This window comes from Siphateles boraxobius, unplaced genomic scaffold (assembly GCF_051911475.1).
Source record: "Siphateles boraxobius isolate OS27281-9 unplaced genomic scaffold, OSU_SipBor_1 46, whole genome shotgun sequence".
In the NCBI taxonomy this organism is placed as follows: Eukaryota; Metazoa; Chordata; class Actinopteri; order Cypriniformes; family Leuciscidae; genus Siphateles; species Siphateles boraxobius.
This window is the reverse complement of record NW_027509097.1, coordinates 6,348,384-6,492,562: the sequence shown is the minus strand read 5'-3', so window position 1 is coordinate 6,492,562 and position 144,179 is coordinate 6,348,384. Positions and strand designations below refer to the sequence as shown.

Below are 144,179 nucleotides of genomic sequence, written 5' to 3'. Positions count from 1 at the left end.
ATTATTAACATTGAATACAGTTGTGCTGCTTAATATTTTTGTGAAAATTGTGATTAATATATAAAAATACATCATTTATTTGAAATAGTAATGTTTTGTAACATTATAAATGTCTATACCGTCACTTTAATACATCACAAATGAATAAAAGGATTACTTTCAAAAAAAGTCATACAGACCCAAAAGTTTTGAAAAGTGGTGTAAATATCACTGTGCAAGCTTTACAACAAGCTATTGTAAAAGCAATTATGAGTCTCTCCGATGCTTTACGTGAGAAGAACATTCAAAATAAGTCTAACTTCAGTATAACTTTGCAGAAGGTTTTGCAAAGGAGCCTTAAATGTCAATATACCTAAAAGCAAAGATAAGCAGAATAATTCTAGGAAACTGATCTTAACAGGGAGTTTACAGACACACTCATTTGAACAGGTATGCATGCGAAACAACAAGTAATTCTCCCATCCAATCCATTATTTCAGGTATTTGTTCATGCGAGATCCTGCAAATGCATGATCAAAACCTCAGAGACGCGGGTCAATAACTGCTGACCGTCTGGAAAGGCGCTCTGTCAAACCCTGGCGCCTCTGCTAGACATAATGTGCCACTGTGAGTCATAGCAAGAGAGATAATCTGTAAATAATGAATTAGCTTCAGTGCAGAACGCTGATTGTTGGTAATGTATGGCAGAAGACGGTGTCTGTGCTTATTTGGTTAACAGGGAGAATGTGCAGCAAGGCCGCTCGGAATATTCTGTTCGTTAAATGCAGAGAATAAGAAATGTGTGTGGCTGGTGGAGAACAAATAAATGGCTCTTTGAAGCAGGATACAGGGGCTTTCCCCACAGACTCAAAGCCAGCCACCCCAAGCCTCCAGGCCTCAGAGGTCTAAACACATCTAGTTAACAGGGCCATGAAGTTCAGCGGCTCTTACCGACAGACTGTGGGATCCAGTTACTGGAGATACAGGGGCAGGACTCGACTGCCGACTCAGCGGATAAGCTTCTCAATGGACCGGCGCTCCAGTAAAGGCGCCCATATACCGACAGAGAAGTTATTTTTCATTCTTCGCTTAAAGGTTTGAAATACCTTTTCAGATGTAGTGTCAGCGAACATCCTGACACTGCCAAAGCTGCTGAGAGTGGTGTTTAGATGAACATGTAAAAAATACTGTATGTAAATATGTGCTGTGTCTTTCTTTCAATAACAAAATAAACAAAAACATTACGGGGTGAGAAAACGGCAGTTAAGAAAGCATCTGATCATATTCATGTGGGTTTGTTTGCGCAAGTTTGAGCTAGTCACGTTAAGTTTATTTATATATAACCTCATACAATATATTGCTTTAAAGCAAGCAGCTTCACGTTATTAAACATGAAAAAATAGTGTCACTTTCAATTAGAACTACAATTTTAATTTCCACTATAAAAGCCGCTCTCCAGTGTTTTCATGTTTTTACTTACATCTGACCTTGATGGTCTGAACAGAAGAAATGAACCGGAGATAATTTCCACATTAAAGAAGGCGGAGCCTCAGATCACACCTACCTAAAACGTAATCACCACGGACCAATGGTAGCTCGGGGGCGTTTACCAGCCAGAGCGAACCTTTCCAGAACTATTCTAAACTCACAAAGCCATCTTCAAACAAAATTGACGAAATGACGTCACACATTGGTTCTTCGATTTCACTTGACGTATATCATGGGCCTTAAAGGGGTGATGAACTGAGAAATCAAATTTTCCTTGAGCTTTTGACATCTAAGAGTTCATCATATTATAAGAATACCCTGTAAGTTTCAGAACTGAAACCGTCCTTGTTAGTCCAATAAAAGCTTTTATTGACACCAGGCTCAGCAAACGACTTGTTTTTCAAAGTGGGGAACTATGACGTCAAAGAGGATAAAACACCACCCTCGCAGAAGAAGATCAACGCCTACTTCAACACGGCCAGTTTAGCCCCGCCCACCGATTCGCGCATAGCTAAATAACATATGCCTACCTCGTGATGACAAACCGGATCGAGCTCCCGAGCAGTAAACATGCCGTTTACAAAATATTGTGCAGTGCCTGGTTGTGGAAGAAGACAGTCGCTGCATAAGCTTCCTCTGGATTCCAATAGGAATGCATGGTTAAACTTTATTTTTAATGACATTCCAGCTGATATGGGCAAAACATTGTCCGTTTGTTCGCTTCATTTCACTGAGGATTTTTTTGTAAACAAGACACAGGTCGAGACTGGATTTGCAGACCGATTAAGATTAAAAAACGTGTTGTGCCTTCTATAGTGGATCCGACAGGAATGGTGCAACTTATGAGAGTAAAATTTTTATTCAAAAACTAATAATAATCTGATAGGCTAGTAATGCATTGTTACAGATCGTTTGATATCTAATAATTATGTGTACATGTCTAATCAATTTCCCCTACGTGCACTGACGAGTGAGTTGAAACTCATTATAATATGCAAAACTGTTATCTACTCACAGTAGTGGGCGTTTACTTCCAAGTCTTCAATGCGAGACGCCCATAAAAACAGAGCGTTTTTGAGCTAGGCTCAAAACTAGGGTAGAAAATAGCCTATTACTTATGATGTTCACTTGGTTTTTACATTAAAAAACATCAAAATGAATAAGTTGACCTCAGACAACAGTATAAAAAAAATTAAAAAGCCAGTTCATGACCCCTTTAACTCTTACTAGAAGATGAGGCTTTTGCAACGATGAGCTGCATACAGAACTTGGATCACTAAATTAGGCCAGATTATAGTAGTTAGATCCGTCCTCCACAATCTATCACTCCGCCTGCAAGCTAAGGAAGTTGCGTTTGGCAATTGTGAATGTGTTTAGGCTTTTACCTCATTTGCATAATCCCTTATTTCAGAAGCTTAAACAAAGTATGCACATGAACGTTATGAGGAAATCTAAGTGAAATCCCCTCTTCAAATATGACAAAGTATTTGTAAGTAGCTTCTGTTTTAAACAGGTCCCTCCCTTAAAAAGCACTTTCCTTTGTAGGCAAGCACCATTTACTCAATCATGTGAACACTGTTCTGACACGTCAACCACCAGCTGCATAAAGAAGTGTCACCCTGACTGGAGCGCATGTGATTTATAGTCTTCTTTACTAAGAAGAAGATCAGATCTGCTCCGATAAGGATTTTTGAGGATGATCAATGATTACCGATCACTGGAAGCAGTATTGGCCAATAAGATCACCGATATCAATCACTGAAATAAATTATAGGCTGACTATTCTTAACAACAATGTATTTTAAGTAGGCCTATCAAAAAATAATCAGTATCATGCATTTTCAACTGTTTATTTATTGGCAAGCAACCTCTGCAACATATTCCATTCTCTCTGGTGATTATGAACAGCTTAGACCTTAACAAATATAACAGAACAGTTAACAAAACAGTCTTATCAACTGAAAGTAATCACTTGTTACTTTCAACACTGCATTGTTTTCACTGTATAAATTAAACAAAGATTTATATTTAGCAATCCAATCCTCTCTTTGTCTTCTCTTGTTTAATAAACATTAATGACACAGACGGCAGTAAGAATATTAGGCTGCTGTCCCTTTAAGGGTTATTGAATGCATGGATCCAATATACTGATACACATGTGACATTTCCCAACTGTTCATGTTAACTGTCTTAAGACATAACCAACAGTGTTTAAGCGAATATCACTAAGCTGTGTATTTTAACATATTTCTGTGTGTTGTTAACGGTTTATGAGCGAACCTGAAGCTCAAAGTTCACTTTGCCTGTCCGTGTTCCACTCCATCTCGGAGCGCGCACACAGAAAGCCGCTTGGGGAACAGTATCACTTTCGTGGCTTAATGCAATTTTAATAACTCTCTTTATTAATCGAGCACGTCCTGCAGTTTAGCAACACTAGACTGTATTATATGTCAATCACTGATCTAGCTGATTTGGATGTTAAGTTTGGGCTTTTAGGGAGGAACGAAAGTGCACTGCTGTGAAGGAAAGAAATGCACTAAAATACCACAGCGCTAGCTTTCTTGCTGTCATTGCTGTAGGGTTGCAGTCGTTGCAATGTCTCTCCTCTCAGCAAAGACATTGCAAATCTATTGTCCTTTTCAGACACCTGGTAGAACTGCCAGACCGGTTAATGTAGTGAAGCAATCTTTTCTGCTCATAGAAAAATGCAGGTTTTGTGTCATCTGATCGGCCTTTGTAGAGAACACGATCAAACTATATAAAGCTATTATCGGCCGATAACGATCGGCGCCCGATCAATCGGAGCACCCTTATTCTCATTCAGAAATTGTCCTCATTTTACCGTCATACTTCACTATTCTCGCTCATGGCTATCAGTCCATCGTTTCCCGTTGACCTCATTGTCTTGACAGACTGTAGCGAGGTCCAAATAGCTCCTTCCCGAACCCATCCTCCTCCTGCATCTCTCCTTTCCTACCCTCCCAGCACAGATCATTTACCACCAGCAAGGTGACATCATTGCACTATTTCTGGGATCTGTGACAAACTGTGGCCCCGCTCCACCACAATTATGTCATTGAACGGCGCTGGGTTACGGATATGGACTGAAGCTGAATGAGCATAATCACTCATTCACTCGTTTCGGGCTCCTCACTGAGCCTGGGGACCGTAAGACACACCGAGTCATGGCTGAAGAGCATTACAGAGACCTGAGGCTAGCAAGCAGGCTTTGAGCTTCCTGTTACTCAACATGTTACCACAATGCCCGTGTTACAAGGAAATTAGTGATTTCCCATCATAACCTCTGATTCATGATGCATGTCAGAAGCAACGAGTGTCACTCACTTCTCTTATCAGGAATGCTTTCATGGCCAGAAAAATGTTGACGAAGTTGCTTGATCACTTGCATTTAGACAAGACTAGCAGCACATAAACATGGATGTTTTTAATAAGTAATAGATATTCATACCACGCAGTCCATTTTAACCAAGTAATACATGATGTAGCACTACGCCTTGCATGCTTAAATTAAGCCATTGACGTTATTTTCAGCACATGTATACGCAAACAAGCAGCATTTAAAAGAAAATTAGGTAGACAGGAAACAAAATTTCTTAACTGTTTTTTTGAGATAAATGAAAGAATATTCATACTGCCAAAATCACTAAAGACAATTCACTCTTACATAAAATTATTTTTTCTAGAATAAGTAGAATAAGACGTTTTTTTGTATCTTCCTGTTATATCTCCAGTTAACAGGCCCATGACAATAAATCTGGATATAAATTATACTTTTATTTTGAACAGTTTTTTGTGATAAGTGTAAAAAATATTCACTGATACATATTTTATAGTACATATCATTTGAATATCTCTCCATTTAACTGGTCTACATCATTGAATTAGCATATTTTGGATATTGTCAGCAGTAATTAATCATAACCAGGCATATCTCTTTATAGGTTTAATCAAGTGCACTTTTAGAGCAATGTTATACAGTTTCACTAAAGTAGGCCAGATAGCTGCCACAATCTATCGCTCAGAATTGGCCTTCAAGCTAAGAAAGTAGAGTAAAAATACATTCAGCATTTTGTGGCTTTACTTAATTTGCATAATTCCTCAGGAGCGTTAAACTTAATGCTAAGGAACTCCCAGTGAACTCCCCTGTCATTGTCTTAGAGCATGACATTTTACATTTAAGGAAGTAGCATCTGTTTGAAAAGCACTTGCCTTTGTAAGGATGCACCATTCCCTCCATCATGTTCACACTGTTGTCAGACTGCAGCTGCAGTGAAACATCGCCCACGGCTCCAACAAGTTCAGCAAAAAAATCCGCCACCTCCCCGCAGTCCTCCAGAAGTACATAACGATCCTGGCGATTGGTGAAGTAGGAGTCGCTCAGATTGGCCCTGTATGAGATGATATCACACTCAAGAGTGGGCAACAAACATTTCCTCCTCCACTGACCTCCATACAGTCTACAAACAAACCCGGAACCATGAAGAGCAAAAGCTGTGGGAATATTTTGTCAGAGAGAAATGTCGGTATTTACATTGCAAGCATATTTTAGTTAGTCAGACATAAAAGATAATGTATACATGTGTAGTATCCACTTTTGCAGTGATATAAGCATGCGTACATACCCACTGATGATGAGACTGTTGTCAAAAAGGTATGCCTTGATATGCTGCACCCCGATGGTTTCATTGAAGCGTTCGGGCACCAGAAGACGCAACAGTCCCCGCAGGTCTGGTGTGTGGTACAGGGACACTCTCATCTGATCGGGGAAACGCTGGAGCAGCGGCAGTAACATTGTGCGGGAATTGTGCTTACCTGTAGATGCAAAAACAATAAACAGAGAAATTCTAATGAATCAAGTGCATACACTGAAGTAATCTACACTAAAGGGACATACACTGAAAACTACAGATACCGACATTTGTCACCTACTGTTGTCATTACTGTTTTGATCATGTTTTAAATTAGCAATGTTTAAAAATACATGCATTAAGGAATACTAGTTAGTTTATTGCTGCATCAAATAATTTCTACTGAACATTGATTGGATCCATTTACCATTCAACGGGTCAACATAAATACATAAATACAGCAGAACAAAGATGCATATGAAATAAACAGTGCTTTTCAGGTAGGTCTAACAGTAGTTTTTGTGGATAAATATTCGTGAAGATGCAGCACTGGCCCGATCGGGACAGTCACAGTTCAGTCAATTGTCCCGAGCTTTGTTCACGCTGGCCCCGGCAGTCTGTATTGTCGAGCCCTGCTGTATTTTGTACCGATTTAATTTTATTTAGCAAGTATTTAATTATTTTACCAAGAGAAAAAAGTTGGATTATTAGACATTATACAACTCGGTGCCTTCACTCAGGTAATACATTTCGAAACTTTGATAAATTGGTGCATCTCTAATTTTTTCTATTAATTCTATAATCGAGTTATATAGTGTTATGTCTTTTAACATTTGTATCGTAAGTGTTGTAGTAATGCTGGAAAAAATTGCCCTTTGGGGACAAATAAAAGTTAAAAGTAATCAAGACATGCTTAAGTTGTCACTGTCGGTTGCAGTGAAGAGTTGAGAGGCAGGATCACAGGCAGTGACAATTAATCAAACTTTAACATACGAAACAAAAACACTCTGGGCAGAAAACAGGAACAGAACAACCGAGTATTAAGCGACGGGAACAGACAAATGAACTGAACAAAACAAAGGGCTTTAATACACAGGGAAACTAATCAACGAAGTGAATGACACTTGCAACGACTCAAACAATCAATGAAAAACCATGGAAACTAACCGAAACCAAGGAAACAACTAAAACATGTGACAAACCGCATGTTTTTTGTACCGAGCTGTGATGCCAAAGACAGTAGATGGAAAAATAGTTACAAAAGATTCTTTTGAACTTTCTAATCATAGGATCTTTTGATTATGATTCCACAAAAAATATATAGAGACACAACTTTTTTCAATATTCATAAAAAAATAATACTTCCTTAACCACTTGGAGCACTCTTATTGGTAGTCGTCACATTGCTTCATAGCTCATTTGCATAGAAACATAGCCGTATATCATACGCATTGCCAACGGTTGCTGTCGTTCTAGCCAGAAATTGCCAACTCACATTAAAAAAAAACAAGAACCTTAGGTCTCTCAGAGAGTGAATGTCGTGTTTATTCTCATAATAAGAGTCATTTTCATGAGATTAAGTAGAATCTAAACCATACAATGTAATTAATGCTGCAATATGATGCCTCAGTTCACATGATATATTAGGTCATGAATTCTTACAACATCATTGGGTCACTTCAACAGCACATTGAAAGCAGTCAATGGAATGACTAACAGTTTCTTTTAAGTAGTTTGTGAGGTAAAAGAAAAGAGAAAACAGGGTGGAGGTCTGAACATGCAACCTACAATTACTAAAGTTGGAAATCTTCCAAAATTACTCCCACGCTGTTATATTAGAATAGACATGGTGCACGCATGTTAGTCAGTGTTCACAGAAGGAAACGAAATTAGCAGGGGGGTTTCTCTATGCATTATATCCTGATAGTTTCAAAGGAATGTGATAAAAAAGATCAATCTATGACCTTTAAAGGGAAATAAAAGAACAATATAGAGGGAAGTTGAGTGAGTCAGTGTGAAGCTTTGTTCACAGTACAGAAATTCTCATGTGACTTTGAAATCCGATCTTTGGGACTGAATGATTGTCCTCACTGTCATTTACACGTGATGAAATCATGTCCACATGTTCAGTGTTGTCAATATACATATAGTAATGACTTCATAACATATTAGACATATCAGATAGATTACTGTATTTTACACAATCATACATATGATGTGCCTGAAATCACTTAATCGTTCACAATTCATTACAACGTGTTTTTAAATGAGAGAATTGAATACCACATAATGTGATTTAGATTGTATTGGATCAGGCTCTCGCATGTATTTGCTGTTCAGACTACAAAAACTCCAAGGATTTAGGTTGGATATGCCAGTTGCTGTCTGTCCGAACAAAGCCTGAGTGTGTGTGTGTGTGTGTGTGTGTGTGTGTGTGTGTGTGTGTGTGTGTGTGTGTGTGTGTGTGTGTGTGTGTGTGACAGTAGCCCCTTTCACACATACAGTCTTTACTGGTAAATTACCGTTATGAGATCATGTGTGAACAGGACCTTTTCAAGATTACCTGTAAACCGGTTATGGCAATTTACCAGCATGAGAAATTGTAACATTACGAGTAAATTACCAGCATGATGGTGTGAACAAAGAATGAAGCTTACCGGTATGAGCATGTCCGAGCTCAGAACGCGCTGACATAATACGTTTTTTTTTGGGCCAATCATAAAGCTGCGTTGGAGCGGTTTACGTTAAGTTCTGCTGCTCTTAACATGCAGATGTCTGAGCATTGCAACGCGTCTCGCGCTCGAGACCCTGCCTTATTTTCAATTCATCAGCATTTCAGCTCTGCAGTTATTGCGTACTATAATAACTGAAATAATATAGTAAATATCGGTTTCATGTTTTTAAGAGCTAAACCACGTTCTGTGTGATCATCCCCTTGCGCCGGTCACTCAGATGTAACAAAATAAAATGAAAAATGAACTAAAATGAAACTAAAGTGCTTCTCCTCATCCAGCTAGATGAAAAAAACGACTCAGCATTTAAAGGTCATTTCCGATGATTGACATCACAGAGTTTATTGGTATTTTGGTACTGATGTGTGAATGCTACCTTTCCGGTAAAAAGACAGAACGCTGTTGCTTGTGTGAACTGCACATTTGTGTATTTACTGGAAAGACGTTGTGGTGATTTTACGGGATTGCTGTGTGAAAGGAGCTAGTGTGTGAAAGAGACAGAAACAGACCTCTTGAGCCTCTGGTATAATCCAGCAGAAAAGACACTTTGAGATCAGGTGCATGATCTTCCTGTGAGCGCTCTAATGCCTCTTCCATGCAACCAACCTTCAAAAAAAATGAGACAGTCAATGAAAGAAGCCTCTAATTATTTAATCCATGTTAGAGTTTTTAACCATATACTAGGGTTAAGCAATATTTTCATGTTTGATTCGTTGATGCAGGAACGTTACGGCTTGGCTGGTTTTGCATGTTGATTCGAACAAGGAAATGTTACCTTACTGTACACTGCGATAGTAGTTAAATTACATTTTTATACTAAGATTTAACACCAGATCAAATTCTCTTCAGAGTTTACAGAAATTTCCGAAAATGTTTGCAGATTTTGTTGTGACATGAGTTACTGTTCATACCTGATCTTTTTGCTTAACAAATGAGTTATTCTTGAACTTACAGGGTTAAAACAAAGGATGATAAATTCCAAACATTACTTCCTCTTATGTAATATTCTCAATGAGAAACTGCACAAAGACAGGCTTTACTTTCTCAGTGACAGTAGACAGGTTACATACCAGGTCTTGCTCTAATGGTCCTGTACCCAGGTACAGTGATGCCATCACCACACGACTCTTGGCTGTCTTGATACGAGCCTAGGCAAACAGAACAACAAACTTAATGAGACATTGAGTTAAAGCTTTTTTAATGAGCTATTCACCTTATTTTTAACATAAGAGCAGCCTTGGCCATTGTAACTTGATTGCGTCATGGCTTCCGCTCTCAAATGCTTTGAGTTATTTTGGCTGTACAAAAACTTAATTTTGCAAACTTTTACTTATCACATTCTTTTAATTTAGTATCATGATCAAAAACACTCGTTTATAGCGCATTCTTTTTTTACCATTTACAGCGTTTTGTTATTCTTCCTGTTATTTAGGCTACCTGTAGCGGTAACTGAATCTCAATGAAGCTTACTTCTAAATTAAAAAAATAAGGTTAATAATATTATAACAAAGCAAACTTATAAACAAATTAGACAAAAAAACAATTCCCTAGACAATCTTCTGAAATGGAAAAACCAGGGTTTGACCAAAATTCTATTTTTAATTTTTAATGGTGATTTTATAGCAAGATCAAATTTCTTTAACATAAACAATTTCACAAATAAGTTACAATATTACAATTAAAACGATACACGATCCTTTTATTACTTTTAATGTTCAAAATTAATAAAAAACTAGTAGAAAGAGACACATTATGTTTACAATGGATATTTGGCACAGATCCACCTGTGTTGTTATATAAAACATCCTCTTCTCGTAAGTATCATCTACACTATATTTTACAATGTTATAAAATAAATATGACTATAAACAGAAAGGCACTAATTGCAGTGAGATAATATCTGTTGGTCATAAGACATTAAAGCAAGTCACCTTTATTTATATAGCACTTTATACAATAGAGTGTAAAAAGAAAAAAAGCTTTATAGTGATAAGAGGAAATTAATGATTCAGTGATGCAAACAGAATTCAATTCTCTGTAAAGCAGCTCTTCAAAGAAAATAGTGTCATTGTTTAGCTGAGGTCAGTTCAGTGTTGAACAAAGGATTTCTTTTTACAACCTTATAGTCCTATTTACTGACTACATGGTTTCTTTAAAGGTGCAATTGCTTGGCTTACACACACACACACACACACACACACACACACACACACACACACACACACACACACACACACACACACACACACACACACACACACACACACACACACACACACACACACACACACACACACACACACCTTCATAGCTTGATAAAACTCATCAGGTGAGTGAAGGATGTGAATGTGGCCCCCAGGGACCCTGAAAGCAGGTACATGATCAGCCATCCAGTGGAAGCGAGAGTGGAGGCCCTCGACACCAGTGAAGCCTGGAGGTCTGGAGGAGGCCAGGGGGGCTGAGTCCGCCTCTGCCAGGAGAGGGGCCAAGAGCAGCACAGCGGACCTAAAGGAGGACAGGAAGCACGACAGAGAAATAAGGGGCGGAGAAACCCTTTAATCAGAATCCAAGAGCGAGGCTGGCAGAACTCTTCAACTGTACACAATGCACTGCGGTGTTTCAGTTTACACTATTAGTAAATATTGTATAATCTGGTGGCTGAACAGTGATACTAAACTCCATGCTTAGTTTGTTAATTTTTTTTAAAGAAGTCTCTTATGCTCACAAAGGCTGCATTTATTTGATCAAAACTACTGTAAAAATGGCAATATTGTCTAATATTACAATTCAAAATACTTTTTAAAATAATTTTTTTTCCTGCAATGGCAAAGCTGAATTTTCAGCATCATTACTCCAGTCTTCAGTGTCACATGATCCTTGAGAAATCATTCTAATATGCTGATTTGGTGCTAAAGAAACATTTCTTATTTTCAATGTTGAAAACAGTTATGCTGCTTAATATTTATATAGTATTTATATAATAATATTTAATAATAGAATAGAATAGAATATAAAATTCAAAAGAACAGCCTTTATTTTAAATTACATTTTTTAGGTAACATTATAAATTGCACTTTTGACATCTATTTTTCCAAATTAAAAAAAAAGAAGTTATTTTTAGTACTTTATTTGTTAGTACTTAGCTGTTATTTGGACAAAAAAATATTTATTTTATGATGACAATTTTTGTGAAAATATTGGCAACAAAAATTGTTCTGCCCTGGTCTGCCGCATCTGGCAAAACAGTGAATTAAACTGCTAAATAAATAACAAAAAGAAGTTTCAATATTTCATTAGCATATGCAGTTTTATGCAATATCTTTTGTTATTTTAAAAACAATAATTAAACCAAAAGCTCTCCTTTTCTCAAAACTTGATTTCAAACTACTCAGTCAGGACAGAGCCCTAAATCCAGCTCCAAATGCAACAGTGTTCAGAAGACACAAGGCAGTAATATGGTCTGTATGACACAGCATGAAGTCTCAAACTGCAACCCTTTACTCAGATCTACTGCCAAACACCAAGGTCACGTTGAGTTCTCTACGACCCAGACGGTACTTTTCTTCACAGAACCCAGAGTCTCACCGCACATTACAGTAGATCTCACATAACTCCTGAGAAAACAAAAAGAAAAGAGGCGCCTTTGAGAGCGCCGTGACCCTGTGGAGACTGAGTGTAAAACAATGTGAAGGTCAATAGTGAGTGTCAGATTATGAATCTACACAAATTAACTCTCTCTGTTTCTCATATACATCAACCCTGCTTCAAAAACAGACCCACGTTTAAAAAACCTCATAGATCTGCCCTAACAAGTGAAGATATTCAGGAAAAGGCCTCTAATACTATCAGGCTGAAAAGTGATTTGATTAAAGTGACCTTTACAGAAGAATGCAAGCAGTAAATGGCTGCTTTGTAAACCAGTGCTTTTAAGTTTTCTATAATGAACCCCTTTCATTGCAATTCACATAAAAAAACAGCAGTTTAACAAGAATATCTGATCAACTTACGTTCTCATTGGACTACATGCTTCTGTCAAAAAAGGAACATGAACAAGTATCCATATTTACATTCATAGAATATCGTGAAAAATAAAATATTTGACAGTTGTCAGATCTGACATGCCTGAAACAGATAACATGGCTGTATTAACAGATAACAAACCCTAATCCTTGGTTTATTTTGGTAAGGGGGTAACGTTAACTATCATGACACTAAGAGTGTGCAGTTTGGCACCTCATTAAAGTATAATGAAACAATATATGTTAAGCAGTAACCATTCACTTCAATTGGATTTTTAGGGTGAACTATAGCTTTAAGGACATGATGACATGTCACTGGACATATAATGATGGTTACTGGAAATAAGGTAATGAACAATGGCAGAGCAAAACTAGCAACCATCTTTATTGTTCTAATGTTTACAGCATATATTCTCGAAATCATCTTGATAACTGTAGCTCAACACATGAATGTAAGTCAGATCTCTCCCTTATAACGTTACAACCACAAGCTATCATTAGCCAAACACGCGATTTAACATTACGCGACTTCTATCGTCTGTCTTTATGCAATGCATAATGCGATCGCTATCATTTACCCTCTCCTCCGATCATGTGTCTTGAAAAATCGGTCTGTTATCCTCGTGAAAACCCAGGAGAATGCAGGAGTATACGCAGAGAACACAAGTCTTTTCCATCTCATGGGCGCCGCCATGTTTTCACAGGACCTTGAATGTCGAAACTTTATTGAAACTCATGATAACCTGGCGCGACAAACTTCAACACGACACAGAAGCATGTAACGTTAGTGTAAACACGACAACTTCGCTCATTAAAACTTGGACTTGCAGCCTTGGTGAGTTGATTGCTGGTCTCTCGTCTTTCTATAAGTTTTTATCAGTGATAACCCTGTCGATTTCGTCAATTTATTTCTCCCCCCTGAAACTTATTTCCAGGTCCATTTGTACAATTTGAAGTTATTTTATTCTAAATCAAGTTAAATACAAAACCATGCACAATACAAATTCTACTAGAATGCATTTTAATTGCTTTTGCAGTTTTTAGGAGTGCATTTTATTCACATGAACTGCTTCCTAAAAAAAGTTTTCTTCATTAAAACATTATATTATCTTCCGTGTAATTTTAACTGCTAACCTGTGCGACAATGAATAGCGTTTTTTGACACTGTCAGATGAGCTAAATCACAAGATAGACAAAGAATACAATATTATGAAATATATCAAATGAGAGGAATTTTAGCCTACATTTATGTGTTTTGGGGCATTTTTTGCTCCAAGCTCTGGTTAATTTCTGACCCTGCCACGTAATTGTTACTTGCACCATTATTGTTAAAATCAAATCTTAATATTAGCCTAATATATTAAATAATACAATAATGTAAGTAGGCCAATTTAATTATTAAATAATATTCAAATAAATAATATGCATTTATGTTTTGATGCTAACTGTATTCAATTGGCTCTGTAAATGACAATAAAAAAAGTATTATTGACATAAAAACAATAAAGTTTAATCTAACCTAAAAAGCTAATGTGATTTTAATTGTAGCCTATATGTCACGGCATTGTGTATGTACAATAAGTTCTTGATTCACGTGGTTCATAAATATCCGAAGCTTCTGATCAATGACTTTACTAATGCACAATATCCCTATTCATTGATGTCTTTTGGAGGAAGGTCTACTGCTTCCTTCCTATAGATGGCGTATGGAACAAATCCAGTAGACTAAAGAGACAGTGTGAGTCTTTTTGAATACTATACTACACTATACTATACTATATACTATACTATCACTATACCATACTATACTACTACACTAGCAGTCCCCGGGCGCTCACTCACTACTCTGCTCCTAATGTTTGTGCACTAACTTGGATGGGTTAAATACACAGAGGACAAATTCTGAGTATAGGTTACCATACTTGGCCTTCACATGATACTTAACTACACATACTTTACTATAAAATAATATGCTGTACTGTAACCGACTATACTTTACTATAGAAAAATTGTATAGGCTACTTAACTTTTCCTTATAGCCCTGTATTCAATTTCATTCCCTATGTCAACATAAATCCTGATGATATGCAAAATTATTTTTTGAAAAATATTTTCGTGAATGTTCCACCTTGCATCTGACCGTAAATTACATTATAATACGGAATACAACCAAACTAAAAATAAATGAATAAATAAAAAAGACCAATAGGCTAAAACATAATATGCAACACGTGTATGATCAGATATCAGTCATAATAACACACCGACTGCATTTATATCTGCAAGGGCAATGCAACTTTTCACCTTGTGTGTACAGAGAAGGGAAGGGAGGGTGGAGAAATCCCGTAAAAAAGGGTCACGCTGATTATTTATTGGCAATCCGCCACGTGCGCGCGCGTGTGTGTGTGTGCGGTTGCTTACTGGAAGAGGGGGTGGAGCTCTTTAGAAATATCAGTCGGTAGAACTCGATGGCACAAACAGGACACCTCCACTACCTCTCATAGACTTTTACACAGCTGATCTCTGATCAACTGTTAAAAAACTGACATGAAACTGATCTTTATCCCTTTAAAAGAAGGTCTATTTTGCATAAGCGGTTATATGGAAATCACAAAAGGAGCTATGTTTTAAGAAAACTCCAAGATTGATTCGGATAACACTTTGAAGGTAAAACAACGTCTTATTGTAATGTAGGCTACTTAAATTTTTAATCTATTTTAAATGTATGCATATATTATATCGGCTAATTATGCGTGCCTTGATAAATGCGGTGCTATATGGTATCCTTGTGAAAAAAACAACTGTTGTTTGTCTTTGTAATGAGAGCTAACGCATATCCTAATAGTTTGAATTCTGCTTGAGTTATATATGTGGGCTAGTCGGACTAAACGACCTCAATGTAACCCGAATAAGTCGGTGAATTTGTATTCCAGTTAGGATAAGAGAGTGAAGGGGTATTTACAGTGTAACACGAGACAGAGACCGTGTGTCATGAATGAGGAATTGGGTTATTCACAACGAACTGGAGGACCTCATTCATAACCTGTTTTCCAATAGTCCGAGAGTGCGATCGAAGTCAATATCGGATTTACACGGTCGAGCTTTGACTAAAAATAAGACTTCGATTAGCAACTCGTTAATTTATCCATTGCAAGCTGTCTTAACATTAGCGCTTCAAAATTATCTGTTATGTTCCAACAAGTAGCCTACTCATTTATAGTCACTAGTCAAACCGGTCACTATTGGATTCATTTTTTAACTAGTAGCCTACCATTAGTACTAGTAAATGTAGAATAGGTTATAAGAATAATACTAGTGGAAAGTGAATGGTTAATATTTAAAATAGAGATCTCTATATAATTCAATAACTTGAATAATTTGTAACCAGTATTAATGGGTACAAATAGTACTAGTAACAGTAGTATTAGGGAAAAAAGGAATAAGTACCAGCAACATTGCCATACTATTCAGATGTGAATAAATGATATAAACAGATTCCCATATAATTCAGTAACAATAATATCAATTTGTTACTAGTAGGGATAGTGGATAGTAGCAATATTACTAGTAAAATTTAAATAGGTACCAGGAACATTGACATGCATACTAGTCAAATGTGAATACTGGTAGTTGATCTACAATACAGATATATAGTTTCGTTACAAAAATAACAAGTTGTTATCAGGAGTATTGAGGACTTGTAACAAAGGAAATTGACAAAATACTAGTCACTACCAGCATTATACTAAATAAATGTACTAGTAACTTTAAAAAAAAAGTTGTTGAAATAAATAAATGTTTAAACAGCCATAATGTATCCCCAACTGGGACGATTACATCATTGAAATGCTTAATGTGTAAATGTGAATTGTTTCTTTGCATCGGGAGGGTTGGGATTTAATGATAAGGAACACATGTGAGAAACATCCAATCCAGTTATTAGAACCATGAATGGCCCTAATAAAGCTGATGTCACAGCAGATGTAAGTCTGCTGGCACTGGCATCTGTTGTTCTCACTGTTTGGTTGATTCTGACATTTTCCATTTGGCTTTTCCCTACAGCTGCCTTCCATAACCACCGAGACGACATTTCTTCTGGATGTGGAAGAGGTGCCAGAGCTTTGGGAGTTGTGTTGGTGCTCTCCGGTGCATGAGCACCCTGGCTGGGACGGCCCTTCGGCCCTGGACCCCGAGCACCAGTGGTTGCCGGGTGGTACAGGGGGCGGGCAGAGCGCCATGGTAACACACAGTAGGTTTGACAGCGCCATGAGCAGCAGCCCCTTTGAAGGCGGCGTGCCCCTGCCCCCCCACCGGTACAAGACCTTCAGTTCTCGGGCGCAGTATCAGATGGTGCTCGCGGCTGTGCGCAAACTGCAAGAGAGCGGCTTCTACTGGAGCACCGTGAGCGGGAAAGAGGCCAGTGCTCTACTGAGTGCCGAGCCCTCGGGGACCTTCTTGGTTCGCGACAGCTCGGACCACCACCATTTCTTCACACTCAGCGTCAAAACGACAACGGGCACCAAAAACCTGCGCATCCAGTGTGATTCCTGCTCCTTCTTCCTGCAGACCGACCCCCGGAGCGAGCAGGCGGTGCCGCGCTTTGATTGTGTCCTCAAACTCATCCATCATTACATGCCCTCGCCAGGGATGGAGACCTCGTCGAAGGTCCAAGCTGTTGGAGGCAGCGGAAGCGCTGCCGACGGAAGTGCGTACTTCATTTACTCCGGTGGCGAGAAGATCCCTCTGGAGCTGCTGCGTCCACTGGCGTCTAGCATGTCCAGTCTGCAGCACCTATGTCGAAAGACTTTAAACGGTCATATAGACGTGTCCACCAAACGGGACCAGCTGCCTCATCCACTCCAAGAGTTCCTCCAGGACTATGATGCTCCTATCTAGCTATTCTTGATGGGTTTTATATGTGAAGGGCAGAAGATTAAGGCGCACAAGTGGAGATTATCACTCCAGACCTCGGCGTCTGTAAGCATTGCAGGCCAGCTGTGCCTTCGACTTCTGGATTGTGAACTTTTGAAGGACAGCACGAGATGTGTACTTCCACTCAAGTGGATCTGACATCTCAGCAGCTGTTGACACGAACGGACTTCCACGTTCCAGCGGCCAGTCTCAAATAGGGACTGCTGAAGATAAACACAAGTGATAGTTGATCAGTAGAGGAGTTAAGTGTGCTGCTATGGCTACAGTCCAGCTCCTCATCATCGATCGGGAGACACTCTCTCATGTCCGTTTTCTTTAGCTTGACATTTTTTGACTTTCTCCTGGAAGCAAGGAGCGAGAGCTCGGTGTTTGCAATGACGTACACATTTCCACTGCTTCTTGCCAAGTGTAATTGCCTCATAAGTGGGCGTGGGGGTGCAAACGGGGTGGCTACTTACCGCTCACGACCGACACTGCCTTGTCTGCTCTGGTGACCGTTTGCGGGGTCAAGAAAAAGGACTGGCGCAAACGTATCGACCCGACGAGAGGCCCGTTACTGCGGACGGTTTCGGGCCTAAGCCTTCTCTGGAGAAGACGGCCCCTCAGTGGACTGTTGTTACTTTGTTCATGACAGGAGCCAAAGCAAACCGTAGTTTCATTTGTGCTAGGAAAAGGCAGACTGGACATTGTTGATGATTCAATATGAGCAAATTGACATTCATATACTGTGAAGCAAATACAAGCACAGTATGAGAAACCTTTATTAACTGATTTACTGTGGTGTTTGACATGAAGGACCGTGCTACTCTGATCACTCAGAGAAGCATTTGTACTTTGTGCGCTTCAAAATCCTCATTCAATAACAACGATACAGTGTTTGATTCATTAGCAGGACTTGACGTCTGCTAGTCACTGAATGTATTATGAGTCTATGGAAGGGCTTATGGTTCCACTTGTAGATTGTTTTTCTTTTACTTTTTTTGTTGTTGTTTGTTCATATTTTGTCAAATCAAGGTGTTTACATGTGTGGCCACCAACAGGACAGCATGTTTTTTTACTCTGTCTTTTATAAAGATGTCTCATCTTAAGGTCTGGTCTGATGACCGCAGTGCAAGCTTGAAGATCAGAAAACAAAGGCATTAACATAGAAAATGCAGCAAGAACCTTTGCACATATTTATATTTATAAGATATTTCCATAATTTATATTAAAGAGCACTATTTTTACAAAATGGATCCTCCTGCGTGGCTTGCATTCTTGTTTAAAATGCAATGGTTGTTCTCTGTGGCCTCAGGCTGCATGTTATTTAAATATGCATGATTTTTTTAATGTGGCATTTGCTGCAAAAAACATTTTCCTCCAGCCATACACACACACACACAAATGAAGATACCACAACTGCTCTTGTTTTCAGAAAAACAGGTCTGAGGCTTACCTTGATGTATGGGTACAGGATGTCACAGAGTGCTTTCTCTTTTGATCAAAGTTAAAACATCTGTCTCTCTCTTTCTCTATGGATTAATCCTAGTCACTCTTCATTCCTTACAGGAAAAATCACTTCAGCAGTAAAATGGACACAAGCTCATATTTAACACTTGTTTTTATTTCTGCTCTGCTTTTTTAGTTCTACAACCAGTCATTTAAATTAATATGGCAACTCCATTCAAAGTAACAAATTACAATGCATTTTTTGTGTGTTTCCAAGATCTGTATGCTTCCACTTATTTCATTGATTAACCCCTCTCTTAATTAATTTTTTCTTCTCTCCATTTAACTAAGGGCTTTTATCAGCTCTTCGTCCTCATATTAGAGGGTAATTAACACATAGTAAAAGTTGTAACTCACAAACCATTAAATGCCATTAAGTGAAAAAAAAAAAAATCAATAGGCCTTGATGAACTTCCTGAGCAAACCCAATAGAGCTTGACACGATAAGATTTCTGACTTACAGTGCAGACTTTTAATCATTGTAGTACAAAAGCACTTGTGCAATTGAAAGATAACCTATTTGTTTATTACATAATACACTTTATTTTAGAATCGGTTGTGATGATATTAAAATGTGTGGTTATATCAGTTGATTCTTGTCTAATATTTTAATAAACTATAAAAACAAAAGCTAATTAAACTATAAAAATAAATTCAGACCTTATATGCAGGCATTAAAGCAGATCCTGGTTTAAGTTTTCATCGATCGGTATCTTTATCTTCTTTATTGTTCGATTTGCATAGTTATACATAAATTTAAATAACGTGTCAGTTCTTAGCCGCATATTTATAAATGCATTTTTTACCTGCACAACACCGTTTTCAACTAAAAGTGGAAAACTTTTTATGTGTTTTGGCCGTTCATTTACATCGACAACAGTGTTTTGGCGGCCTGAAAAAGCAAACTTTTGAAAACAGATATTAAAGTGCATGTTTTTAAAAACGATACCTTTATCGTTTCCATATAAATAACAAAAACGTGAATTTGTGAAAACAGTTATGCCTGTGTATTACATGATCAGTCTATAGACGCGTAGTGTTTCCTTACAAAGTGACATTGCCAACTACTGGCCTGGCAGCAGAATACAGGGTTTTTAGTCGTTTTCGAGGATCTCTGTGAACGGGGATTGTTCTGACAACGTTGTTGTCTGTAAGTGGAAAAAGCAAAGGAAAAACGTTTCTGTGTAAACTTACTCTTAGATTACTTATAGTTAGATAGTTCATCCAAAAAATAAAAATTCTGTCATTTACTCACCCTCAAGACAATGGGACAATGGGGTCCAAACAACATTGGACTATTTAAGTGTAGACTATGGATGACAAAAAAGGCGTTATTTAAAATATCTTTTGTGAAAGAATGTCATACAAATTTGAAACTACGTCAAAGTGAATAAATAATGCCAGATTATTTATTTTTTTCGTAAACCTCTTTAAGTGTAATATTTATTTCACTAGAGTTTTATATTGATAAATGTGTGCATTTCTTTATACTATTTGTGATTTAGCATTATGAGTAAATTCCATTCCCATTCATACCAGACAGCCAAGCAATGGATGTGTGTGTTTTTGCCAGAGAACGGTATATCCAGGAAAGAGATTTACTCCACGGCTTGTTTAGATTCCGAGAATTTTGTTAATAGTTATAATACACATAAAGAATACATGCATAAAGAACCACTGAATAGTCTCTTCTCATAACTCCACTCCAAGTGGTATCTCCCGCTATGTTCTTTTTATGGTATTTGGGAAGTCTCCGCCTTTTCTTCACACTCAGGCCTTCCTCCTTTTCTTCCCTCTTTAGTGTTTTCAAAACAAAGCTGCAGTCAGTGAGTCCAAACTCATTCGATCAGAGCCAACGCCCATCAAAAATACAAAGCCCCCGGGCTCAAAAAGTTCCTGACCACCCTCTTCCCAAAACAAAACATACTTATTTCAATATTTTACAAGTTCAATATAATTTTTTTTTACATATAAATCTCATTAAGCATAAACATGCACTCTCCTCAGCCTTTGTGAAAATATACACACGTCTGCACGTAAGAAACAGATGTCTCTACAAGATGTTTATATTTCACTGCTGTCAGTACAAGCTTCATTTGGGGCTTTACAGTAAATCATCTATGTAACCTTTCTATCTGCTTACTTCTGATTCGCTTGCTGTAACCCCTCAGCCCTCCGCGTGTCTAGATATGCTTATGTTTCGACTTCCCTGAATTTTGCAAACTTACGGTAAGCCCAGCTATGTTGATACCCCTGTTGAAGACGCTGATGACTACGATTAACAGATAAGTTATGAGCCACACAGAGAACTAGCCACCGCCGACATAATGTGTGCATGTTTGTGTGTGCGTCTGAGTAAATGACCTAAAGTAATGGGACTCCAGAGGGGTTGTGTGTGCTGGGAAACAGTCCAGTTCTCTCGTGTGTCAGTCCCATATTGTGGTTGACTTAACAGGAAAGGAATGTGAGGCCATTTTTTATACATCCTGGTCCGCTGCAGGGGCCCAGGGAAGACTCTGCAAATGTGTGCGTGCCTGCATACAGGCCTACGTATGTGTGAGGATAGATACGTTCCTTGTTGTGAAATGCACTTTAACACAACATCTTTGTGAAGTCTGTAATCAAGTCTGCCTATAATCACACAGAACCAAAACATTATGTTAACAACATGTCACCGAAATTGTCCTATTGAAAGCAAAATGGCAAACTAACACGCTCTGGCTGTCATCGAAACACTGCTGCTGGTAATAGCTGCTTTAAAAAAATACTCTTGTTCTCTATATCTTGCTACTTTTTACACTGTCCTACTATTTTGGTTAAAGCATATTATGTCAAGTCTTGCCCTAATATTTGCACGTGCACGCTTAACTTAATGACATCAACACCATGGAATACAGATAACCTTTGCGTACATTTATATATTCTCCCCTTATCAAAATACTATGTGTGCCATCTTAGGTTTTGTTACTTATATATTTAGGCTTATAAAAATATCATGATTTTTACATGAGCCTGGTAACCAATAGCTGATTGTGCCCTGCAATTTTCCAGTAAAAATCTTAACATAACATCCTTCAAAAAAAGATAAATTAACAGTAAATCCGTAATTCCTGCCAGTAGTTTTTTGCGCTGCAAGCTGGCCCAAGGTCTCTTTAACGTGAACAAGGCCCTCTGGTTGGACCTGGAGCTCTGTAGAGGAGCATGTTTGAGTGAGTGAGCTGTTGGTTGGACCTGTGTTCCCTGCAGGAGAGGGGTCAGAGAATGCAAGCTGGGGTGAAAGAGGCCTCGTGGGACAGATTTACAACTGGGACTTTGTGGTCAAACAGCTAATGGTTTGAGGAATGACTTGAGTATGTCTGAGAGAGAGGAAGAGGAGGGACTGCCGTTCAGCGAGCAAGAGAACGGGCAGAGATTCCCTCAGTCCTGATTTCAAACTGACACTGTGGCTGTGAGGCTGTGTTTTTGTTTATCGTTCCCGCTCCTTCCCTGTCCTCATTTCCATCCGTTCTTCTCTTGCTCTTTGTGCCGCCTTCGCCTTTCCTTCAACACACACTTGCAAAGAAACAAAGTCCAACAATCCCCCTCCCCATCTAACACACATGGTTCCCATTCCCTTCATACCTCCCTGTGCCATCAGAGCCCAGTTTCCAGGAAAGAGGCTCTTTAATTGAGTTGACTCTTTACTGCTCTTGCAATGTGAGAGAGAGAGAGAGAGAGAGAGAGAGAGGACACATTTAGACAGGAAGGGGAGGTGCAGAGCGGGAGCTCATGCACAAACTCACACGTTCCTTTACTGTAAGAACTCATTTCCCCCCTCCTAGCTCGTCGCTTTCTTTCTGCACCCTTTCCTTCTCCATCCCATCAATTTTCGCTTTGTTTGGGTCACCGTCTGCACACTTTTCCATGCTGGATTATATACTTACACATTAAACATGCACATTCGAAATGCAGCATTGTCTTATTGTCATGCAAAACTGGTGCATGTTTGATTGACCATCAATGTAGATTATTATTGATTCAAGATTCATCATGTCTCAGTATAAATGAATAAAATACAAAATAAATGTTCAATTCAGAAATATTTATGACCAGATGTATATAATTATATGTTATAAAATGTATATAAGAATTAAAAAAGGTATTTATTGTTGTTTAAAAGATATATAGCTCTAAAAATTAAATAAAGGATTTATATAAAAATATAAATAAATGAATAAAAATAAATTGTTTAATTATCAAGCTTGAAAGAAATATGTATGGATGACAATAAATAAATGAATGTATAAATAGTTGAATAAATAAATAATAAAGCAAAATACATTTTCAAGGCTGGTATAAGAAATATATGACTGACTAAGCATCGGCTTTCAGCTTCATATTTAAATTTTTAATTGGCAAATTCAGTGAAGAACTACACTACGCAATCTAAAATTATTTGTTCTTCAGTTTACTAATGAAAGTTTCTTTGTTTCTGACGGTTTACTTCCAGTTTACATTAGGTTGTGAACCCAGATTTTCAAAGTGGTCTCAGACATTTGGACTCGTATACTGTAACTTTAGAAGAGTCTTGGCAAGGAAGTGTAAACCTGAAACCAGTGCAACCTGGAACAATGAGTTCTCCTTTGATGGATTTCAAAAGTTTGAGGCTTTGGTAAGAAATAAGAGCTGAATAAGTCAGCAAGACATGCACAAACATGTGAAGATGTGTTAGAAATCTACAAACATGTTTCAGGATTTATTATTCATCACATCCCATTCTCCAGAAGTTAAGGTACTTATGACCCTGTGTGTAGGTTCATAAAATATGCTACATGCTACATGCCAGTTGATCTCAAGACAGGAAGCACATATCGCCCTAAACAATAGAACAGAGACTTTCTCACATTCAGCACCTCTTCATCAGACGTCCTTCTATATTGCACTCAGATTACAGCTGGCTGCTATAGCACAATAGCGACCGTCCACTTTTCAGCAGCCTTGATTTGGGAAGTATTTTTCCTATTCTTTCTCTGAAGACGATTTACTAACTTTAAATGTCTGACTTCAGTGGAGGATGGAGCTTGAAAGATGTGACAATCATCGAAAAGAGCTCAGTGGTGATGAGGTGAACAGCTAACCAGTGTAACTGACAAAGCGACTTTTGGATTGTAGACCTAAACAATAAAAAAAAGAAGTTCAAACAAAGCCAAGCAACCAAAATGATATAGACAGTGAAAAGAGAGAGAGAGAGAAAGAGAGAGAGAGAAAGAGAGAGAGAGAGAGAGAGAGAGAGAGAGAGAGAGAGACTGCAGAGCGTTCGAAAGATCTAAGCACAGGAAACCAGAGAGATGAGAGAGGTTTCCTGTCTGCTGTGTTGGACAGAGAGAAGGTAACACCTGAAGGTTTGCTACACATTCCTCAAACATAAAGAAACCACTCATCAGACCCACACACAATTGCCTGAAGAACCATGTTTTGGCGCAGAGAACAGGTTACATGTAGGCGTATTTTGACTGGAAGACATCTCACCCATGCGCTGAGAAAGCTTGGAAAGCTTGTGTGAGCAGGGAGAGAAATGTATGTAGAAATGTACAAGAAATAAAGCTTCATTCGGAGCCAGTCAGATATCTTGGATCTTTGCTCTGCTGTGTTTTCACTTCCGTTTCACCTTCTGACCTGCGGTGATGGACTGTCAGCTTACTGGAACACATGCAGTGCCTTTCCAAGAGCGGCGTAGCTCTTTTCGATTTGAACTGATATCTGATATGGTGTTTCTCTTCTCTCTTTACCAAACACATTCCTATAACAGCGACCACAGCCCACATTTAGAGGTTTAAAGAAAAACGGTTTCAACCCTGTTTGAATCCTCATGTGTTTCCTGAAAATGAGATACCACATCACAATGTGTTTGAGAGCTTGGCTGATAGCTGTTATTTCAGCTATGTTATTTTGCAGGAACATTCTCATCATTCAAAAATAATTTGTCTATACACGACTCTATACACAAACAGTCATGTGTTTTTGTGAAGCTGCACTGGCTCCTGACCTACCTGTTCTTAACATTTGAAGGACAGTTCACCCTGTTTCAGTCTGTTTGCCAAAAACGTATTGGTGGAGTAATAATGGCATCTGAGGACTAATTCTCATTTTTTCTCAGTTATTTTGCTTTATTTTCAGATTCCATCATAGACTCGTTTCTTGCGTAGTAGAGCGCGTAAGCACAAACTAAAAGACAAAAATTTAATTTGTATATATATTCGAGATGAAAGATATACATTTTACTAAATGTCAGCTTAATTATTTTGCTCAAGATAACGATTTATTAAGCCCACATGTCATGCAAACATGAAACTAAGGCATGTTTATACTTAAATGTCCTAATTGAACTAAGGCTTAATCTAGCCTTGCCTGTGAAACCAGGCCAGAGTTTGTTCAGCTAGGTTCATACAACAGGCCAATGGTGTTTTACAGGTATGGTCGCTATCAACTTTACTGGAAAATAATTATGCAAATGTTCTACTTGTGTTCTAAGAAAAAAAAAACTATGAACCAGGATTGGATGGACCTGAAGATGAGTAAATTGAACAGAATTTTTGTCTGAACAATTCCTTTACGCAGAATTGGGAAGGGAGAATAACCTCACACACATTGCATTGTGTCTGGTTGAATCTGCATGTGATTAAACTACTGTTATATTTTATAAAGCATAGTAGAAAATCTAAGAGAACACATACCTTCAGTGTGTCTTAAATGATTCAGCCTTGATGTGTTTTGTGATGTTAAGGGTGTTTCAAAAGATTGACTCATTATTCGTGTAAATATGACTAAGCACTTGTTAACGTCACTCATTATTGTCTAGGATTCATCTGTCATCTTGTACTTCCAGTTTTCTGCAATTGAGATTAGTTTATATATAATGTAAAGTACTTGTTTTTTTTGGATGATTAGCACACACAAAACCCACATCACCAGGTTTTGATCATTGTTAAATTATTTAAATCATTTAAAATTATTGTCTGACACCATAAAACACATTTAATAACACTCATATCTGAGACAGCAAATACAGACATCGACAGGCCAATACAGATGTAGATGTGTGGATCCCTCATGTATATTAGAAAAATACATCAAATACAAATGCTAACAGAATGGGCATGTTGACATTTTCAAATAATATAACAGTTTTGTTTCAACGGTCATAACAACAGATCCTCTGACCTATTAATGGTGCTTGGCTCGATCGAATTAAATCAATACATGTAGTTCCATTGCCAAATTACTAATGGTGAAAACATAAAGCTCACCTCTCACATACATGCGCAAGCGATTCCACACATATAGGAAAATACTCATCCCCTTTTACTCTTAATAGTGAAAATTTAAAACACTAAATGAATCTCTGTGGTACTGAAAACATTTTGAATTTGATACTATGATCTTCATTATAGAACATATATATAACCTTGCACGAAGGCAGCATCAATTTTATTTTGTCACATTTTGCATTACTGTACACACACGGTCTCTATTTTGATGGCTGAAAAGCAGTTTGCCCATTTAAATAATTTCACCATTCCACAGGAAAGCTCATTTCATTATTTATGAGTTACTGCTCTGTTTGCAGTTTCAATTGATTTCTCTGAAAAAATAACAGAGTGGTTTGATGGAAAAGTCACGTGTGGGGAGACTTTCACATCCTTAGAACATCAACCAGACTTTTCTATGGAAGCTTTCAGCCTGAAGTTGGCCATTGAGAAATACAATAAACTTGATCATGTGAAACACAATTTACATGTGAAGGGGCACATTCAGATGGTAATTAATCAACACTGAAAAAAAGTTGAAATTTCACAAATATTAATCATAAAAAAATGGCAAGTAACACGCTGGATTAAATGTGAAATGTTGATTTAAAAAAGCCAAATAGTATTTTCTTGTAAATCATGCTACAGTAATTCAACTTTGTTTCAAATAAACACAAAACAGGACTCAAATCCTAAATGTGGGATTGAACTGATTAAAAGCATAATATGTAATATGTCTCCAAAAACCATTAGAGCAATGCTATACACTCACCTAAAGGATTATTAGGAACACCATACTAATACTGTGTTTGACCCCCTTTCGCCTTCAGAACTGCCTTAATTCTACGTGGCATTGATTCAACAAGGTGCTGAAAGCATTCTTTACCCCTAAAATCCACTGGATCTGTCTACGGCGCGGAACGTCAGCGCCACGTTTTTGATGCGTCCCTAGCTCGGTGTCAAAGTCCACTGGAAGCGTCTCAGACGCGTTTCTGCAGCGGAGCGTTGGTCTTCACAGGGTGTTTTATTTTGAAAATCCGGATCCTCTATGCCGTTCTGTGTCTGACTTCCTGCCCGGTACGATGTACTCTGTGCTGCTTGATGTGGCAAGCGGCGAAAATAGACCTGCTACCTATTCTCTGCGGAGCGGAGAGACGCTTCTGGGACGCTTCTGAGACGCGCTGCGTCCGCAGCTGGTGGACTTAAGAGCATTGACTATAATGGCCGCGATTAGCTCCGGCATCCGCGACACTGACGTTACGCGCCGTAGACCGATCCAGTGGATTTTAGGGGTTAGAAATGTAGGCCCATATTGATAGGATAGCATCTTGCAGTTGATGGAGATTTGTGGGATGCACATCCAGGGTACGAAGCTCCCATTCCACCCCATCCCAAAGATGCTCTATTGGGTTGAGATCTGGTGACTGTGGGGGCCATTTTAGTACAGTGAATTCATTGTCATGTTCAAGAAACCAATTTGAATTGATTCGAGCTTTGTGACATGGTGCATTATCCTGCTGGAAGTAGCCATCAGAGGATGAGTACATGGTGTCCATAAAGGGATGGACATGGTCAGAAACAATGCTCAGGTAGGCCGTGGCATTTAAACGATGCCCAATTGGCACTAAGGCGCCTAAAGTGTGCCAAGAAAACGTCCCCCACACCATTACACCACCACCACCAGCCTGCACAGTGGTAACAAGGCATGATGGATCCATGTTCTCATTCTGTTTACGACAAATTCTGACTCTACCATCTGAATGTCTCAACAGAAACCGAGACCCATCAGACCAGTGAACATTTTTCCAGTCTTCAACTGTCCAATTTTGGTGAGCTCTTGCAAATCGTAGCCTCTTTTTCCTATTTGTAGTGGAGATGAGTGGTACCCGGTGGGGTCTTCTGCTGTTGTAGCCCATCCGCCTCAAGGTTGTGCGAGTTGTGGCTTCACAAAAGCTTTGCTGCATACCTCGGTTGTAACGAGTGGTTATTTCAGTCAAAGTTGCTCTTCTATCAGCTTGAATCAGTCCTCTGACCTCTAGCATCAACAAGGCATTTTCGCCCACAGGACTGCCGCATACTGGATGTTTTTCCCTTTTCACACCATTCTTTGTAAACCCTAGGAATGGTTGTGCGTGAAAATCCCAGTAACTGAGCAGATTGTGAAATACTCAGACTGGCCCGTCTGGCACCAACAACCATGCCATGCTCAAAATTGCTTAAATCACCTTTCTTTCCCATTCTGACATTCAGTTTGGAGTTCAGGCGATTGCCTTGACCAGGACCACACCCCTAAATGCATTGAAGAAACTGCAATGTGATTGGTTGATTAGATAATTGCATTAATGAGAAATTGAACAGGTGTTCCTAATAATCCTTTAGGTGAGTGTATATTTTTTTGACTTATGTACCTTACATTATCCCAAATGTTTCCAATGCTATTTAAATCCAAAGAAATCAGCACCAGTGCAACGGCTCGTGTCCTTGCATCACCTGTCAATGGCATCATATCCAAGTGACCCTAGATATCCATGAAAACGCCAAAGATGCTATAATATTATGCGCTTTATTAGACAGGTGAGCAACTGTTTGGATACCTTTAGCGACAGAAAACTAATCATTGTTATATAGCTCAACACGGTTAGTCTTATTGTTTGTATCTCGAGTACCCAAATAGTAAATCAGGCAATACAATTTTGTTAAGTGGCTAACATAGCATAATCAGAAAGAGCTTTATTTGTAGTAACAGTAATACAGAATTTTCTCCACCATACGTTTTAAAATGAATTGCATACCATTTAGCAACACAAGTCATCCAGCTTTTATTATTATGATTTAGCTTACTGCAGTGTGCAACAAGTGTCTCATTCCAGACACCGAGCGAACGCACAGAGCTACGTTATAACATAGCTTTCAACACACTCAAATGTATTTTTAGAATGATTTTTTGACCAAGTAAAACAGCGCTGCGTTACCCCAACAATTTTAATTCGTCAAATAAAAGCGACCTGTATAAGTAGTAATTCAGTACTTGTTGCATTTTCATTAGAATGAAATAAAATAATGTTAATTCAATCAATCAAACATAACTGTAATAAAGTTCAGGGAAGAAGGAGGCGAACTTTAAACGCAACTTTAATCATAAATTTAATCTTAAAATATGCATAAACAACAAAGCGAATGGAGCGGCAGCAGCCGACTACTGCAATATAAGCATAATAAAAACAGCAACGTAAAATGTCCTGGGCTCTCGGCCCTGCCCTGCTTCATACCACAGTAACCTTAATAAAACTTTAATACATTAGCTCACCCATGAACATGATTTCTGTTGAATCGCTTTCCATCGGCAGTGGAGGTGAAGACGAAAACTCCCATGATTCAACACTAATTGACCACATCATCAAGCTACCTCTTATTTAATTGTTTTAAAGCGACCTCTAGCAGCGAAACTTACATACTGTGCCTTTAAATTAATTTGATTCAGTCAGATTTACTGAATAGAATGTTGTGTGTCTTTCATTGCATGTGCAACTTGCATTTAGCCTAACAAATCAAATAATAGGGGTCAATTATTTTATCACTTTATTCCCTTTTGCGGCAATATCTCTTCTCTGATGACGTGTTTCCTGTCAATCACATGAGATCATATAGCAATAGCAAACCACAATGATCCAATGATCCAATCAATGGACAAAATGTTGCCTTTTTGTGTTAAAGTCATTTTACTCAGATATACATCACAGGAACGAAAAGACTATCGCAACTTTTGTTTCATGCCGACTTTAAATACCAATGACCTACTTGCACTTGTCTGACCTTTTAAAAAAGGCATTATAGTCTTCTGAAATGCATTAATGAGCCGTCATGGAATGTCTTTGATGCATCTATCTAATTATAGGGCATGCAAGCATGCACACAAACATGAATGGCTTACTTACCAGAAACGAACCTGGGTGTGACAGATTCGTTGAGCACCTTTGAATTGTAAATATAGTCATGCAATAATACATTTCACAAAGACATGTTAAAGGGAAACCACTCTTTTGTTTAAGAAATCAACATCACTAAATGGACCAAGGAAGTGTGTCTTCTCTGCAGTTTCCCAATTTCTGTTCCTCTTGTGAGACGCCACTGGAGAAGTTATTGCTATAGAGCACCGTCTACAACACTGACGCAAACGGAACAGCCATTATACAATGTATCTTCCTTCCTGATAATATTCCAAAATACCAAAGCCACAAAAATAGAAAGACTGCAAGACCCTGTTATTCTCAATCTTAAGATCAAGAAAACATAACAAAAAGAACAAAGAGAGAAGTTTAGAAACCAGAAATTGTCATTTCCACTGTTTCTCCTACAAATAAAGAGTGTATGAGTTGCAAGAGTTTCCTCATAGTAATTGAACACCTTTAAAGGGTTAGTTCACCCAAAAATGAAAATGATGTCATTAAAGACTCACCCTTATGTTGCTCCAAGCCCGTTCATCTTCAGAACACAGTTTAAGATATTTTAGATTTAGTCCGAGAGCTTTTTGTCCCTCCATTGAAAATGTATGTACGGTATACTGTCCTTGTCCAGAAAGGAAATAAAGACATCATCAAAGTTGTCCATGTGACATCAGTGAGTAAGTTAGAATGTTTTGAAGCATCGGAAATACATTTTGTTCCAGAAATAACAAAAACTATGACTTTATTCAGCATTGTATTGTCTTCCGGTTCTGTTGGGGATCCGCGTTCACGAGTCCGCAGTGACGCTGATGACGTAAGACGCTGCTGACGTGTATCTGGTGCGTCCGTGTATTCGGGTTCAAATAAATATGGCTGGGCAAAAAAATGCAAGTTTTCCTCCGTGTGGAAATCCTTAGACGTGTTTGTGAAGATTGTTTTGTTTCCAGCGTGCGTCTCCCTCAGACTGTAAACGAAGCTCGGGCGCACCAGATACACGTCAGCTCGTCTTACGTCAGCGGACTCATGAACGCGGATCCACAACAGAACCGGAAGAGAATACAATGCTGAATAAAGTCCTAGTTTTTGTTATTTTTGGACCAAAATGTATTTCCGATGCTTCAAAACATTCTAACTAACCCACTGATGTCACATGGACTACTTTGATGATGTCTTTATTTCCTTTCTGGACAAGGACAGTATACCGTTCATACATTTTCAATGGAGGGACAAAAAGCTCTCGGACTAAATCTAAAATATCTTAAACTGTGTTCTGAAGATGAACGGAGGTCTTAAGGGCTTGGGCTTTGGAGTCATTAATGACATCATTTTCATTTTTGGGTGAACTAAACCTTTAAGTAAGTGGCTTGCATGGCTGCTGTTTTTAAATCAATGTACATATATTTCCCTGTAAAATGCAAACAATTTTGCTCCGATGTGCATTGAAAACTTTGCTTTATTTGTTAGAGCATCCGGAGCAGCCTAAAGGCCCGATATAGCCTACTTCACACGAAATCGAAGAACGAACGTGTATGACGTCATTTCAAACGAAATCAGGCCAAAACGAAGTTTGTTAGTAGTTCATTTCGGGGGTTCAAAACAACTTCTCAAAGGAAACTTTCCAGAAAAGTGCAGGTAAACTGGTAAACACCTTCAACTGCCATTGGTCAATGGCGATTAAATTTATGGGTGTGTCTCTGGGGCTCCGCCTTCTTTGATGGAAATCTTCTCCGGTTAATTACCACTTTTCAGTCCGTCAAGATCAGACGTGAACAAACTGGAGAGTCACTTTATAGTGGAAACTCAAGTCGTAACTCTAATTGAAAGAGACACTGACACTTTTGTCATTTTTGTTGTGTGTTTATTTTGTTTTTGAAAGCAAAGTGTGCAGCACATATTTACATATTCATCTAAACGGTGCTCTCAGCAGTGTGGACGGAGTAGGGATGTTCATTGTTCACTAACAATATACCTCTGGTCATGTACAGTATATTAAGACAGCAACATTTACACAATCAATAGCGTGAGATTGGGGCGGGACTATCTATTTGACCTGACCAATGGCAGAAAGGGATTTTTCCATATGAAGTCCTAAAAATGAAAAAGCACTAAAATAAGTTGAACACTTCCTTTTTTTGCCTCTCTCTCTCTCTCTCTCTCTCTCTTTCTCTCTCTCTCTCTCTTTAAATGTTTACCATCATCCTTTCCCACTTGACTGCCATCCATATCTCTTTTTTGCTTCACATTCTTCCCCTCCTTTATTCTAACTTCACAATTCACAATAACCAAGACCAAAATGAAACTTCTGCAGTGTGTTCCTGGAAGCACTGATCTCTCTACCTGGTATTCTTTCTCTGGTAATTTTCCCAGATGTTTTAGAGCTGATTTGACAAACTAACAACTGTTTTTGATCTTTCCCAGTGGGGTGGGAGGTCAGGATGAGATCAGCTGGGATTTGATTCATCGTGAATAACTTGGTCTGGTAAACTGAGCCTGAGTTTTCCACAGCATGGAAAGCACTGTGTGAACCTCATGGTGATGTGTCACGTTAGGACAAACAGAGTCCCGCAAATCCGGCAATTGTATGTGTTTTTGCAAGCATGTGTATATAATTGGCAATGAGAAAAATCTGACTGGTCTAAATTACCCGAAATATGGTGAAATACAGGCCCCAGGGAGACCAATAGCACTGACTTACACATTCCCTTTTCTACTCTGAATGACAATAGACTTTCAGCTTGTTAGACAGCTAGGTTGCACAAGTCTAAAGTGACTGCCCTGCTGGGTTTTAATAATAATGAATTATTATAGTCAATTAAACTATATTTATTACAAAAACATTTATTTTAAATATATTTTATTATTATAATCACCAATTAAATTATAATAAATAAATAAAATCACCAATAATCATAATAATAATTATAATGATGATGATGATGTTGATGATATTAATACAATCAGTCAATTAAAATGTATTTATTAAAACATATTTACTAAAATGTATTTTTATTTTATAATAATAATAATAAATAATAAAAAAATCTAATTGTTTATTACAAATTATTTTTAAAAACGTATTCGTCTTTTGAATTTTAAAATATATAAATAAATCACCAATAATAATAAATATCAATAATAATGATAGTCAATTAAAATGTATTTATTGAAAACATTCATTAAAATATAATTGCTATAATTATCAATTAAAAATATAATAAATACATCACCAATAATAATGATTATGATAATATTGATACAATCAATTTATTTATTAAAATTATGATTATTATTATTATTTTCAATAATAATAACAATAAATGTTTAATATCAAGTCAATTAAACTGTATTTATTAAAAAAAATATTAAAATATACTCTTTTTTTAAAATATAATAATAAATCTAATTATTTATTACAAATTATTTATTAAAATGTATTCTTTAAAATTTTTAGTTTAAAAATATAAGTAAAACACCAATAATAATAACAACAGCAACAACAATAATGATAAGTATAGTCAATGAAAATGTATTTATTATAAAAACATTTATTAAAATATAATCTTATTATAATAATCATCAATTTAAAATATAATAAATAAATCACCAATAATAATAATTATAATAATGATGATGATATTGATACAATCAATATATTTATTAAAATTATTATTGTTTTTGTATTATTATTATCAATAATAACAATATAAACACCGATATTAAACATATCGATACAGTCGATTAAAATGTATTTATTAAAACATGTATTAAAATGTATTCTTGTTTATTTAATAATAATAAAATCATTATTTGTTACAAATTATTTATTAAAATGTGTTATCATTTTCAATTTAAAAATACAATCAATAAATCACCAATAATATTAATAATAGAGATAGGTCACTTTGACTGTCACTTTGGCTTTCCAGTGTATGCAAAGTTCTTCCACACGAGACTCAGTAAACCATTTCTTTGTTTTACATTTCTTTTCTGTTCACATGTTGGAACAGAAAAGGGCCCCATTCTATACTGTAAATGTTTGTCTAAAGACACTGCAGGGCTACATGCTTGACTTTGTGCACCTGTTAGTAAAGGGTGTAGCTGTAATAGTCAAAAATAGTCACCAACACAACACCACAGTCACACCTTTTTAATGAGACTTTGTAGGTCAAACATCTGCATGCACCGTCCCAGAAAGCCAGTTGTCTATCCATTCCTCACACATAAGTTGAGAGAATCTAAACCGTGCAAATTAGGCATAGTGCTCTCTGCATAAAAATAAAGGTCAAATTCCTCAAGGAACAGTGATGACTGTAGCAGGCCAGTAGGTCTGAAAGCGCTGCGTTTTCTCTGTGACGCTACGGCGAGGGCAGCCAATAACAGCTGCTCAATTCTTTTAAAAAACATTGATCTTACAGCACTGAGTCCATTTATCCAGTAACATACTGTATGCAAACGCTCCAAAACAACACAGCTGTTTCTATGGCAACGGCAGGGCTGGGGCAACAGAGGCAAATTAGTTCTATTTCATGTAGGCTGAGATTTCTTAGCACAGTAAAAAATGTGCAGGCAAATTGCTTTGTTTACTTAACATTTTCTTTCGAAAGCACACATGGCACAATTTTTCCCCGGAAAAGTAGTTGCTGGAAAATTACTGCGTTGCTGAGATGTATGTTGCAACGTTTACGAGCTGTAAGCAGCTCATATCAGATTTTTGAGAGCAAAACTCTAAATTCCTCTTTAGCTTGTTAGAACTAATAGAGATGATGTCACAAAAACACACAAACAGCCATATAAATAAGCTTTTTCCAACCATCTTGATCCAATGATTTCTATTGCTTCTAACTGTGATTATATGCACATAAAGTATTATGAGATCCAAAGGTCTTAGAGTACTGATGCTTTTAATTTAGCAAATTATTTTTTCTTTGCATTAGCTTCTGTTATAAAATCTGTACAAAGGGACATTTTCAATGACGTTTTTCCTGTACACGCAATCTCTACATGTTCAAGAATATAGATTATTACAGACATAAATTGTAGTCATAAAAGCCCATTGTTGTGGAGTGCACACTCTTCCAAAAACAAAAATTAGCAGTAGTAAGTCAGGAAAGAATATGATACATCATTTCTTTGATGATTGACCTCAAGTACTTCTTTGACCCGAGTTCAGAATGGACCTGAAGGCTCACAACGGCGACAGGAATTGAGAGATGTTGAATAATTAACTGAAGAAAATACTGAAAAAAAGTGAAAGGGGAGTTATAATAGCGATGATGTTAACAATGGCAAACTTGAAGGTTTTCTCTGACTCATTCTCACACACATGTGGCCCAGAAGTGTGGACTGCACTGATGTTTCATTGAGAGACACTGGTTTGTAGAGATCGTATCTAAGCCACCAAAAAGAAATAAACCTCAGACACTTACTGTAAATGTGGGAAATCTTAGCGGACCACCCACTGAGACGCACAGAATTAATGATAAACCTTTGACTGTGCTGGAGTGTTACAGTAAGTATAAAATATGCACACACAGGCAAACAATAGACCCAAAATGGACCAAACCCGCTGTGGGTTCTTTAGTTAGTTCTCACGGATTTGGATTTATCTCATTTAGGAACTTTTGATTTCCAGCTCACACGGCACATGAGACAGATGAGCGAGAGATGTGAGTCACTCTCAGGAACAGATGTGCCCTCTCACGCCACCCGTTTCCAGCATCAGCACTCTTCCTGCCTCACTCTTTAACCCATCAAACATCTACTACTACGGAATTTCAGCCCCACTGTGACTTAATGATTTATTATGATATAGGCATATATGTTTGTGCGTATACATGTGTAAACAGGTCAAAACAAAGTGCATTCACATCTTCAAGATATTTAAATCTGAATACTGGGAAACGGGAAAACTAGCTGTGTCATTATAGGAAGCTTTTTTCAAAAAGATAAAGCGAAGCCAGTTAAAATATGGATATGGGACAAAGGTCTGTAAAGTCAGTCAAGTTAAGACACACTGCTATTGTATATAAAACCTAATGATTAACTGCGTTGCACGAGTCTGCAAATAATGACCAAATTGAAAATCTTGGATTATTTTTCTTTTCATTTAAATCGGGAGAAATACCACATTTTGGAATTTAAAACAAATTAAAACAAAGAATTAAAGACAAAATATATATACATATATAATATTATGCATTAATTGTAGGCAACCTGACTCCAATTACCTTAGAAAAAAAGGGCACTTTATGCCATAAAAGGTTCTAAGGAGAAATGTTTTAGGGTACGTTTACACAGCAACGATATATAAAAAAACAGAAATGTTTTATTGTATTTTTCACTTACAGACAAAGTGGTCAAAACGATCCCCTTTCACATGGATCAGAAAAATTACTTAAAAACCCTGTATTCTGCTGCCAGGCAAGTAGTTGGCGATGTCACTTTGTAAAGAGTAGATATACATGCACATGGCATCACCGTTTTCATAAATTCGTCTTTTTGTAGTTTACACGGAGGTCGTTTAAAAAAAATTCCAGATTCAGATCCCCAAAATGCTGTTGTCGTGTAAATGAACAGCAAAAAAGCATAAAATTTTTTCAGATTTTGGTTGAAAACAATGATTGCATTATACCTCTTGTTTAATGGATTATTACATTTCTTTCTACTGACAAAATATGTTTACGAGCTGCTTAATTCATAAAATGAAATTAAAATAATTAAATAATCACAAAAAATATTTTACAAAATAATTTGGACAAGAAAATCAAAGACATACTGTATATCTAACCAAGCTCTGTTCCAAATTTGAAGTTGATATCACACAATCTGAGCTCACTACAAGGTTTTAACGTACCAATTCCATTGTAAGGCAATGTCCAATTTCGAAATAGTTTTCACAGGATGAATTTTGAGTGTTTAAGCTTTCGAATGATACCTAATTTATGGTGATTACTAAAATATGTGAAATGGAAAAAAATAATAAATAAGTGGGCCAAATGTTCTGCTACCAGGGGATTAAATAATTAAATCTAGATCCATAAAATTGGGATTCCCATGATGGGAACCATCATGGGATGGTTGGGATGACCATTATCGAAACCATTAAAAGGCTCTATATGAAGCACCTGTAAGAACCCTTTAAGGTTCTATATCGAACCTTTTCTTGTAAAGGCTCGTTCACAGCAAGAACGATAACTATAAAGATAACTCTATTAGCACCCACACCAGCGGCGGATATTGTTCTGTTTATTCTAGGCGTGTGCTTGCCTGTCACTTTAAATGCTCTGCCTCATTACAACAGGATGGATTCTGTCAATGTTTTTATCGTTCATCAGCTAGATAAAATCATTCTGAAAGTTACTCAAACAATATTGTTTCTCTGTGCCGTTATAGTTATAGGTGTGGTATGAACTCCACAGTTCTTTAATACCGAGAACGAAATTTAGAACTATATCTTTATAGTTATCGTCCTTGATGTGAACGGGCCTTAAGAGTGTGGTGAAACAATTACCACGGGGTTCACTTACTTTTTCCAGCAAATATCTTCAATACAAATTTGATAAGTACAACTGTTTGAGTCTTATTAATTTAATCAGATTGTGTCTGTGTATGCGCCTTTTTACAAATGTAAAATAAGTCTTAGGTGTCTTAAGTTTCAGCTAAAAATACACCACAGATCATTTATTATACCATGTTGTAAATGCCCATTTTTTGAGTGGAAGGAAAAGCATGCTGTTTTTATGCATGTATCTTTAAATGCAAATAAGCTGCTGCTCCCTACCCCCTTTTCCAGAAGAGGGCGGAGCCTACAGCTTGTGCCTCTGATTTTCTGCCAAAAACTAAAACATCTGTTTGGTTTTGATTATCTCTGTCACGCTCACGTGTCATTGCCAAGTTTATTATCTGCTTGCTTTTTAAAGCCATATCACTTTAAAACTTTTGAAATATGTTTTTCTGAGTGCACACATCCGAAGCACGCGCACAGAGAGCTGGATGTCAGACAACGCGTCCCGTGAGTATTAAACTAAGTTCTCTTATTGGCACTTAAACTGTCAAATACACACAAGGTTGTCAAACAAAGATCACATAAACACAATCAGATATGTCTGTGCATGTAAAACAGCAAGTACAGAAATCACATGTGTATATGAGATTGTGTGTTAAAGAGAAAGCAGCGTAATAGTCCCAGCTATATATGCTGTGAATATGAATCAAACAACAAAAGAAAAACAGAAAATCACTCACTGCTCTTGATTGAATTAACTTTAGTAGCTTTAATAAGAATTAATTTCTTACTTTAATGCTGCTGTTAAATGCTCTGGCGAGGAGATAAACATGGCGGGCTGTACAGCTCACTCAGCACGGGGTCTATGCTAATAGAGTGGTGCAGGTATGACATTACTTCGTAGGCCAAAACGCATTTTTAGCACTTCTGGTTCCATCGTCCAAAAGTCAATGGGTTTTTTGAATGGAGTTTTGGTTGAAATAAGGTCTGTGGTGAACACAAGCTCAAGACACTTTCACGTTTTAATCTACGACATGAAATACATCAGTATTACCTCTCGTGAATTTATTAAGCGGTTATGTGTCTTGTTAGACGGCAAAGGTGGTTGCTAACAAGAGGCTAAATGGGACTACAGAGGCTGTCGGGGACATTAAACGTCATCATGCTGAAAAGGTACGCTCAGTCCGCATTAACAGCATCGTATGTGCTCTTATAAACTGTTCTAACTCAAATTTTCTGGGAAAATGTTTTTTTTTAGGTAAAAACTGAAAGAGTTGTCGGAAGCTTAGTGATGGTGACCATGAATTCGGACCTGGAGTAGTTCGTTTATAGCCTACCTTTAGCGTTTTACTTCTGGTGATTGCATTTAGGCTTCAAAATTCATAAAAGTTGTGTTCAAAGTCACAAGTTGTGACAAAACGTATCAGTTACATAAACTTTTGTTGATCACAGAGCTTGTTTTTTGCGATAATCCAAAAGCCTATGGGAAAATTGTTGATTTGTTGTCGAGGGGACTAGCGTGATGCTTTAAAAAAAATAAAAAATAATGCTCAATAACATAACATTGTCAAGGAATTTTTAATCATTTATATAACGAAGAGATTTAAGAAGTGAGATTAATTCAGTTTCAAAATAAGTATAGGATAGAATACCATTAGCAAACTTTTGTTTATGAATTAAGTATTTGCCATTTAAAATAAACAATGGTCACACTGGCAGAATCAAATATGTAAGAACCAAGGTCAGACCAAAATTATTTGGATTTCGGGCAATCATAAAACAAATGTGCAAATGTCTTCTCTGCTTGTTTACAAAAAGCACATAGGCTGTCAATGTCCATATATTTGGAAATATTAGTTGACTTGACAGGATATATTATATGTAAAAAAATTATGTAAATATATTTCCTTAGCCTTATTGGACATACAATATTTTCCAGGTAAAAGCCAGGCCCTTTTACAATCTATATCTTCTACCAAAGATCTCCAGTAGAATTTTGCTCTTGGAGAAATTTTTCTTGAATGTAATAATTTGGCGTACATGTCTATTAGTACATTTCTTGGGGACCAGAGTGATGCTAACTGCCGGTTGGCCTACAAAGTGACGTCATACCTGCACTATGGCAGAGTCCGGCAGCAGTCGTGGGCCGGGGCAAGGCATTTTGTGACATCACGAAAGGTAAAATCTGCAAATGGCTTAATCTGAGACACTGCTTATGATTTATGGGGATTAAAAAGGAGTAGTGGGTGGATTTTCAACATTATTGGCTATAAGTCTAAAGCAATTTTTAATGATAAAAGCAGCAGCCCTGTCTTCGTATACCCTTTGTTTCTGTATTTGTATTGCATTGCATTTGAAAATGTTTTGAATCTTGACTTTCACAAATTCTGCATTTTTTTTGAAGAATTTTGTGAGCTATTTGGTGCAACACTGATATTGTGCAAGTACCTGCTCATGTTTTTTTTTTAATTCTGTCCCTTGTTTGTTTAATGTCTAAAAACGTATTCCACAATATAAGCACTCTTTAATGGTGCTTTGCACATTGTTTAATTTAATATATATACATATATATTAAATTAGAGAAAATGTCCTAGTAATTTTCTGCCAGTACATTATCCGTTTTTTTTAAGGAATAATTTTTTACAGTGTAGAGTAGCTGTGTACACACACTGCCGACACACATTTATGTTCAAACACCATGTAAAAGTGAATTTTGCATATTAGGTCTAAACAATCGGTGAAAAAATGCAGGAAACCAAAGGTTTCACAAACTTTTTCTTGCAACTGTAAATATATGAGAACGTAAACTCTTTGTATAGATGCTCAGATGTTGTTGGTTCCACTGAAAAACAAGATACTGTTCAGATCATTCTCATGCTGGAGACAATGATTATCAGGTTTTACACAAACATGCAGTTTATGAAGCTCAAGTGATGTTGTCATGAAAGAAAAAGACATTTTCTTTTTTTCCAAACCAAATTCTAAGACATTCTGTATTTGTCCTTTCTGGACGGTTCATTCACACATTATCCAGTCCAATGACCAGTAAGATTCCTCATGCATTGTTCCTGTGGTAATTTGTATTACTGGCCATCAGTCATGTGTGGCGATTGCTTCATCTGCTATCTGTTGAAATGGAGTCTGGGGTCAAGGCTGCCCACAAGATTGGCTCACTGTTGTCCGGAATGAGACTCAATGTTTACTCAAGGGGTGAAGGGTTAGTTCAGCTGGTAAAATATGCTTTGTTTTTTAATCACTTGGCAGCTAAATCCAGGAAAGCATTTGAAAACACACACCCGCCTCATTTTCCATCAATGTGCCTCAAAAGCAGATAACAGTAACTGAATCTGACAATTGACATTGACTATCAAAAATCAGTTGCATACTTCAGTGACTAAGCTATATCCATTTCCTGTGTACTGTTGAAATTTTGGAAATAAATTACTCAATGTTTTTTAAAGGAAATTAAGCTTGTTGAATATGTCACATGTTTTTTTAAAGGAAATTAAGTTTGTTGAATATGTCACATTTCTTGTCATGAAGATTGTAAAAAAATCTAAACGACAACAGATTGTAGTTCCTGCGATCTTAAAAATGTAGGTTCTTATGCTGCATTCACACCATGTCGTAATTATCGTATTCTCGAGATGACAAAATGTGGAGCTGTTCACGTCCTCGAACTAGTAATTATGCATTTCTATGGCACCAATATCAACGCTTAAATGAATCAGGTCAGGTGGTACAGCAGTCACGTGGTACAAGTAGGAGCTCACAAACAGTTCCCATCTTACAAGATGTAATTACAAATTCTATGAGGATGTGAATGCTTTTTGGGGTAATTTCCTGTAAAGGGTTTTTGAGTTGGTATGGTTCACTGGACATTAAAAATTTGAATTAATAAAGTAGTAAAAAAGGGACAGTACAATACTAAATGGAACCAGCCATATGGACAATAAAGAAAGCAAATGTTTAGTGGGAAGAGAAAACACTTCCCATATCTTTTGTTGGTAATGTCAAAGATTGCACGTCCAATCAAACTCTACAGTATTTTGGTGCAAGATGTCAACATGGACAGGTCTCATCTTGAAAAACCACAAACACTCTCTCTAAACAATATAATGGAAAACATGACCCCGACTAAATGAAATACGTATTCACTTTCTGTGAGGATAAACATGGTTTGTGTTAACTACAATGTGTTTTATACTGTGTATTATTGGATGCCAAGAACACAAAACCAATGAAATTCAAGAGACATTTAGGAAAAACTTCTATTCAGCCCATGTTCTCAATCATTTGTACATACTGCTTGGCCTATGCAATTACTGGTTTTAATACATTTAAAGGAGAAACCAGTTTAAAATCCAGTTTGGTTTTCCAAAATACTAGAGAATCAAGTGTTTTTATAGGACTTCAAAAGGTTCTCCATAATAGGATGAGTCTATAAAACCCTTTTCGATTTCCCATGATTATGACTTTATACACTTTCAGGCCACAAATTAAACCAGACCAATTTAATAAAGTACTGTAAGTCTCCAAACTTTTACTTTTTTTAGTCTTAAAACAATACTTTAACATAGTGAGATTATTAAAGAACTGTTTATCTGTAGTATTTTATGGCTGTCTTTTGATGGTTGGCAGTTCTTGGGTGTGAGTTTTCTCTGTGTATGTGGTTATATCAGTATATCATGTGTGCGTGAGTGGATATTACCACACAGGGGAGATGTTGGGAGATGTCCAAACAAGTTTAGCTCATTGAAGAAATAATTTTCCGTCAGTAAAATGACGCATACACCACATTAGTAAGACCTCCTTCCTCCAACCACAAAATGTGCCTGACACAAGACTGTTCTGATACCGATCATCAATTCATCATCGCAAAGAGGAACCTACAAGTCCTCTCTCGGTCCTTTACATATCTCTCATAATTCATGTTAATGGAAGTATGACTTAGATTGCTTTTTATAGCATTTACCCATTTTTGGTTTCAGATGGTCTAACCAGCCATTGAGCTGATAGACACAAGCCATACATACTGGAACAAAGCTCTGAAGAGCAAATTAAAAATGTTGCCATCATTACAATAATGTGACTTGTTGAGTGGATGAATTATGTGTTTGCTTTTATGCAATTGGTGATACTAGACCAACCCAATGTTGAAACAATAATGAAATGTTACTTTCATTCGCTTCAAAACAATCAAAGTGGACGTGCCGACATATTGGCAAATAAAACGATCAGCATGTTGCACTGTGAGCAGAAGTGCTTCAGTGTATAAAAGAGTCTCTTATTTATTGTCTGATGACTAACAGTGGAATCTGGGCTTGAGCTCATGTGTGAGCAATGGCAATATTTCCCACTTCCCCCTGACGCATTCTTGATAGCTAGTGTTTATTAGGCTATTTTTCGGACTTAAACAAAGATTTTCATAGTTTGAAATAGAGGCAATCAATATAAATAAAATCATTGACTGAGGTGTGTGGAGATCATTTCAGAACGAGAGATGTTCGAGGGAAAGCCTCTGATTCTGGATCATGCCAAACAACTGACCAAGAATTGTGACTCATGACTTCCCTGCACTGCAAACTTTGGCAAACTCTAAACTCATTACAAATACTTCAGTGGATAGCTGCGCTCCAGAGAACATCTTTCTTTATGCTCTTTTGTAACAGCCAAATTTCCAGAATTTACGCTGAAAGCATCAAAAAGTCAGAAAAATCTTTTTAGAATGGCAGGCAGCAGTAAATTGCTTAAAAACTGTAAACGCGAAGTATAATTTGGGTTTGACTCCCAGGGTCTGCGTGAACTGTGTATGTGTATCTTGTGCAGTGCTGCCAAGTCGCAAGTTTTCCTGCGAAATTGAGCTACTTTTACACTGTTGCTGCGGATTGTTTTTGAGTCTCTGGGTATAGCCTACTGATATCTACTTGAATGTATTAATATGTACAAAATGATTCATAAAATATACATGAAATAGAATGTGCATGAATTAAAAAAAGAATATGTACTATTACTAATAATCTCACAAGCTTTTGTTTTGACTTGCAAAATCGGACCGTCGTGATCCCGCCCCAAACTCACGCCATTGGTTGAGATGATGTTTCTGTGTGGGGCCACTCAAACAAACAGAGCAATGTTTTAATATCACCACAGAGCCACAATGTTTACACTTTTCAGGGAAATCAACCTACAAATGGCTTATTTATAGTTGTCTCTGCGTGTTCGACTGGGAAAGGAGAGAAAAAGTATTTAAACATGGAAAAAAATGACAATCATCACCTTTAAATGGGTCACTGTGACATTTCCAGGAAGGGAGTTTTTGCACACAAATGACAGCTCCATCTTGAAGCTCTTCACATCCTCTTGCTATTGATGATTCCTAGGTTGCACGCATTGTTGTTGAAAATAGTTTTGGCATTAACAGGCAAAGAATAACAAATTAGAAATCTGCTTCTCAATGTGTTTTTGTGTCCTCCCTTAAACTTTCTAAACCAGATTATAAATCTATTTTTAAAGAAAAAAAACGATGTAAAGACTCATACTTAGACATATTCCATTGTTCTATTTCTTTCAGATTCACAAAAGACAACAGATGCTCACAGCAAAGAAATGTGCTACTGACGTGCAGAATATGTGAAAACAACAACAAGCACCACGTATACACATGTCGAACCACCACAAGCATGAATATCATAATCGTGTGAGTGCTGTCAAAACAAAGGGCCCTCAGCAGTTCCAGTAACCCCTCTTTGTGGGCCCGATCTGAGGTAATTCCATTATGGCCTGATAAAGCCAGGGGCATTCCAGGAACCAGAGGCTTTTCAGCCACATTCCTCCTCTGAGCATCTGCGCCTGACTGACTGCTTCTTCTCTGCAACACGCTTCAAATGAGAAGAACTGGAGTTCTCCAAAACAACAAGTTCTTTCAGATGTCCTGTAATTCTTGTAAAAGAGCATCAGATATTGTATGTCGTTTTGAATGTTGCCTATTGTCGCAATATGAATGATGGGTTATTTTACTGGATTGGGCAATTATGTCCAGTTACCATAATCCATGAATGAGCATTTTGTGATTGTTTTGTATGAAATATTGAAGTTTATAAATAAGTGTTTTGACACACCAGGCCGAGTGGCGCTACGCATTGTTCTAAAATCGGTTTTATTCTGGCATGTTAACTTTGCGTTCAACGAACACGCTGGCATGTTCACTTGACATGTGCGCTAATGAGATTTTTTTTTCTCATTAGCAGAAAGACCTTAAAGGACAAGTTCGGTATTTTACACTTAAAGCCCTGTTTTAAGATCGTTTCTGAAGAAATAGAACAGTTAAAGTCCCTGTAAAGTCAAAATTAAGTATGTGTTCTGAGTTTGTCACACCACAGAAAAATGTTTTATTAGCCACCCAACCAAATTTGAATGATAAAAAAGCCGGCAAGTACATAAAATAAGCTATCAAAATCTTGAACAAATTAGCAGTAGCCTCTGCTCTCAAACGCTGTCCACTGGCTGCGCTGAAACCACGCCCACTCGCGGGAAGCACTCCCCAGTTGTCGGCGCGACGGGAGGATGAAGGCCGAGGCGGGAGATAGTTGGCTCGGCCCCATTCACCAGTAACAGCGGATTATCAGTGAATCCCTTGTCTCCGACGAAAGTTTATAAAACTATCCCGTGTAAAATGATCACTACAGAGGCGGGTGTTTGCGGTTTTCCTCAGCTGTCTCTTCACAAAATTCACAAAGTGGCTCTTCACAAAATTAATCCACCTCTTCTTTATATGATCGTTTTTTGGAAATGTAAATAAGGACGCCGATCTGTTTTGTACGTGACCGCATCCAGGTAGTACGCATTTCCGTGACGAATGCATAGCAAACTGTAGGCTTTAGTAACTAATAATACTGACAATAACTCACGATTGAGCGGCAAACTGACGTGAATGTGCTCTATTTATATTGTTAGGGGAGCGGTCAGCCTCTGTGGCTCCAGTGCGTCATCAAGTAGGGGCGTGTCCAGGAGCTCAGGGGTCATCGAGGGCTCATCCAGTGCGTCATCGAGCCCCGTTTTAGACCCGCCCAAAAAATCCGGAAAATTGAGAGTGAGGAGTTGTCGTCATTGTACAGAGCCCCTCCCCTCTCCGCCATGTTGGCAGGATTACCACGGCAAAACAATGAAAACATGATTGTTTACGTGTGTTGTTAACTCGGTAGTAGAGAAGATTCTCGCAATTCCGCACTGTTTTACCATGCCTGGACGTCACTGCTGCGTTTAAAAACTGCTCCAGTACCTCACACGATACATACGGAAAACATAGGAACAATGGAATAGAGTTTTTTAGGTTACCGAAATGGACACAGCATCAGGGAAAGCAAGTCTCTGACCTGACGAGACGCTGGATTGCTTGGTTGGCTGATGCCTTTGATAAGATTGTCTGCTGTGCCTTAACGAACATGTGCAAAAGTGTTGTTTGAGTGCCTTGTTCATTACTTTTTTATTTCTTTGAAATAAATGCTTGAAACAACTTGATATGGCTTAACAATATTTATTGAGAACTGAATATATATTTTTTGGACAACATAAGTAATAATAATAATAGGCCTACTGTTATTAGTGCAAAAGAACAAATATCTTGATGCTACTTCTCCAAATACCGCTGTTTTGCGCTTGGTGTGAGCTTGTTCCTGTAAGGTCCCTTTTCTTTCACCTTATCTTTTTGCATTGCTTTACTTTCTTCCTTTTTCCCCCTCATATTCGTAGATCCGTCTCTGTCCCGCCAAAATAATAAATGAGTGAAAATTAAAGAGCTCTGGAATGTTTAGTAGCGCCTCTGTGAAGTTCTGAAGGCGTTGCCCCTGGCAACCGATAGCATCTCCTACCATCATGGCCGACAGGCTCAGACCCCGCCCAAATCGGCACGTGACTCCTCACTCTCAATAGCAATGGTGAAAAACTGTTTAACGATCTAACTCCACAATTCAGTACTTCACAGTTCACAGTCTTTGTAATATGTTTTAGCAATACATTTCTAACATTTAAAATGTGTTTAGAATATTTTTTTAAAGTTGACTTAACAGGGACTTTAAGATTGAAATTTGGACAAATGCTGCTGTCCTGAGAATTTTCAGTTTCTGTGGTAGCACCCCCTCACCTCGACATTGGTTTCATAGGGGGACTGGAAGAATCATTCATAAAACGCATTAAACTTTAGTTTACAAAGACGTGAAACTCACTGAGTGGTCTGGGGTGTTCACTGATATGCTCACACAACAGTCGCTGCAAAAGATGCTTTCCAACAGGTGTTTTACCATTCGTTGTAAAACTGTGGACCTATTTTTCCAAACGCCTCACAACCGGACATTCTTCCGTTGAGAGCTTGAATAATAGACCAATACAGAAACCGAAAATTCTCGGGACAGCAGCATTTGTCCAAATTTCAATCTTAACCGTTCTATTTCATCAGAAACTATCTTAAAACAGGGCTTTAAGTGTAAAATACCGAACTTGTCCTTTAAAATACTAAATTTTTGGTCAAACAGATAAGACATAATTTTAAACTGTTAAGTGTCTACTTTTATTTATGTACACTCACTATAACAACAAAACGTGCTTTTGTAAAATAAAGAAAACAAACAGTATGCGCTTTCTGCCGTCTCGGCCTCCATGAACTGCGCGTCACAAAAATAAACAAAAACTATATAGGCTACTTGCCTCAGTCACGATAAGAAATAAATATGTCTATAGAAAGCTTGAAATGTGAGCACCCCTGCTTTTTTCACAAATCGCACCCTACAGTGTGTGTGTGTGTGTGTGTGTGTGTGTGTGTGTGTGTGTGTGTGTGTGTGTGTGTGTGTGTGTGTGTGTGTGTGTGTGTGTGTGTGTGTGTGTGTGTGTGTGTGTGTGTGTGAGAAATCTTAAAGTTGCTAATTTTTTACAACTGTATGAGCTCTTTGCAAAAGCAAAATGTAAAGGGAACTGGAAGTCTACTGCTGGAATGCATTAAATTACATTTTTATTTTAAATTATTTAAACATGGTTTAAGACAGAAGGTAGCCTAAGTATATAATATGAACTCACAGTCTACAGTATCATAGTTTAGACATAATAAAACCTGTAAGTAAATCATTCAACTTGAAGTGGTTATTTAAATGGTGTCACTCAACAGACATCCCTTTTAAGCAAACCATTTGAAATGTGGCCTGCGGCAATCAACTTCCTAGCAGCCACCACCTCATTTGATTCCAAAAGTTGTCTGACTTGTTTTTAACATTCGTTTTGGTCACGGATTCTTCTTGATCCATCATCCATTAGACACAGTTCCCCTAAAATGAAAAGAACTGGATTAGACTGACATTTTAGCTGCCTTTTCAGGAATCCCAATGACTAGGCCTTGAATCCCTTGGGAGAATAATAACTGGCACAAGAATTTAAGAGCTTGAAGGATTTAGCTGTACTTGTACACATGCCATACTATCACCTGTGACTTATCATAATGTCTGTTTCTCAATTCTAAGAATGCAAACAACAGACTTGTATTCTCGTGCATGGAGACTAGTCTTGCCAGGCTAACTCTGAAGGACTTGAGGATACAGAACACATCTTTGTGAGAATTGATATGTGCTGTGATTTTGTTGCTCAACTGACTGTTCATATTAGTCAGTGGGACAGCACCATCCAATGCACAATGACTAAAACATAACATCACAGGTGCCATAACCTTTTAAAATATTTACTTTTTTATTTTACATGGGTATTTGTGTAAATGAGTATGTATATTTAATTTTTATGTTTTGTCAACGTTAAGTTTCTTCTAAATATGCCAATTAGAGGCTTTCTCCAGGCATTTTTATCTTTATTAAAATTATGGCAAACAAAATGGCAACTGTTTACGAGCCGTCATGTATTTGAGGGCTTATAGCGGGAATCTCTTGAAGTTACGTCGTCCGCCCATAATAACTTCCGAGATTTTAAACGGTTCGATTCTCTCAAGTCTGCACTCGATGCATCCTCGATATCAAGAACACATCCTTTCATCCACAAGTACTTTCATACATTCTCTGTACTTGAGTTCTTGAGTATTGGAACTGGACTTTGATGGTTGATGATGACGTATAGTACAAGAACACAAGATCAGTTAACAACGCATATTGAGAAAAGGCCGATATATTTGAACATAGCTACAGGGTCTGTTATATATCATGTTTAATATGCCTGCGAAACATAGTAAACATGGTATCATAACTTTAATATTTTAGGATTCCTGGAATAAAATCAGAATACCACTCTAAGAACCCCGACCATGTCAGAGAGAGAACAAGGGAGGCACAGAATGTGAGTATGTGTTGGAAAAAAGCCACTCAAGCATGTTGGTTTGCTGGTTGCAATGCAGTTCCATCTGAGCAGCGTATGGCCGGAAGATTCGTAAACAGCTGAGCCAAAACCCAGACTTCCATGTTTGTAAAATGATACCTAATCACAAAACCACAGCCTATGGCCTGTCAATACTTATCAGCAGGATACACTGAGGGCAACAGAAACATGCCTTTGTAACTCCCCCTTCGTAGATTTTTTCTATAGTTGATTTATACTCCCCTTAAATTGTTACTTTGGTTTTCAAAGTTCAAACAAAAGCATAATTCTTTTGATTTAATTGTAATAGCCTGGGAAACTAAAATCTGAGAAGCAATTAGCAGGACTGAGTCAAGCAACATTCAGTGGCACAGTTAGCATAATGAAAGTCTTCACAGGCTGAACAATAGACAAACTGGTTTTAATCTCTTCTATTCTATATGGCCATGATTATTGCAAATTACTGGAAAGTTGGATTTTTCTTTTTTCGTTTGTAAAGCATTTTTGATTCCTAGCATACAGGCTACTGCGGTTATGGACAAATTGTGCAACTACTCTTTTGAGGTTACTAAAACTGAACACTATTAGAATACTAACACCCTTACATAACTTTCTCTTCCTTATCACATAAAAATAAATATAACCCTGCAGATGCCCAAGAGACCTGATACACACACCAAAGAAAATGCACTACCCTCCATTTCATGCCAAATAATCTGCAGTACAATATGTTCCCTGATACTCATGGAAAAGTTTTAGGTACGTGCTGCATAAATGCACCTGGCAAATTTACCTCACAAAATGTCACATGACATTGTCTCGACCAATGAGCAGACTGCTCAAGCAGAGCATGAAAATAAATGAGGGTAGCGAGCCCCCTGCGCTCCACGCTTTATGGTGCTCCACTTCAGGGAAACCATGTGACTTTCCAGAGAGGGGGAGAGAGAGAATAGGGGGAGGGAGAAAGAGAATGACAGTGGGGAGGGTCAAGAGGAATAGGGTCAGAAAGGGATATTTGAAGATGGATTTCTTGGCAAAGAATGCATGATGAGAAAGTATAAAGGAGAGTACACTAAATATGTGAGTAACAGAGGAGAGAGTAGGCTACCTCTGAAAGAGAGATCTGCATGATTAAATATCACATTAAAAGTCAAATTGAAAAATTTAGCTGTGTTTACATACTGTGTGTCTATATATATATATATATATATATATATGTGTGTGTGTGTGTGTGTGTGTGTTTACATACTGTGTGTGTGTATGTATGTATATATATATATACAGGTCCTTCTCAAAAAATTAGCATATTGTGATAAAGTTCATTATTTTCCATAATGTAATGATAAAAATTAAACTTTCATATATTTTAGATTCATTGCACACCAACTGAAATATTTCAGGTCTTTTATTGTTTTAATACTGATGATTTTGGCATACAGCTCATGAAAACCCAAAATTCCTGTCTCAAAAAATTAGCATATTTCATCCGACCAATAAAAGAGGTGTTTTTAATACAAAAATAAAAGTCAACCTTCAAATAATTATGTTCAGTTATGCACTCAATAGTCAATAGTTGGTCGGGAATCCTTTTGCAGAAAAGACTGCTTCAATGCGGCGTGGCATGGAGGCAATCAGCCTGTGGCACTGCTGAGGTGTTATGGAGGCCCAGGATGCTTCGATAGCGGCCTTAAGCTCATCCAGAGTGTTGGGTCTTGCGTCTCTCAACTTTCTCTTCACAATATCCCACAGATTCTCTATGGGGTTCAGGTCAGGAGAGTTGGCAGGCCAATTGAGCACAGTAATACCATGGTCAGTAAACCATTTACCAGTGGTTTTGGCACTGTGAGCAGGTGCCAGGTCGTGCTGAAAAATGAAATCTTCATCTCCATAAAGCTTTTCAGCAGATGGAAGCATGAAGTGCTCCAAAATCTCCTGATAGCTTAGCTGCATTGACCCTGCCCTTGATAAAACACAGTGGACCAACACCAGCAGCTGACATGGCACCCCAGACCATCACTGACTGTGGGTACTTGACACTGGACTTCAGGCATTTTGGCATTTCCTTCTCCCCAGTCTTCCTCCAGACTCTGGCACCTTGATTTCCGAATGACATGCAAAACTGAGCAACAGTCCAGTGCTGCTTCTCTGTAGCCCAGGTCAGGCGCTTCTGCCGCTGTTTCTGGTTCAAAAGTGGCTTGACCTGGGGAATGCGGCACCTGTAGTCCATTTCCTGCACACGCCTGTGCACGGTGGCTCTGGATGTTTCTACTCCAGACTCAGTCCACTGCTTCCGCAGGTCCCCCAAGGTCTGGAATCGGTCCTTCTCCACAATCTTCCTCAGGGTCCGGTCACCTCTTCTCGTTGTGCAGCGTTTTTTGCCACACTTTTTCCTTTCCACAGACTTCCCACTGAGGTGCCTTGATACAGCACTCTGGGAACAGCCTATTTGTTCAGAAATTTCTTTCTGTGTCTTACCCTCTTGCTTGAGGGTGTCAATGATGGCCTTCTGGACAGCAGTCAGGTCGGCAGTCTTACCCATGATTGCGGTTTTGAGTAATGAAACAGGCTGGGAGTTTTTAAAAGCCTCAGGAATCTTTTGCAGGTGTTTAGAGTTAATTAGTTGATTCAGATGATTAGGTTAATAGCTGTTTAGAGACCCTTTTCATGATATGCTAATTTTTTGAGACAGGAATTTTGGGTTTTCATGAGCTGTATGCCAAAATCATCAGTATTAAAACAATAAAAGACCTGAAATATTTCAGTTGGTGTGCAATGAATCTAAAATATATGAAAGTTTAATTTTTATCATTACATTATGGAAAATAATGAACTTTATCACAATATGCTAATTTTTTGAGAAGGACCTGTATGTGTGTGTATATATGTATGTGTGTATGTGTATATCATTATTTGAAGTCAAAGGTATTTTTTATTTTGCTGCAGAAATCACACAAGTTTGGTCATCAAATTAAACTGGGTAGATCATTTGCTTTAAAGGGATAGTCAACACAGAACATTTTGTCATCATTTACTCATTTTTCCAGAGTAACGAAAAATTATCATCAACACGTGAAAGTTCTTTTATATACAAAGGAAATATCATTGACTGTCAAATGAGGTTAGGAACTGATCCTAGGAACCCTCAATAAAAAACTAAATAAAAACCATACAGCTAAAATAACACATCTTGCACTAAGTTGTCGGGCAATGTAAAAGTGATCAGTGCTATCGAATTTCAGACATATTAGCTGATTCTGCATTCATAAAATCAAATGCACTGAACATAATGCTCCAATATCATTTGGACCATAAACACTTAACAGAGATTACTTTACTATACTTGAATATTCATGAAAAGTGGTGCCTCCTGTACCAGCTGAACTAACTCACCTAATTTGCACTCACCTGCTTTTAACTTTATTTGTTTGGATTTTGCAAGTTTGAGGTTTCGCATCGTGGAAGGCATTGTGAAAAGAATTTGGACAGGCAGATACAAGGATTCGTACATAGAAGTGTGCTCTATCCACTTCCCGATTCATAAGAAAAAGTCTGAGGATTACTAAATGTACTATAGAACCAAAAAAGCAATATATTGCTGAAATGTTAACAAAGAGTAAGTATAGAGGATTTTTTTTCACTTTATGGAAGCTACTTTTAAAGAAAAACAAAGAAGAACATACAACTGGAAAATCTATGTGGTTCACTTAGCAGAGTGTAGTTTGCAAACTTTATAAGGTAATAAAAATGATGCTAAGAGTAACTTTTGACTATTTTACTGGATTGTCAATGTTTATGTAATCCATACATACATCAAGCCTGTTTTAGCAGTGCTGCTCAGACTGGAGTTTCAAAGGCGCCAAGCACTAGTATTGCCGGCCCCAAGTTTCAGATCGGCTCTGGGGAAGTAAATTTAACTCTGCAGTACAGCCTTGAGAAAACATGCTAACGAAAACTTAACATAATTCAATCACATTGTCGCTACAGGTTAGAATTAGCCAGCAAACTTGGTGTAATTTTGCACACACTAAGCCTTTTTTGACAGGAATCAAACAAAGTCACCCACAGATTATTCATAAGCAGTTTCCTTTGGACCTCAAATTATTACAGTCCTTTTTGGGAATATGAAGAAGCTTTACACCACAGTCTCTGGTCTGTTGCAAAAAAATTGTGCTCATGTGCAATAAACATTCATTAGCCAAGAAGTCACATGACTGTAGGCGGGTCTTAGTCGTAATTTCTCCACAGAATGTCCTAACCGTAAAAGAGTGAGCAAAACAAAGGCATTTTCGAGCATTACCAAAATCCTTGAGATTTGACTTCCTCTACGGAACTGAAAACAAAGGTACAACAAGATTCAGGATGTCTCTGATGGACGTTAGGTCATAAAGTTGATCCTGGGTGGTTTATTGGGAAGTTGGTACACCTTTCTAGACTAATGCAGGTGTTTGCATTCATAAAAACACAACTCGCAGGAACACAGTGGATCAAAACTACAAGAACAGCAATTAGATTTAGGATTTTATTTGGATTCATAATAGGATCTTTAAGCAGGAAATATCAAAAGACTTGATCATAAATTCCTAGAGAAAGATAAAAAATGGCCATACATGTCAATAAAATAACTTTCTGTGGAAGATCCTTAATAATTACTCACCAAGTCTGCATTTATTTGATAAAAACACAGTAAATCAGAAATATTGTGAAATATTATTACAAATTAAAATAACTGTTTTCTATTCTTATATATTTTCCAAAGCTGAATTTTCAGCATCATTATTTAAGTCTTCAGTGAGACATGATCCTTCAGAAATCTTTCTAATATGCTGATTTGCTGCTCAAGAAACATTTCTTATTATTATGCGGAAATTATGTTAATGTTGAAAACAGTTTACCAAGATATAACCAACATATATTTGCAGCTGGTACAAATTTGCTGCTCAAGAAACATTTATTATTATTATTAGTTTTAAAAACTGTTGTGCTGCTTAATGTTTTAGTGAAAAATGCTTACAGGATTACTGCTATTTTTATTCTAGACTCTTTGATGAATATAAAGTTCATAAGAACATAATTTATTTGAAATAGAAATCTTTATATAAACGTCCTTGCTGTCACTTTTGATCAATTTAATGCATCCTTGATGAGTAAAAGTTTCAATTATGTATATTATATTGCAACATTGTACTTTTATATGGTGGAGTTTAACAAGAAGGCCTGACCTCTGACCACATGCATCATTATGCAACATAATATGACTCCAGATCAAAACAGACATCAGTCCACATGGCAATTCCAAAGATAAGAGTGAACTTTATTGGATGTGGACGTTGCAAACATTGTTCTGGTGGCAAGCCATGAGGGTAACACCTCATTTACCGCATTCTCTTTTGATTGAGGTCATTACTAAAAGTGTGTTGACTAAAGGGAGACAGATTGCACCCTTGAAAGAGAAAGTGGAAGAACACCACCCACCGTCCGCAAACAACAGCAGCTCATTTGTGATATACACATTTGTATGGTCTATTTTCAGCCCCAGGGTTTATGGTTATTGGAAAGGCGTTGCCCTCTCTCTCCTTTCCGAGAAGGAGTCAATATTTCTCTGTCTCTGACTCCATTCACAGCTAATCCAATTTAATGTCAGAAAAACGGCCCAGCTGAGAGCAGAATGGCGTATTTCCTAAGACATATAGGGTAGTGCATACATACACACACACAGCAGCTGTGCCTCCTCAGCTGAGAGCAGATGTAAGGTGACAGGCAATTCTTCTTGAACGTGGCTTCTATTGTCTGTGTCGCTGCAGTTTTTTTTATCCTGAGTTTCTGCTCTCTGAAGCAGGATGCAGCAGCTGCAAGAGCGTTTGTGACGGTCGCATCACGTCGATGTATTATGCAGATGAGACAGAAGGATCTTGGAGGAATTGGAAAACTCGTGTCCAACGGTAATGCCGGGCTTCCTTATCACGAAAGGTACCACACCAGATCAAATGACAGGCTCACTTTCACTCTTTATCTCTCTTTCTCAGCCTGTACAAACAAACACACCTGCATACAAACACACACACAACTCGGCGTTCCAGTAAAATTACATAGCGTGGCATTTCCCCTTCTAATTGTTCCGCCAATAAAAGCTAGATTAACAATAATGGATTAAAGCATGACTTGGAATTACAGTCACCTGTACTCATGAGACATTCAATGCAGTTACAACAAAACAGCCTGTGACATGTGATCCTTCCAGCTTTTACTGGAATACCTGCTGCAGGATTCCACACTGTACCAGGAAGGAAGTGAAGATGTTTAAAAAAAACACAGACATAAACATCATAAAAGAACAGTTTGTAAGAACACAAAAGATTCATTATGATTGTGCATTGGTTTTACTGGTAGTGAGATTATATAATGTGAATACAAGTACTAAAGTGAGATATTTACGCATAATCATCTATCATTATGTATATATACTCATAAACAGTTAATCCTGAACTAGTATGGGATGACATTATTTGGATCATATATTTAAAACATTTAACAAGTGATCAGAATGTGTTCTACTTTATTCACCTCTAGTAAAAAATTAAAATACATACACTAAAAATTGAATGTAATTTTAAATGCTGTGGTAAAAACCTGTTACCTGTTACCGTATTTTAACTGTAAATATAAACATTTTTATACAGTGTAGGAAATCTTTATTTTACAGAGTGAACGAAAACTAACCAAAATATCCCATTAGCATAAGGACTTAAATCTATATTTTTAATAAATTACGCTAAATAAAAGTTTCATGGCCTATAAGAAATATGTAGAATTTGTGTATACGCGGAAAAAGCACTTTAAGACACAATAGCGGCAAACAAAAGAGCTAATTGTTTTAAAACAAAGTAGAATCTGAACCAGATCTTCTGGTTTTGGCGTTGCAGTTGAGCAGCACGTCTTGTGTTTTTGTATGTTTTGCTGAAAATGCCACCAAAATAAAGCTCCAGATTCCAGGGGCTGTGATATCAACGTGTACTGTGATGATTGTGCTAAATCCTGTGGTCTATGTTTAGCTAGTGCCTAAAACTCAAACCGGGAAATGATGAGCCCTAGGCTGTATGGCCTTGTCCTTTTTAGGTTAAGTGATGTACCTGATGACAGCTTTATGTCAAGCTCTCAAGGCTGAAAATTTTACTAAAAATATGAGCTGCATTCATTTTTTTTAAATACAGATTGAAGACTAAAAGAGTTATTATTGAAGACCAAAAATAACAAAAACGAAAACTATTCATTTAAAATTATTATCATAATCTGATTTTTTTTTATTAATAATTGTACTAGTAGTATTGCACTGAGCATTCATCTCAACAAGAAGTATTATTTAATAAAACGTTTGAAAATTAATGCAAACTAAAAACTAACAGTTTTATTTAAATTTAAAATAGTATTTAAAAAAAAAAACCCACAAAGATCAACCTTGTTCTTGACAGACTCTGCTATGAGGGATTCAGGCGTCTACTCCAAAAAGGAAACCATTTTCATATTTACGTAAAATGTCAGCAAGCACATAGCAGGGCTTATCAGCACTGAACTGAAAATTAAAACCCCAGAACATGTATATAAAAAGTATGAAATACACAAACTGCTGATCTAAACCCTTGCGCTAGTTTTCCTGGGAGAATATTTTCCCAACCCACTCCACAAGATTAAATATGCAGAATTTACAATAACATACAGTCTGTGCATGCATAGTTTTGGTCAGGATAATATGCAATGCAATCAGCAGGAGAATCTTAGCGTGGTGAAAAAAAAAATAGAAGAATGAGGGGAACTCTTTCAAATTGACTTCCAGTAAACCCTCCTCTTACTGCAACGGTTTCTCTCACAACAGGGAGCCGTTTCTTTAAACACACTAGAGAAAAAAATCATATGCAGCTCATTTACAGGCACTAATCCAGCAGCTGCAGTAAAAGATGAATATATAGAACGTGCTGTGTCTAAAAACAATCTGACTTTGCGTGTTTATGTAGTACTTTTGAGTGGACACTCTGTGATGACAGATCCATATTTACCACTATACATAAATCAACAATAGATCAGTCCATGGAGAATTAACAGAGTTTGAACTCTCTAAACAATCTCCTCGTATGTCAAAACTCAAAAGGTTATGTTAACCTCAAACTGAGAAGTAATTCAAATATATGGACCGTATGTTTGAATGCATGATGGGAGTCTTCTCGCCACACACAGATCTCTGCTGCACCACTAGTCATGCCTTACAACCAGTGCAGTCTGGCATGGGATGGATGACAAATGCTCTCATTTGAATATAATATAAGAATCGGGTGCCATCTGGCACACCCTAGCCTAGCCCAGACCCCACCCCTCCCCCCCCTCCTCCTCCTCCTCCTCCTCCTCCTCCTCCTCCTGCCTCTTACTGGAAACCCAGACAGCTGCTCGACTCACTTTCACAACCTCTCCTGACACCTCCCGCAGGGTTTTATTAGAGTCGGCCTGGCAGAGCTCAGCTGCTGGAAACACAGCCGGTAAAGGCCAGGAAACCTCCGCTGCTGACCGTATGACATCACTGCAGCGGGTGGACAGGCCTTTCAGGTCTGAGAGGAGCGGGTGTAAATAAGATTGTGTTACTCACAGCGGTGAGCATGCGAGCGTGACACTCGAGTATCAAGCGGAATTAGAAGCCCTGCTGACATTACGGTTGTGATGTTATTTTTGATTTGCAATTAAAGCAGAACTAAGTAACTTTTTTACTATAACCGAACAGCTTTGGAGTCATTGTAATGTTTATATTACTGATTTCGTGTTGAATGGTGGTCGTCTCGCAACCCCCTGGTGCCTGTGAGCCGCAAAACCACCCTTGCAACTTTGGGCCGTCGAGCTGCCGGCCTCAGTGTTAGGAAGTATCGTGTGATATCAGGTCTTGCGAGGTAACAAATTGCTTTACGGCACTGCACGCGTACACGCCCCCATCCAGGATACGGCTAGCTATAAGAACAACTATAGTCCCATGGCAAAGCTGGCATATAAGAAGCAGAAAGCTAGAAAAGCATTGTCAGAGGAACAGAGAAAGAGGAAATGGCAGATTGACCGAGCGAGGAGTCAGACACGAGTAAACATCGGACCTGCGTTTTCAGAATGGCGGAAAAAAATGAAGAAAGCGCGGTCGGAAGAATCAAGAAAAGGGTAACGAGAATCTGGCAAACGAGGAACCGGACAAGAGTCCCACTCGCTCAGTCTTTCACTGTTAAAGTTGATTGCTGCGATTATCATGAGAAGTTGCCAATATCTCACATAATTATCAGGACATAAATAAGCCTACATGTTGTAAATAGTGTAAATGCGCACAATTTGCAAACTATTATGATAAATTGCAATAATCATGTCTAACAACATCATAACGGACGTTACGGAATCAGGGCTCTCAAGTGTCACACATTGAGTGTGACAGTCACTCATTTCGGTCTTTTGTCACGATCTCCCCTCACACATTGTATTTCTCACGCTGAAAAACTATTTGTAATATATTTAATATGCCAAAACTCTGGCCGCGCCGCTCTCACTGTGGAACCGGCAGGAATCAAGCGCGTCTCCTCTGGTGTTGTTCGTCAAGCTACACAATAGCCAATCAGAAAATAGCACTATTGTATCTGGGTAAGATTTGACGCAACAACCAATGACAAAAATGTATCTGTCGGCTTGATGTCACTCTTGCCTGTCTTCAAAACTTGAGAGCCCTGCGAAATAATGCGACGTACATGATACACTTCATTGGTGTCATCTGGCATTTAGGCTCATTTAGGCTCAGGCTACTTTATTATTATGAAGTGCAGAGGCCGTGAGTGCAGATACGCTCTGCGTGAGTGGTGTTTACGACAGTAACGTTAAATACAAGTACTCTACAGCGACTCCAGGGATCGCTGTTTGACAAAAACACCAATCCTACATAGTGCCGCTTTAAGAGCTCTTAATGGGAAATGGATATTTTAGTGGCCACATATATAGTTAAGTAGGCATCATCTTCAGTAAGGCATGCAGTCACTCAATCATGCATGTCGTGATTAAATGACATTGCTACACATCTGTGGGTGGATGTACGGTTTTAGAAGTCAAAATGTTTTTTAGTTACATGTAACCAACAGATATTTTAGAAGCATGACATACTGTCAAGATATCTAAATGTCCATGCTACAAATAATTACGTTCTAATACTAAACCGCTTGTAATCTACCATCATATATTAATACACTGTAATATACTGTTTATATAAATACAAGGGTTCATTGTTAGTTCATGTTAGCTCAGGACCATTAAATAATATACAGATATAACTTTTGATTTAATAATGTATTAGTAATGTAAATGAATATTAACTAAGCTTACTAAATGCTTCAGAAGAATTTTTCATTGCTATTTCAGTTAACTAATGTTAACAAATGGAACCTGATTGTAAAGTTTTAAAGGGCAAAGTCACACTTACATGTAATTTAATAATGTCATTCCCTTAGACACAAAATATCACAATATGGCACCTGCAAACAAATGACGCAAGATCTTTTCTCAGAACTAACTTAATTTCCTCAAAGTCCTCAAGTTCACACAGGGGTGTAAAGTAACCAACGGCGTTGTTTATAATATTGACTTTAAACATATTCAACAATGATGACTAAAGGAAGTGCTTGTGCTAATAAAATGTCCCTTAGTTTGATGTTTTGTTAATGCAATGGAATGTTTTGTTAATGGAATGGAATGCTATTTTGAGTGGATTATGTGATGAGATAGGGCCTACTTTTTGAGGTCATTGTGTGACCAGTTTGCTCCATAGCCTAGAGACATAAAAAATGCATTTTAAAAGAAGCAAAAAAACAAAAACAAATTTCTACAATGATCATTTCAAATAATGGAATTTGCATTTTGAAAGATACTGCTACATAATGCAGCTCAGACAGGTTCAAAACCCAAACTGCTCAAAGAATACAGAGCTAAAATGTTAAACATGAGCGCCCACAAGTGGACAAATATGAGTATAACTTGTAGTTAATATGTAGTTTTGAGAAGATTACTAAATGATCGATATTTGTGAGTTCCATTATTCATGTCTGGAAGCTTAAAGCCGTTTACATCAATGATTTTCGAATACAGTAAACCAAAGTTCAGGAAAGTAGTGTGAATTGATGTACTACTGCAGAATTCACCGTTACATTACAGTGCAAAGAAGAAGACATGAGCTCCAAAACACTAACGCTTCCAGCTCGTTTAGTCCGTCATTGCTTACACAAACCTCGTCGAGTTATTTGCGTGGATCCGGTGCGGATGTACTACGGGTCTCCGCAGGCGGCTACGGGATCAGCTATTCGCACCGTGGACCTCCGCAGCGACACCGTCACCAAACCCGGAGAAGCCATGCGCCGAGCCATGGCCCAGGCTGAGGTCGGAGACGATGTGTTCGGAGAAGACCCTACGGTTAATGGTTGGTTAGATATTGACACGCAGTCACTGTTGTGTGCTTCTGTTGTGACAATCTAAGAGGTTCCATGTGTGTTTAATTGGGATTCATCAGTTAAAAGCATAAAAACAGACGTTATAGACGGCACACATAGCTCTCACGTGGTGTGTGTGTCCTCTTACCCGCTGTTTCGGTAATGGCCATGAGAGGGCGCTCGCATCAGTTAAACACTTTTTTACATTTATGCTCGATTAACAATAACATAAGAACATTGCCAAGGGAATACATAAAGATAAACACAAAATAAAATAATAAATAATTTCTACATAATTGACAAATACATCAAACAAAAAATTGGGAATAGTTTCAATCAAAAATCTAAAAGTTATATAAGAAATGTAGGCTAATAAAAACGTTAGTTGCTAAAAAAAACATGACAAGGACACTACAGTTGTATTAATAAATAACATACAGACATTGATAGTATGCTGTAGGAAAGCTTCTAAATACATGAATTAAAATGATAATAATAATAATAATAATAAAACAATATACGTATATATCTTCATTCAAGGAATCTTGTTTATTCTTTTTGTAGTAAAGACATTTAAGAAGTGAGTTTATTTCAATGCCAAAGGCATCAGTTAAACACGAATAAATAAATGAATGAATAATTAATAAATATGATCTGTATCTTTTGTTAAATAAGAACGTTAAACACCTTTTGGAGTTAATATACTTATATACTGTTATATTTGTCTACACACCACCATTCAAAAGTTTAGGATCAGTAAGATTTTTAGAAAGAAATTAATACTTTTATTCAGCGAGGATTAATTGTTCAAAAGTGACAGTGAAACATTTATGTTACAAAAGATAACTATTTAAAATAAATGCTGTGCTTTTGAAATTTCTATTCATCAAAGTATTTTGAACAAATGGAGGGTTTTTTTCACAAAAATAAGCAAAACAATGTTCAACATTGAAGGATCATTGAAGTAATGGCTGCTGAAAATTTAGCTTATAAATAAGCAAATAAATGACATTTTAAAGTATATTAAAATAGAAAACAGTTATTTTTAATTTATAAGATTTCACAAAATTATTCTTTTTACAGTATTTGATCAAATAAATACAGCCTTGGTGATCACAAGAGATTTTCAAAGAACTCTGCGACCCCAAAGTTTTGAACAGCTAGTGACAGAGTTATTTCTCCGATTTTCTATTACAATCTACTGTTTATATTCATTTATATTATACACACACACACACACTACACACAACACCTGTCAAAGGCTTTGGAATTGTATACAAATCATAATATGAATAATATGTAAGGATTATTCAATTCAATTTGATGGAATTTTACTATACAATTGAAATTCGTTTCAAAGGCTTACTTTTTTTTCATAATTCTGTTCACTTTACAATTAATTCTATACTAAAGAATTAATATGTATGTCCAGACATGGGGTAGTGTTTATATGTGCAATGCAAAACAGTTGTTTACATATGTTCATGCATTAGGAAAATTAGATCAGCATACTTTTATACATTGTATTTTTCCCATTCTTTCTATAGAACTGCAGGAAATAGCTGCTGATATGTTTGGCATGGAAGCGGCTCTATATGTCCCCACAGGAACGATGAGTAACCTGATTGCAGGTGAGATTGCAGGATAGTGCCCAGAGCTATTAATAAAACTTGTTTACAGTTGTCACTTGGTAAAAGCTTATAGGTAAAATGGACACGTATTTTGCAGTGGCTGTGGCCTCTGGCTATTAAAATCTGATATTTGTAAATGATACTGATTTGTGCTTTAGCTCACAGAAATAGATCACTATTCAAGGAATTTTGTTGCAGTAATGTACACATATGTTGCCCTCATGTTTTTTTCCTTCTTTCTCTCTCAGTTATGGTTCACTGCAGAGAGCGGGGTGATGAGATGATAGTAGGTGATCTCTCTCATATTCATGTTTATGAGCAAGGAGGAAGTGCACAGGTATGAACAAATGAGGGATATATTTGTCTCCTACTTAGGCTTACATGCTCTTTTTCTCAGAATTGTATTTAATATTCTTGCAATCCTATATCAATTTAAATTGAATTGCAATGCATGACAGCTGCGTTATTTATGTAACATATTCATAAAGGAGTCTGCTATTTTATTCCAAAAGGTTAAATGTTATTTCTACCACAGAATGTGTAAAGACAATGATAATTTGAGATGTGGTGGAAATTATCATGATGATTTAGAAAGAAAGAAAAATTATATGATGCATATACACTACCATTCAAAAGTTTGTGATCAGCAATATTGTTTACTGAAAGTGTTAAAATGTGAGTATTAAATATGATACATTAAACTTTTGAGGAAAATTTACTTGTGGATCTGTCAGTCATCATTTTATTGCATTGCATATTTCTTGCCGCCCACAATAAAACTTAAAAACTAATTATTCAAATAAAATCTTACCAAGACATATTATTGGGAGATATAGTGGGCCAAAGAAAATAATTTAATCTTAATTTTGGCCATATAAATATAATTTATAAAATTATAACTTAAATATAAAGTTGAGCTGTTTTTTTACTGTCAAGTATGAGCTCCATATTCTACTGATTTCATACTATATGAGCCATACAAAAAATTATGAAATATAATACTCAACAAAAAAACATTTTTCGTAGATTTTTTTTATGTCAAACGGTTCAATAAACTTCCATTTCAACAATTTTGATTTTTCTGACTACTATTTCATATGCCAGGATTTAATTAACTAGTCAGGGTATGAAAAGTGTGTTTAAAGAGAGCTTATTTTTTGACAAAAGTGGCCATAGTTGAAAAACCATCAATTATCAGTAGGATGAAAAATGTGTTAATTTTTTTTGTTCACAGCTAGCGGGCGTCCATTCTGCAACAGTCACCACCCTTGGCGATGGCACCTTTGACCTAGACCAGCTGATCTCCAAGATCCGTCATGGTTACCCTGACCCACACTACCCACGCTCCCGCCTGGTTTGTGTGGAAAACACGCACAATATTCAGGGAGGGCGCGTCCTCCCACTCTCCTTCCTGCAGGAGGTTAGACATTTAAACTTAAGTTCATTAAACATGTGTGAGAGAGAGAGAGATAGAGGATATGTCGAGGCAGCCAGACACCTGGGGCTGAACTCTGAACAATAGGACACAATCGCTCCATTTAGTAAATGAGTGATTAAACAAAGACTGATTTATTCAGCACTCTAGCACGGACAGGTTCTGCTTTAGATTTGACAAATGAGGTACATGAGGCACACCATTGTTCATTGATTGAATTGCATTGCACTGAATTTATGTCTATAACTGTGTCTCTTACTCAAAGCTTCGCTCCGTAGCTGATAAGTTTGGTTTGGCTGTCCATATGGATGGAGCGAGGGTGATGAATGCAGCTGTGGCTCTTGCCGTCCAGCCATCTGTTATACTGCAGCATTGCCACTCTGTCAGTGTGTGTCTGTCCAAGGTAAGCAATCACAGGTTTAGGGTCCACTTTAGTATAATATATAATATTTCTGTTATTCTTGCATGGCTCTTTTTATATAGGCTATGTAACCATGAAGTTCAGATAGTTGTTCTGGTTCATTCAGTTCTGCTACATGAAATGTACTCACTGTAAGTCTAATATTAAGGTAATTATATATTAATAGTGTCACGGTGTTGTGCGGGTAGAAGAAGATGGCTGAGTCAAAAGCTCCAAATCAAACAGTTTTACTGATCAAACTCACAGGTACAGGTACAGGCAGGCAGAATGACGGGCAGAAACACACACTAAACACATCAATATAACTTTATCAACCGACCAGGACACACTGAACAGAAGCAAACTAAATACAAGCATGAATCAAACATAACAAGGTGAAAACAGGTGACACTGATGATGATAACGAGGGACAGGCTGGTAAGTGAGGGAGTGAGTTCAGGTGTGGAGACAAGAAGGATTCTGGGAAGTGTAGTGAAGATGACTAAGACAGACAGGTGCAGACGAAGACTGTGACAGAACGCCCCCCTTCAACAAGGCGCGACCTCGCGCCGTAGAACATCAATGGGGTGGGGGGGGGCGGGCGCCCTGAAGGCTGGCCAGGGCGTGGCCAAACTGAGACGGGAAGCCTCCAGGGCGGATCAGGAAGTGCAGGCGGCCAGGGCGGATCAGGAAGTGCAGGCGGCCAGGGCGGAGCAGGACGTGAAGGCGGCCAGGGCGGAGCAGGACGTGGCCAGGGCGGAGCAGGACATGGGCGTGGCCAGGACCGTGGGGACCCCTCGGGCGGCCATGGCGGTGCGGACCCCTCGGGCGGCCATGGCGGTGCGGACCCCTCGGGCGGCCATGGCGGTGCGGACCCCTCGGGCGGCCATGGCGGTGCGGACCCCTCGGGCGGCCATGGCGGTGCGGACCCCTCGGGCGGCCATGGCGGTGCGGACCCCTCGGGCGGCCATGGCGGTGCGGACCCCTCGGGCGGCCATGGCGGTGCGGACCCCTCGGGCGGCCATGGCGGTGCGGACCCCTCGGGCGGCCATGGCGGTGCGGACCCCTCGGGCGGCCATGGCGGTGCGGACCGCCATGGCGGTGAGGACCCTTCGGGCGGCCATGGCGGTGAGGACCCTTCGGGCGGCCATGGCGGAGCCCTATGGCCCCCCCCCAAAAAATTAATGGGGAGAGTGACAGAGTCACTACTAGTCTCTGGGCTGGACGGAACCAGCGGTGAAGGGGTCTCTGGGCTCGACGGAACCAGCGGTGAAGGGGTCTCTGGGCTCGACGGAACCAGCGGTGAAGGGGTCTCTGGGCTCGACGGAACCAGCGGTGAAGGGGTCCCTGGGCTCGACGGAACCAGCGGTGAAGGGGTCCGTGGGCTGGACGGAACCAGCGGTGAAGGGGTCTCTGGGCTGGACGGAACCAGCGGTGAAGGGGTCTCTGGGCTGGACGGAACCAGCGGTGAAGGGGTCCCTGGGCTGGACGGAACCAGCGGTGAAGGGGTCCGTGGGCTGGACGGAACCAGCGGTGAAGGGGTCTCTGGGCTGGACGGAACCAGCGGTGAAGGGGTCTCTGGGCTGGACGGAACCAGCGGACTGGACGGGACGTGAACAGGCTCTGGCTGGACGGTCTCTGGCTGGACGGTCTCTGGCTGGACGGTCTCTGGCTGGACGGTCTCTGGCTGGACGGTCTCTGGCTGGACGGTCTCTGGCTGGACGGTCTCTGGCTGGACGGTCTCTGGCTGGACGGTCTCTGGCTGGACGGTCTCTGGCTGGACGGTCTCTGGCTGGACGGTCTCTGGCTGGACGGTCTCTGGCTGGACGGTCTCTGGCTGGACGGTCTCTGAAGAAGCTCAGGAAGGTCGTCAAAAAGCTCAGACTCAGGCTCGGCAGAACATGACTCAGGGCCCACAGTGAGGGAGGATCCACAAACCCACAAGGTGTGGTCGATGAACTCGACAAAAGGGAGATGAAGATCTCCCAACAGCAGCATCTGGGCGAGTAGATCGTCTATCCCACTCCAGAATTGCTGCTTGAGAGATTCCTCATCTCTACTCACGTCCTGATACAGGTTGATATAGACCTCCACATACTCCTCCAGTGATCGCCCATCCTGGGAAATCCAGTGATCTGCCTTCTTGCCAACCCTCCTTTTCCTCATGGTCGGTTGTTCTGTCACGGTGTTGTGCGGGTAGTAGAAGATGGCTGAGTCAAAAGCTCCAAATCAAACAGTTTTACTGATCAAACTCACAGGTACAGACAGGCAGGCAGAATGACGGGCAGAAACACACACTAAACACATCAATATAACTTTATCAACCGACCAGGACACACTGAACAGAAGCAAACTAAATACAAGCATGAATCAAACATAACAAGGTGAAAACAGGTGACACTGATGATGATAACGAGGGACAGGCTGGTAAGTGAGGGAGTGAGTTCAGGTGTGGAGACAAGAAGGATTCTGGGAAGTGTAGTGAAGATGACTAAGACAGACAGGTGCAGACGAAGACTGTGACAAATAGGAGGGATGTTAATACAATTAGTTGATTTAGTAAAATGTATTCTTAAAAGATATATTACTTTAAATAATAATTTGAAATAATAGAAATATTTTATCCATTTTTTAAAAGGATTTTAAAATGCATTATATGTATATAATGTCAAATACATTCTGTTCTTTTGAACTTTCTAATCAACAAAGGATCCTGAAAAAATGATTTCCACAAAAATATTAAGTAGCACAACTGTTTCCAACATTGATAATATTAATAAATGTTTCTAAAGCACCAAATCAGCATATTAGAACGATTTCTGAAGACTGTGACATTGAAGACTAGAGAAATTGTGCTGAAAAAAATATATACATAAAGATATATTTGTTCTGATTAATTTTCTTGAATGGCTAGTCTGCGAGTCTTTCAGCACAATGTAGTGTGATTTATTGTAGCTGCCAGTAGGCCAATGAAAAGGAACGAGGAAAACATCATTTGGAAATTAAAACTGTATGTGTATAGCAACTGCAGCAACAAATTCACCTAGAACATAATAGTAAGATTTTCATAATAGGAAAAATGTACTTATTAAAACCAGCAGTAGCTTTCATGCTCCGGAAAGTGCTTTTCTGGGAAAGTTATTTCAGTCATTTTGAACAAAACATCTCCAGGCAGTGAGAGTTTCCACCAAAAAGCAGTGGAAATCAGTTTAAGTGCGAGGCATTGAAAATGACCTTGTTAAAGTCAGTGCCTGTATGGTTTATAACCTGCACCCTGAAGGTGTGTGTCCAGATAATCAAGTCTTATTTTTAGTCATATCATCAAAGTGTGGTACTTTCCTCTGATAACGCAACTGTAATCATATCGTATCATCTAGGATTTGAAATGTCCTCCCTCATTACTCCCCTGGAATGAACTCAACATCACAACTCAGATCTAGTCGATTGAAGAGACCCTGAAGTAAAACCTAATCACTCTCAACTCTCAACAAAATCCTTGGAGTAGATTTCAACAAGCGTATTTGCATTTTAATTACAGAGCTTGTTTGCAGCTTGCTAAACAGGCTACTCTCTGTCACCAAATTTTCCTCTTTCCCTCTTGCTGAAAGACATTAAATGTAATTGAGGCTTATAGAAAAAGATCACCAATATGAATATCAAATCACTTCTGCCTGTTCTGACTACAGACATATGGGGAAAAAGCAACTATCTGAATTCCATGTGTCCTTTATAAACGTGTGCCTGTATGCTAATATATTATTATTGTTAACGTAAATTCACCAAGTAGAACATGTTCATGGATTAAAATCCTTGTTGATCCTGAAACAACATATCAATCAACATATCAGATTTGAGGGGTAGTTGTTAGTTTAGGCTTACAACAAGGGTTTGGGGCTTCTGCACTATTCTTATTCACCTATCATTTTCCTCTGATTTTTGGGGATACATTATGGGTAGTGTTAGGTTTAGGGGTAGGGGTAGGGATAGGACTATGTTTTTGGACAGGAATGTTGTTCCAGGATCAACAATAGATGTTGATCCAGGAACATGCCTTGGTAAAATCACGGCGACCTTTATTCATTCATGCAAGTATGAATAGACACGTTAGGGGTTTTCAGACCAGATGGGTTTAATTTTGCATTGAGCAGGTCACCTTATAGGAGCCAACATGCTTAGATCACATGACCAGAGATATGTAATCACAATGGCTGTAAAAAAACTAAATGGACTGTTATTGATGTGAAAACAACTTTACTAATATTATAAGTAGATTTCAGGGCTGTGTTGCTTTTGTTAATTAAGATGAAAAACCTAAACTAAAATTATTTTTTTTTTAAATGACTGAAATAAGTTTTTTTTAAATTACTAAAAAAAAAAAAAAAGCTAAAAAGACATTAAAAAACTATTAAAATTCACAAGCACATATAAAATACAAATAAATACTATAGTAGTATATAAATGCTACTAAAACAGCTTCAGGGAAGAACATAAAATTAAAGTAAACTAACCTTTTAGGCGAGTTTAAAAAAACCTTTTTAACACGCAACGTTCTGTGTGAATGACCCTCAGCATTTTAAATGCATTAAGGTGGATGCTATATGTAAACTTGCATCCATTTAATACAATAATTATATCTGAACTGCACTGCATACGTTTTCTTTCATAGATTCTCTTTTGTTTTATCCCTATCTATTACATTTCATGCAAAGAGCTGGAAATCTCACACAATGCAGAAACAAAAAGGCTCATTTGATCTGACTTGCTCTTTGGCAGGGACTCGGGGCACCTGTGGGCACCATGCTAGGTGGGTCAAAAGATTTCATACAGAGAGCAGTGCGTACCCGCAAGGCACTTGGCGGAGGAATGCGCCAATCGGGTGTCTTGGCAGCAGCTGGTAAGATTGCCCTGTCAGATATGATTGGCAGACTGGAGGAGGACCACAGGAACGCCAGACGCTTTGCTCAAGGTGACAGAACCCCATAGATTTCCTTGAACCCTCAGCATGATACTACACAAGCACTGTACACATGATGCTTCACTACAATAGTTAGCTTGAGCATGAATAGCTTTCATGAAATATTCTTATTCGCAGTAGCTGAAATTAGTTAATGGCATCACCGTTTTGTATGTCACCTAATTATGCTCATTCTCATTTGGCTGAAACTAAAATCATAAAAAAGTCAGAACTGAAGAGGTTAAAATAAATAAATAAAAATTCACTGAAATAGTTCACTCTAAACTAAAAGTCATTACAGAAGTTATTCACCCACGTGTTCTTAGAAACCCATTTAAAGTTCTTTCTTCCAGGATATAGACAAAAGGTGTATTTTTCTGCTTTTTTCAATAGTCATTTCAGAAGGGGGGCTGTCAAGCTTCAAAAGGAAAAAAAGATTGTTTTAATGATTTATAATTAAATCGTACAGATTCGGTCCTTGAGTTCAGCTCACTGACTCGATGAATGCAGCAGTTACAATTAAAATTTCATCAGTGAATAATGATATAAATTATGGTTTGTTATGACTATGACTCCAGAAGTCTTGGAATATAGTGCACGAGTCATATGGACAACACACATGATACCTTTATGGTGCTGTTGTGTCCCTTTTGAAGCTTGAATATTTCAGTCCCCATTCAACACCTTGAAAAGAGCTATTTAAAATTGTTTTATGATTTTTTTTTAATATCTCCTTTTGGGTTCCATGGAACAGGTACAGTTTAAATATCCACAGTTCTATTTCAAGAGTCTAATGTAACGTCTCTCACCTTCTCTTTTGTAGCGCTCTTAAAGTGTGACCCTTCTCTGTACCGGGTGGATCTGACCACTGTGGAAAGCAACATTTTGAGGTTCTGTCTGCGGGACCGCCAGATGAGCCCAGCGGAGTTCTGCGAACGGATGGCAGGTGTAGATGAAGAAGAGGTGAAGGCTCTGGGACAAGGGGTCCGGGTTCTGATGTTCCCCCATGTCGGGGACACAGTCAGGGCTGTATGGCATCTGGGCATCAGCGAGGAAGACACTCAGCTGGCTATACAGAAGGCTCAGTTTGTGGCCCAACAGCACAAGCTCAAGTCTATCAAGGCAGCATGAGAACAGCCCTTGACCAATCAGAGGTGTCTTTACACCAGTCTTTTGGTCTCAGGGAACTTTGAAAAACTGTAAAACTGAAAAAACAAGCAATACTATATTAACTTTTTTGCACTCCAGTTTGACAGCCAAGATTCACCCACTCAATTCAGCTGTGAGAGGTATAGTACGCCCACTTAGTGTGTGTACACACACACACACACACACACACACACACACACACACACACAATTGTCTTTCACAATAAACTGTGATTGACATTTGAATCTTGTTTAACTGCACAATCTATGAGCCACAGAAGCAATTTAAGGACTTTTTATAAAGATACATTATGGGTAGTTCTATTGTTTTTATCATTGAGTGTTATATAAGAGTTCCCCATAAGGATGACATTCAGTGTAGAGACGGATTGCCATGACAACAAAGCAGAGATTTACTGTAGTAGTGGATATCACAAGGTGCTCAGGGCCACAGTTAACTTTATTACTATAGCATGCAGGAGAAATGAAATGACTGGGTTTACTTAAACAAAAAAAAGTTGCTTATTTGCTGCGTCTTTACAGTCCAGTAGCAGTAGATATTTACAGTTAATACATTGTAAACAATGACAACCTGTCAAGAAAATGGGACAAATCATGAAGCTGATATAAGATAATTGTTTAATTTTTGGAATACTCATTTCCACTATCTGGGCAATAGTTAAGAAGTTTAAATCGACTGGTGATAAGCTACCTGGAAGAGGATGTGTGTCTATATTGGCCCTACACACTGAGGATGGCGGCTTGAGTCACCAAACAAACTGTAAGGTTCAAAGTTGGATAATTGCAGATGCCAGTTGGATCTTGGGGTCAGAAAGTCTCCAAAACTAAGATCAGACCTAAACCCACAACTTGTTTGGGAAGGTTGCAATAAAAAATTGCATAATATTAAAATGACAAAATCACAGTGATACAATATGCTATTAGTAGGTATAAAAATTCTCAAGACTCAATTTTACATCCGTAAAACCTTGAAATGTTCTTTATTTGCCTAGCAGCTTGTGCCCTCCCATGTTAGCGACCCCCCTATCAAAAGCAGAAATGGTTTGGCCTTGTTGTCCAGCGAAGCGGTTAAATTCAGCTTGTGGCATGGAAAGGAGCCTCGGCTCACATTACAAAAAATTAAGCCTAAATCAGGTTATCAAAAAAGAAAAGAGTGGAAAGGGAAAGGGAAGAAAGCTGCAGGAGGGCAGACAACTTCTGACTAGTTTTTTTGAGAGAAGGAAGAATGGTGAGGCTTGCGAGAGAAAAGTGTAACTGTAACTTATTACTTATCACTTTACCTCAGTGAAGTAGAACAGTGAAAAACACTTGTGAAACCAGCTTTTCACCAGTGAAAAACACACTGCATGCAACACAGCACAAGACAAAACATGACATGAAAGCACATGAAACAAGGCACAGATGAGACAAAACAGTAGTGTCAGGGCTCTGTCACAAAACCAAGAAATAGACTAGACAGAAGTGACAGTACCCTGACAAAAAGTACAACGTTAAGTGCATTATGATAGAGAACTGGGGGTAAAATATGTCTAATTGTCCTGAAAATAATATCACAATGCAAAATATTGCATGTTCATAAATATAAGCTTAATTTTCATTATGCTATTTTTGCTGTTGTTTTGAGGGGGAATCTGGACATCATTTGAGTGGTTTTGTGAGACTGACCTGTTTGCATCAATTAGTTTTTTATGCCAACAAAGCCATTTAGGATTTAGTGCATAAGAATAGCAAAATAGTTAAAAACCTAAATAGTAAAGCTGTTGAATGATGATCATCTCAGTGGGATTAATTAATAGTCATATAAAAATAAAAAAAATTATATATATATATATATATATATATATATATATATATATATATATATATTAAAACATTTTTTTACATTATTGGAATGACCAGTATTTTTCTTCTTTTAAATTTAGACCAGACTGAGGTATTTCTTATTGGACCAAAGACCTTTACACACACATAATTTCTTAGAATACAATTTGCAACTAGAAGGATGTACTGTTATACTTCATTGTCTAGAGTTAAAGGCTCGGTGTTATATTAAACAGCAAAGTCTTTCGAAAACCATATTTCAGGTGTTACAAAAACAGCCTTCTTCCACCTCAGAAACATTTTTAAGAACATGCTGTTTCTGATGCAGAAAAGCTAGTTCATGCATTCATGACCTTTAAACTGGATATAATGCATTACTAGATAGTTATAAATGGTAAATGGACTGCATTTATATAGCGCTTTCACAGACCCAATGGTCACCAAAGCGCTTGTTGCATGTTACATGTTGCCTCACATTCACCCATTCACTCACTCATTCATACACCGACGGTGGTGTCAGCCATGCAAGGCGCCATCCAGCTCATCGGGAGCAGCTGGGGATTAGGTGTCTTGCTCATGGACACCTCGACACTTGGTCAGGTGGACCCGGGGATCGAACCACCAACCTTTCAGTTTGTAGACAACCTACATGAGCCACTGCCGCTCCGCTAGTTGTCCTGCGTCCTCAATAAATAAGCTACAGTTAGTCCAAAATAGCTTCTAAAGTTCTTACCAGCTCAAGAAAATATAATCAGATACAGTGGGGGAAATAATTATTTGATCCCCTGCTGATTTTGTAAGTTCGCCTACTTACAAAGAAATGAAGGGTCTATAATTTATATGGTAGGTTTATTTTAACGGATAGAGGCAGAATATCAACCAAAACATCCAGAAAAAAACATTATATAAAGGTTATTATTATTCAGAAATGGAAGAAATACAAAATGAAAAATCAATCGCCCTCGGGAGCTCCATGCAAGATCTGGCCTCATGGGGTAAGGATGATCATGAGAAAGGTGAGGTATCAGCCCAGAACTACATGGGAGGAGCTTGTTAATGATCTCAAGGCAGTTGGGACCACAGTCACCAAGCAAACAATTGGTAACAAACTACGCCGCAATGGATTGAAATCCTGCAGCGCCCGCAAGGTCCCACCGCTCAAGAAGGCACATGTACAGTGCCTAGCATAAGTGAACCATGCTAAAGTTGACTAAAAAGAGGAATAAAAAATCATCTTTTGGAAATTGATCTTAATGCCTTAATTTAAAAAATGAGGAAAAATCAAACCTTTAAGGACACAAATTTTCTTTGTGAATGAATAATGTATCGTAAATAAATAAATGTTCTTCCTAAAAGCAGCACTAAGTAAGATTTTTTACCTTAAAATAATGTTTCCAAAATTGTTTCAGTGGTTCATCAAGTCGTGACATGGTGAAATGCACTTATGCCACAGCTTTACGGTCCTTTATCTGATATATCCACGCTATGTAAGATTGCCAGATCAGGTCGCATTTCTGTAGTTCTAATGAGACATAAGAAAACTACTAATTTGACTTGCTTTACGGCAAGCGTTACAATTGCTCGTTTGTGATGTCTCAATACATCATACTTTCATAAAATTATGCATCATACTCTACCTTATCTGTGGCCATTGTTGATTCCAGCCAGTGCTGGATAAACAGAGAGCATGTGCGTGCGGGTGCGACAGTAGGCTGCGGTATGGCTAAATTATTTATGACAGCGGTAATGGACAATTCCGCTTCCAACCTGTAGGGCGACCGCAGATGAAAAGTTACTTGGTGCTGCTTTAAAATACAGGTTGAATAAGTCAGGACACCCCTATGTTAAATTCCCATAGAGGCAGACAGATTTTTATTTTTAAAGGCCAGTTGTTTCATGGATCCAGGATAATATGCATCCTGATAAAGTTCCCTTGGCCTTTGGAATTAAAATAACCCCACATCGTCACACACCCTTCACCATACCTGGAGATTGGCATGGGGCACTTTCCATAAGATCATCTCTCAATGCAAATCAAACCAGCTATTAGCCTAACTGAAATAAAACCATGCCAATCTCTAGGTATGGCGAAGGGTATGTGATGATGTTTTGTTATAAACAGCTGCTACACTAATTATTTTCCATTTGCTGTCTCTACCTCGGGATAGAGAGTACGCCAGCTCCATTTTGAATCCAGACTTTAGATCCCCCAACACTGTGAAGAGAGGAGCCATCCCCTGCAAGGACTTTAGATGACGCCAACTCTGAATCAATATTCATTACTGCCAAATTTTCTATATATTATAATCTTTATAATTACAAATTGTAAAAATTGCTTTAATGAGATCATTGTTTCTTCCAAAATGAATACATGATATTAGCTAACTGCATTTTAGAACAGTACATTTTTTGACATATGGACATAACTTTTAGTCACCTCTGATAACAGATTACTCTTGTAATGTAGAAACATGCATTTTTTTGTAAAGCGGTTTTTTTTAATGTGAAACGCGCTTTACAAATAAATGTGAATTGAATAGAATACATTATTTAGGAGGGGAAGTGTGCTGCATGTGGTTGCATAAATACCCTATGCAATTGATAGGTACAATCAATAGGCTCCATTTGAGTGAAACATGTCATGATGGAAAAATACAGCCTTTATGGACTGAGCCACGAGGCCACACCAAAGGAACATTAATTTCAACCTTGTGTGGTCTGCTCTGATGGGGACGTGTATGGCTGATGGGGTGGACTAATCAACTACTTGTGGAGGAGGCCACAAAAACAGACTGGCTCCAACTGAAATTCAAAATTATTCAGTGAGGGCTTGAGTGCTATTACTAGACTCAATGTATTCATCTAAGAGATGTCAAAAAAATAAAAAAAAATAAAAAAAAAGCGCGGAAACAAAACATCATTTATAGGTTGTGAATAATTCAACAAAAAAAAACATTTACATCTGTTTGGGATGCAGTGGTTTGAAAATCTGTCCTTTCAGACCAGCCTGGACTGAAATCTCTAATTTACACAAATACCAATAAGGCAAAAGAACAATATTCAGTTTCAGTTTGGTAAGATGCACCAAGACCAATATTTAGCTTGAATCAAAAAAGTCAGTCTCATCAAACACTTGTTCAATTTTCTTTCCACACCTGAAAATGAACTTGAATGATTCTGATTCCTTGCCTCTGCTAGAGCGTGTCACCCTCTGAGAGTGTTAATGCAGACCCCCTGACGTCTGTTATGCTGCATAGAAAAAAAGAAATTAAACCCACTGCTGCACTCTTAAGACATTACAATCTTTATGATTTATAAATTCAGCCAAGTGCCAAAAGCACCTTAAATTTATTTGAGTCACGGCTGTGTCACATTTGTTATATTGTTGATTTGATTAAAGCTGTTTCTATGTATAATCAAAATTAGAGCGTACGCAATAAATTTGAAATTACAATTGTCCCAGATATATTGTTATTATTTGTCTGCAAGTCAGACGTTTTCCCAGTCTTCTAATGTACCTTCATAGTTTTGCAAAGCCAAAGTAAAAAGGGTCAAATCCAGAATTAACAATATCAAAACAACCATTATCTACAAGACAATTCAGTTAGTCTTTATTCTTGACAGATCTCTAAAAGCATAATGTTTCTCACTGTTGCCATAAACCAAAATCAGAATAATAGTCAACAGAGATTTTCATAAAGCACTATCTCTTTGAGACTGAAAGCTGTCTATATGACAAACAACAGCAGTTACTAATTAAGTTAAAGTGCAAAACACTCAAGAAACACAAATATAAATGAGAAGACTGTATTAAAAGCAAAACATTGTTTACGATAACAGTATTTACAAGAACAACACCATTCTCAAGACATTCAAAGTCCCATGGATTATGGAATGTCTCTATATTGGCATTGCATATTAAATTGGTTTAATTGCTAGAAATGTGAGGAGAGCAATAACTTTGATAATATATGATCCATCTTAGCACAGTTTCTAAAAAGAACAGTATGACCCATCACATCAGATGCAAAGCTCACTATCATGAATTATGGACCCATTTAAAACATTAAAGAAGATATAAAGCGAATCAAATTGCAGAAGTTAAATGAATATCTTTCAGAAAGGCCTTTTTATACACATACATTTAATGAACACTGGACTGCTGTAAATCATATACAGTTACGTCATGCTTCCTTTTACATGCTCCACTCATAATGTGAAATCAAGGACAATAACAGGAAGAGAAAAGCAGCAAATACGAATACTGGAAAACAGGAACCCAGCATAAAAGATAATACATCACAGAGAAGCAAACACATGAAATTTACTAGCAATTACAGTAGCAATTATTTACAAAAGATATAAGAATGACATTTACATAACAGATTTATGCAATTTGTTCCATTTTGCAAGGGCAATTTGGTTGTCTACACGGCTGCTCAAAAGAAATGTTTCTCATGATTTTAAGTGTTTGAAATTAGTTTTGAAGACAAATTGTGCTTATGTATGAATATCTTCACAACCCTTTTTTTCTTTTGAAATTTCAGTTTACTTCCATTTGTGTTATTGTATGGTTTTAATGACTTAACAATTCTTTTAAAATGTGGAAAACAGTCATAATAGAAATAAATAGGTGTGTCCAAACTTTGGACAGGTAATGTACATGTGTAGGTTCTTAGTTAACTATATACGTAAGACTGAGAGGAGACCTTACCTTGACAAATAGTGTATCTTGCCTGAAATGGACATGTATTGTTCAACGAACCTGCTCTATATGGGAGCAACAGACTCTTCATACTGAGTTAAAGGCACCAGCCTGACAGCCAGCAGTAGAAGAAGGCCAGTGATCACCTCCAGAAGAAAGGAGATCCAGGCCATGCCCATAGACCACCCGTATGATGTGTACACTTGAGCCATCTGCTCGCGGCCCATCCGCCTTTCAGTCTCTTCCAGAGCCTTCTGAGAGTACCTGATGTACAAGCTCACCCCAGAGAGAGTGAGAAGACCTGAGAAAACACATGCACAAGCACGCATCAATGCACACTCACAAAAAACAAAACAATTAAGCATCATTTTTAGACAACACCTTGTTCTATCAGAGGTTACAAGACATTCTTTTTGCTTTGTAGATGGATTTTAAAAAGACAGTTAACATTTAGCTGTGGGCTAAAAATGAATTTTAATCGACAACAATCAGTCTTGATTCAGCAGATCTATCGTTAAAATACAGTTATTATTATTATGCTTCTTGTTCTTGGTAATTTCTTTTAATCAATGACAAGTAGTTGACAGAACATTTGTTGCGTGTGGGCTGGGGTGGTTTTATTATTGCTCATTTATCTATATTCAGTCAGGAATAATACATTTAAAGACTCTGATGTGCTGGCATTTTGTACCTATAACAACTTATTTTTGTGAAATATTTAGCTTGAAAAGTGAATTTGTGCTATCTTTCTTTATAAATAATAATAATAATAATAAATAAATAAATAAATAAATACCATACGATTTTAATTTACAGAGCCCCTAAAGGAGCATGGTGATGGAAAAAAAAATATGTGATGTGAGCTAAAATTATATGTCGATGCTTTTGCATCCTCCCAGAAATGTTTTGCATTTTCCAGAGAAACTACTCGCAAAGAACTGAAAAGTTTCTCGTGGGAACGCAAAGGTTTTGCAATCGTAGTTTCTCAGAGGAATGCAAATGCATTGAAATGTTTTTTTTCCTCCCAGCTCTTTTTTGTTCCATCACCATGTCCTTTTAACGACTCCGTAGTTATTTTGTTATATTCATATATTTTTAAGTGAAGCTTACTTATATAGAGTGGCCTCAAATAAGTAATCGGACAATTAATTTACTCTTAAAAATATATGAATACAATAGCATTAGACAAATTATGTTAATTATTAGTTGAAATTATAAAAAAATTTATATGGTTTACAAAATGAACACAAAAGTACTTAGTTGTCAAATGTTGATGTCCATAGTTTATGTTTAAAAAGAAATGTCTCTGAAAAGTGTAGTTCAATCATGACAACTCTTGGAATAGATTTAAACAGCATTTATTGATAAGCATGGGATGTACATAGGCATAATCTTGGCGGACTAGATCTGATATGCTGCTGCTGCATGAAGGATACAACCGAAAAATGCACTTGAATATGATGAATAGAGTTTGAGCTGCTGCATGGAAAGTAGGGAGAATCCCACAAGCAGACCTAGGCAGGTGGTGCTGGGGAGGGTGGAGGGCTAAGAAAATTCCCATGGCATGCTGCACAGGGTTGATCTGGTTTGGGACATAAATAAATAGGTTACGAACAAATCAGTCGGCTTCGAGAGAACCAATCAGCTGCTCGGAAGAGTTTCATGACTGAACTATATATTTACATAAATATTTGTCCTTGTTTGAAGATGCCACTTGGTTTGATTTTTTTTTTTTTATCAATGACACTGAAGTGTGACTTAAGTGGCAAAATACTTTTTTTAAACAACAGAGGGGGTTTTAGTGATTCAAATCTTTAACAAGCGTTTGCTTCCGTTTTAAATGACTGTAACATATTTTGTGCCTGTGCTAAATGATCTGGATCCAGCGATCTTATTCCCGCTCGCATAATGTTTGCATTATGATGTTAGTGATTTAGTTTGATAAACCCATATTTTAAGCCGCCAAATCTATTTGTCTTTTTCTGTGATCAACTAAACCAGAAATTAATACGAAAACATTCTCCTCCCAGACATCCAAACACTGCTCTTACTGTAAGCACAGAGCCATAAACACACAACTATAGTCTATGACATACGCTCTCTCAGAATTAGGAAAAGCATCAGCAATGAAAAAAGGGAGAAGTCAAACTAGCTTCCTGTGGCACCCTAGTGCGCCTGATGATTCCAAGACGTGAGCCATTATTACCAAATCTTCATTAAAACAGAATGTGCTGATGTGGATACACAGCAGCAAAAATCACATCTAATTAAACACTGACAAAATGAGAATGGATTTCCACCAGCCATAATATGCACATAAAATTAGAGCCAATAAACAGAGATTTTCTAATTAGCATGGCCAAGAGTCTGGACAGGAACAGAGTGGCTTGTTTTTGATCTTAAATTTGCCGGTTCATTTAGAACAAACAGTCTGTACTCTCCAGAAACTACTGATTATTTTTATTTGGCACCGTGTATGTCACAAGTCACAGCCTGGTGAATAGATGCACTGATTTTTCATCTTATGAGCGGATGACCATTAACAAAATATAGTCCATGTGAAATTCTCTGATGTAAAAATATTCCTTCACTACGTTCCTTTCTGTGAGAACCATTCCAACAAATAGAGGACATGCCAAAAAAATAACGAAATAAGTAAGAAACAAGAACACCGCCACAATTTTACACTCTCATTTACATTCCAAGCTTCACCGTGTTAAACTCTCACCATGCACTCTTTATTACAGCTGGTAAATACTGGCAATAATTGGCTGGCTCTTTTAAGGAAACCTTTATTCAAGTCATATGCCTTCATGCCACACAGTGAGAGGAAAGGCTGTGAGATGCTGTTTGTGTCGGGGGAAAAAGAGCAAACCAGCTATGTCTATGTGTACATGTACGAAGATCAAAGCTAAATTCTTCTGCCAGTGATACTTAAGTTTCTTTGGGAATTCTTGCAGGGGTCTCAGAAAATGAGCTTTGGTTGCACTCAGCATGGATTGTTATTCTATTTTGTTTTCTTCTTCTTGTACATGTGTTTACTGTCTGAAGAACAAAACCAATACTATCACATTTAAATGAGAGACTGATGCATGATTAGAATAACTGGAGACTGTATTATCCTTCACATAAATCTACACAGATCTTTTTTGGTTTCACCTTTCCCTTTCACCTTAAGATTGCTGATTTCAATCACAGCTGGGGGGACATTCTCTATTATCCTATCAATTACATGAGAGGAAAACGATGAAACGCAATAACTTCAGTCCCATAAGACTCTGACATAACAATTACTCTTGGTGAATAATGCCTTTAGCTTTCCAGTTTTTGAATGTCATTCAGAACCAAATGCATGAATTTGAACTTTGTTTACCTGTGATGCACCCCATCATTCTTCAAAAACAAGTTTAATTTGTCTGAGACTTAGAACATGCTAAAAGTTATTTAAGTGTCAAATGTTTTATCTATTTAACAAGATTAACTCAAAGACTTCTCCTTTTGCTCACTTCTTCTTGCAAGTATATAGCATGTTGTCAATGCATGACATGTCACACTAATGAAAAGCAGGCTGTTGTTGTGCTCATGAATGTTAATTATGTTGTTTGCATTCGCCCAAAGAGATCTGCTGAATTTGCTATAAGGCATCTTCTGAAAGAGTATAACCTCCAATCAAAAGACATGTGAAGAAGAAGCAGAAACAAGCGATATCATACAGTATGTTAGCAGATGCATATGTAAAATAAAATCATCACATTGAACAGCATACAAATCAAAAGTCCCTAATGTCACCGAATGGCATGTCGACCCAGGACGAGCTATAGGACTGTGTAATATTCTGGGGCCATGAAACTTTAGTAAAAAAGTTTTTTAAAATGCTTTCTGGCTGGCAATTAAAAAAAAAGGTTAATTTATGCGAAACACCCATATTATCTAGAGCTGTTGTAACAGAAAAGCAGCTTTCAAAATGTAGTGGGGAGAAGCCTGGTGCTCTGACAATTTTTCCTACTTTCAGTTAAAACAGAAATGTTTCAAGGTAAATGCGCAGTAAGCAATTTCTGAGAAACAGTTATTTATTTTATTAATATATTTTGTATATATTAGCCTATATTAATTATCCAATACACATGAGAAATTTTAGTTTAAAGATTATAATTAAACATTTAGATTAAATGCTACTGATGTCACACTTTCATGTGCATGCGCTCCATGAACTCAAGATCAAAGCCTGAGTTGACAGAGGTAGTTAATGATTTGGAGCCAACAGCGTTATGGAGCCAACAAAGCCTAATTAAATTGGTTTGGTTTTGTCGACTTAAAAGTAATCCTGTAACCCTGCGTTTGTTCAACAACTATCATCCAGACAAACAACGACACTCAAAACTCCCCCATCATGAGTATATACACCACCTTCTGCTGATTAGCTACAAGTGTGTTGTGGAGCTCTATCCAATTCACTTTCAACAGCATTTCAAAGAATTCACTTACTGTACCTTTAAAACATGGATAGCACGCTTTATGAGGTACAACATCGGTCAAATGTAGTTTCACAGTGTGAAATGTGTTTTAAAAAATTAGGCAGCACATCTTGCCAGGCATTCATGTGGTGTGATATGGTGAGGTAGAAGTGATAAGCATGAGTTCTTGAAGGTGGCAGATAGTGTGTCGTCCAAAAGGGTTTATTTCACATTAAAAACATTAGCTAAACATTCCTATACTATAACTTATGACACTGTGACTGCACTGTGTATTACTACAGTGCCACGCCACCCTGGACAACTCTCCGGCTCCACCACTGAAACCATAAATATATAGTGTTGGAAGCACACCCTGAAAGGTAGCATTTTTCCCCCATTTTATTCCCACCACCCCCTGTAAAATATGTCTATGTTCTCTTAAGACGGTCATACAAAGTTGTGTCCTATGCTGACAAACTTTTTTACAGGCAACATATAATACATTGTGCATCTTTAATTTAAAAGCAGTATGTTTGTTTACGGAGCAAACTATGGCATTTAGTGGGGTCAGACTTACTGCACAGGAGGAAATATGAAGCAGATCCGATCAGGAGTGTCCGGTTTCTGGCTAGGGAACTGACGAGACCGCAGATACCTCCAAACACCAGCATCACCAGACTCAGAGGCAGTAAGATGGCAATCACTTTATGCATGACTGAATTAAGTAAATTACAGCTGTTATGCCATACAGAGAAATGGCTTATAAAAACACCAAACATCTTATGCATGGCTCAGTGATACAGCCTACAGCCTGATAATTCATGATGGAATATTAATTGCAGTAAAATAAGCAAAGTTCAGAGGGAGTTATGGTCATTGTGTTTATGAAAATGATAACACTTACTTTCCATCTGCCTTTCTGATTCTGAATATCCAGTGTCTTCTGTATGACTTTGGACATCTACAGTCAGAAACACAAAACAGATCACAAGGGTGCCGAAATTATGGCTACTTATTCAGTTATGACAGAAAAGGTCCTGGAAATTCATTGGTCAAACGAACTGTCAGTGAACTACGCACCAGTAAAAGCCCAAGATGTTAGCAATGCATCTATTAAAAAAAGAATCGGGCTACGATCAGAGTTAATTCAAAGCTTCTCATGGGTAAAGACATAATAAAAATGTTCGCCATACCATCTGTAACTCCCCAAAGTCCAGAGTTGCTGCGCGCCGGGTCAGTGTGGTTCGCGCGCTTGTCTTCAATGATGTACCAGTATTCAGTTCCAATGGCGAGCGCTAAACAGCTGAAACTAAGAATACCAGTTAAGCCCCCGCTGACGACCACGAAACCGAATGAAATTTTCATATCGGGCAGTATATTTGCGATTCCGATTCAGGACAACACAGAAACTAAGCTGAAAACCATGCCATTTGCTGTGCGACGCGATCAGATGCTGAAGTGAAGGATCCCAGGAGCTGATGGAATAAATCACACGCGCTAGTTGACTGTCCATCCAAGATGTCGACAACATATGCTGACATGCAACGTGTTAATAGCAGAAAAGTTGTGTGGTTTTAAGAGAAAAGGTTGGTTGCTTGGACATAAATTTTATTCCTCAACGGTGTGTGCAGTCTGAATCCAACTAACACTGAGCGCAAGATTACGCATGACTGGTACAGAGGAAACATGACGTAAAGTGCATAACCAACACCCTTCATGACATTATCCATCCATCTTTTTTGTAATCATAAATCACAAATAATGATACATATACTTTCCACACTTAATTTTCATGATTGTTCCAGTAATGAATGATTACTGGGTCAAGGTTTTTTTTATACATAAGATTAGTGTCACTAAAAGCAATTTGGACAAACATAAAAATTACAAATACAGATACTCTTTCCACACTTAATTTTCATGATTGTTCCAGTAATGAATGATTACTGGGTCAAGAATTTTGTATTTTTTTTTAAGATTAGTGTCACTAAAAGCAATTAGGACAAAAATAAAAGCACGGAAATCACGAAAAGTGATTGCTCAACCAAAAAGCAATAATAAAGCAAGCAGGCACACCACTGCTCGAAAATTTGAAATTTATTAGCCCTGTGAGGGCTTGTTAATAAATTTTGGAGCAGTGATGTGCCCACTTTTTTTCTTTTTAACACTAAAAGCAAGGAGAAATACAAAGTAGTTACCATAATCTTAATATGGACTTTTCCATACCAGAAAATTTCCCAAGAGAATTCTGTTACAGCTACAATAACTTGCCATTTTTACTTCGGTTTTTATACTGACAGAACAGACAAAAAGATTGAAAGAATGAGACATGAGACTAAAAACATGTTCCAGAGCATAGGAGAGTCTTTATTAAGCTCATTTAAAATAAATACTATAAAAGTAGGAAGAATGTGTGTAATAAGATCAACTTCAACAAGAGACAGGACAAAGATTTCATCACAGGTAACATTTAAAAAGAGAATATACATTTTGTATGACATACAAAAGAAAGAAAAGAAATGGACCAAAATGGTGTCAGCATAACCCTAACTGAACAACTTCATTCCTCCCCCATTGCCGTGTGGATGATCTTGGTTCTCTTGAGTTTCACGGCCTCTTCAAATTTATCAATCGCCTGGCCACATGATTTTTTCTGAAAGTTTACAAAGCATATTATTCATACAATTTATCATTCATACTCTTGGCATGTGAATGGAAAAAATCAAATAAAATCAAATAATATTCAGCTACGGAAACTTGGAAATTGCATTCCAGCTGCAAAAAAAATGACTTGTTGACATTTTTCCTTGTCACAAGAAAAATACAAATACAACAATCTAGGTTACTCTTTCATCTAATTAAAATACATTTTCTATGCAGTGGCATTTAAAATAGCATGTCTAAAAGTTGTTTACATGATCAAGGAAATCCCTAGAAATAATGCATATTTTAAATATAATAAATTAAATGTCCCGTAAGAGTGTTTATAAAACTAAAGTGCAGAATACACATAACTATTAACAAAAGGGATTTGAGACTTGACTTTATCTCCTGAACAATCTAATAATATTATACACATGCCCTACCTACCTAACGTAATGCATTACGGGTCACTGTGATTTTGCCAAGTAAGACATGTTCCTACATCAACACATTTTGTTGATCCTGGAACAACATTTCTGTCCGAAATAGTAGTCCAAGTCTCAGCCGGACGTTGGCTGAAAATATAATGCATATTATTGCAAACTTGAACTGGAAACACTTCAGGATTTTCAAAGTAAGTATAATGGTCCGCCTGGAAACCGCTGTGACGCCGAGTCCCCTCGTGGAAGAAGAGCGCGTTGTGTTTACAACTGTGACTAAGCTTACCAGGATCAACTAAACCCTGGATTGTCAAAAGTATGAGAAGTTCACAGCTCCATAAACTTGCACAACAATCTTGAATGAATAATTGATTACATACACGCCAGTCTGTTATTGTGGGGACATCAACTTTACATTTTCATGCCAGCTAAACATGACTCTGAACAAAACGAACTGTGATCGGTTGCGCTACATGTCAGTCAAACATTCTCTTGGGCGGTCCTTGGCCAATGAGGCTGCGATAGAGTCCAGACCTTCTGCCGTCAGTGTGAAGGTCTGGTTATGTGAGACTATTGTGGTCCTACTAACCCAATGATAGGTGAATAACACGGATCTAGAAGCACCAAACCCTGGCTGTAAGCCTAAAATGCACAACCTGTAAACTTGTCCCTCAAATCTGATTGGTTGATTGGAATGTTGTTCCAGGAACATGTTGTACTTAGGTGAAATCATGTTACGATATTATACAGACTCCATTTTTGTTATATTTTGTTTCTCCACTACTATCACCTGATGGAGTTTTGGTTCCTACCCACTGTCACCTTTGGCTTGCTCAGTTTGGGTTTAAAAGATAATTCAGTAATATTATAGATTTAATTGCTCTGCCACAATCAGATGAGAACAAAATTGAGTTAGATAACGACACTAAATTTGCAACATCGACACCGTTATTGAGCCGAATTGAATGGACATTGAGCTGAATAATAACACTATTGGCTTCTGTAGAGCTGCTTATAGCTGAATTGAACGGGTTTCATAAATTGATGAACTTTACAACATTGACAATTTTTGAACTGAAACAAACTAAATCGAGCTGAACAATGCCATGTTCTGTAGAGCTACTTTACAGCTGAAATTGAATTTGTTTAATAAATTAATTTGCACTGTTATTTTCCTGTTTATTCTTGTGAAGCTGCTTTGTAACAATCTGTAACGTTACTGCATAAAGCATTATATATATAAATGTGACAACGTTCTGTCAGTGAGCTCATACTTACAATGATAAACTTCTGTCTCTCTTTCTGAAGTTTCAGAAACTCCTCCACTGTCAGACTGTCCACTGTCTTCTTCAGCAAGATAAAATCACAGGAGGAAGAATGTGTTTTATGCTCTTTCCTGATAATTCAAGAAACACGCAGCACGTCAGGAACAAATGCGCAATAAGGGGGCTGATGACATTTATTAAATCAAATAACCCTGACTTGAAATCCGGGTCTTATTGCATTACAGAGACAAAGCCTCTCTCAGATTTATAATGCAGGAGTGGAAAGTTTAAGAGACACGAACTCACTCAGGGTCATCCTCAGGTTCCCATCCTTCCAGCTCTTTCAGACAGAAGAAACACTGAGCTATATCTGGACTATTCTCCGACGGTGTGTGAATAAATCCAGCTTTGGCCATCTATAGAACAAAAAGGCATGTATAAAGCGGAAAACATTGCATTTCTTTTTGTAGTACCTACAAAACAAAATTTTGGGCTTGTTGGATCAAAGGGTTCACTCACATTTTCTGGAGTGCAAATGCAGCCCTCTTCAAACGGCCACCCAACGAATGTTTGAAGTCTGTTCTCATAAAAGTACATTTTGGTCTGGTCGTCACTACCAAGATCCATTTTCTTGTAGATGGAGAGTGGTATTAAAAGTAAAATGAAAAAGGAACGAGAAACTACAGTGGCTTTCTTGTTATGATCGTTTCTTCCGGTTAAAGTTTAAAATTTACAGCGCGAGTTTTGATTGGCTACATGGCGTCACACTTCCACGCATGCGCAGATCGCTGTGTAGCGCGTAAGTGTTGCACTTTTGTAATAGTTTTTGTTGCTCTCACAGGAGGCAGTTTCATTGTTTTTTGTGTGTGCATGATCACTGCTCACATTACTGAATGGAATTTATGATTAGGATGAATCTATGTGGGCTTACAGTTTTTATCTGTGTACAGATACTCAGAGAAACAGAACAGTGCACTGCTTTAAACTTTATAACTGCTATGCTTTACAAGCTATGGAGGACATAGGGTCTTTTTACTGCTCAGAATTGAACACACTTTCTAACCACAAGAAACATGATTTTATATTATTACTTCATTGCCACTCTACACAATTAATGGTGTTTTGTGTCTGCATATAACCCTTATGCTAAAAAAACATTTTATTTGTCATTATATCATAACAAATAGGGTCTCCTTTAACCAATTGCTTATAAGCACAGCTAATAGGGAATGTTCTCCAAACTTTCTGAATGTTGCCAAACGTGCTGGCTAAAACGTTCTGGAATGGTTCTCTCAAAATTATGAGCAAATATTGTTCGAGTAATGTTAAGAGAACATTGGTTCAGAGTCTGAGATCTCTGATCTTTAATAATGTTCCCAAGTTCTAAACATGTTAGCACAAAAACGTTATAGATTGCTCTTATTTTACTACAAATTTGTACGTTTGTCTAATGTTTTTTAAAATGTTATTACTTGTTTCAGAACATTTAAAGTAGCCTATATATGTTCCCATAATGTTTAGAAAATTATCAATTGGAATATTCCCTTAACATTCACATGCCCACCATAGCCTTAACTTTTTCATATTTTAATCCAAAATGTTATTTCTCTGTAAAGCTCATGTTCTGAAACATTACTGTAGGCTACCTCCAGTTGAGAATTATTGGGTTTAAATTTTTCATCTTATTGGCTGCAGCTTCCAGCAGTGAATTTTTAAAACAAGGCTCTTAACAATACTGTGTTCTCTCTGTCGGTATCAATACTGTGGAGAGGCACAGCAGCAGCAAAACACTGTTTGCCGGCATGAGACTCAATTCTGATGCCTCGGCAGACAATTACGTAAATTCACAGCAGAAACAATGCATTTGTTTTACTGAACCCAAGTTACTGTAAATGTTGCCTAAATGAGATTCATTCCTTCAGAATTAAGAGACAGGATTTTAATTTGTAAAACCTTTCCAGATGGTCTTAACCAAGAAAAAGCAAATAAATCACAATAGGGAATAAATGAATTTAATCCTGGTACATTTCTTTTTGGTGAGATGAAGTAATTACTGTGTATTCTGTTCTATCCATGGTTGCTTGGCTTTCCTGTCAGTTGCCATGCAAGCTTAAAGAAACAACAAGAAGAGTTAATTTGCCAAGCCTATTTCTATGACTTGTATGTCCATATAATACAAACACAGCAGTCTGTAAGCCCAGAGAATAAAATAAGCTTCACTGGAGCTGAGAGACATTGACATGGTAACAAATAATAGCATGAAAGACAAGAAGATAAAGGGTTTAAAAAATAGTAATAAAGAAAAACAGCAATTATGAATTTCCACGTGTCAATTTGTCAACGAGCAGATATGTTAGAAGTGATCTGCCAAAATAATAGCATGCTATGCAAGACTTATTCTTGATTATTACCTCACACAGTTTTCATAACAGTGCAATAGTGAGCTGATAATGATAAAGGTTTTTGTCATGTTTGTATTATTCTAAAGGCTCATTTTGTATAGCTATAAATCAGAAACGGTAATGAATACATGCGTAATACTGAATACTGACTTTAAATTAAATGCTGATTGATGGGAAACAGATGTCCGAACATTAAACTGTACCAATTTATTTTCTCACATCTGTAAATCCAAGAATGACAGTTCCTTAAATGTCCACATGGTGTCAGTATTCCCAGAGGGAAGAGCTGTCTGCATTCTCTCCGTCTCCTTTCAGATTGCCTCCTTGGTCTCCTCGCAGGTATTTGCCGTTTTTGTTCCTCATAGCTATCCGTCCATGCTCTAAGAACTCAAAGCAGAAATCTTCAGGTGTGTCTCCATCAGAGCACACCAAACCACTGTTGGACACATACCAGAATTTTCCACCAGCACCTAGGAAAACAATACTGGTCAGCTTCGTTTAATAAATGACTTCAACTCTGGTTAATTCTGTGTTCATAAGCACGTGACAAAAAATGCAAAAGTGATACAAATTATATTTAAATTTTATTTACATAATAACTGTCACTTTCCATTTTGAGACGTGAAAATGCACAAATGCATCTGAACTTCGTGAGCTGTATTTCATGAATGCTTTGGAATAAAGAGCTAAGGTTAAAAATACACTCGGCAGATTATTGCAGAAATAAATGTATGGAAAAAGACAGAAGTTTCAGTTTAATGCAAAGCAAATGTATTGAACAAATTTTTTTTGATTTGATACAAAATATATATTTTACAAAATAACTTGGATTCTAATTGCAAGAAAATCAAACCAAGTTGAGTTCCATATTTGAAGTTGATGTGAGATTTTTTTGTCCTATGAGATTTTGTCACTACTCTCTCATCTACATTCCATTGATTGAATGATTTTAATGTTTTCTCCTGTCAAATTAAAGGCACAATATGTAAGATTTTTGCATTAAAATATCCAAAAACAACTAGAACAGTTTTATATATTTTGTACACTTTTGTACTTACATTATCCAAAATGATCCATTATCCAGTTTCCAACAATTGTTTAAATTCAGAGAAATTCACAATTTTAACCAGTGTAACATCCCTCCTCATTGCGTCGCCTGTCAATGGCGTCATGTCCGCTTTATCCTCGGTTCCGCTTTTACTGCCGTAGAAACCATCACAACACAGTCTCAACAGTTTTTCTCAACACACTTTTTCAGTCTCATGAAAGAAATGGGGAAGTAGTAGTTTTAGCATCTAGCACGACAATCTGCTGTTGTTTCGCACAGTTATCATAAACCCTATTCGCACTGGATTAGTATTATCTGGGGACCTCGTGTGAATTAGAAATGACCCACCCACATCTGAATTTCGTGTGGCGCATTCACACGGGATAAGCGGAGCGTGTGATTTTACTTAAATTTACAGACTTATCTCCCGGATATGATGTCAATAGGCTATTGCTTGGAAATGTCTTGTTGTTATAGGTCTATCTGTATGATCATAAACAGAACAATGTTCCTTACCGGATGCTGCTATAGATGTCATCCATCTCCATCTAATAATTCTTTTTGTTTTCTCTCTTCTGATGATTTTCAGCCTTATCTTTCTGCCAATTGTATAGTTGTGGTGTAGGTATACCGATATGACCCAGCATATCAAATTACTATCAAAACACTCCAACGCAACCTCCATTCTTCGCAAAAGATGGATAAAAAGGCGCATAGGAAACAAAAACCTTAGAAAAGTTATATACGACCCCGCCAAATCACAGAGATGCCGATTCGCACGGGACTAAAATTATCACAGGACCTCTGTGTTAGGTGAAATATGGTAGGTCATTTGCATTGGAATTTTTATTTTACAAATTACAGACATGGCCGAATCGCACGGGATTAAAATCACAGATAACCTCCGCAATTGTTACAAATGACTAGAGGTCACCAGGTATTACTATCCCGTGCGAATAGGGCTATAGACCACAATTATTCGTTATTGTTTTCAGCAGGTTCTGTCACCTGATAAAGTGAATCAAATGACCCAAGAAGAGTTTTGGACAAGAGGAGAAATAAAGCGAGGATCAATATCGGTCTGGCATTTCCAAGATGGAGAGAGCTCAGGTTTAACACTGTTTAACAAGTCTGGTGAAGAGTGTAATTAAACATTATGTTTTAAATGTTAAAGCCCTATTCTGACGGGACTAGTTTAACATGGAGAGGTGGGGTAAAGTAATAATTACCAGAGCTTCTCTGTGATTTTAGTCCCGTCCGAATGTGCGATCTCAGTAATCATTACGGACAATGTCAGTAAGTGCCTATTACCAAAACAATCCAATCTAAAATTAATTAATACATCGTTTGACCGGACATAACCGTTTTATATATATAAATAAAATATAGGTGATATGTGTTTGCGCACGTGATATCAGGAAGCAACGTAATTCGCACATGACGACAGGAGGTTGACGGCGATGTGCAAATCGAGTTAGCCGTTCCACTTCTGCTAGTTTTACTGAGATATCTTATCCCGTATGAATTTGCCATTAATATTACAGACGTCCTGAGGTAAAATTACATTACGCCATCTACCCTTGTAAAGTTCAAATGTACTTTTAGTAGGATTGTTTTAAACACGTAAAGCTGCAGTGCGTTACCCCATCATTTAATTCGACAAATCATGTGATCAAACGTAACGATTCTAAAACTTTATTTCATTACCTCATCCATGAACATGATAGTGATTCCCATCAGATTGATTTCCATCAGCAGTGAAGGTGAAGACGACAACTCCCATCATTCCACGCTCCCTCACAGCTTCATCAAGCTACGCCTTTGTTATTGTTTTGAATATGCGACCTCTAGCGGTGAAAATTGCATACTGTGCCTTTAATACTTTTCTGTCACAATGTCACTTCTATCACAAAACAGTGGCCAAGTATGGAACCTTAAGTCTCAGACCTTATGAGACATGAGACTGCCCACTAGGGGGAGGAGCCTGTTAAAATGTATTAGCGGAGATGTATTTTATAGGCCAAAACCCAGCAATCAGTTTGCATTCTTGAACTTCCGCTTACATCGTCCTGAAGTCAGTGGGTTCTTTGAACAGGTGTTTGGTTAAATGTTTGAAATCAGTAATATTTTTTTTTTTAAAGCTTTAACCACCTGAAAGGAGGTTGCTAACAAGTGGCTAAATGGGACTACAGATGTTGTTGGGGCACTAAACGTCATCAAGTCGAACAGGTAAACTCATCTACTCACTACTCCACCTTCACAGCCTTGCTGTGTTTATAGTCGTGAATCGTGCTCTTGCGAAACTATTATAACTCGAACTTTCAGGGAAAATGTTGAAGTCATGTGATGATGTGACCATGGTGTAGTTTGGTTATAAACACAAACCTGCCGATTGTGTTTAAGCTTAAAAATACATTAAAGTTATGTTCATTTGTGAAGATTATCACGAGGAACAAAACATATAACAATAATAAGCTTTTGTTCTCAGAACCTTATTTTCTGCTATAATCCAAAAGCCAATGGAAAAATCCTATTTTGTCGAGAGAACCAGTGTGATTCTACTTTCAGGTTCGCCTACAAACATATATCATCCCTGCAGCACTATATGGTAACGCAATGTCCCGCCACCACACTGACAGTTAACAGGTTAGATGTTGAATGGTGCATTCCTCTTTTTTGTCTTAGATTTGGTATGTTTCACAATATTGTATTCTAGTTTTATGGTTATAAGAAAATACTGTATGCCTTTTTAAAGGTAAATAAGTTCCCTTGAAAAATCAATTCCAGCTGGTTAATTAAAATGCTTTGACATTTCTGACACTGATTATAATTAACAGAAATCATTGCCAGAAACTCTTTTTGCTCTTAAATAGATGTCCAGGGAATAAAAGCTGTTATTTGCTTTCCAGAAAGCTGCTTTTGGATTTATTACAGGAAATGCAGAATAAAAACAATTAAAAATGTGGCTGAAGTAAAACTCACCTTTAATCTGGTATGCACCATCATTGAACTGCAGTGTAAATATGTCATACACTGAACGATTGGCGTCCAGTGTATTAGAGTTCTTGTGGTGGCATACATAACCATTCTCTCCCCTCAGGATCAGAATAGGCCTATTGATCAGCTTCAGAATCAACTGCTCATCCTCACCTGGAGGAAAAATCAGGGTGGCATACGTTTTTCATATAACTTTTTATTTGAATAATATTTTTTTTTGTGGGTAGCATCATGTATGAACTCACCCACAGAGTCACTGACTGCAGAAAGCTGGCCGTTTTTCTTAGTGCATACGTATTTTCCATTGCTGGCTCGCAGTGCCACCCGTCGACCGAGCCACACTATGTCAAACATGGTGTTGGCACCGCTGCACACAGTGGGGGATTGTGCGTATTAGTGTTCATAATGTATAATGTCATAATGTTTAATACCATGTTGTACACCGACAGAAAACAGGAGAAAATTAGATGGCTTTACTGTTACTGTGTTTTGGATGCATTTACCAATAGTTACATAATATAATTTTTTGCTATTTTTAGAATTAATAGCAGAAAGTCTGAAAGTAAAGCTAAATCTTACGCTTCAGTAGCTGTTGACTGGATGCCTCCATGAGCGACAAGCGTCCAGTAATTCCCTTCATTAGTTCTGAATTTGCACTTTTTTGTGTCTTTATCAATTTCCATTTGAAACGTCTCCATGTCTGTCTCATCGTCCTGATTGGCTGAGACACTCACTCCTGTTGAAGCACATAAGACAAACACAATTCATTTAATATGGGAGAACAGCACATTTTTGCTTATTCAGAAAATGTTTAGAATAAAGTTTGAAATTTTGCCTCAAACATATTAGCAGTCTTACTTATTTGACATGTTAGAAGTCAATACGTGTCTCAATTAAATTATTTAGATCCAATTTAACTAGATGATCATTAAGGTTGTAAAACTGTAACAATATCTGAAAAAGCTCCATAACGTCAATTTATATTTTTTTTACATGCACATACATTACTGTTCAAAAGTTTGAGGTTTGATAGGATTTAAAAAAAAAATTTTGAAAGCAGTATGTTCAACAAGGCTGCATTTGGATAAAAATACAGAAAAAATATTGTCAAATATTATTACAATTTAAAATAACTGTTTTTAATTTTAATATATCTATGTAATTAAATTGCAAAGCTGAATTTTCAGCATAATTTCTCCAGTCACATGATCATATGTCACATAATCCTTCAGAAATCATTCTAATATGCTGACTTGGTGCTCAAGAAACATTTCTTATTATGATGAAATGATGTCAATGTTGAAAACAGTTGTGCTGTTTAATATTTTGTGGAAATCAAGAAAAAAAATTCAGAATTCTTTGATGAATAGAAAGTTCAACAAAACAGCATTAGATTATAAAGCCCATCCTTTACAGTAACATTATAGCCTATGACTATATTTAAACAAAAAAAATTGTGTTGGTGTTTTTTTTTTGTTTTTTTTTTTTTGCTGTGTTTAAATATGGTCATATATTAAAAAATAATAAACTTTAAGCTTACTTAAAACTGCTGAATTTTCCCTAAATAGAAGTATTCAAACAAAAAGTCACACCGACTGACATTGACTATTAGAACATTATACTACATGCTTTTCTAAGTACGTTTCAAATGTATCAGCTTAACCGAGATAGCATGTGTTTGTCCTGAACTTTCCCCCAGTTTGGAATCCTGAAGTGAGACAAAGCACCAGCATGATTAACTTCACTGCCACGCACGACAGGCATCAACCTGATTCTGAGTCCTGTTCTAGCGCAATGTCTACAACGGACCATGTTTATTTAAGACTCACATCTATAGTTAATGGAGCCCAAACATGTCACTCCGCTGTCTATAAACATCCTTTATATCAATACAAGATTACTGTTGTTTTGAAATGAGGAGGTTTACTCAATTAGTCACAATGACAGATCCATTCCAAATCACTGTATTATTTGTAACATTAACATTTACACAACAAGACCACTGGCTGAGGTCTGAAACATTTTTCATATCCAAGCCATTAATCATAATTAAGCTATTGGGTTGTGTAACACATGCGGACTCTGTGTGTTTCTATAAAAAACCTTGTGCATTTTGCTCTATGTACCTAAAGTAAATTCATGCATGTATTTTGTTATTGGCAAACAACAAACATCTTATTTCTAACTATGCATCTGAATTATCATTCAGTGCAGTAGGGCAAAATCACTTGTGATTATATCGTTCTCCTTGCACCGATAAAACCTTGGCATAGAAACCACGACCTTGGCAGGGTCAGAGGCTTCGCTGCACCCTGCTGGGTTTCATGCCAATTAGTCTTGGGATTGTTTCATGGCATTCATTAGACTAAAATGTAACGCATACTGTAGCTTTGTTCAAGAAACCTCTTGAAAACAGAACACAGGACCATACAGTACAAGTAATAAGGTACATGGGAGTACTTGTTTATTTGTAAGTGGCAAAAGTATGGTCAGACATTCAAAATTTGTTGCAAATGAAGGTTAATAAGTCTGAGTTTTCAAATGCTATTTCTAGCACCGAAATGAGGAAAATCTATCTATCCATCCATCCACCCACACACTAGTTAAATTTGGTTTAAATAAGTATTTTCTGCTCCAACGCTGCATTTATTTGATCACAATACAGTAAAAACTGTAATTTTGTGAAATATTATTACAATTTGAAAGAACTGTTTTCTATTTGAATATATTTTAAAATGAAATGTATTGCTGTTGTGCAAAGCTGAATGTTCAGCCTCATTACTACAGTCTTCAGTGTCACATGATCCTTCAGAAATCATTCTAATATGCTTATGAAACTGTTTAAAATTTTTTTTTTAAACTACACCAAGGAAAACTGAAAAATACATTTAAATTAATTAAATGTGAATAGAACTAATTTAAAATGACACTAAACAATTAAAAATATAGAAATTAAGTATAAATAAATAAAACCTTTGAGATTTTTCAAATATGGTATTTCTCAACCTACTGTATGAGGTCTTCAAAGGCTTTTGATGATAATAACAAACATCATTTCAGTCAAGTGTGTCCAAACTTTTGTCTAGTGCAACTAAATGATTGAATGACAAGATCTCAAACAAAACAGACGAATGCGCCAAACGGATTGTAGTGGCTAAGGCTCAAAGTGGATATATCCGAAAATATCCCTTGATCATTTTCTTAATCCTTTTACAGGCCAGATCCTGCACCTTACCCCCTTCTCCCTCCACCCTGTCATCCTTCCTGCCCCTCCCCTTCTCATGCTGCAACCTCTCCTAATTCTCAGCATGCAAAGAAACACAAAGCTGTACCGTAGGGCCCAGTAAGCAGCTTTTTTGAGTAGCGTATGTACAATCCTCCAGCTCCGAGGAAAACCAGTCAGGAGGCTGAAGTAATACCATTGTTTCGACGGGACTCTGCAGGGCGCCTTAGACACGCTGGGAAAGAAACCAGGCCTATCAGCAGAATCTCTGGCCATCGATCACTCCACCCCAGAATGCTTTTTTTTTCTTCTTTTTTTTGCAGTATGAGGCTATCCATGTGTGCTAGTGTTTCTCTCTCCGCCTGTCACTTTTTCTCACACAGCATGGACTATTTTTTACAAATCATAATGGCTTATCAATAGACACTATCTGGTCGTACTTGGGAATTGGGAATTCTATAATGCAATTCCTAATGGCTTTAAGCGATAGAACATGTGGTATGCATGATTAAGACAATAATGAGAACACACAGTGTTAGCACATTGTTTTGGTTGGAACCAAGCACAACTACCAGCCAAAGTCGTCAAAACAAAGTCTAGTTTCTAATCAAGACAAAATCAGGGATAACGAAAAAGAAACAGCTTCAGATGTTTCTTTTTCTTAGATCAAACCTCACTTTGCTGCAGCGGTTTTCATTTCTGCGGCCCGTTACACTTTATTTTCCAATTTCACGTCTGACTCTGCTTTAGTTTTGCACCAAAGATAGAAGAAGAGAGGCCAGCTGGGGCAGGACACTCTATCTCCTCTGTTGATCATTCCTCATCCACGGCATTGTGATTACTGAGCTCAATCCCTAACTCCTGCGAATGACCTCACTCCCATCACAGAATGCTCCCTCTCAATTTACCAACCCATTTCTGTGGAATGTAACAGTACCCAGAGACAGCGAGAGGACCTTCTCAAAACTGGGGCAAGTAGATCGCTGCATGCGTACCAGGTCAAATACCTATCAGAGAACACAAAAGATGCATGGGAGAACACTACAAAAGGTGCATGTTTTATCTAATGGTGTTCAAAAATCTGTGGCTACATTGACAATCTGGACATTTTTTTAAAGAAATATAAATATAATAAAGCTCTAGTGCTGCTGTCACTAAAGCAGAAAGTGGACAAGCTAAAAAGGAACATCCTGAAACTCATTTTAATATTTTTATTAAACTTTTAGTCATGTTGATATCAAATTTGTCATGACATTTTTGTTTTATTAAATTATAAAAATACAAAAAAAGAGAAGCATTTTCACTAGCGGTCCCAGACTTTTGGACCCTTACACAAGTGTAAATGTCTACTTAGAAATATTTGGCCCACATTAAAGCTGTGATCTCCAAATGTACCAAGACAGTCGCTCTGAGATTAATTTTTAATGGTAAAGTGATGCCACAATCCACTGTCTTTCATTTTGTTAGCTTCTTTCTTTCTCAATATCTCTTTGTGCTCATCTTCTTTTCACCTTCCGGCCCGGATTAGAATGCTCCAGGGAACACTGTGGAGGTGATGAAGAACATGGTAACAGATCCACCCGCCTGAGTGCATGCCATCTTTCCGACTCAAGAATGAAAGCCACACAACAAGCATGGAGCTACTGCATAAAAGTACACCACAACCAAACTAAAGTGATGAACATCATATCTTGGCTAATAATAGTGATATTTCTGGAAAAACTACTGTGCAGTGTCACTACTCATTATTGATTAAAAGATCATCTGTGAGTTTGTGTTGTGTCCCAGGGCGAGAGGCCTGGGGCTTAATGAACGTCAGACCTGCAGAGCTGATTGGCAGTCCTGTCTGAAGTCATCTCTGGTTCCCTTCATCATGTAGAGACTCTCTAAAAGAAATGAACTGCTTCATCCATTAGCAGAATCACTTTACCTAATTGCTTTTTGCACAGAATGAATGTGCAATAGATGGGGAGAGATGCTTCTTGTTCATTAAGAACAAATGTTCCATCTGGCCTGTGTCATTTTCCTTGTCTTTTTTCACCCATAATGAAATGGATTCTTTTTGCCAATATGTTGATACTTCATGTTTCTTAATGTTGAATCGACACTGAGCCATTTGAAGCAAGGGAAAAACACTGTAGGACTCAATAAGAGTTCTAATGTGTGACTCAAACATCTCACCTCTTAATTTTGATTACTATCCACAGATTTTAGCAATGACTTCAATGCTAAAATTTCAGACCTCACAATTTAGGATATGTATAATAGCTGCCTTGCAACCTATTCAGCTACTAAAAGTAAATCATTTTCTTTAAGCTCTCAATTGGCTCCTGGTGCACATGCTTTGCTACCACAAACTTTTCAGATGGCATTAAATAGCTCTGTCCCATGGGTAAACTAAACTGACAATACAACATCATGTCCTCCCTAGGGAACTGCCGCTAAAGTCTTTGATTTGTGATCTTTTTACAATGACAAAAAAGCAATACCGTTCACCTGTCCACACCCAATGCATTATGTGTCTATTCATTGTGATTTTGTGCCTGGTCTTTCTTCCTCCTGCCTGTCTTGTTCTCCTTTCTGCTGTATACTTTCACACTCCATTTTCCCTTTCCTCACATTGGTTTTTTCCCCCTGTCGGGCAGAACCCAACTGCTCCTGAAGGACTCTCTGATTTGTGTGTCCCCATTGTAGACCAGCACATTGCATGGTCCACAGATAAAGAAATGCGGCGGAAGGCTTGTGTTTCTGAAAGCAGACTCCACCATCATTGAAATGCCCCTGTCCACTCAATTATTTATCACACCTCGCCACTAGTGTGTGTATGTGTGCATGTGCTTTTATCAGAGCATCTTCGTCCTATTTTCTTATATAAAAGCACTGGCTAAAAGTATATCACTCTGTGAAAAAATATGCATATGTATGTGTGCATCTGTGAGAATGAGAAAGAGAAAGAGTGTAAGACCAAAAGAGAGAGAGAGAGATGGATGAGTGTACTTGAGGGGACAGGATCTGTTACTGACCCAGCTTACTATGGTACATATTCAAAGCCATTCAGTTTCTCCAGTAATTTATCTATTGCAGGTGGCTCAAAATGCTTACCAAGAGCTCTGCACTGGAGATAATGGATAGTGTTCCACCATGCAAGATTTACATTATAGAACTTAGTTGCTCAGTCAAGACAGGAAACTACAATTGTGCACCGTGTTTGTTAGGAGAGCACATGGCCAGAGAATAAAAATCGGCTATGTCTGGCAGATTAATATTGGCCAACTCAGCTGAAAAGACAGCTGCCATATATTATTTCTGTGAGGTCACGCTCATGGGTGTGACTCAGTGTTCACCTGCTCTCCAGGCTAGTTTCCATAGATTTTCTATGTGTGCATAGTTTGCCATCCAGCTGCAATTTTGCATGCAATTTATTTTCATGCATTGGTATGCTTGCATATAAAACACTAATGGGGAGCAAGACTGATAGCACAACAGTGCAAGTTATGCTCAGAATGCTAAAATCAAATTGTTTAGCATATTATTTAATCTGAAAATTAAAACTTTCACTGAATCTACAATTGACATTTACATGCCTACACTCTATACTCTAGCTTTCTATATATGGTCACCCAAAATGTATTACTTAATAGTTGTGATGACGAGACACATCTGTTACACAAGTCGCCAAAGGAGTGCTAAGGGAGGGGGACAAACCTTATATTAATAGTTCCCTTGAATCTCCTTAAAGGAATAATTCACCCAAAAAATCTGCCATCATTTTATTACTCTCAAGCCATTGCAAACCTGTATGAATAAAATATGATATTTTGAATATTCTGTTTGTGTCTATACCACGAAAGCCATTAGGGTCCAAAACAACATTAGACACTGAGTTTCATTTTACAGGCAAAAACACTGAGACAAAATATTACTGTTCCAGTGTATAAAAAAGTCATACATATTTGGAAACAACAAGGGTAAGTATATGATGCCAGAATATTAATTTTAAGGTGAACTGTTATTTAATGTACTTTCACAATGTTTTAAAGATTGTATTCACTCAATTCTACAGCAGAAAAATGAGGCTGGCCACTGATGATATCATGTGGTCTTCCTGTGTAGGGAAATGTCAAAAGAAATTCAACCAGCACCACTTACCCTGTCGGATGGAGACAAATCTGTTGTTGGCGGCCTGAAACACCACTTGCGGATGGCTTTCCTCAAGATCAAACAACTCGTCTTTGCCAGGTTTGGAGCAACGTCCAGAGCGCAGAGTTCCAGTGGGCCCCATGGGGGTCAAGTACTTCCCCTCACAGTCCTTGAAGGCCAATTTGCCTGATTTCAGTTCCAAGGTGTAGCCTGTTCCACGGCCATTTTCAGAGGACAGTTTCCCGTCGTTGCCCAGGAAGCGGCTGTCACTGGTCTTTAGACAATATTTGCCCTCCATGTACACAAGAGTTAGAAGAGCATCCACACCCCAGGGGATGTTGCTGTCCACAGCAATCTCTCCCTCTGGAGACGCTAGGTGGGCATAGCGTTTGCGGGCCACACTGAGCAGATTTGCCTGTGGGTGCAGGGCCAGGTGCATGGCCCATAGTTCTGCCTCACCAATGGTCTGAGCAAAGCAGGACAGGTAGTCCTCCGAACCTCCAAAGAAGCGCAGATATGGCTCGGACTGCAGGGCCCAGCGGCCGTCTGACTGTGCCACAATCAGAAAGCGGCAGTCGTTCTCTTTGGTCTCAGCCTCACAGCTCACCTTGCCATCTTTGTCGGAAGCCAGGTAGCGACCCAGGTGACTGCGCAAGTAAACCACCTGACCATCCTGCTCATCATGCTCTAGAGTCCAGATCTGCTTCTTCTTGAGACTTGGAGCTGAAGCATTCATCTTGAAGCCGAAGGCCTCCGCTGTTAAATAGCGATTCTCATGATTAATAAGCCCGAATTGTAGCTTGAGGGCTTTACTGCCATTGGAGGGCATCCTGGCTTACAACCCCGATGGAAGCTAGAGAGTGTTGAAAGTCCAGAGAAGAAGCTGATCAGCCTGTAGACTAGACAAAGTTAGCTCTCCTATGTGTCCTGATTAATTTGCTTCTTATTGGGGGAGGGTAAAGTGAAGTCCACTTCACTATTGACTCCTTGGTGTAGCCTACTCTCTTCAGATACAGGCCTTAACTTTCTTTATTAGGCCTAAGTTCCTCTTCTAGTTTTGTCCCTGGTCTTGGCCTTTCCAATCGGTAAAAACAACGTCTTGCTCCCCGGAGAGCTTGCAGAGGCTCTGGAGATTTTTTCCCTGTGTTTCCTAATCAGATCAGATTATAATCAGGAGGACTCAACACCTCAATCCAGAGAGCTGCTGACGTCACCCTGATCCCAACGGTTCCTTTTCCTCTGCACCTCTTTCACCCGCTTTCTTTCTCATTCCCTTTCCTTCTCAATTCACCTGCATCTCTTGTCCTCTTCATTGGCTGCCTTTGAGATTGTGGGACTACGGATCTCTTAAAGAAATGCTGCTCAAGGCCGAGTCACGGTTTTAATTCTTCTCGATGCCTTAGTCGTCTCAGTCCTTCAGTCTGACATCTGATTGGTTTGTCTCCTCCTTGTCCTCTTCTAAGTATTTTTACTTCAGTCACATCCTTAAGACATGTGCATCCATTAAAAAGACACATCATTCTCCTCCGAGACCTCAAGAAATAGAAGCATGTTAGTGTGCAAGGTGCCCACTAAGATGCCAGGCCAGCTTGTCAACAAACGGCACATGAAGTACAGTGCAGCTTTTCGGGTGTACTTCGACACCTTTTCCAGCTCCCTTTCACCTGTTGTCCTATCCTCTTATGTTTCTTTTTATACGTCCTTTCTCCTCTTTTGCTATATTGGACTTATTCTTACACTAGATACCCTTTATGGAGGCCCGGTAATCCACCCGTTCTATAGTGCTCCTGTCTTTGTCCTCCTCCCCAGTCTCTAACTCTTTGCTGATGGCGCTTTGACACAAAGCTGGGTAACCAGAGCCCTCCCCCAGCACCAGTGGTAGTGGCCTGAGAGGGGGATCGGCTTTCCAGTGCACACTCAGGATACAGTTACATGACTTCTCTGATTCCGAGCTCGGTTGGTCATCTTTATTACAGCAATGTGCATATGGGTGTAGGTGGAGGTAACAAACAGATGCTTATTCAAAGATGCCTCACATGTAGCCAGCCATTGAATACCAATTCACTGTGACTGAAAACATCTCTCCAGGTCTTTTCCAGTCACATAAGTTGTTTGCTTAGCATTTCACTAGCTGTGTTGCCTCATGTTTGCGTAATACTACACACATTGTCGATCCATTTCAAATCCCAAGCATGTTTGTTCGAAAAACAGTCTCCACCACAGGCCCCTAATCTGCCTTTCAATGATCCAACTCTTTTATTAGACCAATCTAATCCAGAGCAGCCGCAAACCCCTCCTCCTCTCCTTGGGCGTGTTTTGGACACAGAACTGTCCATCTGTCGGTGACTGACCGCATATGGGACGAGTAAGCCTGAAACACACACACACATATACACACTCATCTAAGCATAGGAACAATAAGACGTTCATTAACCGTTATTGGCTTTGGCAAATCTATCCTTTGTTTACATTTGTTCAAGATCCTCTAAGCAGAGATGTTAACCTTAGACATGCACTATGACCCTTACATTATTATTTACACTTTTATATTGTCGCCAGAAGATTTTATAAAAAAGCAATGTACATTAAATTGCATATGACATGTTTGAGATGTTACAGTGAGTAGCTAAAGATTTAACTACAAAATCCAGTACAGCACAACTGATGTTCTCTCAGTTGAGTACTTGTAAACCATTTTATGACACCTTGGAGAAATCTCAAAACAAAGACTGGGACAAAAATAATGTCCAATTAGGTTCAGAAAAAAAGCTGGATTAACCCACACAAACTAAGTGTTTCTATATTGTCAAAAATCAGTAATGGTGGGAAGCATATTTGACCTTGTCGCCATAATCAAATCTCTCTTCGGCTTTCTTCAATGGGCAGAGAGCTTGTCAATTGCAAGTAATCCCTTCAACAGCCTGATTGACAGTTTGGAGCTTTGCTCTTTCAAAGAGAAAAGCTATCATGACCTGTGAGCCAGGTTAATTCAACTGACTACAAATACAGTAGCATAGAAACTCCCATTTAATCACCGACATATCTTTCTCCACACATTTGAATTAATGTTTGAATTATGGTTGAAAATATAGGAGGTCTCCAGATATATAAACTTGGTAATTTCTGTGGATGAAAAATACAAACTAATTGTTAACAATACGGCTAATATGGAAAGCCCATGTTTCACATTACCTACCCATGGAAAACTTTCTGAATGAAAAGAACGTACTGGAATGTGCCACCAGAGGGAGGCAGAGTAGCAGAAATTTACCAGAGACGGTGGAAAATATCACAAGAAAAGTTTACCTCTGTACTATAATCTGAAATATTTGACATCAATCATTGTGGAAAAGTCTGGTTTTATTTTCTACAAGGTCCATGGTGTCCATGAGGAAGCCTAAAATCTTTCAAGAATTAACCACAATCAGAGACATAAAATGCAACCTAGTTTGCATTTTGGGAAGTCATACTGCAATAGAGAACCATCGTCTAAACAACGTGAACAGGAAGTACATAACATATTAAAGATAAATTATATTTACACATTACCTGTCTGTTTTCTACTAACGTAAAGTCATTGTTTGGGGTCCCTCAGTATCATTTAAACATTTAATTACAAGAGGTGTCTGATATTAGTATTATTTCAGCCCCCAGTGCTATACCCTAACCACAACAACACTATTACCACCTCTTTTATTTTTGTTGGTATTCAGCTCACAAGTATTCCCGTGATCCATTACCTAAGTCGGGCATGACTCTACGCAACACAGTACTGTGCGTGTCCATGCATGAGTGTGTGCATGACTGTGCCTATGTGTGTGTAGTGTGTCTGGTGCGGTGGTACCTCTTGATAGGCAAGCAGATGTTTTTGGGAGGCCAGCGCTGCCAGGTTGAGTCTGAAATGGTTCTTTAGAGACCATTACCCAGCTCCTCTGATGGCAGTCAAATAGCTATCATTACTACACAGCCTGGGGAGGGAGCACGATTGTCAAAGGGAGCGAGGGGGAGAGAGAGAGAGAGAGAGAGAGAGAGAGAGAGAGAGAGAGAGAGAGAGAGAGAGAGAGAGAGAGAGAGAGAGAGAGGAGGGGGTGAAATGAGAGAAAAAAGGCTTGAGTTTAAAAATGAACATTTCAGAGTTAACAGCCCCCCAGCTTTTTCTACCCTATTAACTGCAATGCTGCTATTCCCCTGCTCTGTCGGGAGCAACCCTGCCATCCCCAGTACCACCGATATATGTAACATCCTTCTTTCTTGCTCTCCCTCTTCCTCTGTCTCTCAGTCTACCCGGCCTCTTCATCATCCCTTTCATTTTTATCCCATCTCCCACACTCTTCTTAACCTGTGATCTTTTCTTCCTCTTTTTCTCTCCTTCATCTCACCCTTTCCTGCACAATTTTTCCCCACCCTGATCTCCTCAACTCTGAATTCTATGTCCTTTGGTTTTTCAACCTTGTTATATCCTGTCATCAGAACAACATCATGTTTCAGTTAAGATATGGCTGGGATGTGTCCATCCCCTTCTTCTATTCTTCTAGGACTCAGTTGAAATTAGGTATTTTAGCATGACTTGTAGGCCTTTTTCCCCCCTTGAATTAATTATTTCTTCTTGTATTATTGCAATTTTTTGATAAAAAAAGTCTGTGTAATGAACAAATGTAAATTTAATGTAATCTTTCTAAACTATAGTAGCATAGAGTTTACTATTCAAGAGCTAATATTCATTTTTATTACATCACCACTTGTATTCATTTTCTCCATTGCATTAAGCTTTGCTTTTATTATTCTCTTTTATAATTCTGATAGATAAATGTGTTAGATAAAATGTGTGCTAAATAAATAAATGTAAATTGAACGTTTTCTTCTTTTAGCACAAGTCATCTGAACAAAGATGGAGGAACCCAGACCTGATCAGAAGAGTGTTGATGGCTGAAGAAGCCACCCGAGGTTTAATGTACAGCTGTGGTAGCCATGCGGCTGGATGTGACCTCCTCGTCCACCATGGGAGCAGCTAAATTGTATGTCTGCTGCATAATTCATAAGGGGTAAACGGGGAAGAGCACCTTCCATCAAAAGCAGTCCTCGATCGGCCCTCTAGGTGTCACTATTGCTTTGCACGTCTCACCAGCGTCCCTTCTTAAGAAAATAAGAGATTAATGTTGGGTTTGTCCGACGTGGTGCCTCTGTGACTGTGAGCATGATGGGATTATACTCACTTGACTATTTTTAATCTTTGTTTTATAGCCCCCCTCCGCAAACGGGACCTTCCAGTCAAAGAAAGGTGCAAAACAGGAGCCAAGCTTTTTAAAGCTGTATTAACAGCAATTAAAGGTGCTCTAAGTTTTACATAAAAAGACATAAAAACACACTTTTTAAAATGATGTACAGCCACATGAAAAGACTTTAGTCATGTCAGTCTTCCAGAAGAAAAAAGCTGTTTTATTCTCCATGTAGTGGTGGGCTGGTTCCTCATGGGCGCTGCCATATTTTGTCAAATAATTGACCACGTTACTACTAATACTATAATAATGTGATTATTTTATATAGTACTTTCATCCATTGCTCAAGGCACTTCACTAATCACAAGCTCAAACAAAATAAGCCAATTTACGACACACACAACAAAACAACGAAGCGGCAGCATTTAGTGGCAAACTTCACGCTTCCAGGCCAATAGGTGTCGGTGTAAATTCCTAAAGCACTGGAACTACTGAAGCAATTAAGTTAATTCTTGATTGCAATTCACTAAATGTAAACAAAAACTTACTGAGTCCACCTTTCAAAATCGTCAGTGTAAGCTATATTATACATTTTTAGCCGCTTTTAGAATCAACGGTCATTTTCCCACGACTCTGTTGAATTTATAGTCAGAATGCAGGGGAGGACCGGCGCTAAATATAACCCTCAACAATTTGGTCTATTGCCTTATTATTACAACCACCTAGAATAGACATATGCTTCCTCCTCAATAGTGAGGTATTTTTAGATCTCACATCCGTCTATTCAATCAGACAGTTTATTTAAGAACATTTCATTTTGTGTGTGGGCTAATTGACACATTGGTATCAACAGGACCCATGTATAAATTTCATCCTAATGTGATCAAGCTAATGGTTTATGGCCTAATGGATGCAGATTATAAAAAGAAGATGGATGTTTTATATACAATTTGCACCTAAACTTCGGGCCATTTATTTTGCTGACAAGAAAATGCTTCCCAAAAAGGGACTTGGATGAGGATTGCTTCATGAGGCAGTCACAGCAAAAAAAAACGTGTGGCAGGAATGAGTTAACAACGGAGATGAATAAAGACCTGTATGAAACTGCCAGCCAATCCGTATGAAGATTAACACTTAGGACCCAAATGATTGGCTAGAGTGGATTCAATGCATGTTCGTTGATAAGTACAAGATTCCAGGCCCACGTGGGCCGCTTTACCGTTGCGGAGCTGCCATTGGCTGAGAAGACTTCTGGAAGCCCCTCCGCCGCCCCGTGATTGGCTTCACACTTCTCTCCCTCTCTTGTTCGCAGTCTGCGGAAATACCCCTGCGCGAGTTGGAAGTCAGCGCGAGCGTCTTCGGCTCGTCGCTTCGCATCTATCAGAGAGCGCGTGAAACTAACACGGTTCTGACATTTGGTGCCGCACCTCTTAACAACCTTAATATGATTTCCTTTAAAAACATGATTATTAGATCTGATATTTAACTCTATCCTTTCCGCTTTTTTCCTGTCTGGAAACACCATACGTGTAGCCCGGGGTTTTATATTTCATTCAGCTTGTGCTACAAGGAATTACTGGATTCAGATTCTCTCTCAGAGTTTATCTCACGCATTCCGTTCATTCTCGGCCAGTAACAGGTTATATTTTGTTGGCAACATATACATTAGATGGGACATTATAGAATGCATCAAATAAACGATGCGCCTGCAAATATGTTGGGCGTATAAAGCAGCTTGATCCGATCAGAAGCAGAAAAGTGCATATGTGTTTGGGGGTATTTACACATGGTTACTTCATGCATTTTTACTGATTGGACAGCCAGTGTTAATGCCCTCGCATTTGAGACAGCAAACTGATCAATCAGCCAAGTGTAAATGCATCTAGTTCAGGCCAAAGTGTGTCTATAGTATACCTGGAGAAACCTATCTGTTAATTTTCCCATGCATCTCAGTGGCACTTGCTCAGCTGGTGCATGGCACTCTGAAAGCATGCACTTCTCATGGTAAAATGTCATGAAAATTGTGATGACAGATTTTTTTTTTTGAGCCAAATACCTGAACTTGACATGTGTGACAGGATTCGTTGATTCAACCAGATGGAACTGGATAAATATTCTGATATGTTCCAATCCAATCTGACTTCTGACCTGCAATGCTGCCTGAATCATAATCATACACAGTTCGTTCCACTGAGCCTGGTTTCTCAGAAGTTTTTGTTTTCTCCATTCTGTCACCTGATGGGAGCTTTAGTTCCTTGCTGCTGTCGCCTTTGGCTTTTGGCTTGCTTAGTTAGGGACACTTAATATTCAACAATAATATTGATCTGCCTACATTGACACCATTATATAAGAACTGAGCTGGACGATGACATCACGGTTTTCTCCAGAGCGGCTATATATATAAATGAACTAAATTAATAACCTTTTTACAACAAAAATTAACCCTCACTGAACTTACTCAATCTGGACTACGACACTATTTTCTTCTAGATCTGCTGTACAGCATAAACAAACTTTGTTGCATTATTTCACAGTTATCACTGTAAAGCTGCTTTGAAACAATCTGTATTGTAAAAAGCTCTATATAAGGCATATGCCTTTAAGTGCAATACTCCCACTGTTTAGTGCAATATCCTACAACTCAGGTGATACTTATATGTAGATTTATTTATTTATAATATTCAAAACACTGTAAATATGTTCATAATCTGTAAATCTGAAAATGTCGACTATTCTGACTAAACCCAACTGTGATACTTTTATTCTCATATATTTATATTTTTTATTCTTATAATTTGTAGTATTATGTTTCTTGTTGTATTTGTATATGTCCACTGGAAGCCTCAGTACCAAAAATAATTCCTTGTGTGTGCAAGCACACCTGGCAATAAAGCTCTTTCTGACTCTATTCTGATAAAAGGTGACTTGACTGGACACTGTCCAAAAGCAAAAGACAAGGAAAATGTAATTTCTACTATAAAAAAATCAAAATATCTACTATTACAATATACCATTTGTATGTTTCATCAGCATTTTTCTAATTGGATGTTTTTCAATTGGAGAATCACATAACCACCCATATAGTTTTAAGGTGGTCTTTCACTGACGTATCAGGACAACTTTACACTAAAAATGCAATGTGGTCACAAGCGTTTTCAGCCACCTCCGAATGTGGTTAATGTGGACGACTTGTTTACAACTTATTTACTATTGTCTCATCTGAACAGATGTAAACAGGGTTTTAGTCAATCATGTCTTTTCGCTTCCATGCCTGTCCATTATAGTGTTCACTCAAGCACCCACCCCCACAAACACACACACAAAACAGTATTATACTTACTTATGGTGCCGGTGGGATGCATGGCCTAAGGTCCACATGGCGATGTTTGCTGTGATGGTTGCCGTGGTGACTGTTCTTTTCGTACCAATGTCCAATAGGTACCAGGCTTTACACCATGTCTGTCCAGTGGAAATGGACCTTGCTGCAGATGCAGAAGACTTGATTATATCTCCGTCACATTCAACTGCATTCATTTGAATCTACACCCCTTCTCTTTCTCAGTTTCACCACTGTCCTTAGCAAGCATTCATGCAATATGGGATGGTTTTATGATACATCATAGTCAAATGTTACATTCTTGTTAGATCACATGCACAATCCTGTGACATGCACAGCATAACTGATGAGAATGCATCCACATTGGTGTAATTTACATCTAAACACATCCATTAAGAGATACACATGACTATAAGATGCTTGGTCTGCCTCATTCCGAATCAGACTAGTGCACAAACACACAGTCTTTGCCCATGCATTATCCATATCCTGGCTCACACACTCACACACTCCCAGATGCTGCCCTGCTGTGATGCCTGAAGCTAAGCAAGCCAGCAAGATTAATAACGACCCCTGCCTCCCGAAAGGCAGGGCAAAAAATACACTGTTTGCAGAGGGTCGAGAAGGAGAGGGAGAGAGAACGAGAGAGAGAGACTCTTTTTGTTGGCAGGTTAGTGCCATTCACTACCTCTAACACTCACAGACCCTCCCCCTGGGGCCACCGACATGGATTAATGTGTTTAGTACAATTATTTCATTTATTACTGTCTGGGGCTTTTTTCAGATAAGAACATTTTTCAGGTTGCTAACCATTATTACCTCTAGGACTTGCCAAGCGCTGGGGCTCGCGGTCAGAAGCTCCGCTCTTTTGTTAATGCTTCTGCTAGCATCTGTTTCACAGCTTCGCTACGAGATTGAGAGGAAGAGAGCTCCATCTTTCTCCTCCCGTACATTTTTTTCCCTCTCTTGCATTTACATTATGCCAAATCTGTACAATTTCTGTGTTTGTTAAATGTAGCACGTAATTCTTAGGACATTCCATTTTGTCTGACAAATCCTTTCTGCTATTCTCTATGTTGGATTCTTTTCTTTGCCTGTTTTAGTGTAGTGTAGATTATGATTATGTGGAGCAGCTGTATTACTGCAGGATCCACAGCAGGTAGTCCTATAGTGCTCACCGACCGGCTGCCACTCTGAATGATGATACCTGCTTCAGAGGGTGGCACAGTGCTTAATCTATCACCCTATCTGTCTGCGCTAGTTCTCCTCCTCCCATGCCTGTTTGTGTGTGTTTTTCTCCTCAAACCATTCCAGTATTTGGCCCTTGCTCCACTGCTAGTATAAGCTCCCTTAATATTCTTTTATATTTATCGAAGAGAAAAGTTCACCATCAAAATCGGAGAGTGTAATCAACCATCAGCTTCAATGTGCCCGACTGATGAGCTGTCGATGAGAAGGTCTCCGGCCCTCTACCATTCCCCCTTCCCACAATAGTTTTTCAAAACACTAGAGTAATGTTACATGCATTTACCTTTAAAAAAGAAAATTTTGGGGATGGGGAGTGCACAGGGTTCAAATAATGATAATATGAAAAAATTTATTTGGCACGTAAAAAATATTGCGGTAAACCTTTTATATATATATATATATATATATATATATATATATATATATATATATATATATATATATATATATATATATTATTTTTTTTAAACATTTTTTCTAAAATTTTCAAAACCCACCTTGTAGACCCCTGGTGAGCCCCAATTAGAAAACAACTGTTTTAAACCAAATTTGCCATAATAATATAAAATAATACAATTTGGCAAAAATTGTGTTAAACATTTTATATAATCTGTTTAACACAATACTTTATAAATAATTATATATATATTTTTCCTCTTCTTGAACTTTCCATTATCCACCTTGCAGACCCCTTGGTGCACCCCAGTTAGAAAACCACTGTTTTAAACCACAAAGAACACTCTTAAAGCACAGAACACTGGGACGTTTCTACAGACACATCTGATTTCTCACAATGCACTTTCTTAACATGCTAAGGAGGGAAAAAAATGAGAGTTGTGTGAAAACAGGACATACTTTGAATGGTGATGGAACAGGCAGCTGGTAATTACGGGTGCAATGCTCCTCCCACTGGGTTGATGACATCCCCAACATCATACTCAACCTGCCATGGCGTTGTTACCATGGCACCTGCGTGGATGGCGCCCTTTTTTTGGGTCCTGAGGGGTAAGAGGGCATATCCAGTCGGGGGGTCATCTCATCAATGTGTGTGGGGTCGTTTTAGGGGTAGAGGCGAGCGTTTGAGAAGATATGTGAGTGCTTATGTGTTTGAGTGATGATGGGATGATACTTTGTCCTGTAGCCCTGTTCTCTGGACCGTGGCCGTCTTTCTCTGGCGTTGATTGAACAGGGGGTCACTGATAATGAAAGACACACACTGCCGCCATCTATCTCCCTGTGTTGTTTTGAAGAACCCCCAAACGATTTGTCATGATCACCCCTCCCCCATTCCCTCTCTTTCTATCTCTCCATCTCTTGTCCTCCCCATCCTTTTCATTAATCACTCAGAAAAAGCCCCATCATATAACATTAGCTGCTTAGGTGTTATTCAGGGCCTGTAGAAACAGTTCCACTACTGTGCCAGGGGTATCATGGTCATTGGCATATTCTAGCATAATCCGAACGCTATAATTAGAGTTTTTGTTTTCATGCTCAGACAATAAAAACTGTTTACCCAGATGGCAGGAAGTCATGGCTTTTGCTCTGAATGAGGAAAACGGATTGCAGAACATGAAAAACAGGTATTTCCCAACAATGGAAACAATGACATGACACTCTTTCACCATCCTCCCTGCATGATTAATATTCTTTTGCAACACACATTGCAAGAGCTGACTTGCTCAGAATGTAGCAGGACTTCAAATTCTGTACTGTTGATAATGCAATTCAAGGAATATTCTGGGTTCAGTACAAGTTAAACTCAATCAACTGCGCTTGTGGCATAATGTTGATTACAACAAAAATTTATTTCCTTGTCTTTAAGAAAAAAAAAAGAAGAAGCTAAAATCGGGGTTAGAGTGAGGCCCTTACAATTGGGACCATACATAAAAATAAATAATTAAAAATTTTACATTTATAAGACGTTTTTATCCAAAGCAACTTACATTGAATTTCAAGGTACACATTTTACATTCTTATCAGTTCTTGCTTTCCCTGGGAATCAAACCAGTGACCTTGGTTGCAAGCGCCAAAGCTCTACTGTTTGAGCTACAGGAAAGCTCTGAAATTTAACGTTGTTTCAAAACTATATCCACAAGATCTAAACAATATGTGTTAACAGTTTAGAATGATAAAATTGCTTACTAACCTTTTTTGTGTAAAGTTATATCCAATTGTACAATTTGTAATTCCGTAAACCCCAAAACAACTGTTAAAATGATTATTTAAACAGTTTACAGTTCAAATAATACTTAAGTATTTTATAAAATTACCATATTTTAATATTTTACCCGTTTACTGGTCCCATTTACTTCCATTGTAAGTGCCTCAAACCTATTTTTTGTGGTAATGAACATTATGCTACATACCCTTTCGATTGAACTTAACTTGTGAACCTGAAATATTCTTGAATATAACCTGAAATATTCTCGATTTTTGCTGTTTTTTAAAGAAAGTCGAAACAATTTTTTTGTGGTAATAAAGATTATGCCACATATACCATCAATTGAACTTGTACTGAATCTGAATTATTCTCAAATATAACCTGAAATAACCTAGATTTTTGCTATTTTTTAAAGTACAAGTGGATTTTAGTGTTTTTTTTTTTTGTTTTTTGTTTTTTTAATCAACATTTTCCCACAAATGCAGTCAATTGAGCTTAACCCGGAATATTTCTTTAAAGATATGTGTTGCAAAATAACATCTGTGCACTCTGATTTTTATTTTCCGGAATGTCTAAGTGTTGTTCACTAATCCATTTAACAGGATTTGGAATCCAATTGGTACAGCTTAAGTACAGTTTCACAACAAGGAATAGGCATAGATTACATGGCAATGGAAAAAAACAAAAAAAGAAAGAAGCACATTCCTATTGTCACTAGCCCGTTTGCCTACTCCCACATGTACATCTGGCTCACTGTGCAACAGCAGCTTGAGATAATGACAAAGAAAACAAGCATGCCTTCAGCAGGACAACACATTTGCCTGGAGTGGCCCTACTAGTGTTTTTCTGCTTTCCCCCACCTCCGTTTTCCTTCTTTCTGACTTGCTTCCTTTTTTCTTTTCCTTTCTCTCCAGGCCCAACGTCTGTCACTGTGAGGTAGATAGACTGCACTCGTGTCTTCTTGGGGGTCTAAATGCCACCTGGCACCATCCAAGAATGGGCCAATCTATTCTCATTTTCCCAGCATATGCAGGGGGGTAGAGCAGGAGAGACGCTGCCTATGAATTCAACAGATTATGGTGAGAAAAAAGGCTGATAAATAAAGTTATGCACAGAAATGAAATGCTCAGTTTTTTCGTGTGCATGTTCAAGTATTTCACATCCCTAAAAAAATGATTATTTGGTTATATCAAGGAAGCTTATGTTAGTCTCTAAATAAAAAGGTACGGTCAAATTTCTCATAATTGTGACATATTTAATTACTCATCTCAGAGTTGTAACTGTACATGTTTTACAAAAACATCTGTTTATTATTTGATGTGTATCTCAGGTGCTCTGTGTGGAAATCAACTTTTTTTTGCTATTGATTAACTATGCTAATGATTAAGAATTTAAAATCCCCGTTTAGCTAAATGGATGAGAAAGAGGAATGAGAGAGAATTGTATGCATGTAATTTCCGTGTTTATACTTTTTCCATCTGTCGTCCTGAGCAAGATACACTAATGCAGAGAAGCTTGACTGAATTCCAGCACTTGCCACAGCTGACATACTCGTGCCATTCAAGACCACAAGCATATGGGTGATGATAGCCTATGAACACGCTTAAAATGTTCTCCATGCTTTTGGCCCTCGCACAAAAAACCAGTGGAGGCGAGAAGCACTCCACTTCCATTGAAAGCAAAACTACAGTGCTGAAAAGCAGCATCTACAGAGTCTACTGACAGCATATGGCCGGCAGCTACAGTCCCTCAATAGACAACACCACCATGCAAAAACAAACACTCTTACACAAACTTAGCATTCATGCACCTTTCAAGAGGCACCCTGCTCCTTGCCCAAATATTTTTCTTTCTTTCTTCCTATACATGTATTTATTTTGCTGATCGATGCCTATATACATTCATCACAGCAGAACACCACCCTACCCAATACACTCACATACATTTCTAGCTATAAAAGATTGATCACATGGTGTACTGGGGTACCTGGCGAACAGCGTGAGCTGGTAATTAAATATAGGTCTGTAAATGTCACTGTTTTTAATACCATGGCAGCAGTGACGCTATTTTTATTTTTATTTGGTCTTAATTGTCACCCTCGGTCCACTTGTTACGGCCGTCTCCTTATTACACCGCCTCGTCCTCACTGGCTTTGTACGACAGAGTGTTTTATGTTTAAGAATCTCATTCAAAGGCCTTTGCCACTCTGACACACGAGAGGGTGTGGAAGTGAGACCAAAAAAAAAGAGCAGAAATTAGAGTCAGAAGACTGATTGAATTAGAGTGGTGGATGGCCATTAAAAGCAGGACATTTTGACAGGGCTGGAGGACACTAGACTACCTGGTGGGGAAGGCGAACAGGTTGTGGTGGCGGCTGCTTGTAGTTGTGTATGGCACACTGAGGTTTGTTTGTTTTTTGCTGTGGACCCGGGAGAGAGCTGGCCATGTGCCCGGGATCAAATAGAGATGGAAACCTGTGTGCTTGAGGGTCAGAGTTTGTAACACACACACACACACACACACACACACACACACACACACACACACACACACACACACACACACACACACACACACACACACACACACACACACACACACACACACACACACACACACACACACACACACACACACACAATAAATAATGCTGAAAAAGTAAACAGATTTACATATATTTAAGGGTGTTTTGGTTTACTTACCATTTTGAACACACAACTTTTAGGAAGTGCATGCATTCAATTACAATTAATTTCTTACGTCATAAATAAGCATAAAAGGTAATAGGCCTATACAAGTAAGTTGGGAAAAAAAAGTCAAGAAGCACATAGAATTTGACCATTTAAAACCATGCATGGGAACTTGCTTTTTTTTTAACTGTTAAAACAGGTTAGAAATCTTATTAGAGTTATTAAATCTAAAAAGGAAATTGGTATAATGATGGCAGAAATTAAGTTATGGCATTACTGTAAGCCATAAGGCCATGAAAACTGTTGCCTTCATTTTTTTAAGTTCTATGAACACCTTTTACATTTTGCCTTTCCTTTATAGCTGCGGACAAGGTGGATATACAGTATCTATATTGAGAGTGTCTCTTTCACAAAAGTGAGAGATACTTACAAAAACTATTTTGAAGACAATTTTTTAAATTAAAAAACTAATCAGATCATATAATTTATTTTTTAACTAGAAAAGTATTTTTTTGGGCTCAAAAACAACAATAAGGGTAATATATAATATAAACATTAATCATAAACTTGAACATATAAATTCATATTAAAAGCTTAAAAAAACTTATGAAATAATAAAAAAAATGATACAAATAAAAATGAACAACATTTAACACTGTAAAAATGCAGCGCAAAAATCTTCACTCAGATTCAAATCGTCACTGGTTTATATTTGAACAACTGCTGTACGTACAGGAACAGCACAATGAACTACTGAAACATATTTGAATCTAACATCATCCCACAAGCCGTTTATATTATTGTCCTGTGTGTCTTTGCCTATTGTTCAATGACAATACAAAGCATTGCAAGTGCATCGTCATCCGCCATCTCAAACCGGTGAAAAGACAAGATTGCTTTTGTCCGCTGCAATGCTTCCCTCCTGACTCAAGCCTGAGCCCCCACCCTCTGCCAATTAACTGTGTGACCATAATGGATGTTGTTTGGCATGTTTTGCTGTGGGCAGATTGAATTAGTAGCCGGGTGGGGTTCGACTCTGAGCGATTTGAATGATTAGCTTAACGTCTCTTACAGCGGTAATGAAACACAGTTATGCGTTCCCTCAATTCTGTTAAAACACACACACACACACACACACACACACACACACACACACACACACACACACACACACACACACACACACACACACACACACACACACACACACACACACACACACACACACACACACACACACACACACACACACACACACACACACACCTGAGAGGGAGGTGAGGGAGGAAAAGAGAAAGAGGAGGGTGCTAGAAGGGGGAATCAGACGATACACCGAACAGATGGATCTTGCGTTCAAGCACTTGAGTTCCTGATGAAGTGATTCTATTATGAGACACCCCCTTTTTTCAAGCTTTGTGAAATCTTGAATTGAATAAATGTATCATTTGGGTGGCTTTACCTCTCTCGCCCTTTGTGTCCATCCAGCCTTTCTCCTTCTCCACCCACTCTGTCCCTGGTCTAGACCTTGAATGTTTCCTTTCCTGTCTCTCTCTCTCTCTCTCTCTCTCTGGAAGAGTGAAGGCTCAGATACTAAAAAAAAATGAGCGCCAGACACAGCTTTTAACTTAATTCTGTTTGCATATGAGATCAATTAGCTTTTCAACGGAGTTGTTTCACTGATTATTCACCCCTGTTTTCAATTACGCCTCGCTGCCGCGGGATTTGCGGAAAACGGGGCAAATCCGTCCATGCCGAGTATGACTTTTCCACTCACTTTGATTGGAGGAAGCTTCATGATTTCTTTGCATTGACAAGTGTCTGCTCCTGATACTACTTCTCTTTGTCATCTATGCTGCTGCTGAAGGAGAATAGTTGCCTTGAGCAAGAGCCCAGCGTTGTGTGCCAATTTCAATTCACTTTACTCGGGATAGTTCACAGTTGTCCCCCTGGGACAACCTCGACACTTGTTATTACATTCCATCAGGTTGCCAATATTAAATAAACATTATTTGTTGTTGTTTTATTAGTTTGAATATCAATTTATCAGTTCTCCATGGCTAAAGTTTATTTAATTTGTGAGATCTTCTGAGGTGCTCATAAATCATCACCTCTAATGGATCTATAAAGAAATCAATCAGCAAGTTGGCACATTTCCATATGAAATTCAGAGTTTCATCAATTTTTCGTAATACAGTAAGTGCCCCGGTTCAAAGTAGTCTCACAGCTCATTCCCTGGGTTATAAAACACACCATGTTGCAGATTTAGAAACCCCAAACATACTGCAAATCAATCGTTACGAGCACAGTGCGCCCCACATAAACGGAGCACAGAGAGACCTTTCACGGCCTCCTGTGCATATCATCTCTCACATTACGCTGCAGGCCAAAACGGCATTGTGAAAGAATTCACATAGTCGTTTGCAATAGCCATTTTCTTCTGATATCTAACTTGCCCATAGATAAGTTAAGTTAGTGTGTTTTACATACCCATTTGCATAGGTTCATGGTTCAGACTGCTTATTTTAAGAAAACATGTGACTTCCATAGAAATTTGTGTGAGGTGGGTGTATATGTACATATTCAACAAACCATGGCAAAAGTCAATAACTGAAAGTTTTGCTTCTCGTCAGCATGATGTTGGCTGAAACTCAATGGGGATGTGTGTGTGTGTGGGGGGGGGGCATGCCCAGTTTACAACTGATTGTCGGATGAGGTGTGTGTGCAGGGTTAGAGTTTATTCAGAAGTTCAGAACAGTTTACAACCCTCTGGCTCCACTGTCATCAGACATTTTTCAAAAACATCTGTAAATCAAAGCAGTGTTTACACAAGAATCCAGATCATCGATTAAAAGAACCAAAATTATGCAAGTATACTATGTCGTTCCAAAAATATCCTCGCTGTGTCCTTCATTTGGCCAGAGACTTAATGTTCCCATTGCAGATTCACACTAAAGACCCCCAACACTGTATCCACTGTGCCTGTATCCCTAGGGGTTTGTCCACAGTTGATAACGTTCCATCGAAAATGTGTGTGTAGTCAGTGCATGTGTGCACATTGATGTCTGCTACTGCAAAACCGACCACCTAGAGGTGCTATCAAGATCTAATTCTCCATTGAAGTCACCTACCCAATGCTGGATCTTTGTGTAGAGCCAAGAAAAGAAAAGAAAATACCCACCATCCCTCATTGCGATAACGTAACTTTAGAAAAGAAAGACCTGGAGAAATGGACTATCAGGTCACCCAGCCCACATCACACGTTTGTTCTAAAACGGTGTAATGATCCAGTACTTTCCACACTGCTGGAGAGCAGCACAGGATCAGAATTGCACAATTGCACAGCAGTAACCGGCTGGGACACGGAGGCTCAGGATGACAGTAACAAGTGGTGGCGTGGACAGTTGGTGTTATAATTACATCACGAACGGGTCATTAGCAGAAGGTCAGCACGTTCTGACACCACACCTGGCGACGGACACCCCGAAAATGTCTGTTGATTAGCGCATGCCGAACACACCTTGTTTAAATCCCTTACGAGTCTCAGCATGCTTAAATTGAAAAGCGAGATCTAGAAAATCATTAAGAGCAAAATTAAAATAGTAAAGAAAATAATGGATTCGGCAATACGTCAAAGGCTTCTAAAAGTGCACTTATTATGTGCGAAAAGCAACCCATGCAGTCCCTTCCGTCGTTTCTAATTAACAGATGCCCATTTTAGAGGATGCCACATGCCATTAAAGCCACAGCAGTCCTGACTGCACCCATAAAGGTTTACTGCCATCAGTAAATGAAGAAATAGAGGCAAAGCTCACATGCAAAGACATTCACCGGAAAGGCCACATCTGGATCTTAAATTGTTCCTCATTTGAATCAAATTTGCCATTTGATTCATTCTAAGAGAAAAACGGTAATTGATTCAGACTTAACAGGCGTAACAGGGTTTTCTCTCTGACTCTTGGCTTGGAGCAAACAGAACTTATATTGATATCCTGAAACAAGGACAAGCATAAAAGAATTAACGAATTCACATTCCTTATTTACTTGTTTGCAAAGAATAGCATTCACAAAAATGCTGGGAAATGTTTGATTGTAAAATGTAAAAATGTCTTCATTTTCATGAAACATCTTTCAAAACCATTATTAAAATAATATCACAAAAAAATCAAAATAATTAACTAATATTTGGCTTTCAAACTGTGAAGAAGCAGCTCATAAAATCTGGATTCTGGAACAAACTAAATATCAAATCCGGATGCATTATTATTATTTTTTTTACATATGGGGTGGATTTTTCCTTTTATTTATGGAGAAGGGGGGTTAAAATGTATTTACACCAACAAAGCCTTATAACCTGTTCAGTAGGCTCCCTTCAGTTTTGGAGGGAAGCGTTTCCATGGAGACACAGTAAAGCCACATGAGATTCCTCAACTGTGATAGCGCTATTAAAACAGTAACGTTCCCAAATGGTTACATTTCCATTTCGCAAAGGTTATGATTGTTTAATTTTAATCTATGACCTGCTGTATTCTGTCTTCCAGAAAAATGTTGTGATCACTCTGTTATAAAACTGTTTGCACAAGATTCACTTTTAGCGGAATATATATGCTACTACTTGTCTAAGTGAACAGACTTAAGATTTTTGACTGGTGGATGATAAAATAAGTGTGTGGGGGGGGGGGGGTGTCACATTTAACCCTTAAACGCATACCTCGGGTCTTTAGTGACCCGGGACGTCATTCAACATTCTTAATATTCCTCAATCAATTCATTCTAAACAATTTAACAAGAAAAACATAAAAGAATGGCTGTCTTCCCACTCATTTAAAAAATAAATATTGTATAGGATCACTACCGACCCGAGGTGTGTAACATTGTAAGTATATGTGATGACAATCTGATGACTGAATAAGTGCAATTCACCTTTATTCCACAAGGTGACAATATCGGATACTCAATGATAAAGTGACGTTTCACTCATATTGTCACTGCAGGCAGAAAACAAAAGAAAAGGAAGTATCATCAGCAAAACTTGAATTGGCTCAGCGATTTACTGTAGAACAAGTACTGAATGCAATCTAATATTACTGTCTTCAGAGAGATGCTTCGTGATGCTCACGTGAACATGCGTTGGAGATTTATATTTTGTAAATAAAGGGGCAAATTATGTTTTTTTTAGCAAACAAAGCAGTAAGGCTAGGCCAGCAAGAAACCAACCAGAATACACTAGCAACTGAATAGCAACACACTAATATTATAACTTGGCAACAACATATAAATGCTATAACAATAGCCCATGGCGATTTTTGGGAGAGTGAGCATTACTTTTCTATCAAAAAACATATAAATCTAGTTACCTTTATAGCGAAAAACATAAGCTAATTCAAAATTTCTACAAGACAGTCCTTCTCTGCATTTTTGCCACTGGTCTCCTAAAGCAGACATACTGAAGGCCTCTATAAACCTCACCAGAAGTGTGACAGTGGGCCGTAACCGTGCTGGTTATACAGGGGATAATGACAGCACAGCGGCGAACTGGTTTAGTGTGTCTGTCAGTCAGACAGTGCTGCCTCAGGCCCCCTGACACACCTGTTTTATGGTTAAACGTAAAGCCTGTTTTCGCAGTGTGTGTGTGTGTGTGTGTTTGTGTGTGTGTGTGTGTGTGTGTGTGTGTGTGTGTGTGTGTGTGTGTGTGTGTGTGTGTGTGTGTGTGTGCGGGGGGATTTGCTTAAGGGGGTTGGTGGGTCGGTTGAGCGGGAACTGCTGAAGTGGCAGGTGGAAGCTTTCAGTGACAAAACAAACTCACTCAACATTTCTCTTCTCAGCAGTCCACTCAATCTTTTTGCACTCTTTCTCCACCTTTCACTATCTGTCTTTATTTCTTTAAGCCCCCACTCCTTTCTTTACTTTTCTTTGTCTTTGTCTAAGCGAGTAAATAGCCAAAAGCAACACTATCAACTTATCTGGGAGTTTCTTCGACTTTGGGCACTTTTATGTCCCAGGATTTGAACTGATTAAAATGTTTGTAATATGAGGGTCCTATAAATGTATCACATTTTTTATTATTCAACATTTAAAAAGTGTAATTAAGTAAGTATTCAAACTGCAAGTATTCAAAAAGTGTGAAAATATCATTCGATTGTGCGAAATGAAAGTAAATTTACACTACCACTCAAAAGTTTGTGGTCAGTGAGATTTTTTATATTAAAGTCACGATGAAACATAAGTTTTCCATATTGTGACATACATCCGAATGTAACAGATTTTTAATGTAAGAAATCAGTAATCAAACACTAGTCGGTTCACTTGTGTTCCTGATACTCCCAACATGGCATTTTACATATAATGTTTTTTGTAAATTTATGTTGTAAACTAAAATACTTCAATGTATACAGCGAAGTACCTTTTCTAAAAGATAGCTTGACTTTAAAGTCTGAGTAGGCCTATCTTGGCAAACTGCAGTTTCAAGTCTTTGACTCCCTCAGTCTCTGTTTTCTCCCCAGTGACTGTCCGTATCTTTCGCCCTTCTTCGTATTGTCACTTAATCTTTGGCTCCATCGGTTTTAACTGTTTTGTCTCCATTTATCTCTCTCTCCCTTTCCCACTCCCTCTTTATCTCTTTCATTCCATCCTTTTTCTCTCTCTCCCTCTCTCTGAGAGTGCTTATTGTAGTGCCTCAGGAGGACATAGACAAAGAACGTTTACGCTTCCCTACCACCTCCTCTCTGTCTGTGCTTCCCTGAGGCGGTCTCCTCCACTATAACCCCCTCCCTTTCTCTCTCTATTTTCCACCACTCCCCCTGCCACTCTCACCAGGGTCCTGTCTCGCTCCTTCCCCTTTTTCTCTTGTTCATCGAACTCTGCTCTCTCCATGCTCCTCCTTCCCACAGGTCTGTTGTTCTCACCATCCCGCTCCCTCCGTATCTATCGTCTCTCTCTTCATTCCTCTCCCTGTGTCACTGACACCTCTGCTCCCTTGGCTCCCACACTGGCAGATCGACACGTGGACACAACACACTGTAGGGGGGCGGGGGGGGGGTTGGGGGTTGAACATAAATGCTGAATTAATGACAGCTCTTTATACATAAAATCAACATGAAAGCAAAGTTTAGCCTAATTACTTTATTAATGCATGCTCCTCGTCTAATTGTGCATAAGTCATCAGTGCATGTTAAAGAAAAAAAGTCTTCATAATATTTTATTATAATGTAATAAATTTCTCTGACACGATATCCACACGCGCTTTATATATAGAACCTTTTAGGGGTTCCCATCATGTGAGCATTTTATGTATTTAGTTTTAATTAATTCATTTTCATTTAATTAATTGTTTATTTTGATAAAGTTTTGTGAATTAAGCAGCTTGTAAACATACTTTATCACAAGGAAAAATAACCTGTTAAACACGAAAGTATTATGCAATCATTTATGAAACTTAGAAACATCTACTTAGAACCTAAAACCTTTATGGCATAAAGAGTTCTTTAAAACTGAGTAAAGAACCATAGCGTTCTACATAGAGCCCCAATTAAACTTTTTTTCTAAGAAAGCATAAACCATAACCTCATAAATCAGATTATGGGTTGTAGATAAACTGATAATTATTTTAAAAAATATAGTAAAATAATAATATAATTAATAACCAAATAAATGTAACATAAAACATTAAACATTGTAATCAATTATTTTAAATGCTACAAGTGAATTTTGGCATCATACAGTATTAAAAATGTTATGAAATAAATAAAAAATAAATGATAATAATAATAATATGTATGTATGTATGTATGTATGTATGTATGTATGTATGTATGTATGTATATATATATATATATATATATATATATTTATATATGTAACCAATATAGTACCAATATATTGTGCATCTCTGTGACGTAAATACATTTCATAAAATACCATTCACAGTCCAATGTGTCACACTGATACTTCTCAATGTGTCATTTCAATTCAATTCAATTCAATTCAAATTTATTTGTATAGCGCTTTTCACAATACACATTGTCTCAAAGCAGCTTTACAGAAATTGCATTTCGGAAATGTACATAGAAAAATACAGTTAGTTAATCAAGTATTAATTTATGGCATAACATATCGCCGGCTTTGAGTCGTCTCTTCACAGGCGTCGAGTCGTCTCTTCACAGGCGTTGGGGCATCTGAAGTCTCCGTGAGAGGCTGGATACAAACTGGAGCTGACGAACGCTATTTACCTCGGGACTAGCGTCCCGAGATAACAGCAGAAAGGCAGATGGGAAATAATTAGCATAGCTGATGTTCATAATGTTAATGCATTCGAACCGATTCAGCAGTATCAAAGGTTAAGCATTAAGTGAATGCTTGGTTAAAGAGATGCGTCTTTAATCTAGTTTTAAACTGGGACAGCGAGTCTGAGGCTCGTACAATATCAGGAAGGCTATTCCAGAGTTTAGGAGCTAAATGCGAGAACGCCCTCCCTCCTTTAGTGGACTTAGATATCCTAGGAATGACCAGAAGCCTCGAATTTAGTGATCTTAAAGAGCGCGATGGATTGTATGGCGATAGAAGGTCTGTTAAATACACAGGAGCTAAACCATTTAGGGCTTTATAGGTCAGTAGGAATACTTTGTAATTGATACGTAACTTAATAGGTAACCAGTGTAGAGATGATAAAATAGGTGTTATATGATCATATTTTCTTGATCTAGTAAGAACTCTAGCAGCTGCATTTTGCACTAACTGTAGCTTGTTAATTGAGGATGTAGGACAGCCAGCTAATAAAGCATTACAGTAATCTAGTCTCGAGGTCATGAAAGTATGAACTAACTTTTCTGCATCAGAAACAGATAGCATGTTGCGTAGCTTAGCAATGTTTCTAAGGTGGAAAAAGGCTGTTCTTGTAATATATGAAATATGATTTTCGAAAGTCAAGTTGCGGTCTAGTATAACACCCAGGTCTTTTACTGTAGTGGACAAAGTAACAGGACATCCTTCTAAATTAAAGTTGTATTGTAAGGGATTTTGTGGGTAGTTTTTTGGACCAATAAGTAGTACCTCCGTTTTATCTGAATTTAATAGCAGGAAATTACACGTCATCCAGCATTTTATATCATTTAGACACTCTGTCAATTTAGATAAGTTAGTGTTTTCATCTGGTCGTGATGAGATATATAATTGAGTGTCATCAGCATAACAGTGGAAATTAATTCCATGTTTTCTTATAATATTACCAAGTGGCAGCATATATATTGAGAATAGCAGAGGGCCTAACACCGATCCTTGCGGCACTCCATAGTCTACTGACGTTATCTTTGATTTTTCCCCATTTAGACAGACAAAATGGTAACGGTCTGATAAGTAAGATCTAAACCAGCTTAATGCCTGTCCCTGAACACCAGTGTAGTTTTGTAGTCGATCCAGGAGTATTTTATGATCGATAGTGTCGAACGCAGCGCTTAGATCGAGTAGAACTAGTATTGAGATACAGCCTTGGTCAGAAGCTAAAAGTAAATCATTTGTAATTTTAACTAGCGCAGTTTCTGTGCTATGATGCGGTCTGAATCCCGACTGGAATTTTTCATAGATATCATTTTCTTGTAAGAAAGAGCACAATTGAGCGGACACAATTTTTTCTAGTATTTTAGACATAAATGGAAGATTTGAGATGGGTCTGTAATTTGCTAAGTTATTTGGATCTAATTGCGGTTTCTTAATGAGAGGTTTTATTACTGCCAGCTTGAATATTTTTGGAACATGACCTAAAAATAAAGACGAGTTAATAATATTAAGAAGAGGCTCTTCGACTACAGGTAACACTTCTTTCAGTAGTTTAGTGGGTATTGGATCTAATAAACATGTTGTTGGTTTCGATGCAATGATAAGTTTATTTAGCTCTTCCTGTCCTATAGTTGTAAATCGGTGTAGTTGTTCTAGAGGGGCCATAATTGAGGCTGAATCATAAGACATCATAGAGGATTGTATATTTACAATTGTGTTTCGGATGCTTTCTATTTTCTCATTGAAGTAATTCATAAAATCATTACTACTATATTGTAATGGAATATTTTGCTCTGGTGATGTTTGTTTATTTGTTAGTCTAGCCACGGTGTTGAATAAAAACCTTGGATTATTTTGGTTATTTTCTATTAGTTTGCGGAGATGCTCAGCCCTTGCTGCTTTTAGAGCCTTTTTATAACGTGACATACTGTCTTTCCACGCGATTCTAAAGACCTCTAAATTAGTTTGTTTCCATTTACGCTCTAAGTTACGAGTTTCTCTCTTGATTGCATGCGTAGCACTGTTGTACCATGGTGCTTTAGTTTTCTCTCTTACCTTTTTTAATCTAATTGGTGCAACAATATCTAGTGTACTAGAGAACATGGTGCTCAAACTGCTAGTCATTTCCTCTAGTTCATCTGTTTGTTTGGGTGCACTGCGCAGCTGAGATAGATCAGGTAAGCTATTTGAGAATCTATCTATAGTGGTTGGAAGGATTGTTCTGCCTGGTCGATAACGTTGCGCAACGTGACAAATTTCAGCAGTACGTATTATACAAGTTACCATGTAATGATCAGTGAGATCATCACTTTGCGGTATAATATTTATATCAGTTGGATTGGTTCCATATGATATAATTAAATCTAGTGTATGATTTAGACGATGAGTGGGACCGCTGACGTTTTGCGTGACCCCAAAGGAGTTTAATAAATCTGTAAACGCAGTCCCTAACGCATCATTTGTATTATCTACGTGTATGTTAAAGTCTCCAACAATTATTGCTTTATCGACATTGACCAATAGATCTGAGAGAAAGTATGCAAACTCTTTTAGGAAATCAGCATAGGGCCCTGGAGGTCTATATAGGGTAGCCAAGGCTAGAGATAATATGGATTTGTTTCTTGCATCTAAGAGCGTAACATTTAGCACAAGTACTTCAAACGAATTAAACCTGTGACCTGTTTTCTGAGTAACATTAAGAATATCTCTATAGATTGTTGCAACCCCGCCGCCACGACCGATCAGACGGGGCTCATGCTTATAACAGTATCCTGGTGGAGTAGACTCATTTAGACCGAAATAATCATTTGGTTTAAGCCAGGTTTCAGTAAGGCAAAGTACATCGAAACTATTATCTGTGACCATTTCATTTACAATAACCGCCTTAGGTGTGAGCGATCTAATGTTTAGAAGACCTAGCTTTAGAAATTGTTTTTGTTCACTGATATTTAGATTTTCTGGTTTAATTACAATAAGATTTTTGCTAGATCCTACACTAGATTTATTGTTTGGCCTCACTAAGCGAGGAATAGACACAGTTTCTATATAATGTTCTACACTACTTATATCAATTAAGTTGGGACAGCAAAGACTGTGATTTGGACTTTGACTTACTAGTCATATGGTGTGTAACGTCTTGGAGATGTTGTCGGACAGAACAGCCGCTCCGATTCTGCTGGGGTGCAGGCCATCAGCACGGTAGAGCCTAGGTCGCTCCCAGAACAGATTCCAATTATTTACAAAGAGCAGTTTCTGTTCATTACACCATGACATTAACCATTCATTTAGAGCAAATAATCTACTGAACCTTTCTTGTCCTAGTCGGTACGTGGGAAGCGGTCCAGACACGATGATAGTTGCTTCAGGCGATGTGCTGCGAACCGTCTCGATCAGGCTTCTGTAGTCCTTCTTCAGAACCTCCGTCTGCCGCAGCCTGATGTCGTTCGTCCCGGCGTGTAGGACCACAGCTCCGACGCGCTCGTCACCGTTCAGGATCTCGGGAATCTGTGCGGCGACATCAAGAACACGAGCACCAGGAAAACAGTGAGTGCGCACCTTAAGCTTACCTGAGGTAGCACGGACATGACGGACCATGGAAGTGCCGATGATCACGGCGGCGTCACGTTCCGGCTCGCGAAGAGGGGAGAAGCGGTTCCGGGTGGAGATCTCGAAGACCGGGAGGGGGGGGGAAGTCCTTGGTCTGGTCCTGGCTCGTGTCTTCCGCTGTGGGATCACCCAGGGTCCGTGGTGTTGCCTCGGTGCCGGAGTGAATGAAGGCAGAGATGATCGCGTCCTCCTGGGCAGAGAAACGCACGGAGTAGACGAAGTCGGAGTCAAAAAGTTACTAACCACTGACTTGTGAGCATCGGCGCGTGATGTTTCGAGCGTTGATCGCCGATCTCGCAGCTCGGCTTGCTTCACCAGCAGAACGCGGATCTGTTTCTCCACCGACTCCAGCTCCAATCGTACCGAAACCAGCTCGAATGTGTCCTCACCTGCACTCAGAGGTAACGTTAGACACACATCCGATATGTTCGCCATTATAACAGATGAACAGTAAATTAGTAGTGATACTACCAATATCACTACTAATTTAGGACTGAAATGATGGATATAACACGTATCCTTTCAGTCAAACGGGTGTAAAATGAGAGGGTCGATAGGCGCGAGGCCACGCGTGAAATGCTAGCGGGCTAAAGGCTAGTAGCCGAGATTCGGAAAGTTGGATCTAAGTAGCGATATCAAAGCAATCCGATTGTTTTTTATAAGGAATAGTGTCGAGGATAAGTTCACATGATATAAAAATAGAAAGTGCTTGTTTATAAATGAGTGGTAAAGAAGAAAATCAGCGATTAATGAATCAATTCGACGGAGCTCCAAACACAAACACAGATCGCACGCGCATGCGCATATCAAGATGCACACCAGTTGTGTCATTAAGCATATAGGACTGATTTACTGATTGCTGTTAAGAGAGCCATATACTGTACGTGCTGTTGTGCATTCGTCTTATGGCCCTGTATCTGAGCAGAAGTGATATTTTAAAATCTGCCATATAAATGTAGGCTCCATATCGCACGTTTAATTTAGACATGTCTAAGGCAGAGGGACATGCTGAGATGGACTACACTAGGCCCGGACAGCGGCGAGACGGGATCGGAGATCAGCAGGTGGTGGTGGTGGTGGTGGTGCGGGGGGGGGGGGGGGGGGGTTCTTGGTTACACCCCGTCGGGAGCAAGTGACTGACAGCTTAACGTACTCCCATTAAAAAAGCTGTATGACATGTTCCACATGCTTGCTGTGGAGGGGATGGGGGCCTGTGTTTGAAAGCGACGGGAGAGCTGAACCCTAGGGAAGGCCGTATGGTTTCAAAAAAGACGAGACAGAGTGACTGAAATAGTCCAAACCAGCAGCAATAGTCATAATGAACGCTAGACAAAAACTCAGTCAACTGGCTGTTGTGTTCAGATTCAGAAATAAAAAAGATAATAAAAAAGAGAGACAAAAAAAACAATGACAATTTACAGCCCACACAGAGTTTATATTGTTTACAATGTGCAACCACTGGCATTGTACAATCATTTATATAAATATGAAATATGACTATTACACCCCCTTTGCAAAATGTACCCTTTATTTGAAACATACCTTAATATGAGTAATGTTTTTGATACACATTACTGCATGCTCATGTTTTTCAACTCTCTGATGAGAAATGCTGAACTTTTTAAGTGTATTCCATTTTTGACATTTTACATTTGTCTCTTAGGTAGCTGTGAAAAATATATGTTCTCGTCATTTTTTTATAGGTTTTAATAAGTCAAAAATTCCCTCTGAGGATAAAGTGAGAGGATTTTTTCTCGGGAAATGGTGCCCTTTGAGTCCCCATGGAATATTCATTATTTAATTTATAGCAGGTAAAATGATCATGTAAATACTATTTTCTATAATATATTTAGCTGTAAAAATAAGTAAATAAATAAATATTTAAATAAATAATATTGGTACATTGTAAGGCTACAACCACAAATGTATGGGGTTTAGGCTATAACTACATATTCAATGATAATAGATTCAGCATCAGCTATTTAAAAACTATATCGGTTAACCACTAATCTGAATATTGAGGGGAAACGTCCCCATCAATCTCTGTGTTGGTTACAACCATGGTACTTTGGGCCTGAAAGAAATAAGTACATAAAATACGAAATATTTTTTCCTGAAGCTTTTTGGGCAGCATTTCCTAAGAATGGGCTGGGAACATTCTCAGACCACTTAATAAAAAAAGCAACTTTTCATGAGCTGAGAAGCGACTACAGACCTTTAAAGCACTATTGCAGAAGTTCTTCATGATTTTTGGCTAATGTAGGTCTGAAATCCACAGTCCAACAACTTGCAAGCCTCCTCAATATCTCTGGAATCCACCAAATAAGCCCAACCTGAAGAAAGGAAATGACTCATGAGTTCATGGTAAACTATTTGCGTGAGAGAAATGACACTCCAGCCTTCCATCAAGAACAGCCTCACACTCTCTCATCATGAAAGAACTAGCCGTGATATACGAGAAGGTTACACAGATTATGATGATGACAGAGATGCTGTTTGTTTAAAGGGTGACAACGGCTCAAATCAACCTTACAGAGTTTAGTTTTACTGAAGAGTCGAGCTCTTATAGTAGTCTAACTGCGCATGATTGTAACTCAAGCTTAGTGGGACAGATGTTGTCGAGGTGTAGACTTAACGCTAAAGCAATTGTGCAGATACTATGTCATTCGTCTCAATAGCTTCTTGAGAGTCCGTTGATATAAATTTCGTAATTTGAAAATCACGCGTGAACACAAAGTATCTGGACACTTAAAGGGATTGTTCACCAATAATTTTAATTTGCCATTATTTACTCGCCCTCAAATTGTTCCAAACCTGTCCTCATTTCTCTCTTCTGCAGAACAAAAAAAAAACATATTTTGAAAAATGCTGTTAAAAAGTTTTTGCTAATGTAATTAATGAGGTTAAAAACAACACTGGAACCCACTGACTTTCATTGTGTGGGCAAAAACAAAGAGAGACATTTTTCAAAATATACTTTGTGTTCCACAAAAGAAAAAAGAAATTGCCATTCAGATTTGAAACAACATGCAGGTGAGTAAATTATTATTAGAAAATAGATATAGATTACTGTAAATGTTTTTGTAAGAAGTCTTATGCTCACCAAAGCTACATTTATTTGATCAAAAATAGAGTAAAAACAGTAATATTGTGAAATATTTTTACAATTTTAAATTATTCAGTTTCTTGTTTTAATATATGTTATTCCTTTAATGGCAAAGCTGAATTTTCAGCATTATTACTCCAGTCTTCAGTATCACATGATCCATTAGAAATCATTCTAATATTCTGTTTCGGTGCTCAATAAACATCCTATTACAATCAATGTTAAAAACAGTTGTGCTGCTTCATATTTTGTAGAAACAGTGATTACTTTTTTTCAGGATTCGTTGATAAATAGAGAGTTCAAAAGAACAGCATTTCCTTGAAAATGAAGTATTTTGTCAGGATGTAATGGTATTGATAAATTTAATGCATCCTTACTAAATAAAAGTATTTTTTTCTTTAAAAGAGGGAAATCTTACTGACCCAAACTTTTAAAGAGTGGTGTATTTTAAATGATAAAACCATACATGTTTTGCTGAACATAGATACTTTCTGGTTGTCAAACGTTAGTAAATCATAGTTGACATGATGAACAACACCTGCGGTTAAACCTGTATTAACTGACTTCATACATTCTCTAAAATTCAGACATTTGTGCGCAGATGACACTTCCAAATGCAATGACATTCAAACAGTTTAAGAGAGGGTTTCTCTCGGGGGCCTCTGTATAATACATCGCATTGATTTTATTTGGCCTTAAAAATGAATGGTTGTAAAACTATATTGTATGATTCTTGTAAGGAGAGGTTAAAAAGTTTAGGGGCCAGTTCCGCTCTCACCTCCATTACAGTAAAAAGAGAGTCTTCATCTGTTCCTTTTAGAGAGATGGCCAAAGCCCCGTAAGGGATTTTTTCTGTGTGTCTGCCATCAGTGTTTGCTGGTATGTTGCCATGGAAACTGCTCATGGTGATGGCCACTGCTGAGTGGGAGTTTAATGAATTGAGGGGGGGGTAGATGGTTTCTCCCATACATTAGAATGCAAGCATCATAACAACTGCAGAATGTAGTCTCACACCATCAAGAGCTTATAGGTGATGTGTGTGTGTGTGTGTGTGTGTGTTCGTCCATGTATATGTGTATATGGTGGCAGCTTGTTTGTTCGTAGTGTGTCATGTGATATAGGCTTATGTGTGTGTGAGGACAGATCTTATCATTCAAAGCTGGACCCTTTGTTGATGAGAAGACGTCAGAGGGAATGATTGATGGAGCTGTGAGTGATTCAGTGAGATGAAAGGATGGAGAGTCCTTGCTAACCACACACACAAAAACACACACGCGTTATGATTGATACTTTCAGACCCGTGATCCACTTAGCAAATTTAATGCAATTTATATCGACAAGATCAATTTTTTTTGAGAATTAAAAGATCCATTTTAAGCAACACAAGTCAGCATGGAGATCATGCTAAATATCTATGATATTAGGGTGAGCAAATGATGACCGATTTTAAATTTTTGGGTGAACTATTCCTTTTAATGGTCTTTAATTGTGTCAGAGTGCACATACACACATATATGCACACTCGTACACACCTGTCATACTGATATTGATTGATTGCATGGCCCCGACAGTGAGCCTGCCGACACCAAAGAATGAAAATGGAGTAGAATGGCTGAGGGGTGAGGGCTTTACGCTCTCTGTACTGACTCAGCATGCAGACAGAGTCGCAGACACACACACACACACACACACCCCCCGTCAGCTGGAGGGTTTCTTGCCACGGCTGATGCTGCTGCCACATTCTTCATTGGCTCAGTGTCGGCTGCACACGAGCACACACACATACATACAATGCAGACAATGCACTGTCTTTCTCTCTATATATTCTCTCTCACTGTCATTGTCACACTCGCATGCACTGTGTATTTGTGTGTGTCTGTGAAAGCATGTGCTACATAAGCTTTATTATGTGTGTGCGTGTATGTGCCATGGAGGACTATTATACCTGTGGAGAGCTTTCCGTTAGCATTCACATTCTTCTCAAAGGCAGTTGCTCAACTGGCACATGCAGTCACGAACAAGTATACGGCCTGGACGCTGCATTCTGTGCTTCATGGGCACTCAGTTCTGGAAACTTTTTTTTGAGCCAATCATCTAAGTCTTAAGGTAACTAAAAAGCCTCTAAAAAAGACACCACCATTCAAAAGTTTGGGGTCAGTAAGACTTTAAAAAAAAGAAAGAATACTTTTGTTCAGCAAGGACACATCATTGATCAAAAGTGACAGAAAAGATGCAGTTTCAAATGCTGTTCTTTTGAATATATATATATATATATATATATATATATATATATATATATATATATACACACTCACCTAAAGGATTATTAGGAGGAACACCTGTTCAATTTCTCATTAATGTAATTATCTAATCAACCAATCACATGGCAGTTTCTTCAATGCATTTAGGGGTGTGGTCCTGGTCAAGACAATCTCCTGAACTCCAAACTGAATGTCAGAATGGGAAAGAAAGTTGATTTAAGCAATTTTGAGCGTGGCATGGTTGTTGGTGCCAGACGGGCCGGTCTGAGTATTTCACAATCTGCTCAGTTTCTGGGATTTTCACGCACAACCATTTCTAGGGTTTACAAAGAATGGTGTGAAAAGGGAAAAACATCCAGTATGCAGCAGTCCTGTGGGCGAAAATGCCTTGTTGATGCTAGAGGTCAGAGGAGAATGGGCCGACTGATTCAAGCTGATAGAAGAGCAACTTTGACTGAAATAACCACTCGTTACAACCGAGGTATGCAGCAAAGCATTTGTGAAGCCACAACACGCACAACCTTGAGAAGGATGGGCTACAACAGCAGAAGACCCCACCGGGTACCACTCATCTCCACTACAAATTGGAAAAAGAGGCCACAATTTGCAAGAGCTCACCAAAATTGGACAGTTGAAGACTGGAAAAATGTTCACTGGTCTGATGAGTCTCGATTTCTGTTGAGACATTCAGATGGTAGAGTCAGAATTTGTCGTAAACAGAATGAGAACATGGATCCATCATGCCTTGTTACCACTGTGCAGGCGGGTGGTGGTGGTGTAATGGTGTGGGTGATGTTTTCTTGGCACACTTTAGGCCCCTTAGTGCCAATTGGGCATTGTTTAAATGCCACGGCCTACAGTACCTGAGCATTGTTTCTGACCATGTCCATCCCTTTATGGACACCATGTACCCATCCTCTGATGGCTACTTCCAGCAGGATAATGCACCATGTCACAAAGCTCGAATCATTTCAAATTGGTTTCTTGAACATGACAATGAGTTCACTGTACTAAAATGGCCCCCACAGTCACCAGATCTCAACCCAATAGAGCATCTTTGGGATGTGGAGGAATGGGAGCTTCGTACCCTGGATGTGCATCCCACAAATCTCCATCAACTGCAAGATGCTATCCTATCAATATGGGCCAACATTTCTAACCCCTAAAATCCATTGGATCCGTCTACGGCGCGAGCTAATCGCGGCCATTATAGTTAATGCTCTTAAGTCCACCAGCTGCGGACGCAGCGCGTCTCAGAAGCGTCCCAGAAGCGTCTCTCCGCTCCGCTCCGCAGAGAATAGGTAGCAGGTCTATTTTCGCCGCTTGGCACGTCAAGCAGCACAGAGTACATCGTACCGGGCAGGAAATCAGACACAGAACGGCATAGAGGATCCGGATTTTCAAAATAAAACACCCTGTGAAGACCAACGCTCCGCTGCAGAAACGCGTCTGAGACGCTTCCAGTGGACTTTGATACCGAGCTAGGGACGCATCAAAAACGTGGCGCTGACGTTCCGCGCCGTAGACGGATCCAGTGGATTTTAGGGGTAAAGAATGCTTTCAGCACCTTGTTGAATCAATGCCACGTAGAATTAAGGCAGTTCTAAAGGCGAAAGGGGGTCAAACACAGTATTAGTATGGTGTTCCTAATAATCCTTTAGGTGAGTGTATATATATATATATATTTTTTTAAAGTGTTATCATGGTTTACACAATAATATTAAGCAGCTGTTTTCAACATCGATTATAATAATAAAACAAGATATTGAGCACCAAAACAGCAAATTAGTAAGATTTCTGAAGGATCATTTAGCTTTGCCATCTCATGAAAACAATTATTTAAAATTGTAAAAATATTTCACAATCTTACTGTTCATTAATATTTGTTGAAATAACATAATTTTTTCCCCAAAACATTTAAATAATTGTAAAATATATAATTTGAAAATTATATAAGGGGAAATTAGTTTTTTTAATATATAATTGTCATGATTCTGTCATCATGTTCTCGATTTTCCTAGTCTGGTGGCAGAATCATGTTTTGTGTACAAGCGCATAGCCTGTTGTTTGGGCCATGTACTTGTGTTGTCTCGTTAGATACCCCGCCCTCTTGTTATCCTCGTCTTGTCATTACCTAGTCTGTGTCACCTGTTCCCCTCATTAGTTTCCCCCTATTTAATCACCCTTGTGTTTGCTGTCCAGCGTCGGTACATTGTCAACCAATGCGTGTTACTCTTTGTGAGAGTCCTGTGAGTACTTTGTCTGAATCCCGTATTAAGAATTGTGAGTTTGTGTAGCTGTTTGTTTTCTTCATCTTGTCATTATCAGTCAGTTTCTAGTCCTAGTTTATTTCTTGTCTTAGTCTAGGTGTACTGCCCTTCTGTCCTGTTTTGCCCCCTCGTGGGTTTTTGTTTACTGTTTTGTGCCTCAATAAATCCTGTGTGTCCGCATATCGTCTGCGTTTGGGTTCTCTCCTTCACCCTCATGACATATAATAATATATATTATTATTTTAAAAGAAATACATACTTTTATTCAGGAAGGATGTACTGAATAAATAAAAAATGACAGTAGAAACATGTATATAATTATTATAACATGTTATAAAATACTTATTTTGAACTTTCTATTCATCAAAGAATCCGGTTACAATGGTCCCCTTTAGACATTCTATCTATCTAGCCTAATTACGATGTACCTACAGTATGTCAACTAACTCTCATTAGAATAATAGTATAAATAATATAGAATAAATAATACAATTTATGAGATTATTTACAAATAGTTAATCTCCTGTATATAAATATATTACTTAAAGTCTGAAATTGTCAGTATCTGTCAAAATCTGCTTTGTCAGTATGGATTGTAGAATGATGTGGGAAAAATATAATTTAAAGCAGCTGCTGTAACAAAATGTGAATATTTTTGCATATAAATATATAATACATTATAATTATTTTTGTATATAATTGAATTTAACGTAATGCAAGCACTTCCCAAATGTCCAATATTTCCATGTTTTCTCATTGATCATAGTCAAACCCCTTCTGATGAATCTCAGACTGACTTCTGAGACAAGACGATCACTGCACCAAACTGTCACCTTGAAAATGTTGGTAGGCTCAATTTTTGAAAACAAAGAAAGAAAAAAAGAGATATATACGTCACTGTTAAATCGCTTTGAAGAGATGCTTATTACTTTCAATCAACACTCTCTTAACACCTACTCATTAGTCCGGTCCAGATGTTCCACGTATTTGTTCTCTGTTTGCATATATTTCTCTTTCTTTTCTACACGTGCATCACCACCAGCCATCTGTCTCTCATAAGGGGGCTTGCAGGTCCATCTCTCCTCTCCATCACACACCCAAAACACACGTCACACACCCCGTCCTGAAGAATGCGGTGACTGGAACGGGATAGCAACAGCTGGATACACAGGAGAGAGACAGCGAGACAGATAAACATGTGGAACAGTAAACAGAATATACAAATCCTTTTATGGCTTACAAACATAGGGACAGTAAACAAAGCCGAGATGACTGTGGTTTATTAGCCTCAGAGCAATGTGGAAATCTTTAGTAGAACCAGACTGTGATCATCTCTACAATTATTTACCAAAAATATGATTTCTAGTCTGGTTTTGGTCTGTGTTGTTTTGACAGGTCTAAAAATAACAAGTGTCCTGACCACACTCTGTCTTCCTAATTTAATTACGTAGGCTTGACAGAGACAATCTATAAAGAGAACATTTCTGACTTTAACTCCTCCGACCTAGAGATTTTAAGCTGCAACTCAGCACCGTTTGCGTTTCCTTATCGTTTTGTCCAAATGCTTTCTTTATTAATTTGCCAATAGCTTGAAAAAAAGCCATTGGACAGGCAAATGGTAGCAAAGCAATTGGCCAATGTTTTTTTAAATAAAATTATTGAAAAGTTATTGCCATTTAAAAACAAAATCCAAAAAATATGATAATTTTTATTTTATTTTTAAGTGGCATTTCTAGCTCTCCATATACTCAGCCCAACAATTTAAATAAATAAATAAACAAATATAGAATAATAAATAAATAAGAGATGAAAAATAGTATGAAAAGTGCATATCATAATTATATTATGACAGTAACATATAACTTAACTATATGTACTTACTATAGAGTTACGGTTAGGGTTAATTATGCATAATTTACTGTTATTACTATAGTAATTATGTAGTAACGTGTAACTATGTCACCTTAAAATAAAGTGTAACCCTTATTTTTAATGGAATATTGCAATGTTTATTATAAATAATTTATCAGTGTATCATTTTTTTTTTTTAATTCACGTGCCTCCATAATATTTTGTCAAGATAACTTCCCCCTCCCACTACTATTATCTGATGACGTCTTTACTGGCGTGAGTGCAGGACGACCCGTCACTCACATGAGATCACACTCATCACAGCAATAGCAAAACCACAATGATCTAATCAATTTCGAATGGACAAAATCAAAGTCCGCCCTACAGTTATTCTTGTTTGAGAAGAGTTTCACTCAAATATACGTCACAATAGGGAAGAAAAAACAATCACAACTTCCATTTCATGCCGATTTAAATGCTGGACAGTATTTACTGAGTTTCAAATACAGTTTTAACGCTAATTAAAACTGAAATGGTCTAACTGTCGGGAATTTTAGCATAATTTATGGTCAAACCGGTAACTGTTCCATCCCTTAAATAAATAAAAATTAGAGAGAATTCATTCTGTCTGAGTGGCCTTCAAGTCTACCTTGGACAGACTGACAAACTTGATAGCAAAATGGATTACTGTGGACTGTAGGTCAGAATGTTCAATAAAACAATATTCACTTCCAACACCACTTTTTCTATGTCTATTTAAAGCTTAACTAATCTGCCAAAATAAATGTAATTTTCTTAATTTGGTGGCTCAGCCAATATTGATTTATGCAATTAATTGTAATTAATTCAATTAATTAACTGGCACATCATGTTACTAATTCATTTAAAAATTAATAGATTGACAGCCCTAGTTTTTTAACTTTCAGACAAGGTTTTATCAAGCCAACATCAAAGTTAGTCTTAACGAATTTCCTTTTGTAGTGTTTTGATTCTGAAGCTCTCCTCTGATGTGAAGTGGGGCATCAGTAGCAGCGTGCACTGCAGGAAGGAGAGGCCTTGCTTGCTTTGGAGAGGCAGATGTCTGGGAAAGCTTATCTGGGCCAGTTTGCGAGATGCTGCATTGCAAGATGCTTCTACCCCCATGGAGCATCAGCATGGCACTGCAGGGGGGGCGTCAGGCGTGTACGACTAGACTGTACCAACATGTGTAAGTCCTAGTCAACACACACACACACACACCTCGTCACAAGTGTTAACAGATTTTTACTCATTTTCTCCAACCCTCAAACAAACAAATTCACTTCCATTCATCTAAGAAAACCGTATTGTGTGCACATGGATATTTATGTATCGACACAGACACTGCTACACAAAAAAATATACTTAACACAGTTGCAGGATGTATTAAAGGATTGGATCAAAAAAAGGAAAATCAGATAACATTTACATACTCTTATGTCAATCCAAATCCATTTGATGTTTTTCCTCCATGGAGATCAAAATGAAAAGTACACGATTCTTTTATCAGGGCTCTTAAAAGTCTCATCCTCTTAGAAGTCTCTTATGCTCACCAAGGCTTCATTTATTTAATAAAAAATACAGTAAAACTGTAATATTGTTAAATATTAAAATAACTTTTCTATTTTAATAAATTTAAACTTTTTTATTTTATTTATTACTGTGATGATCAGCATCATTACTCCAGTCTTCAGTGTCACATGATCCTTCAGAAATTATTCTAATATGCTGCTTTCTAAGAAACATGTCTTGTTATTATTTTCAATGTTGAAAACTGTTTTTGCTGCTTAACGTTTTTGTGGAAACCGTGATACTATTATAACCTTTGCTTAAGTTTTTTTTTAAAGAGAAATTAATACTTTTATTCATGAAGGATGCATTAAATTGATCAAAAGTGACATTGAAGACAATTATAATGTTACAAAATATTTCTATTTAATAAATGCTTTAATAACAAATGTAATAAATGCAAATAAATTCTGTTTATTGAACTTTTTATTCATCAAAGAATCCTGTAAAAAGCATTACCATTTGTAGAAAAATATTAAGGAGCACAACTGTTTTCAACACTGATAATAACAATAAGAAGAAAAGTTACTTGAGCATAAAATCAGCATATTAGAATGATTTCTGAAGGATCATGTGATACTGAAGTCTGTAATGATGTTGAAAATTCAGCTTTTCCATCACAGGAATAAATTTCATTATAAAATATATTAAAATATTAAACAGTGAGTTGTGATTGGCGAACCACTTAGAGCGTGTTTTCCTGAAATGTCACTCCCCTTACTATAACCGGGAGTTTCATCTTCTCAGGTGTAGCAACAACATCAAATGTATAATTGGAACTGTTAATAGAAACCACAACAACAGTCTGTTACAACGATAGTCAAATGGTCTTCGTTTTACAAGACAAGCCATGACCAAAATTAACGTTATATTTTATAGCAACTATTTCAATCCCATGTGTAATGCAGCTCACTGTCACCGAACGTGTCATTGATTTATGATGTAAAACTCATGATCATGTGCGTACAGTCTGACAAGCAACAATCGTAAAGGACTATTATAAATCGCACAGTGTGACTTCACAAGATCCGGAAAAAGCATGTTCAAGTCCCACCGAGCCATTTGTTGTAGTTCTTGAAAACTGTTTTCTGTTAAAGAGAATATCTCCCTTTGGACTCCATTTTTTAAAATAAATTTAAAAAGTAAAATACCATAATGGGACCCCCTTAATTGATGACAGATATTTTATTTTTGGGTGAACTATCCATTTATTGTAATCATAAAAATAGGTAGCTATAGATATATAAAAATGATCACTTTCATGATGTCATAAGCATTGTTTGCGGCTTCCTGTGGGGAGTGGATTTCCAGTCTAAGTTTACGATAAATGTATTTTTAGTTTCCCAGATCGGGGAAGAGGGAGAGGAACGGAGCACAGAGCCAAGGTGTGTTGATGGAGCTGCAATCCTGACCATCCCCTGGGCAGCACGCGGAGTTACAGTTACATGGACGAGGAGTGTGTGCAAGATCAAATATTCACTTGTGGAAAGTCCGCAGAGGCTGCAGCCTCCTCCCATTAATATCAGCTTCCGTCTGGATTTTGTCAGCCAAACCCAGTGGGAGGAAATCGTCTGTCATCAGGAGCGTACACGTGTGCGCTCACATATACAATCACACACACACACTGTTGCAAAGCAATGCAAGGAGAGGCACACAGCGCACAATGTCAATTTTAGAATTTGGTGATGTAGGAATTTTATACACATGATATCGTTCAGCAGACAAGTGTAGGATACCGTGAGAAAATTGGTGTGAGAATGAAGCATGGTCCTGCATTCTCCTGTCCCTTCTATATCAATCAAGGTTTGGCTTGTTTGCCTTTAAGTTGCCATGAAATCAAACTGACCACTCTTATTTTTTTCACGGAATATTGTAGTATTTTTTTTATTTGTCAGTGTGCATCATTATTTATTTTCTTAATTCATGTGCCCTCTTAATCTTTAAAACATTAACTTACCCTCCCCTTGGCAATGACATCTCTTCTCTTTTGACGTTTGGTCCAGCGCAAGGGCTCAGCAACAACCCTTCCTCTCCACCTTCCTGGCACCTGCCACTCATATGAGAATGCAGCAATAATCAAACATCTATCCACAGATCCAATCAATTCACAATGAAAATCAAATACCACCCTACATTTTTACCTTTATTAACACACACACACACACACACACACACACACACACACACACACACACACACACACACACACACACACACACACACACACACACACACACACACACACACACACACACACACACACACACACACACACACACACACACACACACACACACACACACACACACACCTAAAGGTTTGTTACTGTCAATTTCTCATTAATGCAATTATCTAATCAACCAATCACATGGCAGTTTCTTCAATGCATTTAGGGGTGCGATCCTGGTCAAGACAATCTCCTGAACTCCAAACTGAATGTCAGAATGGGAAAGAAAGGTGATTTAAGCAATTTTGAGCGTGGCATGGTTGTTGGTGCCAGACGGGCCGGTCTGAATATTTCACAATCTGTTCAGTTACTGGGATTTTCACGCACAACCATTTCTAGGGTTTACAAAGAATGGTGTGAAAAGAGATAAACATCCAGTATGCGGCGGTCCTGTTGGCGAAAATGCCTTGTTGATGCTAGAGGTCAGAGGAGAATGGGCCGACTGATTCAAGCTGATAGAAGAGCAACTTTGACTGAAATAACCACTCGTTACAACCGAGGTATGCAGCAAAGCATTTGTGAAGCCACAACACGCACAACCTTGAGGCGGATGGGCTACAACAGCAGAAGACCCCACCGGGTACCACTCATCTCCACTACAAATAGGGAAAAGAGGCTACAATTTGCAAGAGCTCACCAATTTGCCACGGCCTACAGTACCTGAGCATTGTTTCTGACCATGTCCATCCCTTTATGGCCACCATGTACCCATCATCTGATGGCTACTTCCAGCAGGATAATGTACCATGTCACAAAGCTCGAATAATTTCAAATTGGTTTCTTGAACATGACAATGAATTCACTGTACTAAAATGGCCCCCACAGTCACCAGATCTCAACCCAATAGAGCATCTTTGGGATGTGGTGGAACGGGAGCTTCGTGCCCTGGATCTGCATCCCACAAATCTCCATCAACTGCAAGATGCTATCCTATCAATATGGGCCAACATTTCTAAAGAATGCTTTCAGCACCTTGTTGAATCAATGCCACATAGAATTAAGGCAGTTCTGAAGGTGAAAGGGGGTCAAACACAGTATTAGTATGGTGTTCCTAATAATCCTTTAGGTGAGTGTGTGTATATATATATATATATATATATATATACAGTATATATATATATATATATATATATATATATATATATATATATATATATATATATATATATACACATACACATCTATATTTTTACTTTTTAATGCAAAATAGTCTCTGGAATTGAGCAAAGATAGCAATATTCCAGTCTGTGTATTTCTGATGCTCCATGCACCATCCGAGCAACTGCCATTACAGTAGATGAATATGAATGCTAACAGATAGCTGAAGAATGCGAGGCTCATGGCGTGAAACAATAAAGAACAAAAAACAGCAAGGCATGACGCAATAGCCAAACATCTGTAACATTTTTTTTAAAAATAGAGCAAATTACAAATAGATATGTATACAGTACTTGTGTTGCATTAAAATATTTTGTTGCATTAAAATATCATAGTTTTGTTAAAGCACCACAACTAAAAAAACAAAGACATTATTTTTTAGATAAATTAGTAAACCTCACTATCAGTGTCATATTGTATCATATAGTCCTGCTCCTCCACTTCAGGGCGGAGATGTGAGAGAGCAAGAAACGGAAGAGAACAGGGAAAACTAAGAATGATGCAACGGCTTTGTTGCGTTTTGTATTCATCTCTTATCCTTCCTTCCTTCCTTTCATCCATGACTCTCTTGCTTTTACCAGCTCAGTCTAGTATGCAAACACACATACGCACACACACACATATGTACAAGGACTCACTATAGAGCGGAGGGCAGGCAAAGGGGTGTATTGGGTTTCGCCTGTCTGATAAATAGCCTGTTTACTTATAGAATACGTAAGACTAAGACTATGATGGATGAGAAAGACAGTAGCCTCCCCTAACACATACAGTACTCTGCCTGCCACACACACCTGCCAGACTCATAACCACACGTTATTTCATAGAGCTTGTTTACACTCAGGGGCCGTTTACAACTGAAAACAGATAACTTTTTATGCGTTTTGGCCGTTCATTTTCACGACAACAGCATTTTGGGGGCTGGAAAACACAAACTTCTGAAAACAGGTTTCAAAGTGCACGTTTTTGAAAACGATACAATTATCATTTACGGGTAAACTATAAATACGCAAATTTGTGAAAACGGTGACATCATGCGCATACGTATTAGCATATGTTCAGTCTATAGGTGCGTAGTGTTTCTTCACAAAGTGACATTGCCATCTACTGGCCTGGTAGCAGAATACAGCGTTTTTAATCGCTTTCACAGACCCGTGTGAACGGGGATCCCAAAAAAATACATCGTTGTTAGATTTTTTATTTCAGTTCTAGTTTTAGTTATTTTAATACATCAAATTGAACAATGAAAATGATAACTGTTGCTTTGGCAACTAGCTGAAATAAAATAATCAAGCAGTCAGTATACTGTAAAGCGCTAAATATTCTTAAGTAATAATGTCCAATAGCAACAACAGCAGATAAACTTTAAGGAGGTAGTGTCTCTGTTGCTTTAAGCTCTGTGTGTCCTCGTTTAAAATAAATAAATAAATAAAATACAAATAATAATAATAAAATAAATGAAAAAAAAGTCAAATAAAAGGATATGTGTTTGCAAGGTAAATGGTGTCTCATACAGTAGTCAAAGTCTTTAATGAGGAAACTGTCTAAACATCAAATGGAAATTGAATATTCAGCAGTCCACCACACGCCACCGCTGCGAATTATATCCACGGCTCACATGCGCGAAAACACACCTGCACATATGCATAGGAAATCCCCCTGCCAAATAGGAAACTCAGACTTCTCTTTTCTCCTTTCTGTCCCTCTCACATTCAACCACAATCTGAGAACACACACAAAGACAAAAGACAAATAGAGAGAGATTTATCGCTTTGTTTGTGCATATCACCCAAATGGAGGCTTTTAAAACGCAGAGCGGCAAGCAAGCGGACTGAGGTTTCATGGTCACACTCATATTATTACAGAGACAAAATACAGCCAGTGCATGCTGGTCTGTCTGACGCCCCAGTCACTGCTTGAGCGAGTGAACACATCAGCGGAGAGACTAAAGGATGAGATAAGACAAGATGAAGAGATTGAGCTGGCAGCATATTCATAATTTCAAGAAGATAAAAAAAAATCCCTCAACTCCACAGTGGGAGCAGCGTGACAATATATAAAAGGTCTTCATTAACTTTTTTAACCAAGCCAATTTTGTTAGCAATATAATTTCCAAACTTAAATGACTTTCTTTCTTCCATGAAACACAAAAGGAGAAATAAGTCAGAATGTTCATGCTGCTTCTTTCCAATAAAAAAATAAATGGGGGTGGACAGCGTCTAGCTAATAAAATATATTCATTGTGTTCTGCAGAAAAACGAAATGACATGAGTAAATTATCACAGAATGTTAGGTGAACTAATAAGCTCTGCAAAACCGCTAGCAGAGCTCCTGGTGTCTCTGTAGGCGTCTGCCCCAGTTCCCATAGAGAGAACCCCTTCCCCCTTGTCTCCCCTGCGTCGTCCCAGCGTGCCTTGGACCTTCTTCCTGAGGGACACGGGTAAATCAGCATAGCTGGCTTGTGTAACAGACGGAGATGTGTGTTATTTGGCCAAAAGAGGTATGTGCGAGAGTAGGCGCTCTGTGCCATGGCTGTGCTATTGCTGCCCAAACTCTGCCAGTCTTTCCATTTCTGCATGAGGTCGGCCTGATTTACAGCATCCTGCGGGGGTCCCCAGCTGCCTGATGCCCACCTTGATACCAACACGCCTGCCCAGGCACCTATGTAGGGGCGAAACACCTGCATACATAAAGTGGACGCAAAGAGGCAGTAGGCATGATGTTTACAGCAGGCGGATCTATATATTTATATACTTTTTATTATCAGAGTTGTTGGCAGCAGTAAGGAGTTATGATGGAAAACTTACTGATGATGTGTGCAGGGTGTTTAGAGGGGGACAGTCTCGGGTTCCTGATGTATATTGTGCAAGTGAAAAACCAGTGTGGTTTTAGCACAAGCATATGCACACATACTGATAAATAAAGTTCGTGGGGGGTTACAGAAGTGGTCTTGCCAAGAGTCTTACTCTGCCTCGGAGACAGCAGGTGAATATATTTATATACACAGATCACCCAAACTGTCTGCCTTCACACTGACACATTCACCTCCTACATTTTAAACAGGATTTACAGGGTGTGGATTCAAATATACCCCCCATAAAATGTCCACGGTAAAACTGGTTCACCTGGAGTCCGGCGGCACTGAAGTGTCTATCAGATCATTTCAGGGAGTTGAACCCCGGAGTCCTGTTACTGTGTTTTATGACACCCTTCACTATATATTTCAGTTTTACAGACAAGAAAAAAAAACTCTATCCCAGTGGTCCTCAACTTGTAGGTCACGGACAGCAGGACAAAAAACAATGCTGAATGCAATTAATAAGATGACAAGTTGCACAAATCAAGAGTTAATATGGGAATGTACCTGGAATTAGTTATCAATTCCAGGTAATTATATCATCACATACTGATGAGATATATATATATATATATTTATAACTTTTATTACAATTAAAGAAAATAATTAACAACTAGGCTACAGCATGGATCACCAACGTAAAAACCTGGATCCTAAGCAAAACCTGTTGAGAAACCTGTCTGTCCCAAGATTCCCAACTTCCAGGTAAATCACATGTGAAAAAAGCAAGGATCTCACAATGGCATAGCAAGCATTAACCAAAGGGGAAGGGGAAAG

At 38.2% G+C, this 144,179-nt stretch overlaps 6 protein-coding genes and 4 long non-coding RNA genes across 15 annotated transcripts in view; 3 read left to right on the top strand and 7 right to left on the bottom strand.

Annotated features, from left to right (window-relative positions):
- pgs1 (phosphatidylglycerophosphate synthase 1) overlaps positions 1 to 13,617 on the bottom strand; it is a 24,128-nt gene extending 10,511 nt beyond the window's left edge. For both annotated transcript variants that reach the window (XM_077200444.1, XM_077200445.1), the window contains exons 1-6: positions 13,446 to 13,617; positions 11,152 to 11,353; positions 9,919 to 9,996; positions 9,358 to 9,454; positions 6,111 to 6,300; positions 5,698 to 5,876 (exon numbers count right to left, since the gene is read on the bottom strand). In XM_077200444.1, coding sequence (XP_077056559.1) covers positions 5,698 to 5,876; positions 6,111 to 6,300; positions 9,358 to 9,454; positions 9,919 to 9,996; positions 11,152 to 11,353; positions 13,446 to 13,561 — 862 coding nt within the window. In that variant the 5' untranslated portion in view covers positions 13,562 to 13,617. The remainder of the gene's footprint in view (positions 1 to 5,697; positions 5,877 to 6,110; positions 6,301 to 9,357; positions 9,455 to 9,918; positions 9,997 to 11,151; positions 11,354 to 13,445) is intronic.
- A 1,678-nt stretch (positions 13,618 to 15,295) lies between these two features.
- socs3b (suppressor of cytokine signaling 3b) lies at positions 15,296 to 19,034 on the top strand. The gene is made up of 2 exons (XM_077200443.1): positions 15,296 to 15,534; positions 16,930 to 19,034. Exon 2 carries the CDS (start codon positions 17,104 to 17,106, stop codon positions 17,761 to 17,763), a length of 660 nt encoding a protein of 219 aa, XP_077056558.1. The 5' UTR covers positions 15,296 to 15,534; positions 16,930 to 17,103; the 3' UTR covers positions 17,764 to 19,034.
- A 19,423-nt stretch (positions 19,035 to 38,457) lies between these two features.
- LOC143709803 (uncharacterized) lies at positions 38,458 to 47,767 on the top strand. Its single transcript, XR_013194403.1, has 2 exons — positions 38,458 to 38,528; positions 44,596 to 47,767. It is a non-coding gene; the product is annotated as an uncharacterized LOC143709803 (long non-coding RNA).
- A 6,884-nt stretch (positions 47,768 to 54,651) lies between these two features.
- LOC143709799 (uncharacterized) lies at positions 54,652 to 60,776 on the bottom strand. Of its 3 annotated transcripts, none has more exons than XR_013194399.1 (4): positions 60,637 to 60,776; positions 60,145 to 60,181; positions 55,537 to 55,632; positions 54,652 to 55,403 (listed from the first exon to the last, which is right to left on the bottom strand). It is a non-coding gene; the product is annotated as an uncharacterized LOC143709799 (long non-coding RNA). The 3 variants fall into 3 exon arrangements; XR_013194400.1 differs by having other exon boundaries at positions 60,562 to 60,701; XR_013194398.1 differs by lacking the exon at positions 60,145 to 60,181 and having other exon boundaries at positions 60,637 to 60,771.
- tha1 (threonine aldolase 1) lies at positions 60,579 to 74,530 on the top strand. 2 transcript variants are annotated; one of them, XR_013194397.1, is made up of 8 exons: positions 60,579 to 60,825; positions 62,383 to 62,466; positions 62,715 to 62,803; positions 63,701 to 63,886; positions 64,167 to 64,304; positions 69,075 to 69,267; positions 70,079 to 70,544; positions 74,414 to 74,530. XR_013194397.1 is itself a non-coding variant. In XM_077200479.1 (7 exons), exons 1-7 carry the CDS (start codon positions 60,579 to 60,581, stop codon positions 70,384 to 70,386), a joined length of 1,245 nt encoding a protein of 414 aa, XP_077056594.1. In that variant the 3' UTR covers positions 70,387 to 71,575. The 2 variants fall into 2 exon arrangements, 1 of the variants encoding a protein (XP_077056594.1); XM_077200479.1 differs by lacking the exon at positions 74,414 to 74,530 and having other exon boundaries at positions 70,079 to 71,575.
- Positions 74,531 to 75,834: 1,304 nt separating this feature from the next.
- On the bottom strand, positions 75,835 to 83,191 carry tmem235b (transmembrane protein 235b). 2 transcript variants are annotated; one of them, XM_077200483.1, is made up of 5 exons: positions 82,598 to 83,191; positions 82,485 to 82,514; positions 82,309 to 82,365; positions 81,982 to 82,119; positions 75,835 to 77,251 (listed from the first exon to the last, which is right to left on the bottom strand). In XM_077200483.1, exons 1-5 carry the CDS (start codon positions 82,767 to 82,769, stop codon positions 77,016 to 77,018), a joined length of 633 nt encoding a protein of 210 aa, XP_077056598.1. In that variant the 5' UTR covers positions 82,770 to 83,191; the 3' UTR covers positions 75,835 to 77,015. The 2 variants fall into 2 exon arrangements, with proteins under 2 accessions (XP_077056598.1, XP_077056599.1); XM_077200484.1 differs by lacking the exon at positions 82,485 to 82,514.
- Positions 83,192 to 83,746: 555 nt separating this feature from the next.
- birc5a (baculoviral IAP repeat containing 5a) lies at positions 83,747 to 86,496 on the bottom strand. The gene is made up of 4 exons (XM_077200486.1): positions 86,272 to 86,496; positions 86,059 to 86,168; positions 85,766 to 85,883; positions 83,747 to 84,057 (listed from the first exon to the last, which is right to left on the bottom strand). Exons 1-4 carry the CDS (start codon positions 86,377 to 86,379, stop codon positions 83,965 to 83,967), a joined length of 429 nt encoding a protein of 142 aa, XP_077056601.1. The 5' UTR covers positions 86,380 to 86,496; the 3' UTR covers positions 83,747 to 83,964.
- A 1,252-nt stretch (positions 86,497 to 87,748) lies between these two features.
- Positions 87,749 to 101,933, bottom strand: fscn2b (fascin actin-bundling protein 2b, retinal). The gene is made up of 5 exons (XM_077200474.1): positions 99,572 to 101,933; positions 92,779 to 92,935; positions 92,445 to 92,566; positions 92,185 to 92,352; positions 87,749 to 88,624 (listed from the first exon to the last, which is right to left on the bottom strand). Exons 1-5 carry the CDS (start codon positions 100,389 to 100,391, stop codon positions 88,419 to 88,421), a joined length of 1,473 nt encoding a protein of 490 aa, XP_077056589.1. The 5' UTR covers positions 100,392 to 101,933; the 3' UTR covers positions 87,749 to 88,418.
- Positions 101,934 to 102,011: 78 nt separating this feature from the next.
- LOC143709801 (uncharacterized) lies at positions 102,012 to 139,198 on the bottom strand. Its single transcript, XR_013194401.1, has 7 exons — positions 139,121 to 139,198; positions 134,683 to 134,884; positions 128,304 to 128,421; positions 121,025 to 121,228; positions 108,119 to 108,260; positions 103,407 to 103,530; positions 102,012 to 102,685 (listed from the first exon to the last, which is right to left on the bottom strand). It is a non-coding gene; the product is annotated as an uncharacterized LOC143709801 (long non-coding RNA).
- Positions 139,199 to 142,058: 2,860 nt separating this feature from the next.
- Positions 142,059 to 144,179, bottom strand: part of LOC143710256 (uncharacterized) — a 4,653-nt gene continuing 2,532 nt past the window's right edge. The window contains exon 3 of the long non-coding RNA XR_013194501.1: positions 142,059 to 142,268. This is a non-coding gene — a long non-coding RNA (uncharacterized LOC143710256). The remainder of the gene's footprint in view (positions 142,269 to 144,179) is intronic.

What these genes read in the sequence shown, in the direction of transcription:
- socs3b (XM_077200443.1), top strand. Translation starts at nt 17,104, where the DNA reads ATGGTAACACACAGTAGGTTTGACAGCGCCATGAGCAGCAGCCCCTTT.
- tha1 (XM_077200479.1), top strand. Translation starts at nt 60,579, where the DNA reads ATGAGCTCCAAAACACTAACGCTTCCAGCTCGTTTAGTCCGTCATTGC. An exon ending in GATGAGTAACCTGATTGCAG is followed by an intron (nt 62,467 to 62,714) that starts GTGAGATTGCAG and finishes TTTCTCTCTCAG; the next exon opens with TTATGGTTCACTGCAGAGAG. An exon ending in AGCAAGGAGGAAGTGCACAG is followed by an intron (nt 62,804 to 63,700) that starts GTATGAACAAAT and finishes TTTTGTTCACAG; the next exon opens with CTAGCGGGCGTCCATTCTGC.
- tmem235b (XM_077200483.1), bottom strand. Translation starts at nt 82,769, where the DNA reads ATGAAAATTTCATTCGGTTTCGTGGTCGTCAGCGGGGGCTTAACTGGT. An exon ending in AACATCTTGGGCTTTTACTG is followed by an intron (nt 82,366 to 82,484) that starts GTGCGTAGTTCA and finishes TTCTGACTGTAG; the next exon opens with ATGTCCAAAGTCATACAGAA. An exon ending in ATCAGAAAGGCAGATGGAAA is followed by an intron (nt 82,120 to 82,308) that starts GTAAGTGTTATC and finishes TACTTAATTCAG; the next exon opens with TCATGCATAAAGTGATTGCC.
- birc5a (XM_077200486.1), bottom strand. Translation starts at nt 86,379, where the DNA reads ATGGATCTTGGTAGTGACGACCAGACCAAAATGTACTTTTATGAGAAC. An exon ending in GCATTTGCACTCCAGAAAAT is followed by an intron (nt 86,169 to 86,271) that starts GTGAGTGAACCC and finishes TTTGTTCTATAG; the next exon opens with ATGGCCAAAGCTGGATTTAT. An exon ending in AGAGACAGAAGTTTATCATT is followed by an intron (nt 84,058 to 85,765) that starts GTAAGTATGAGC and finishes GTAAACTTTCAG; the next exon opens with AAAAAATCATGTGGCCAGGC.
- fscn2b (XM_077200474.1), bottom strand. Translation starts at nt 100,391, where the DNA reads ATGCCCTCCAATGGCAGTAAAGCCCTCAAGCTACAATTCGGGCTTATT. An exon ending in TGCAGTCAGTGACTCTGTGG is followed by an intron (nt 92,353 to 92,444) that starts GTGAGTTCATAC and finishes TTTTTCCTCCAG; the next exon opens with GTGAGGATGAGCAGTTGATT. An exon ending in TGGTGCATACCAGATTAAAG is followed by an intron (nt 88,625 to 92,184) that starts GTGAGTTTTACT and finishes TTGTTTTCCTAG; the next exon opens with GTGCTGGTGGAAAATTCTGG.